Here is a 144,179-nt window from a genome sequence, read left to right as displayed (position 1 = left end):
ACTTAGGCTTAGTGTTAGTGTAAGAGTCAGGGTCAGGGTTAGTTTTAGGGTTTGTCTTAAAACTCATATTAGGGCTAAGGTAAAGTGTAGGTGTAGGGTTAGAGTTTGCTTTAGTTTAAGGGTTAGTGTTAGAGGTATGGCTAGGGGTTTTTTTAGGGCTAGGGCTAGGGTTAGGGCTAATTATAGGATAGTTTTAGGCTTAGGGCTAGTATTATGGTTAGGCAATGGATTCGGTTAGGGTTAGATTTAGAGTTAGATTTTGATTTAAGTTTAATGTCAGGGCTATGTATAGAGCATGGGTTAAGACTAGCTTTAGGGCTTGGTTTAGGGTTAGGGTAATGAATAGGTTTAGAACTAATGATAGGATAGTGTGGGAGTTAGAGTTAGTTTTAGGTCTATGGTTAGGGTAAAGATAGGGCAAAATTAGGGCTAAGATTAGGGCTGGGGTTTGTATTAGGGTTAGGGTTAAGGTTAGGGTTAACATTAAGTCTAGGTTTAGGAATAAGTCAAGAACTGGACGTTTTGTTATGGTTGGTGCTAGGATTAGGGATAGGGATAATGTTGGATCTAGGGTTACAGTTGAGAATTGTTTTAGGGTTATGTTTGTTGCTAGGTCTAATGTAAGGTTTAAGTTAGGGTAAGGTTTAGTGCTAGGAGAATTATTAGGATAACAGTCAGGGTTAGAGTTTGGTTGAGTTTAGGGTTTAGGGTTAGGGCTCGAATTAGCTTTAGGTTCAGGGTTAGGGTAATGATAGAATTTTGTTTAGGGTTCAGGTTAGGTTTAGGGTAATTGATAGGTTTAGGGTTAGCGATAGGGTTAGTGATAGGCCTAGGGTTAGCATTAGCATAGGGGTAATGGTTAGGAAAACGGATAGGGTTAGAGCTAAGATTAGGGCTAGGATTATTCTTAGAAATGGGTCTTCAGTTAGGGTTAGGGTTAGAACTAGTGATAGTTTTAGTGTTATGTTTATCATAAGGGTTAGGTTTTGAGCTACGGTTACACCTAGTGCTAGTGTTAGGTCTAGAATTAGGTCTAGGGATAAGATTATAGTAGAGTTAGGGTTAGAGTTAGAATTAGGGCTAGTGTAATTATTAGGGGTAGGCTTAGGGTCAGTGTAATGGATATGGCTACATGTAGGTATAGATTTATGGGTAGTGTTAGATTGAGGTTTAGGGTTAGGGTTAGGGCAATGGTTATTTTTAGGTTAATGGAAAGGGTTAGGGTTTGAGCTAGAGTTAGGTCTATTTTAGTGTCAATCTTGTGTCTCGGTTGTGTGTTGACCTAACTCTAGCTCAAACCCTAACCCTTTTCAAAAAGGTTTAGGTGTAGGGTTAGTTTTTTGGATAGGTTTAGAGTTATGGTTATGCTTTGGGTTATCAATAGGTTTAGGGTTATGTTTAGGGTAATGGGTAGGTTTAGAGCTAGGTTTAGGGCTAGGGTTAAGTTTAGGATTAGGGCTAGTGTTAGAGGTATATTTAGGGATAGGTATAGGTTTATGTTTAGGGTAGGGGTTAGGCTGTGAGCTAGGGTTAGGACTAATTGAGTTTTAGGTTTAGGTTATGGCTAGGGTTTTCATTAGAGTTAGTTTTAATTTTAGGGTAATAGATTGGATTAGATGTAAGGTTAGCTTTAGAGTTGACTTGAGTTTTAGGGCTAGGTTTACTATTATGTTTAGTGTAAGGGTTAGGACTTGAGTTAGGGTGAGTGTTATGGCAAGGTTTAGGTTTAGGTCTAGGGTTAGGTTGATGGTTTGAATTAGGGTTTCAGTTAGTGTTGGGGCTAGGGTTATCATTAGGGTTAGGGTTAGAGTTAGGGTAATTGTTAGGGTTAGTGCTAGGGTTAAGGTTAGGATTAGAACTAGGGTTAGGGTTATTGTTAGTGATAAGATTTTGTTTAGGCTAAGGTTTAGGCTTTGAGCAAGGTTTAGAACTAAGGTGAGGGTTAGGTTTAGGGTAGGTCTAGGGTTAGAGTTAAGGTTACGCTTAGAGCAGGTTTAGGCCTCTGATTAGGACTAGGTTTTTTGTTAGGTTTATGCCTAAGGTTAGTGCTATGGGTAATGTAAGAAATAGGATTCTAATTGTGGTAGTTTTAGGGTTAGGGTTATGGGTAGTTCTAGAGTTAGGTGTATATTTTTTTTTCAGGGTCAGGTTTATAGCTAGGTTTATTGTTATTGTCAGGGTTAGTGTTCTGGGTAGAGTTAGGGTTAGGGTGAAAGCAAGAATTAGGACTAGAGTTAGGTCTAGGGATAGTGTTAGTTTTTGGTTTAGGTTGAGTGTTATTGTCAGGGCTAGTACTAAGTTTTTGTTTAGGGTTAGGGCTAGAGTTATCACTAGATTTAGCATTAGTTTAGATCTAGGGCTAGTGTATAGTTTAGATTTAGGTAAAAGTTTACTAGTAGGGATGACTCATCGTTCATATTAGGGTAAGGGCTAGGTTTAGTCCTATAATTAGTGTAATGGTCAGAATAAGGGTGAAATATAGGATTAGGTTTTGGGCTAGGTTTAGAGCTAGAATGAGGGCTATAGTTAGAAATAGTAATAGGGTTAGTATTTGGTTTAGGCTAAGTATTCGGATTAGGACTAGGATAAGCATTGTGAATAGTATTTGGCTTAGATTAAGGGATAGGTTTAGAGCTAGTGTTAGGGCTGGTGTTATAGTTAAATTTAAGGCTAGGTTTAGAGTTAGGTTTAGAGTTAAATCTAGGGTTAAGGCTCAAAATTAGCCTGTTAGGACTTATATCATAACACTAAATCTACCTATAAATATAAGGGCTAATTTTGTGTTAGGGTTAGAACTAGGATTAGGGCTATGACTAATGTAAGAACTAGGGTTATGATTAGGGTTAGAGTTTTGTTAGTTTTAGGGTTAGGGTTTGGGCTAGGTCTAGTGTTAGAATTTGATTTAGGGTTAGGATGATATTTAGAGCTAGGGTTAGTGTTTGTGTATGAGTCTTGGTCAGGGTTAATTTTATTCCTAGGACTCAAATTTGAGCTAGTGTTATGGTTAGTTGTAGGGTAAGGGTTTGATTTACATTAGGTTTAGGGTTAGAGCAATGACTTGGTTTTGTCTTAGGGCTAAGGATAAGGTTAAAAAAAGTTGTAGAATTAGCAATAATGTTCAGCTAGTGATATGGTGAAGTTTAGGCAGTTTTAGATTTAGAGTTACGGTTAGATCATGGTTTGAGGCTATGCCTGGGGTTATGGCTAAATTTAGGGTTAAGGTTAGGGTTACAGTAATGGATAAGGCTAAAATAAATATAGGGCTATGTTGAGAGTTAGAGTTAGTCTTAGTGCTAGGATTAGGAGTTCACTTAGGGTTAGCACTAAGTTAGTGCTAAGATTAGTTCTAGGTTTAGTGTTATGGTTAGGCCTGTAGTTAGGGCTATGGTTAGGGTTTGTGTAAGTGTTAGGTTTAGTGTGAGTTTTAGGGGAAGAAATTGGATTATAGCTAGGTTCAGGGCTTGGGCGAGAGTTAAAATTAGGGCTAGGTCTAGGGTGAGGTTTTGGGTTATGATTAAGGCTAGGTTTAGAACTAGAATAAATGCAAGGGTTTGTGTTAGTGTCAGGCTATATTAGGGCTAGGGCTAAGATGATTTCTAAAATTATTATGGTTAGGGATAGTTTCAGGTTTAGATTTAGGGGTAGGTACAGTGTAAGGATTAGGTTGAGGAATATGGTCACTTTTAGATCTAGGGTATTCTTAGGGTCTCATCAGGGTTAGGTTTTCTTAGGTTAAGATTTAGTGTTAGGGCTCAAATTAGCTTTAGGGTTAGGTTTAGGGTTAGGGTAACACATATGGTTAGGTTTAGGGTTAGGATTAGTTTTAGGGTAATGGATAGGGTTAGGGTTATAGATAGGGTTAGGGTTATCCTAGGCTTAGCATTAGGATTAGGCTTTATGTTAAGGTAATGAATAGGATTTTAGGTAGGGTTAGGGCTGGGATTATGATTAGTATTAAGGCTAGGTCTAGAATTAGGTTTAGGGTTAGCATTAAAGCTAATGTTAGGGCTTGGATTAGGGCGAAGATTTAGATTAGGTTATGGCTAGGCTTAGGCATATGGCTAATGTAAGATCTAAAGTTATTATTTGGGTTAAATTTAGAGTTAGTGTTTGGCTTACGTCTAGTGTTAACATTATCTTTAGGGTTAGTGTGATATTTATAGGTAGGTTTAGTGTTAGGATATAAGTCAGGCTCTGGGTTAGTATTAGGCCTAGGACTCAAATTAAAAAGGAGTTTATGGCTAGGTGTAGGGTTACAGTTTAGGTTAAGGTGTAGGGTTGGGGCAATGGTTCTGTTTTGTCTTAGGGCTAAGTTTTAGGATTTGCAATAGTGTTAGGTCTAGTGGTAGGGTGAGGTTTAAGCTTAGATTTAGGGTTATATTTAGCGTTATATTTAGCTCTAGGGATTGGTCTGTGACCAGAATTAGGGCTAAGGTTAGGGTTCATGTTAGGGTTATAGTAACTGATAGAGTTAGAACATAGAAATAGGGCTAGGTCGAGTGTTAGAGTTAGTTTTAGGCCTATGGTTATGGGTAGGGTTAGGACTAAATTAGGGCTAGAATTAGCACTAGGGTTAGTGTTAGGTTCAGGCCTATGATAGGGCTGGAGTTAGGGTTAGTGTTAGAATAAGGATTAGGGTTAAAATAAGGAGAAAGGATGGGGTTATAGCTAGATTCAGGGATAATGCGATGGAGAAAATTAGGGGTAGGACTAGGGTTAGGGTTCAGGTTAGGATTAAGGATAGGATGAGAGCTAGTGCTTGTATTAGGATTAGGGCTAATATTTAAGATAGGGCTAATGTCAGGTCTAGGTATATGGTTAAGATTAGATTTGGGGTTAGGTTGTGGCTAGACTTAGTATAAGGGTTTGCTTTAGGATAAAGGTCAGGTTTAGAGCTAGGTATATAATCAGGGTCAGGGTCTGAGTAGAGTTTGCTTTAGGTTAAGTTTTAGGGTTAAGGCTTGGTTTAGGGTTAGGGTAAGGGTTAGGGTAAGGGTTAGGGTAAGGATATAGATAGGGTTAGGTTTAGGGTTCAAGTTAGGTTAGAGTAATGAAAAAAGATTAGTGTTAGGTATAGGGTTAGTGTTAGGTCTAGGGTTAGCATTTAATTTAGACTTATCTTTAGGGTAATGGATAGGGTTAGAGCTAAGGTTTGAGCCAGGATTAAGGTTGGGATTAGGGCTAGTATAGGGTTAGGCCTAGGGTTAATGTTAGGGTTAAGTTTATGTTAAGTGTTAGCATTAGAGCTAGGGTTAGGGCTAGGGCTAGGACAAGTGTGAGAGTTAGGGTTATGTCTAGGGTTACAGTTAGGGTTAAAATTAGGATAAAGCCCTTTACTAGGTTAAGGGCTAAGGTAATGCCTAGGTATTGTGGGAGATTTATGGCTAGCTCTAGGGCTATGGGTAATATAAGAGCTAGGATTATGTTTATGACTAGTTTTAGGGTTAGCGTTATTGGTTAGGTTTTGGGTTAGGATAAGGTTTAGAGCTAGGTTTTGGGTTATGAAAAGGATCACTCTCTGGGTTAGAGTTAGGTTAAGAGATAGGGCCAGAATTAGGACTAGCATTAATTCTAGGGATAGGGTTAGTCTTTGCATTAGGTTAAGAGTTATGGGTTATTGTTAGGGTTAGTGCTAGAAATTTTTTTGGTGATAGGGCTAGATTTATGATTCTATTTCAGATTAGGTTTGGTCCAGTGCTAGTGCAATGGTTAGATTTAGGTATAGTTTTGCCAGTAGGGGTACTGCTAGGGTTTCATTTAGGGTTAGGGTTAGGTTTAGACTTAGGATTAATGTTAGGGTCAAAATAATTGTCAGAGTAATGGTTTGGGTTTGGGTTAGGGTTGGAGCTATAATGAGGGTTAGGGTTAGGACTAGTAATAGAATTGGGGTTTGGGGAATGCTAATGATTAGTGTTAGGACTATGGTAGCATTAGGGTGAGGGTTTGGCTTAGGTTAAGGGATATTTTTAGAGATAGGTCAGGGTTTGTGTCAGGGTATGGTTTAGGGCTATGGTTAGGGTTAGGGTTTAAACAATGAATAAAGCCTAAACCTGTGGAACAGAGTAAATCAAGCTAAAAAATAAGTCCTGTCAAGTATCAATACTAACCCTAAACCTAACCTTAACCCTTACCCTAAACCTAATCCTAACTTTAAGCCTTGCACTATCTTTAAACCTAATCCTAAACTTAGCCCTCAATTTAACCATAATCCTAGCTCTAACCCTAGCTCTAACCACTGGCCTAACTCTAGCATTATCCTTAATCCTAATCTACCCATCACCATATCCATAACCTGAACCCTAAACCTACCATATACATTACCCTAACTATAACCTTAATCCAAATGCTAATTTGAGCACTAACCCTCAACCTTAACTTAAACCAAACTCTAACCATGACCCTGACAATAATAATACTTCTACCTCTAAAGCTGAACCTAACCCTCATCCTAAACCTTACACTATACCTATCCATAAACCTATCAATGAAACTATCCCTAACCATAACCAAAGACCTGATATGAAAGCTAGTACTAATGATATCCCTAAATTTAACACAAACTGTAGCCCTAATCCTATGCCTAACACTAGCTTTAATCCTAACCCTAAACTTAACCCTAGCTATAATCCTAATTTTAACCCTTACCTTAGCCCTAAACCTACCTGTAACATCATACCTTACCCTTCCCTAACCCTAAAACTAATTCTAGACCTTAACCTAGCCCTAACCCTAACACTAAACCTAGCCCCAATTCTAGCCCTAATTTAGCCCTAACCTTAACTGTAACCCTAACTCTAGCCCTAAGGCTAACTTTAACTCTCACCTTAGTTCTACTAATGTTCTAAATCTATCACTTACATTACCCAAAACCTAGACCTAACCCTAGCCTAAACCCAAGACCTAACCTTCGCCTAGCCCTAAACTTATATCTAAACCTAACACTAAATCTAACCCTAACCCTAAGCCTAAACCTCACTCTAACACTGGCCATAACCCTAATGCTAAACCTAAAACTAGCCCTAACCCTACACTTAACAAAAACCTTAGGTCAAACCATAACCCTATCACAACTCCTAAACCTATCCATTACCCTAACCCTATCCTTAACCTAACCATAGCTCAAACCCAAACCATTGCCTAAAAACGAACCCTAATCCTAACCCTAACTTAATCTGACATTTAACCCTATCCAATACCCTGAACAATAACAGTTATTCAGAGGCTAATTGTAACTCTAACAGACATAATTCTAAACCTAATTCTCACCCTAGTGCAAACTAACTCTAGCTCAAACCCTAAACCATACCCTAACTCTAAACCTTACCCTATCCCAAAGCCTAAGCCTAATCCTAACTCTAGGCCAAAAAGCAATCATAACTCTAGACCTAACCCTAGCTCTAACCTTATCCATTACCCTAATCATAACCCTTACCCTAATGCTAACTCTAGGTCTACCCTGACACTATTGCTTACTCTAAACCTATCAATTACCCTAAACCTAACCTAAACCCTCAACCTAACACTCTCATTACCTTAACCCTATCCTAATGCTAATTCAAGCACTAACCCTAAATCCTAAGCTAAACTAAACCCTAAACATGACCCTAAGCTAATATTACATCTAACTCTGAACCTGACCCTTACACTAGACCTAGCAATAAACCTCACCCTAAATCTCTCCTTAACCATAACCCTAGACTGGACACTATTCCTAGCCCCAATTCTTACTATAACACTAAAAAAAAAACCCTAGCCCTCAACCTAGCCCTTAACCTGGCCTTATAAATAACCAAAACTATAACCCTAGCCCTAACCATAATTCTAATTTTCTACCTAGCCCTAAACCTAAATAGAATCCCATCCCTTCTCCTAAACCTGATCCTATCCCTAAACCTAAACCTAAGCCAAACACTAGGTCTAACCCTATCACAGACCCTAGATCTAATTCTAGTCCTAATTTATCCCCAAAACAAGCACTAATCAGAGACTTAACACTACCTTTAACCCTAACTCTAGCCCTAACCCTTACCCTAAACTTATCCCTAACCACAAAACTTTCCTAATACAAAAACTTATCCTAGACCTAATCATAACAATAAAACTAGCCCTAACCCTAGCTGCAATCTTATTGATTACCCTACCCTAACCATACCCTAATGCTAACTCTAGGATAACCCTAAACCTATCTATTACCCTAAACCTAACCTGAACCCTAAATCTAACCATATCCATAATCCTAACACTAAACTTAAGCTAATTTTATCTCTAAACTTCATTTTTAACCTAACCAAATCATAACCCTGAATTTTACCCTAATATTATTCCTAGCCCTAAACCATACCATAAACCTTAACCTAACTATACCTAGCCATAATCATAACCCTAAATCCATCCCTAAATCTAACCCAAGACATGACATTAGCCCTAAACTTAGCCTTAATCCTAACTCTAACCCTAACCTAGCCCTGGTACTAGCCCTACCTCTAACCCTATATCTCTTACACTAAGTCAAACCTTCACCCTATTGCTACCCTAGTCATAACTTTAATTTTTAGTCTACCCCAATCCCTAACTCTATTACTAGTTCTAACCCTAGCCCTCATTCTACCTCTAAACTTAACCATACTCTAACCCTAACCCTGACCCTTATTCTGACCCTAACACTAACCCTTGTTTTAAACCTGACCCTATTTCTAAACCAAAACCTAATACTAGCCCTATGGGTAAACCGATACCTAAATCTACACTAACACTAGTTCCACACCTAAATCTAATCCTAAATATAGCCATAAACCTAGCCCTCAACCTAAAAATAACCCTTAACCTAACCCAAACACTAACTCACCCTAGACTTAACCCTAGTCCTAATTATAGCTGTAACCCTAAAACTGACCCTAACCTGAACACTGACACTTATTCTAACACTAACTCTAAATCTTATCCTAGCCCCAAAACTAACCCTAACACTAGACTAACCCTAAATATAGCCATAACCATAACCCTAGCTCTTTGATTACCCAAAAACCTAACACTAGCCCTAAACTTCAGACAAAACCTAGCCCTAATTTTAGCCCTAAACAAAACCCTAAGCATAACCCTAAATTAAGCTTAGCCCTAACACTAACCCTAACCTTCACCCTAGTCCTAACCCAAGCTCAAACCTTTTTCTAAACATAACCCTAGCCCAAAACCTAAATGTCACCCTAACCCTAGCACTAACTCTATCCATTACTCTAACCATAACCATAAACATAATGCTAACACTAGCCCTATCCCTAACCTTAAACCTACTCTAGCCTTGACTTTAACCTAACACTCACACTAGGTTTAACCCTAGCTTGATACCTAACCCTTAACCTTAACCTAACCATAAAACTAACCCAAGGCCTAACTTGAACCCTAATCCTGGTCCTAATCCTAATCTTAACCCTAGCCCTAACTCTAGATCAAACACTACCCATAACCATAACCCTAACCCTAATCTTAATGATAAACCTACACCTAAACCTAAACCTACCCTAACCCTAAACATAAACCTAACCATAGAAATAACTGAAACCTAACCCTAAATCTAACTCTAACCCTAGAACAAATCCTAAACCTAACCCTACCCTAACCCTAAAACTAACCCTAACTCTAACCCTATCAGTTGCCCTAACACTAATGTTAAACCTAGCCCTAACTCTAACACTAACCATAACCATAACCCTAAACTTAACACTAGCCCTAGAACTAACCCTAGCTCAAACCCTAAACCATACTCTTATCCTAATCCTAACCATAACCCTAGCCCTAATCTTGACCCTAACCCTAATTCTAGCCTGAATCCTAATAACAACCCTATCCCTAATTCTAGCTCTAACTCTATAAATTACCCTTAATGATAATCTTAACCCTAATGCTAACCCTCGGCCTAACACTAAACCTATCACAAAACCTAACAATATCCATTATCCTAAACCTAACCTGAACCCTAAACCTAATCCCTATTCATTACCCTAACACTAACTCTAACCTTAATGTTAATTTGAGCCTTAAACCTAAACCTTAACCTAACCCAAGCCCCAAAACTGACCCTAACTCTTATAATACCCCTAGCTCTAAACCTGACCCTTTCTCTAAACCTAATCCTAAAACTATACATAACTTTAACCCTAGACCAGCTATTAACCCTAGCCCTAATACTTGCCCTAAACCTAAAAAAAAAACCTAGACCTAATCCTAACCTTAAACCTAGCCTTAATCCTAATCCAAACCATAGCCTTAACCCTAACCCTAATGCTAATCATAAAACTAGTCCTAACCCTAACCCTAGCACTAAAACAAAACCAAGCAAGAGGCCAAAACCTAAACCTTAACTTAAACCAAATTCTAACACTATACCTAGATCAAACCCTAGCCCTAATTTGAGTTCTAATTCTAACCTTAAAAATAACCCTGACTCTGACTCATATCCTAAAACTCACCCAATCTCTACACAACCCTAAATTTAAATCAAATCCTAATAGTAACCCTAGCCCTAATTTGAGTCCTAACCCAAACCTAAAAACTAACCTTGACCATGACTCATACCCTAACACTGACAATAGCTATAAGTATCACCCTAACCCTAACACTAAAACTACCCCTTCCCCAATCCTAAAACATACTGTAATTGTAACCGTAGTTCTTACATTAGTCATTTCCCTGATCTTAGCCTTAACCCTAACACAAAAACTAACCCTAATCCAAGATTTTAACCTAGCTAAACCCTAACCCTAACCCGAAATCTAACCCTAACAATAGTTCAAAGCCTAACCCTTACCCTAAACATTGACCTAGACCTATCCCTAACTCTAACCATACCCTTAGCCCTAACCCTATACTTAACTCTATCCCTAAATCTAGCTCTAAACCTGCCAATTACCATAACCGTAACACTAAACCAATTGATAATCCCAGCCTGAATCCTAACGCTAACCCTACCCCTAAGCATAAACCTAAATGTAACTCTCACCATACCTCTAATTCTAGCTCAAACCGTAACCCTTACCATAAACCTAAACATAACCATAGCCCTAACCCTAACTCTAAACTAAAATCTAACCCTAACTCTAATCCTATATCTATCTGTATTTATTACTCGAAACCTAACCTTAAACTTACCCTGACCATGACTCATATCCTAACACTCATTCAGGCTCTAAACTACTCTAACCTTAAACTGTACCCTAAGAGTAAACCTAGCCCTTATTTGAGTCCTAATCCTAACCCTAAAACTAACTCTGACCTGACTTCTATTCTAATACTAATCCTATCTCTAAATAAAAACTTAATCTTAAAACTAACTCTAACATTAGAGGTCTAACCCCTAAAAATAACCCTAACTAGAACTCTAATTTTAACCCTCATTTTTACAAAACCATTTCCCTAACCTTAGCCCTAACCCTAACAAAAAATATAGCCCTAACTGAGCCCTAAACCTAGCTTCTAATTTTACCCCTAACACTAACTCTAACCCTATCCCTAACCATAAGCACAATACTAACTCTAATGGTAACACTTGACCAATCCATAATTCTAAGGCTAACAAAAACCTTAACTCAATTAATAGTCCTAAACCTAGGCCTCATTCTAGCTCTAACCCTATTCCAAACTCTAACCCTAACCCTTATTCTGACCATAATACTAACCCTAGGTCTAAACCTGAACCTAACTCTGGACCAAACCCTAACACTAGACCTACCAATACTAAAACCTAAGGTTTACCGTATCACAAGCCCTAGACCTAAACATAATCCTAAATTTAGCCTTAACTCTAGCCCTAGACCTAAGGAAAAAACCTATCCCTAGCCCTAACAATAACACTTAACCCAATGAAAAGACTAAACATAATCCTAGACATAAACCTAATCCTAATTTTGGCTTTATTTTAACTCTATCTTTGATTTGAACACTGGCACTCCCTTTAAAACTAAACCTATCTCTACACCTGAACCTAAATAAAAACCTAAACCTAACACTACACCTAGCTATAACCCTAACCCTACAACTAGCCCTAGTTATAACCCTGGCTCTTACATTACCCATAGCCTTAACCTTACACCTTAACCTAACACAAAATGTAGAGCAAATCCTAGGCCTAAACCTAGCCCTAACCATAAACCTGTTGAGAGCCACAGCCGAAGGGGCTCCAGCAAACTTTCAGACTGCCAGCTGATGATTGGCTCACAGCGGCCCCAGCACCATCTAGCTGATTGGCTCCTCTGCGGTGATGCTCATTGGGCTGTTTCCCTGCCCTTTCAGACCACGGAGCTGCTCATGGGGGGACTTTTTTGGCTCCGCCCATGCGACCCAGCCAATCGGCCTCAAGAGCAGGAGGATTGTGGGAGGAAAAGTTTGTTGGGGTGTGTGGCTTGTGGGAAGCCGGTGGTGGCAGTTGGGCTCTGAGGGTTTTTTCCTGAGGAGCTGTTTTGTTTATCTTGTGTGGTACTAAAAATAAAGTTAGTTTCTTTTGACAAGTGGCTCCTGAATTGTGCCCAGCCAGACTGCGGCATTTGGTGGCCCATACGGGGAGCGACTGAGGGTAAGTAAACCTCTCGCCCCTGAGGGCAGGCGAGAGGATGGGGAGCCATTTTAAGATTCCTCTTTTGTTTTGCTTCATTTTTGTTTTAAGTTGCCTGTCCCTGGAGATGAGTGAGATGGAAGAAAAACCGCTCACTTCTGAGGAAAAACTATATACGTCTGAGGAACAGATAGGGAGAAAGGACGGATGCACATGTAAGGAGGATAGAAAGGCTATAATGAATTTTTGTTGTTCCATTTTTATTTCATTCTGTCTCGGTTTTGTTTGGCGTCATCTTGTTGGGTTGTATTATAGTAGAAATACAGGATCAGAAACTAGTAAAAAACAAACTGAAAGAGTGTTAAGTAAATTGTTAGAGGAAGAAGTCATCCCAGTAAAATCAAGAGCAGTCAGGGCATACGTTGATACAATGCAAAAATGTAGCCCATGGCTTTTTAAGGAGGAGTTGTTAAATATATCACAATGGAACCATCATGGTGAAGATTTAAAAAGAATAGAAAAGAAAAGCCCAGGAACTCTGCCAGCTGGCATATTGGCATTGTGGGCGTTGGTGTCTGGTTTTCTTAGTCCAAAACCTTCAATTCAGACAAAGGTAGAGGAAGGAGAAGACATATTGATTCAAGTAAATGAGGAGGTCTCTCAAGTTAGTCAGAAAGAGGAAAAGATTCAAGGAAAAGAGAAGGTCTTTCGAGCTAATCAGACAGAGAAAGAAAGTTTAGAGCAGAAAAAGCCATCAGGGGGAAAGTTACAAAAGGAGACTGCTACTAAAACCTTTCTATCACCAGAGGGCTTAAGTGTCCAACCAACAGCACCACCTCTACAGGAGACTGCTACTAACACCTTTCTATCACCAGAGGACGTAAGTGTCCAACTGACAAGGCCACCTTCATATGCTGAGAGGCCCCCAACCCCCGCAGTGGATAGTTCAGATCCTGAGACAGGATCTCAAGTATTAACATGCCCTGTATTTGAGGTAGGAGGGCAGCGAATTTACCATACTTTAAATTTCAAAACAGTGAAGCAGCTAAAAGAGGCTGTAACAACCTATGGTCCTCAAGCACCCTTCACTGTAAGCTTGGTCGAATCCATTATCAACTTGAACATGACGCCAGCAGATTGGGCTAATATGTGTAAAGCTGTGCTAAATGGAGGACAATACCTGTTATGGAAGGTTGCCAATGAGGAATTTTGCAAGGAGACGGCTAGGCGAAATACAGCAGCTGGTTATCCTCAGAGAAATCTAGATATGTTGTTAGGAAAGGGACCTTATGAGAGTCAGCACCAACAAATTGCATATGATCCTGGCGTATACGCACAAATTGCTGCAGATGCTGTTAGGGCATGGAAGACTTTCCAAGGACATGGAGGTTTACAAGGTCAATTATCTAAGATAATACAAGGAACTAATGAATCTTATGCTGAATTTGTAGATAGGCTTATTCAAACAGCTACTAGAGTTTTTGGAAATACAGAACAAGCAATGCCATTAATAAAACAACTGGCTTATGACCAAGCGAATAGTTGGTGCAGAGATATCATTAGACCATGGAAACATGAAGATTTAAACACATATATTAAATTATGTAGAGACATTAATGAACAAGAGCAAGTCATGGCAGCTGCAGTAAAACAGGCTTTAGATGCCAGAGACATTAATGAACAAGGGAAAATTGTGGCAGCTGCAGTAAAACAGGCTTTAGATGCCAGAGACATTAATGAACAAGGGAAAATTGTGGCAGCTCCAGTAAAACAGGCTTTAGATTCCAGGCCAAGAACATGCTACAATTGTGAACAAACAGGACATTTTAAAAGGAATTGCCCCATAGGAGGAGGGTTTAACAAAACTAGGTATCAAAGGAGTAGAATACCGGGTATTTGCCCACGATGCCGTAGAGGGAGACATTGGGCTAATGAAAGCCGTTCTCAAACCACCATAGAGGGTACTCCATTATCAAAAAACGAACAAGGACCAAGTGTTTATTCACGATATCGTGGAGAAAGGCATTGGGCTCCATTGCCAAAAAATGGACAGGGGGGCCCAATGCTCCGTGGCCCAAAACCACAAATATACGGAGCACTGGAGGAACCCAGCAACCCCATCAGGGTAGTGCCCAGGACACATTGTCCATCAGATCCCTCATCAGACAAACCAGAGGGAGCGCAGGGTTGGACATCTGCGCCTCCACCAGATCAGTGCTAACTCCAGAGATGGGAGTTCAAATCATTCCCACAGGGGTGAAAGGACCTCTTCCCAAAGGTACAGTAGGTTTATTATTGGGATGCAGCTCTTCTACTCTAAAAGGACTTATGATAAGTCCTGGGGTAATTGATCCCGATTATGAAGGTGAAATAAAAATTATAGCCAGTTCTCCAAATGGTATATCAGTAATTTCACCAGGAGATAGAATAGCACAGTTACTAATAATACCAAGCCTACATGATAAATTTTCCAGTCGTGCTATAGAAAGAGGTTCCAAGGGATTAGGTTCCACAGGTGTAGATTGGGCTATGCTGTCTTTAAATTTAGATTCTCGCCCCATGCTAAAACTAAATATTCAAGGACATGAATTTAATGGGCTACTGGATACAGGTGCAGACCTTAGCATCATCTCTCGTCAAGAATGGCCAAAACATTGGCCATTACAACAAGTCACTCAAACGCTTCGAGGCCTAGGAGTGGCGACTAATCCCCATAGAAGTGCAATGGTATTAGATTGGAAGGATCTTGAAGGATGTGAAGGAACTATACAGCCATATGTATTGGATCATCTTCCTATAAATTAATGGGGACGAGATGTCCTAGATCAATTAGGTTTGACATTAACAAATAACATCAACCAAAATGCACCCACTATTATGACTAGACAAGGTTTTAGGAAAGGAAAAAGATTAGGAAAACAAGAACAAGGTATAGCAGCACCAATACAAATAGATCAAGGAACAGAAAGACATGGGTTGGATTTTCAGAAAGGGCCACTGAGACAAGAAAAATTACTTGGAAATCAGAAAGACCAGTATGGGTTCCTCAGTGGCCCCTGACAAAAGAAAAGATACTAGCAGCCCATGATCTGGTCAAACAACAATTAGCAGAAGGACATATAGAACCTTCTGTATCTCCCCATAATACTCCCATTTTTGTCATCAAAAAGAAATCTGGTAAATGGAGATTATTGCAAGATTTAAGAGCCATTAATATTGAGATGGTTATTATGGGACCTGCTCAATCGGGGGTTCCTCAATTGTCTGCTTTGCCAAAAACTTGGTATGTTTTAGTTATAGATATTAAAGATTGTTTTTTTTTCAATTCCAATTCATCCTGAGGATAGTCCACGTTTTGCATTTACTATCCCTGCACTGAATCATGAAGGTCCTGATCATAGATATGAATGGAAAGTACTCCCTCAAGAGATGGCTAACAGCCCAATGATGTGTCAAATTTATGTTAACAAAGCAATCCAGCCACTTAGAAATCAAAATCCTGAACTACAAATATTTCACTATATGGATGATGTATTATTAGCCCACAAAGCTAAAAACACATTGCTAGACTGTTATGCCACACTTACAAACTTACTAAAAAATTATAATCTAGAGATAGCAATAGATAAAGTACAATTAAATTTTCCAATTAATTATTTAGGAGTTCTATTATTCTCAACCATGGTCCATCCACCAAAAATTCAAATACGAGTAGATCAACTCAAATCACTTAATGACTTTCAAAAGTTATTAGGAGACATAAATTGGATAAGGCCTTATCTAGGTATACCAACAGGAGAGTTGGGACCTTTATTTGATATCCTAAAAGGTCTATCAGATCCAAATTCACCCCGAATGTTAACGCCTGAAGCAAGAAAGGCATTAAAAATCATTGAAACATATATGGAAAATATGCTTTTGGATAGAATTGATATAAGTTTGCCTTTATTATTTATTGTACTACCAACAAAAAATATTCCTACAGGAGTATTTTGGCAAGAAGGCCCATTATTATGGATACATTTATCTTATTCTCCTAACACTATTCTTACTAGGTATCCTGAGGCTGTAGGACAATTAATACTCAAAGGAATAAAAGCAGCAAAGGGAGTGCTTGGAATTTCTCCCAATAAAATTATTACTCCATATACTATGAATCAAATTGATGAGTTAGCTAATGAGTTAAATACTTGGGCAATAATCATGTGCAAATCTAATGTTTCACTTGATAGCCACTTACCATCTAATCCTTTATTGTCTTTTTGGTCATCGCATCCTGTAATTTTTCCAAAAATGACAAGAAAAACACCTATCGGGAATGCTCCAAATATATTCACTGATGGATCAAATAATGGTACAGCAGCAATAGTTACACCTGATCAAACTTTTACATTTTTAGTACCCAAACAATCAGCTCAAAAGGTAGAGCTTAAGGCAGTATTACAGGCTTTTGTGATGTTTAAAAATTCTGTATTTAATTTATTTTCCGATACTCAGTATGTAGTTAATGCTATAGTATCCCTTGAAGATGCTGGTAGGATTTCCCCTTCCTCTACTATTTTCTCTTTTCTTTCCACTATACAAAGTCTAATCTGGGACAGAAAAGATCCATTCTTTATAGGACATATCAGGGCACATACAGGATTGCCTGGAGCCCTTAGTTTGGGCAATGATTTAGCAGATAAAACTACACATGACATACATATTTTCTCTACACTAGAAGAAGCTATAAATTTTCATAAAAAGTTCCATGTCAAGCTAATACTTTAAAAAAGCATTTTAAAATAACTAAGGAACAAGCTAGACAAATAATAAAACAATGTCAAAATTGTGTGACCTTTTTACCACAAGTTAATCTTGGAGTCAATCCTAAAGGATTGATACCTAACCATATTTGGCAGATGGACGTCACACACTTGCCAGAATTTGGAAAATTAAAATATTTGCATGTTACAGTTGATACTTCTTCTGGATTTTTGATGGGCTCCCTTCAGGCCGGAGAAAAAACTAAAGATGTTACAGCTCATTGCTTACAAAATTTTGCCACTGTGGGCGTTCCAAAACAGTTAAAAACAGATAATGCCCCTGGTTATACTTCTACCTCTTTTAAACAATTTTGCTCATCATTTGGCATTACTCATATAACAGGAATCCCATACAATCCACAGGGACAAGGCATAGTTGAAAGAGCTCATCAAACTATTAAAATGTACTTATTAAAGCAAAAAGAAAGATTTGGGAAGGGGTATATATTCCCCAAAGATAAACTTAAAAAAACGCTTTTTACTCTAAACTTTTTAAATTTGGATTCATCAGGGCTTAGTGCTGCGGAAAGGCATATGTATCCAAAAAATGTATATAAGCCCAAGGTACTTTGGAAGGATATTCTAACAGGACAATGGAAAGGTCCTGACCCAGTAATTGTCTGGAGTCGGGGGTCTGTTTGTGTGTTTCCACAGGGAGAACAGCAGCCGATTTGGATTCCAGAGAGATTAACTAAGGTCCTGACCCAGTGATTGCCTGGATTCGGGGGTCTGTTTATGTGTTTCTACAGGGAGAACAGCAGCTGATTTGGATTCCAGACAGATTAACTAAAGCGATTTCTACAGACCAAAAAGAAGATGTGATATCCAGAACTCGAGTTTGGTTATTCTTACATCTGTGACAGAACCAGAATGCTTATTTCAATATCTATTTTATTATTGCCCTTTCCCATATTTTTTTTTTGAGCTCATACAGACCTAGGTTAATGTTTTGCTGATCAGTCCAATTTTTTGACTATAGAGTTTTTAAACATTGCAATGGAGATTTCACCTGTAAAAAATTATAAGGCCTTTACTATTATGTTATGTGTTGTATGTATTATGTGTGCACACTTGTGTTTTGTGTTTGAATGTACGTATGTCCATATGTCATATATGATGAGCGCTCATGAAAAAATGGATCCACATAATTTTTTTTTATTCACATGATTTAAATGGTTTAATTTAAATTGGGTAAACAGCTGTTGAAGATTGTTTTAAAATGTGAACAAAATAGGAGGTTAACAGATCTGTTTGTTTACTTTCACCTTTCCTTTTCATTATATTTAATAATTCTCTTAAAGATAATGTAAATTGTTAAGAAAATTGTTTTCTTTTAATGCCTTCTGGAATGTTACATAATTTTTTCTTTAGCCATTATTGCCAGAATTCCTATCTTCAGTGAAGACAATGTAAATTGTTAAGAAAATTGTTTTCTTTTAGTGCCTTCTGGAATGTTATATAATGTTATATAATTTTTCTTTAGCCATTATTGCCAGAATTCCTATCTTTATCCCAGTGCATGAAGACAAAGATAAAACCAATCTACAGCTTCTGCAATAGCCATCACTGAACTGCTTGCAGAACTTGCCTGGACTATGTATCACTTATATGCATTGTGAACTCACTTGTATGCACTGTGAACTATCTGTTGGTGCAGCAACTTCTGGTAGTGTTGGGGTATTTATGCTGATGGTGTCATCGGTGGTACAATTTTTCCAAAAGGAGCCGTCAGCTGGCTTGGTGTATCTTCCTCCCTTCTGTTTGTCATGATCGTTCAGCTAAAATTTGGGGGCCAACAGAGGTGAGGCAAAGAACCTCACCCCCCCGCTGGTACGAAGACCTCTACACAGGTGTGGCTGTATACTGGACTGGTAGTCAATGACGGGTAAGATCCAATTACTATGGTACCAACCTAAGAAAGGAGGCTGACGCCTTGAGGTCAGCTCATCCAATAACAGGTAAGGACCATATGTACTATTGGACAACCTAAGGCAGACACGGTCCCTAAGCCACATGCTTCTTGTTTAATCAGAGAGGGGGAGATGTTGAGAGCCACAGCCGAAGGGGCTCCAGCAAACTTTCAGACTGCCAGCTGATGATTGGCTCACAGCGGCCCCAGCAACATCTAGCTGATTGGCTCCTCTGCGGTGATGCTCATTGGGCTGTTTCCCTGCCCTTTCAGACCACGGAGCTGCTCATGGGGGGACTTTTTTGGCTCCGCCCATGCGACCCAGCCAATCGGCCTCAAGAGCAGGAGGATTGTGGGAGGAAAAGGTTGTTGGGGTGTGTGGCTTGTGGGAAGCCGGTGGTGGCAGTTGGGCTCTGAGGGTTTTTTCCTGAGGAGCTGTTTTGTTTATCTTGTGTGGTACTAAAAATAAAGTTAGTTTCTTTTGACAAGTGGCTCCTGAATTGTGCCCAGCCAGACTGCGGCATAAACCTAACCCTGACCGTAGCCCTAACCTTATTCCTAACCCTAGCCTTAGTCCTAACCCTAGCTCAAAGCCTAATCCTTACCCTAAATATAAACTTAGACCTACATCTAACTCTGAAGTAACACTAGCACTAATTCTAACCTTAAGCCTAGCCCTAAACCTACCTCTAAACCTACCTCTAAACCAAAAGTAACCATAAACTTAACCCCAGTAATAGTCCTAACTGTAGCCCTCACTCTAGCTCTAACTCTATCTCAAACCCTAATGCAAACCCTGATCTTTATTCTGACCCTAACACTTACGCTAGGTCTAAACCTGACCTTGAATCTAGACCAAAACCTAACATTAACTCTAGACCTAAACCTAATTCTAAATCTAGCCTTAACTCTAGCCCTAAACCTAAACAAAAACGTAGCCCTAACAATAACCCTTAACCTAACCCAAACAGTAAACCTACTCCTAGACTTAAACCAAGTCTTAATTCTGGTTCTAAACCTAATTCTAACTCTAACCCGAACACTGACCCTGACTTTAACAGGAAATCTAACTCTAAAAATTGACCCTAACCAGAAATATATACTGTTGAGAGCCACAGTCGAAGGGGCCCCAGCAAACTTCCAGCTGCCAGCTGATGATTGGCTCACAGCAGCCCCAGCAAACTTCTAGCTGCCAACTGATTGGCTCCTCTGTGGTGAAGCTCATTGGGATGTTTCCCGGCCCCTTTAGACCATTGGGGAACCTTTTTGGCTCCACTCATGCGACCCAGCCAATCAGCCTCAAGAGGAGATGGAGTGGGAGATTGAGAGGCTTGTGGGAAGCCAGTGGTAGCAGTTGGGCTCTGAAGGTTTTTCCTGAGGAGCTGTGTGGTGTGGTTCTAAAACTAAAGTTAGTTTCTTTTGACAAGTGGCTCCTGAATTATGCCCAGCCATACTGCAGCATTTGGTGGGCCGCAAGGGGAAAAACTGAGGGTAAGTGATAAGGTAAACTTCTTGCCCCTGAGGGCAGGGTGAGAGGATGGATAACAATTTTAAGATTCTTCTTTTGTTTTGTTTCAATTTTGTTTTAAGTTGCCTGTCCCTGGACATGAGTGAGACAGAAGAAAATCCGCTCATATCTGAGGAAAAACTATTTGCATCTGAGGAACAGATAGAGAGAAAGGACGGATGGACATTTCAGGAGGATAGAAAGGCTGATAGAATGACTTTGTGTAGTTCCATTTTTATTTCATTTTGTCCCAGTTTTGTTTGGCATCATTTTGTTGGGTTGTATTATAGTAGAAATATGGGATCAGAAATTAGTAAAAAACAAACTGAAAGAGTGTTAAGTAAGTTGTTAGAGGAAGGAAGCATCCTAGTAAAATCAAGAGCAGTCAGGGCATACATTGATACAATACAACAATGTAGCCAATGGCTTTTTAAGGAGGAGTTGTTGAATGTATCACAATGAATCATCATGATGAAGATTTCAAAAGAATAGAAAAAAAAGCCCAGAAAATATATCAGTTGGCACATTGACATTGTGGGTGTTGGTATCTTGTTTGCTTATTCCAAAGCCTTCAGTTCAGACAAAGGTAGAAGAGGAAGAAGACATTATTTCAAGTAAAAGTGAAGGTCTCTCAAGTTAGTCAGAAAATGAAAAAGATTCAAGTAAAAGAGAAGGTCTTTCGAGCTAGTCAGACAGAGGAAGGAAGTTTAGAGCAGAAAAAGCCATCAGGGGAAAAGTTACAATAGGAGACTGCTACTAACACCTTTCCATCACCAAAGGGCAAAAGTGTCCAACCAACAGTATCACCTCTACAGGAGACTGCTACTAACACCTTTCTATCACCAGAGGACGTAAGTGTCCAACCAACAGCACAACCTCCATATGCTGAAAGGCCCCCAACCCCCGCAGTTAATAGTTGGGATCCTGAGACAGGATCTCAAGTATTAACATGCCCTGTATTTGAGGCAGGAGGGCAGCAAATTCACCATGTTTAAATTTCAAAACAGTGAAGCAGCTAAAAGAGGCTGTAACTACCTGTGGTCCTCAAGCACCCTTCACTGTAAGCATGGTCGAATCCATTACCAACTTGAACATGACGCCAGCAGATTGGGCTAATATGTATAAAGCGGTGCTAAAAGGACGTCAATACCTGTTATGGAAGGTTGCCAATGAGGAATTTTCAAGGAGACGGCTAGGCAAAATGCAGCAGCTGGTTATCCTCAGAAAAATCTAGGTATGTTTTTAGGAAAGGGACCTTATGAGGATCAGCAGCAACAAATTGCATATGATCCTGGTGTATACACACAAATTGCTACAGATGTGGTTAAGGACTGGAAGACTTTACAAGGTCAATTATCTAAGGTAATACAAGGAACTAATGATGCTTATGCTGAATTTGTAGATAGGCTTATTCAAACAGCTACCAGAATATTTTTGGAATAGGGAATAAGCAATGCCATTAATAAAACAACTAGCTTATGAGCAAGCAAATCGTTGGTGCAGAGAAGTCATTAGTCCATAAAAACATGAAGATTTAAACACATATATTAAATTATGTAGAGACATTGATGAAAAAGAGCAAGTCGTGGCAGCTGCAGTAAAACAGGCTTTAGATGCCAGGTCAACAACATGTTACAATTGTGAACAAACAGGACATTTTAAAAGAAATTGCCCCATAGGAGGAGGGTTTAATGAAACTAGGTATCAAAGGAGTAGAATACCGGGTATTTGCCCACGATGCTGTAGAGGGAGACATTGGGCTAATGAATGTCGTTCTCAAAACACCATAGATTGTACTCCATTAACAAAAAATGAACAAGGACCAGGTGTTTATATACAATATCATAGAGAAAGGCATCAGGCTCCATTGCCAAAAAATGGACAGGAGGGCCCAATGCTCCAGGGCCCCAAACCACTAATAAATGGAGCACTGGAGGAACCCAGCAACCTCATAAGGGTAGTGCCCAGGACACATTGTCCATTAGATCCCTCATCAGACAAACCAGATGGAGTGCAGGGTTGGACATTTGTGCCTCTGCCAGATCAGTACTACCTCCAGAGATGAGAGTTCAAATCATTCCCACAGGGGTAAAAGTACCTCTTCCCAAAGGAACAGTAGGCTTATTATTGAGACGCAGCTCTTCTACTCAAAAAGGACTTATAATAAGTCCTGGGGTAATTGATTCTGATTATGAAGGTGAAATAAAAATTATAGCCAGTTCTCCAAAGGGTATATCAGTAATTTCACCAGGAGATAGAATAGCACAGTTACTAATAATACCCAGCCTACATGATAAATTGTCCAGTCATACTGTAGAAAGATGTTCCAAGGGATTAGGCTCCACAGGTATATATTGGACTATGCTTTCTTTAAATTTAGATTCTCACCCCATGCTAAAACTAAATATTCAAGAACATAAATTTAATAGGCTAATGGATACAGGTGCAGACCTTAGCATTATCTCTCGTCAAGAATGGCCAAAACATTGGCCATTACAACAAGCCACTCAAATGCTTTGAGGCATAGGAGTGGCGACTAATCCCCATAGAAGTGCAATGGTATTAGATTGGAAGGATTCTGAAGAATGTGAAGGAACTATATAACCATATGTATTGGATCATCTTCCCATAAATTTATGGGGACGAGATGTCCTAGATCAATTAGATTTGACATTAACAAGTAACTTCAACCAAAATGCACCAACTATTATGACTTGACAAGATTTCAGAAAAGAAAAAATATTAGAAAAACAAGAACAAGGTATAGCAGCACCAATACAAATAGATCAAGGAACGGACAGACATGGGTTGGATTTTCAGAAAGGACCACTGAGACAATAAAAATTACTTGGAAATCAGAAAGACCAGTATGGGTTCCTCAGTGGCCCCTGACTAAAGAAAAGATACAAGCAGCCCATGACCTGGTCAAACAACAATTAGTGGAAGAACATATACAACCTTCTGTATCTCCCCATAATACTTCCATTTTTATCATCAAAAAGAAATCTGATAAATGGAGATAATTGAAAGATTTAAGAGCCATTAATAATGAGATGGTTATTATGGAACCTGCTCATATGGGGAATTCCTTAATTGTCTGCTTTGCCAAAAACTTGGTATGTTTTAGTTATAGATATTAAAGTTTGCTTTTTTTTTTCAATTTCAATTTATCCTGAGGATAGTCCACATTTTGCATTTACTATCCCGCACTGAATGATGAAGGTCCTGATCAGAGATATGAATGGAAAGTACTCCCTCAAGGGATGGCTAACAGCCCAACTATGTGTCAAATTTATGTTAGCAAAGTAATCCAGCCACTTAGAAATCAAAATCCTGAACTACAATTATTTCACTATATGGATGATGTATTATTAGCACATAAATATAAAAACACATTGCAAGAACGTTATGTCACACTTACAAACTTATTAAAAAATTATAATCTAGAGATAGCAATAGATAAAGTGCAACTACATTTTTCAATTAATTATTTAGGAGTTCTATTATCCTCAACCATGGTCTGTCTACCAAAAGTTCAAAAACGAGTAGATCAACTCAAATCACTTAACGACTTTCAAAAGTTATTAGGATACATAAATTGGAGTAGGCCTTATCTAGGTATACCAACAGAAGAGTTTGGACCTTTATTTGATATCCTAAAAGGTCCATCAGATCAAAATTTACCCCAAATGTTAATGCCTTAAGCAAGAAAGACATTAAAAAATCAAAGACATTAAAAAATCATTGAAATATACATGGAAAATATTCATTTTAATAGAATTAATAAAAGTTTGCTTTATTATTTATTGTACTACCAACCAAAAATATTTCTACAGGAGTATTTTGGCAAGAAGGTCCATTATTATGGATACATTTATCTTATTCTCCTAACACTATTCTTACTAGGTATCCTGAGGCTGTAGGACAATTAATACTCAAAGGAATAAAAGCAGCAAAGGGAGTGTTTGGAATTTCTCCCCCAAAAATTATTACTTTATACACAATGAATCAAATTGATGAGTTAGCTAATGAGTTAAATACTTGGGCAATAATCATGTGCAAATCTAATGTTTCATTTGATAACCACTTACTATCTAATCATTTATTGTCTTTTTGGTCATTGCATCCTGTAATTTTCCCAAAAATGACAAGAAAAACACCTATCATGAATGCTCCAAATTTTTCACTGATGGGTCAAATAATGCTACAGCAGCAATAGTTACACCTGATCAAACTTTCACATTTTTAGTACCCAAACACTCAGCTCAAAAGGTAGAGATTAATGCAGTATTACAAACTTTTTTGATTTTTAAAGATTCTGTATTTAATTTATTTTCTTATAGTCAGTACATAGCTAATGCTATAGTATCCCTTGAAGATGCTGTTGGATTTTCCCTTCCACTACTGTTTTCTTTTTGCTTTCCACTATACAAAGTCTAATCTGGAACGGAAAAGATCCATTCTTTATAGGACATATCAGGGCACATACAGGATTGCCTGGAGCCCTTAGTTTGGGCAATGATTTAGCAGATAAAACTACACATGGCATTCATATTTTCTCTACACCAGAAGAAGCTACAAATTTTTATAAAAAGTTCTATGTCAATGCTAATACTTTACAAAAGTGTTGTAAAATAATTAAGGAACAAGCCAAATAATAAAACAATGTCAAAATTCTGTGACCTTTTTACCACAAATTAATCTTGGAGTCAATCCTAGAGGATTGATGCCTAACCATATTTGGCAGATGAACATCACGCACTTGGCAGAATTTGGAAAATTGAAATATTTGCATGTTACAGTTGATACTTCTTCCAGATTTTTGATGGGCTCCCTTCATGCCAGAGCAAAAACTAAAGATATTATACCTCATTGCTTGCAAAATTTTGCCACTGTGGATGTTCCAAAACAGTTCAAAACAGATAATGCCCCTGGTTACTTTTACCTCTTTTAAACAATTTTGTTCAACATTTGGCATTACTCATATAACAGAAATCCCATACAATCCACAGGGACAAGGCATAGTTGAAAGAGCTCATCAAACTATTAAAATGTGTTTATTAAAGCAAAAAAGGGAATTGGGAAGGGGTATATATTCCCCAAATATAAACTTAAAATAACCCTTTTAACTCTATATATTTTTTTAAATTTAGATTAATCAGGGCTTAGTGCTGTGGAAAGGCATATTTGTTCAAACAATGTACATAAGACCAAGGTACTTTGGAAGGATATTCTAACTGGACAATGGAAAGGTCCTGACCCAGTAATTTTCTGGAGTCGGGGGTCTGTTTGTGTGTTTCCACAGGGAGAACAGCATCTGATTTGGATTCCAGAGAGATTAACTAAGGTTCTGACCCAGTGATTGTCTGGAGTTGGGGTCTGTTTATGTGTTTCCACAGGGAGAACAGCAGCCAATTTGGATTCCAGAAAAATTAACTAAAGCGATTTCTACAGACCAAAAAGAAGATGATTTGGCTCAAATCCATAACAACTGATATCCAAAACTCCAGTTTAGCTATTTTTACATCTGCAACAGAACCAGGATGCTTTGTTTCAATATCTATTTTATTATTACCCTTTCCCACATAATGAAGTTCTATTTTATTTTTTGAGCTCATACAGATCTAGATTAATGTTTTGCTCATCAGTTCTATTTTTTTACTCTAGAGTTTTTAAACATTGCAATGTAGATTTCACCTGTAAAAAGTTATAAGGCCTTTAGTATTATGTTATGTGTTGTGTGCACACTTGTGTTTTATGTTGTATGTTTGTATATATGTATGTCCATATATCATATATGATGAGTGCCCATAAAAAAATAGATCCAAATATATATATATATATATATATATATATATATATATATATATATATATATATATATATAGATAGATATTTTATTCACGTGATTTAAATGGTTTAATTTATATTGCGTAAACAGCTTTTGAGGATCGTTTTAATATGTGAACAAAAAAAGGACGTTAACAGATCTCTGTGTTTACTTTCACCTTTCCTTTTCATTATATTTAATAATTCTGTTCAAGATAAATTGTTCAGAAAATTGTTTTCTTTTAGTGCTTTCTGGAATGTTACATAATTTCTTCTTTAGCCATTATTACCAGTATTCTTATCTTTATCCCAGTGCCAGTGAAGACAAAGATAAAACCAATCTACAGCTTCTGCAATAGCCATCACTGAACTGCTTGCAGAACTTGCCTGGACTATGTATCACTTGTATGCATTGTGAACTCACTTGTATGCATTGTGAACTATCTGTTGGTGCGGCAACTTGTGGTACTGTTTGGGTATTTTTGCTAATAGTGTCATCAGTGGTACAATTTTTCCAAAAGGAGCCATCACTGAACTGCTTTCAGAACTTGCCTGGACTACGTATCATTTGTGTACATTGTGAACTCACTTGTATTCATTGTGAACTATCTGTTAGTACAGCGACTTATGGTAGTGTTGGGGTATTTTTGATGATGGTGTCATCAGTGGTACAATTTTTCCAAAAAGAGCCATCAATTGACTTGGTGTATCTTCCTCCCTTCTGCTTGTCATGGTCGTTCAGCTAAAATTTGGGGAGGCAAAAGATGTGAGGCAAAGAACCTCACCCACCCCCGCTGGTACAAAGACCTATCCACAGGTGTGGCTGTATACTGGACCAGAAGTCAATGATGGGAAAGATCCAATTGCAATGGTACCAACCTAAGACAGGAGGCTGACTCCTCATCTGATAACGGGTAAGGACCATATGTACTATTGGACAACCTAAGGCAGTCACGATCCCTAAGCCACATGCTTGTTGTTTAAACAGAGAGGGGGAGATGTTGAGAGCCACAGCCGAAGGGGCCCCAGCAAACTTCCAGCTGCCAGCAAACTTCCAGCTGCCAGCAAACTTCCAGCTGCCAGCTGATGATTGGCTCACAGCGGCCCCAGCAACCTTCTAGCTGCTAACTGATTGGCTCCTCTGTGGTGATGCTCATTGGGCTGTTTCCCCGCCTTTTCAGACCATAGAGCTGCTCACTGGGGGACATTTTTTGTTCTGCCCACGTGACCCAGCCAATCGGCCTCAAGAAGAGGAGGAGTGTGGGAGGTTGAGAGGCTTGTGGGAAGCCGGTGGTGGCAGTTGGGCTCTGAAGGTTTTGTCTGAGGAGCTGTGTGGTGTGGTGTGTGTGTTCTAAAAATAAAGTTTATTTCCTTTCACAAGTGGCTCCTGAATTGTGCACAGCCAGAATGCGGCAATAAACATAACACTAGATCTAATAATAACTCTAACCCTACAACTAGTCCAAATCATAACACTAGCTCTCACATTATCTATAGCCCTATCCTTTTGCCTATCCTAACACAAAATCTAGAGCAATTCCTAGGCCTAAATCTAGCCTTAAGCCTACCCCTAACCCTAACTCTAGCTCTAACCCTAATACTACCCTAGTCTTAGTCCTAAACCTAACTTGAAACCTAACACTTACCCTAAATATAAACTTAGACCTATCCCTAACTAACCTAACTAACCCTAGCCCTAATCCTAACCTTAATCCTAGACTTAAATCTAACTATAAAGTACCCATAACCCTAAAACTAATTCTAACCCTATTTATAACATTAGCCATAACACTAACCCTAACACTAACAAAAAAAAAAAAAAAAAAAAAAACTAATCCTGGTTCTAACCCTAAACCTAACTCTGGCCATAGCCCTAATACTAGCTCAAACCCTAACCCATACCATAATTCTAAACATAATCATAGCCTTAACCCTAATCCTAAAACTCAATCTAACCCTAACCCTACACCTAAACCTATATATAACAATATCCATTACCCTAACCCTAATCCTAACCCTAATGATAACCCTATCCATAATCCTAACCCTAACCCAAAACCTACCATAATCCTATCCCTAGATCTAATGCTGTACATAACCCTCAACCTAGCCTCAGACCCAACTGTAGCTCATATCATCACCCTTACCCTAAACATAACCCTAGCCCAAACCCTAACCCAAATCCTAGCCCTAACCTTTACCATAACTCTATCCCTAGCCATGATTCTAACCCAAAACCTCAACCTATCCTAATCCTTGCTCAATCCCTTATCCTTAACCTAACCATGAGTCTTACCCTAAGCCTAAGCCTAACCTTAACACTATCCCTAATCCTAAACTTAACCCTAGCCTTAACTGTATCTCTAAACTCACTTTTTACCCTAACCCTAACCATAAACCTAACCCTAATCCTAACATTAAACATAATCCTTGCCATAGTCCTAACCTTAGTTCAAACCCTAAAAATATCCTAAATCTAACCTTAATCCTAGTCTAAACCTAACCATAACTCTAACTGAAATCTAATCCTGTCCATTACCCTAAATCAAATGATAACTCTAAAACTGACGATAATACTAACCCTAACCATAACCATAACCTTAACCCTATTCCTAACCATAAACCTAACCTTAACCTTAGCACCAACCCTAGCTCAAACTCTAAAGTGTAGTCAAAACCTAACCCTAACCCTAGACTTAACCCTAACCCTAACTCGAACCATAATCCCAACCATAACTCTATCCCTAACAGTAGCTCTAACCCTATCAATTACCCTACAGATAACCATAATCCTAATGCTAACCCTAGGTCTCACCCTAACCCTATCCATTACCCTAAACCTAATCTTAACCCTAAACCTAACCTAAAGCATAGACCTAACCCATCTATTATCTTAACACTAACTCTAACCTTAATTCTAATTTGAGTCCAAACAATAAACCTTAACCTAGCCAAACCCAAAACCTAAACCTGAACATTTTAATACTCTTAGATCTAAACCTGAACCTTACTCTAAACCTAACTCTGACACTAGACCTAGCCATAAACCTTATCCTAAAACTATCCCTAACCATAAACCTAGATATGATATTAGCCCTAGTCCTAATTCTTGTCATAACCCTAACACAAACGCTAGCCCTCATCCTAGCCCTAAACCTAGCCTTAATCTAACCAGTACCCTAACATAGCCCTATTCCTAATTTTATCCCTCTCCTCATATCTGAACCTAGATATAATCCCAAAACTTCCTCTAAATCTAACCCTAACTCTAACCTTAGATTTAACCCTTACACTAATCCTAGAACTGATCCTAGCACTAATTTAACCATAACCCTAATCCTAACACTTGCACTAATACTAACTCTAACTATTGCCCTTGTCCTATTCCTAGTTCTAACTCTATCCCTTACAATAACCCTAACACTTGCCCTACTAAGCCCTAACCCAATCCCTAGCTCTAACCTTACACTAAACATAACTCTAAATCTAACCCTAAATCTAACAATTAAACTCACACTAATATTAGCCATAACACTAACACTAATCCTTAAACTAGTCCTAACATAGTTCTAGCCCTAAAACAAAACTAAGCCACAACGCTAACACTAAAGTTTAACATAAACCAAAACTTAACCCAGGACTTAGCTCTAATGCTAGCCCTAATTTCAGACCTATCTTAACCCTAAAACTAACCTTGACCATGGCTCTGACACTGTAACTAACCCTACCTCTAACATTACCCTAAAAATAAATGTAACCCTAAAAATAGAAATAGCTCTAAACCTAACACTAAATGTAGCCCTAATCATAACCCTAGTTCTTACATTAGCTGTAGTCCTAACCCTAACCTTAACCTAATCCAAGCCCTACACTTCATTTTAATCCTAAACCTAACACTGGCCCTAGCCCTAAACATTATCCTGAAAACAAACCTATCCCTATAACTTGCCCTATCTCTAAACCTAACACTAGCATTAATCCTAAGCATGAACCTAGACCTAAGCCTAGCTCTAACCCTATCCATTACCATAATTATAACCATAACTGTAATGCAAACTCTAGGATAACCCTAACCCAATCTCTAATCCTAAATTTTTTCATTACCCTAAACCTAACCTGAACCCTAAACCTAGCCATATCCATTACCCTAAACTTAGCCCTAACCCTAATGCTAATTACAGCCCTAAACCTTAACCTTAACCTAACCCAAACCATAAATGTTATAATAACCCTATCTCTAAAACTAATCCTGACCCTTAACCTAACACTTACTTTACAACTAGCCATAAACCTCACCGTAAAACTAACTCTAAACATAAATCTAGACCTGACATTAGCCCTATCCCAAATTTTAGCCCTAAACCTAACACAAAACCTAGCCCTAATCCAAGCACTTAACCTAGTCTAATCCTAATCCTAACCATAACCCTAGATCTAAACCTAGATCTCATCCTAACTCTAAATCCAACCCTAAATTGAAGCCTAAATATCACCCTAAAACTAGCTCTGTGCCTAATGCTAATTGGAAAACTAGCCCAAAACCTAGCCCTAGCACTCAAATAAAACTGAATCATAGGCTTAACCCTTAATCTTAACCTAAATTGAAACCCAACCCTAAACCTAGCACTAAACCTAGCACTAATTTGAGTCCCAATCCTAACTCTAGAACTTATGCTTACCCTGACTCTGACCCTAACACTCACCCTAGCCCTAAACATCACCCTAACCCTAAAACTAACCATAAAAATAACCTAATTGGAACTCTAGTTCTGAAATTAGCCATGACCCTGCCCTAACAGAAAACCTAGCCCTAATCTAAGACATAATCCTAGCTTTAAACCTAACCCTAACCTTAACACTAGTCCTATCTCTAATCCTAATACTATCCCCAAAACTAGCTCTAACCCTATCCCTTACAGTAAGCCAAACCCTCACCCCTAATGCCCTAATCTTAAGCCTAATACTTAGCCTACCCAAAACCATAACTCTAATACAAATCTTAACCCTCCTCCTCATTTTAGCTCTCACCCTAATCCATACTCTAACCCTAACACTGACTCTTATTCTGACCCTAACTCTAACCCTATGTTTAAACCTGACCCTCACTGTAAACCAAACCCTAACCTTAGCACTATGGGTAACCCTATACCTAAACCTAACCCTAACATCAGACCTAGAAAAAAGCCTAATCGTAAGTCTAGCCATAACTCTAGCAGTAGCCCTAAACAAAAACCTAGCCCTATGCCTAACAATAACCCTTAAAATAACTCAAACACTAACCCTAACCCTAGACCTAAACCTAGTCCTAATTCTGGCCCTAACCTTAAACATAATCCTAAACTAAATAATGATGCTTACCCTAACACAAACCTAGCTCTAAACTTTATGCTAACCCCAAATCTAGCTATAACAATAACACTAGACCTACTTATAACCTTAACCATGGGCCATTCACTACCCATAGCCCTAATGCTAACCCTAAACATCACAAAAATGTAGCCCTAATTCTAGCTCTAACCCTAGCCCTAAGCCTAAACCTAATCCTAATTCTAGACCTAACATTATTTTTAACCCTCTCCCTAGTCCTAACATTAGGTCAAACACTAACCCTTAACATAAACATAACCCTAGCCCTAACACTAACCCTAAACCTAACCCTAATCCTAGCCCTAATCCTAACCATTACCAAGACCAAAACCTAGCTCTAAATCTATCCATTACCCTAAACATAAACCTAACCCTAATGCTAATCTTAGCACTAAACTTAACCCTAATCCTAAACCAAGACCTGACGCTAACCCTAACCCTCACCCTGGCCCTAACCATAGGTTCAACCGTAACACTTACCCTAAACTTAACCCTAAAACTAACCCTAGGCATAACCCTAACCCTACCTTAACCCTAGACCCAATCAAAACCATAACCCTAGTCCTAAACCTATCCATTACCCTAAACATAAGCCTAACCCAAATGCTAACCCTAGGCCTAAACTTAAACCTATCACTAACACTAACCCTATCCATTACCTAAACCTAAACTGAGCATCAAACCTAACCCCCTCAATTAGTCTAACCCTAATCCAAACACTAAAACTAACGCTAATTCAAGCAATAAACCAAAACTATAACCCAAACCAAATTCTGAACAACACACTGACTCTAATAATACACCTAGCTCTAATCCTGACCCTTACCCTAAATCTAACCCTTCCACTAGACCTAGATATAAAATTAACCATAGCACTATCTCTATCCAAACCATACACCTGACATTAGCATTGTACCTAAATCTTGCCCTAAACCCAACAAAACCCTAGCCCTCATTCTAGCCCTAAATATAGCCTTAATTGTAATCTGAACCCTAACCCCAGCTCAATCCCTGACTTAAACCCTTGCCCTAGTTATGAACCTAGGTATAACCACATCTGTTTCCCTAATCCTAACTCTAACCTGACACTATCACTAACCCTAACCCTAGCCCTAACACCAGGCCTAAACATAACAGTAATTCTGGTTCTAATCCTAGCCCTAGTTTATCGCTAAGTGTAACCTTTATTCTAACCCTAGCCCTAAGACTAACTCTAACTCTCGAGCTAGACCTACTTCTAGTACTAACTTTACCTGTTTCCGTAACCCTAATACTAGCCCTAACGTTAGCCCTAACCCTAGTCTTAACCCTAGATCTAAACATAATTCAAAATCTAACCCTTACCCTAAGCCTTAATCTCACCCTACCACTAACCCTAAAACTACTGCTAATCCAAAAACCAGCCATAACCCAAGTTCTATACCTAAAATAAAATTGAACCATAGCCCTAATACTAATCGTAACCTAACTGTAACCATATACCTGACATTATCTCTAGCCCTAATTCTTTTTCTACCCTTAAACCAAAACTTAAACCTACACATACCATTAACCCTAGCTCTAAATCAAATGTTATCCATAGCCCTGAATTGACACTGACCCTGACTCTGATCCTATCACTTGCCCTATCTCAAATTATTACCCTAAAAATAAACCTAATCATACACTGCTCCTAGACCTAACCCTACCCTAAATCTAGCCCTAATCATAATGCAAGTTCTTACACTAGTCATAGTCCTACCTTAACCCTAAACTAATCTATAACCCAGCCCTAATCTGAGCCCTTGCCCTAGCTTTAACCCTAACCCTAACCCTTACCATAAACCTAATCCTAACCTAGCCTTAATCCTAACCATAAATCTAGCCCCAACCTAGCTCTAATCCTATCCATTACCTTAACCCTAAACATAACCCTAATTTTAATCCTAGGATAAACCTAACCTTATCCATAACTCTAACACTATTACCTGAACATAACCTGATCCCTAAACCTAACAATATTTATTACCCTAACACTAAACCAATCCCTAATGCTAATTTGAGCCCTAAACCTAAATCTTAACCTAAACAAGCCCTGTTTTCCTGACCCTAATAATACCCCTCTCTAAAACTGAACCTAACCATTAATTTAACCCTTAAAGTATACCTAACCATATAATTAACTCTAAAACTCCCCCTAACCATAACACTAGACCTGATCTTAGTCCTAGTACTAATGCTAGACCTAACCCTAACAAAAACCATAGCCCTAATCAGGGCCATAAACTTAGACTTAATCCTAACCCTAACCCGAACACTAGCCCTAACCCTAAATTGAACCTTCACCCTAGGCCTAAACCAACCTATAACATCATACCATACCCTAACCCTAATCCTAACCCTAGCCCTAAACCAAGGCCTAGCCCCTAACACTAGCTCTAATTGTATCCCTGATTTAGCCCTAATCCTTAACTTAACCATATCCCTAGCCCTAAGACTAACTAGAATTCTCTCCCTATCCCTATCCCTATCTAAACTTATCCCTTTCTATAAGCCAAAGCTTGGCCCTAACCCTAGCTCAAACCTAGCCCTAAACTTATGCCTAGCCATAAACCTAGATGTATCCCTAACTCTAAATCTAACCATAACCCTAAACCTAAACCTCACCCTAACAGGAGCCCTAACCCTAATGCTAATTTGAAAACTTGCCCTAAGCCTAGCCATTGCTCTCATAAATAACTCAGCTATAGGCCTAATCCTAACCCTTAACCTAAACCAAATCCTAATGCTACACCTATCCTAACCCTACAACTAATTTTGACCCTGAATCTGAATCTAAAACTAACTCTAGCTCTAAATATCACCCTAACCTTAAACCTAACCAAAACACTAGACCTAGCCATAACCCTAAGCAGAATACTAGCTCCAATTGTATAACCAATTCTAAAATTAGCCATAGCCCTAACCCTAACACAAAACCTAGTCCCAATCTGAGCCCTAACACTAGCTTTAACCCTTTCCCTAACTCTAACCCTAACAGTAGCTCTAAACTTATCTCTTTCGTTAAGTCCAACCCTCACCCTATTGCTAATTTAGTTTTAACCGTAATTGTTAGCCTGCCCCCCAAATTTAACTGTATTATCAATTCTAAACCTTTACCTCATTCTACCTCTAACCCTAACCCAAAGCCTAACCATAACCCTGACCCGTATTCTGACCCTAACACTAGCCTAGGAATAAGCCTGACCTTAATCCTAAACCAAACCCTAACACTAGCCCTACCACTAAACCTATATCTAAACCTAACTGTAACACTAGGACTAGACCTAAACTTAATCCAAAATATAGCCATTACTTTAGCCCTAGCCTAAACAAAAACCTACCCCTATTTCTAACAATAACCATTAACCTAACACAAAGACTAACCCTACCACTAGATCTAAACCTACCTCTAATTCTGGCCCTAACACTAAATCCAATACTAACCTGAACACTGATTCTTACCCTAACATAAACCCTTGCTCTAAACATTATCTAAACCCCAAACCTAACCCTAATACAAAATTTATCCATAAGCCTAACCCTCAAACTAGCCATAACCTTAACCCTATCTCTTACATTACTCATAGCCCTAATGCTAGCAATAAACCTCACATAAAACTTAGCCCTAAACCTAGCCCTAAGTATAACCCTAACATTAACCTACCCAAACTCTACCTTAAGGCTTGATGTGGCCCTTACCCTAGCTCAAACTCTAACCCTTACCCTAAGCCTCATCCTAGCCCTCACCCTGAACCGAATCCTAGCCAAAATCCTAACTGTAACTATAACCCAAATCCTAGAACTAACTTTATCCATTACTTTAAACCCTAAAACCAATGCTAACTCTAGCCTAAATCTAACCCTAACCCTAACCATAGCCATGATTGTAACCCTAAACTTCAAGCTAGACATACCCTAGCTCAAACCCTAACACTTACCCTAAACCTCACCCTAACACCAATCCTAAGTCTAACCCTAATTCTAGCCCTAATCCTAAACTTAACCCAATCACTAACACTAGCACTAACACTATCCATTACTCTAAACAGAAGCCTAACCGAAATGTTGAAACAAGGCCTAACCTTAACCCTATTCCTAACATTAACCCTATACGTTTCTCTAAACCTAAACTGAACCTTAAACCTAACCCTATCCATTATTCTAACCCGAACCCTAACTCTAATGATAATTCAAGCACTAATTGCAAACCTTAATCCAAACTAACACTAACCCGGACTCTGAACCTAATGATACACGTAGCTCTAAACCTGACCCCTACCTAAACCTAACCCTTCATTAGACCTAGCCATAAACCAAACCCTAAAACTCTCCCTAATTTTAATCCTAGACCTGTTATTAGCCCTAGCCCTAATATTAGCCCTAACCCCAACACAATCCCTAGCCCTCATCCTAGCCTTAAACCTAGCCTTAATCCTAACCAGAACCCTCACCCTAGCCCTATCCCTAATTTTAACCCTTTTCCTAGTCCTGAACCAAGCTATATAACCCCATCTTTGCTCCTAAAACTAACCCTAACTCTAGCCCTAATTATAATCTTAACCCTAACACTTATCCTGCTGCTAATCCTAGCCGTAATTTAGCACTAATCCTAACCCTAGTTCTAAGACTACCTCAAACTCTCAACCCTAGCTCTATTTCAAATTCTAACCCTATTTGTTACTGTAACCCTCACACTAGCCCTAACCTTAGCCCTAACATTACTCATAGATCTGACCACAATTCTAAATCTAAAACTAACCTTAAGCCTAAACCTCATGCTAAATCTCGCCCAAACACTATTGCTAATCTTAAAACTAGCCATAACCTTAGACCTAGCCCTAATACAAAATCGAGACTTTGTTCTAACCTCAATATATATATATATATCAAACCCTACCACTATAAGTAGCAATAACCCTAGCTCTAATTCAAGTCCTAGGCCTAAAATTAACACTGGCCCAACTTTTATCCAAACACTAACCTTATTACTATATCACCCAAACCCTAAAACTAATACTAACACAAGACTGAGCCAAAACCCGAACCATAAGATTAACACTAATTGTAACCCTAGTTCTTATATTGGAAATAGCCCTAACCCTAACACAAAAATAGCCCTACTCTGAGCCCTAACTAAATTTAACTCTAACCCTAACCCTAAACCAAGCCATAAATTCAACCCTAAACATAGCCCTCACCCTAGCTCTAACCCTATCCCTCCCTCTAAGCCAAAATCCGTCCATAATGCTGAACCTAGTCCTAATCCTAATACGTAGCCTAAACCAAACACTAACCCTATTACTAGTCCTAACCCTAGCCCTCATTCTAGCTCTGACCCTAACCCAAAACCTAACTCTAAACTTCACGATTATTCTTACTCTAAAACTAATTATATGTCTAAATCTGACCCTAACCCTAAATCAAAACCTGAAACTAGCCCTACAAGTAGCCTTGTACCTAATCCTAACCCTAACTCTAATCCTAGACCTAAACCTAATCCTAAATCTAGTGATAACTCTAGCCCTAGAACTAAACAAAAAAATTATTCCTAGCCCCCAAAATAACAATTAACCTAAAACAAACACTAAACCTACCGCTATTCCTAACCCTAGTCTTAATTCTGGCTTTAACCCTAACCACAACACTTACTTTAACACTGACCCTTTACACTAACACTACACCTATCTCTAAACCCAACCCTGAACCAAAGTTTAAATTTAACACTAGACCTAGCCATAGTCCTAAACCTAAAACTAGCCCTAATTAAAACCCTAGATCTTACATTAACCATACCACTTACCCTAGGCCCTAAACCTAACACAAAACCTAGCCCTAATCCAAGGCCTAAAGCTACACTTAGAAGAATCCTCACCATTACCCTAGCACTAACTCTAACCATAAACCTCACCTTAGTCCTAAACATATCTCAAATCCTAACCCTTAGCCTAAACAACCCAAGGACTATCCCTAACCATAACCCTAACCCTAGCCCTAATCCAAACATTAACCCTGGACCTATCCCTAAGCAGAGCCATTACCTTAACTCTAGCCCTAACCCTCATGATAACCCTAGCCCTAACCCTAACCAAAACCCTATTAAAAACCATAAATCTAATCCAAGGCCTAACACTAAACCTAACCCTTGCTGTAGCCCTAAACTTAACTCAAAACCTAAACCTTATCCTAAACCCAACACTAAACCTAACCCTAAAACTAAACTTAAACCTAAATCTAAACTTAACACTAAAGCTAACCTTACATATAACCCAATATATTACCCTAAACCTAATGAAAACCCTAGCTCTAACCTTAAATCTAACCTTGACGATAACCATAATCCTAACGCTAGAACTAACACTAAACCTAACCATCAACCTAGGACTAACCTTAGCTCAAAAACTATGCTTTACCCTAAACCGAATCTTAACCATACCCTAAGCTAGGGTTGCTAGATCTAACCCAAACCCTAAGCCTAACTCTAGACTTAATCTTAACAATAACCTTAGCCCTGACCCTAGTTCTAACCCTATATATTATCCTTATGATAACCCTAATCCTAATGATAATCCTAGGCTTAACACTAACCGTTTTGCTGACCTGAAACTTCCTCATTCCCCTAAACCTACCCTGAACCCTAAACCTATCCCTATCCATTGCTCTAATCCAATCCCTAATGCTCATTTTAGCCGTATCCTTAAACATTAAGGTAAAACAAACCCTAAACCTGATTTTTTTGGTTGTTCAAAACATTACAAAGCTCTTGACATATCATATTTCATACATTAGATTTAAGTGGGTTATGAACTCCAATTTTTACCCCAAATAAAGATTGTACAATCACATCGGTTACACATCCACAATTTTACATAATGCCCTATTAGTAACTGTTGTATTCTGCTACCTTTCCTATCCTCTACTATCCCTGCTCCCCTCCCCTCCCATCTTCTATCTCTACTCCATGTACTGTAATTCATTTCTCTCCTTGTTTATTTTCCCATTTCCCTCACAACCTCTTATATGTAATTTTGTATAGCAATGAGGGTCTCCCTCCATTTCCATGCAATTTTCCTTTTCTCTCCCTTTCCCTCCCACCTCATGTCTCTGTTTAATGTTAATCTTTTCTTCCTACTCTTCCTCCCTGCTCTGTTCTTAGTTGCTCTCATTATATCAAAGAAGATATTTGGTATTTGTTTTTTAGGTATTGACTAGCTTCACTAAGCACAATCTACTCTAGTGCCATCAATTTCCCTGCAAATTCCATGATTTTGTCACTTTTTAGTGCTGTGTAATACTCCATGGTGTATAAATGCCATATTTTTTTATCCATTCATCTATTGAAGGGCATCTGGGTTGGTTCCATGGTCTAGCTATTGTGAATTGTGCTGCTATGAAAATCGATGTGGCAGTATCCCTGTAGTACGCTCTTTTAAGGTCTTCAGGGAATAGTCCTAGAAGGGCAATAGCTGGGTCAAAAGGTGGTTTTCTTCCCAGCTTTCCCAGGAATCTCCGTACTGCTTTCCAAATTGGCCACACCAATTTGCAGTTTCACCAGCAATGTACTAGAGTACCCTTTTCCCCACATCCTCACCAGCACTCAGAATGGCTGCCAATCTTACTGGAGTGAGATGGTATCTTAGAGTGGTTTTGATTTGCATTTCTCTGATTGCTAGAGATGGTGAGATTTTTTCATGTACTTGTTGATTGATTGTATGTCCTCCTCTGAGAAGTGTCTGTACAGGTCCTTGGCCCATTTGTTGATTAGGTTATTTGTTATATTATTGTCTAATTTTTTGAGTTCTTTGTGTACTCTGGATATTAGGGCTCTTTTTGAAGTGTGAGGAGTAAAAATTTGGTCCCATGATGTAAGCTCCCTATTTACCTCTCTTATTGTTTCTCTTGCTGAGAAAAAACTTTTTAGTTTAAGTAAGTCCCATTTGTTGATTCTTGTTATTAACTCTTGTGCTATGGGTGTCCTATTAAGGAATTTGGAACCCGACCCCACAATATGTAGATCGGAGCCAACTTTTTCTTCTATAAGATGCAGAGTCTATGATTTGATATCAAGCTCCTTGATCTATTTTGAGTTAACTTTTGTGCATGGTGAGAGGAGGGGATTCAGTTTCATTTTGTTGCATATGGATTTCCAGTTTTCCCAACACCATTTGTTGAAGATGCTATCTTTCCTCCATCACATGCTTTTAGCCCCTTTATCAAATATAAGATATTTGTAACTTTGTGGATTAGTCTCTGTGTCCTCTATTCTGGTCCACCTGCCTGTTTTGGCACCAGTACCATGCTGTTTTTGTTACAATTGCTCTGTAATATAGTTTGAAATCTGGTATCGCTATACTGCCTGATTCACACTTTCTGCTTAGAATTGCTTTTGCTATTTTGGGTCTTTTATTTTTCCATAAAAATTTCATGATTGCTTTCTCTATTTCTACAAGAAATGCCATTGGGATTTTAATTGGCATTGCATTAAACCTATAGAGAACTTTTGGTAATATTGCCATTTTGATGATGTTAGTTCTGCCTATCCATGAACAGGGTATATTTTTCCATCTTCTAAGATATTCTTCTACTTCTCTCTTTAGGGTTCTGTAATTTTCATTGTATAAATCTTTCACGTCTTTTGTTAGGTTGATTCCCAAGTATTTTTTTTTTTTGAGGATATTATGAATGTAGAGTTTTTCCTCATTTCCGTTTCAGAAGTTTTGTAGCTGATATACAGAAATGCCTTTAATTTATGCATGTTAATTTTATATCCTGCCACTTTGCTGAATTCATTTATTAGTTCTAGTAGTTTTTTGTAGACCATTTTGGGTCTTCTAGGTATAGAATCATGTCATCCAAAAATAGTGCTAATTTATCTTGACCCTAAAAATACACCTAGCTCTAAACCTGACCCTTACCCTAAGCTAACACTTACACTATACCTAGACAAAAACCTAATTCCAAATCTACCCTTAACTGTAATACTAGACCTGACATTAGCTCTAGCCCTAATTCTAGAACTAAACCAACAACAAACCCTAGCACTCATTCTAGTCCTAAACCTAGCATTAACCATATTTCAAAACCTATCCCTATTTCTAACCCTAATTCTAACCCTCATGCTACCTAAAGCTAGCTATAATGCCATCCCTTACCCAAAAGATAACCATAACTCTAGTCCTAATGTTAGGCCTAAGCTGAAGAGTAAACCTAGCCCTAATCCTTTTCCTAATTTAGCCCCATCCCTAAAATTAACCATAACCCTAGCTCTGTGACTGAGACTAACTCTAATTCTCATCCTAGCCCTAGCTCTATTTCTAAACCTATCCATGACTATAAACCTAACCCTAGCCTTAACACTTGCCCTATCCTTAGACCTAGCCAAAACCCTAGATCTAATGCTAACTTCAAATCTAACCCTAACCCTAAGTATAGCCTAACACTAACACTAGTCCTAACCCTAATGCTAATCATATAACTAGTGCTAACCCTAAACCAAGGACTAAAACCAAACTGAGCAATACACCTAACCCTAAACCTTAACTTAAACCAAACCCTAACACTACACCTAGACCTAATCCTAAGCCTAATTGGAGTCCTAACCCTAACCTTAAAACTTACCCTTACGCTGACTCATACCCTAGTCACCCTAGCTCTAAACACCATGCTGAACTTAAACAAAACCCTAACAGTAACCCGAACTTTAATTCATGTCTTAACCCTGACCTTAAAACTATTCCTGACCCTAACTAATTTCTTAACAGTCACCCTAGCTCTAAAGACAACACTCACCTTACACCAAACCCTAGCAGTAATCGTAGCCCTTATATGAGTCCTAACCCTAACCCTAAAACAAATTTTGATTCTTACTCAGATTCTAATAAAAACCCTAGCTCTAAATTTACCCTAATCTTAAACTTAACACTTACACTTACACCTAGCCCTAACTCTTACCCTAGAAGTAATCCTATTTGTAACCCTAGTTTTCGTATTAGCCATTTACTTAACCCTAACACAAAAACTAGCCCTAATCTGAGTCCAAAACCTTGATTTAACCCTAACCCTTGTCCTATCCATAGCCCTAACCCTAGCTCTAAAGCTATCACTTACCCTAAGCCAAATATTGACATCAATGGTAACCCTAGACCTTAATCTTGAAGCTAACCAAAATCATAACCCTATTAATAGTCCTAAACCAAGCCATCACTCTAGCTCTAACACTATCCAAAACGCTAATACTAACCTTGATCTTTAGTCTGATTATGACATTAACCCTAGTTCTAAACCTGACCGTAACCCTAGCCCTGACCCTAACACTAGCCCTAGACCTAAATTTAATTCTAAATCTAGAGTTAACTCTAGTCCTAGACCTAACCCAAACCTAGCTTCATCCCTAACAATAACCCTGAACCTAACCCACACACTAACCGTATCCCTAGACCTAAACCTAGTCCTAATTCTGGCTGTAACCCTAACATAACTCTAAATCTAACCCAAACACTGACCCTGCCTTTATAGTAAACCAACTCTAAATTTGACCCTACCCAAAAATCTAAACCTAACACTATACCTAGCCATAACTCTAACCCTAAAACTAGCTCTAAATATAACCCTAGCTCTTACATTACTCATAGCTTTAACCCTAGGCCTAAACCTAACACAAAACCTAGAGCTCATCCCAGGTCTAAACCTAGCCTTAAGCATAACTCTAACCCTACCAGTAACCTAACCCTCACCTTAGTCCTAATCCTGGCTCAAAGTCTAACCCTTACTCTAAACATAAACCTATACCTATCCTTAAAATAACCCTAACCCTAGTTCTAATCCTAACCTTAACCCTAGCCCTAAACCTACACTTTACCCTAAACCTAAAAATAACCCTGCTGATAATCCTAGGCCTAATGCAATAACTCACCAGAAACTAACCCTAGACCTAACCCTCAACCTAACACTCACCATAGACTTAGCCCTAGCTCAAGCTTTTACCCTTATCATAAACATAAACATAACAATATTTCTAACCCTAAACCTAAAACTATATCTTACCCTAACTATAACCCTAAACCTACATTTAAACCTATCCATTACACTAAACTTATCAAACCCCTAATGATGACCTAGCCCTAATCCTAACCCTAACCCTAACCATACTGTAATCTTATCCATAGACTTAATTTAAAACCTAACACTCACCCTGGGCATTACCTTAGCCCAAAACCTAATCATTATGCTAAAGATAACCCTGAACCTAACTCTAGTTCTAACCCTAACCCTAACCCTAACTCAAGGCCTATCCCTAACCATAAACCTAGCCCAAAATGTAGCTCTAAACTGTCCATTATACAAACCCTAACCCTTACCCTAATGTGAACCTCAGACCTAACCCTAATCCTACCAATTATCTAAACCTAACCTGAACCCTATACAAAACCCTATCATTACTCTAACCAACATCCAAATGCTGACTCGAGCCCAACCCTAAACACTAACTTTAACCAAACTCTAACTCTGATTCTGACCATAATAAATACCCTAGCTCTAAAGCTGATACTTACCTTAAACCTAACACTTACACTAGACCTAGCCATAACCATGATCCTAAAACTATCCCCAACCATAAACCTAGATCGGACATTAGCCCTAGCCATAATCCTAGCCCTAAACTTAACACAAATCACAGCCCTTATCGTAGCACTAAACATACCCTTACTCCTAACCCTATCTCTAACACTAGCCCTAATCTTAAAAATAATCTAGCCCTAATCTTAGGCCTAATTTAGCCATTTTCTTAACCTAAACCTAACCCTAGATGTAAGACTAACTCTAACTCTAACCCTAGCCCTATCCCTTGTACTAATCCAAACCCTTACCAGAACCCTAATCCAAGACCTAATCCTAGCCCTATTCTTGGCAATAGCACAAAGTAGAATTAACTTTAACTCTAAATCTAACAATAACCCTAAGCTTAACCCTAACCCCAACCCTAACTCTAAATCTAACTTTAATCCTAAGGCTAAACCTAAGCTAACACTAACACTAATCCTAATGCTAATCTAAAGCTAGCCCTAACCCTAGCCCTAGACCTAAAACAAAACTGAACCATAGCCCTAACCATAACCTTTAACCTAAACCAAACCCTAAGCCTAACCCTAGCCTAATTTGGGTTTTAATCAGAACCCTAAAACTAACCCTGACACTGACTCTGACCAAAAAACTAACCCTACCTCTAAACATAACCCTAACCCTAAAGCTAAACCTAACACTAGACATAGCCCTAACCCTAACCCTAAATTTAGCCCTAAACATAACCCTGTTGTTTAGATTAGCCATAAACCTAATGGTAGCAGTAACTTAACACAAAACCTAGCCCTAATCAGAGCCATAACCCAATTTTTAACCCTAATCCTAAACCTAACACTAGCCATAATCCTAAAACTAATCCTAGCCCTAACCCTAGCTCTAACACTATCCATTGCCATAAACATAACCCTTACTCTAATGCTAAACATGGTAGTAAACCTAACCCAATTCCTAATCCTAACTCTATCCATTACCCTAATCCAAACCTAGACTCTAAATCTAACCCTATCATAAAAATAACAATAATCATAATGCTAATTTGAGCCTTAACTTTAACACTTAACCTATCCCAAACCCTAGACCAGACCCTGACTGTAAAAATGCTCCTAGCTCTAAACCTGACCATAACACTAAAACTACATGTAGCCATAAACCTAACACCATAACTATCTTTAACCATAACCCAAGACCTGATATTAGCCATAGCCCTAATCCTAGCTCTAAACTTAAAAAAAAACCCTAGCCCTAAACCTAGCCCTTACCATAACCCTAACCTTAACCATAGACCTAACCTAATTCTAACCCTCACCCTTCCACTAAACCTAGCTATAACGTCATCCCTTACCCTAAACTTAACCCTAACCCTAACACTAATACTAGACCTAAGCTGAACACTAAACCTAGTCCTAATCCTAGCCCTAATTTAACCGTATCCCTAATTCTAATGCTAACCATAACTTTAAGACTAACTCTAAATCTCACACTGGCCCTATCCCTAGTTCTAACCCTATATCTTAACTTAACCTTAACCCTAGCCATAAACATAGGCATAAACCAAGCCACCTAACCTTGCTTGATCCTTATCCCTAGTCCTAACCCTAGATTGAACTCTAACTCTAACACTGACCCTAAGACTAAGCCTAACATTAACACTAACCCTAACACTAATAATGAAAATAACCCTAACTTTAACCCTAGCAGTAAAACAAAACCAAGTAATATCCCTAAAATTAACCTTAACTTAAACCAAATCCTAATACTACACCTAGCCCTAATTCGAATCCTAACCTTAAACTTAATACTAACCCTGACTCTGACTCATATCCTAACACTCACCCTAGCTCTAAACACCACCCTAAACTTAAACCAAACCCTTACAGTAAGCCTAGCCTTATTTCAAGCCATACCTCTAACTCTAAAATGAACTCTGACTCTGACTATTAACCTAACACTAACACTCACTCTAAATGTCACCCTAACCTTAAACCTAATCCTAACACGAGAAGCTTAACCCCAAACTATAACCCCAAAATTTACTCTAATTGTAACCATAGTTTTTATATTAGCCGTTGCCTAGCCCTAAACCTAACACAAATCTAGCCCTAATCTGAAACTTAAACCTAGCTTTAACCCTAAACCTTGCCCTAATCCAAACCCTAACCCTAATGCTAACCCTAGTCCTTAACCTAACACAAACACTCACCCTATTAATAGTCCTAACCCTAGCACTCATTCTAGCTCTAACCATAACCCAAACCCTAACCCTAATCCTGACCCTTAATCTGACCCTAACACTAATCGTAGGTCTAAACCTGAACGTAACCCTAAACTGAACCCTAACAGTAGCTCTTCCGGGAACCTTATACCTAAACCTAACCCTAACACTAGCCCTAGACCAAAACCTAATTCTAAATCTAGCCATAACACGAACCCTAGACCTAATAAAAATCCTAGAGAGCCCTAACTATAACCCTTAGCCTACGCCAAACACTAACTCTTCCTCTAGAACTAATTCTGGCTTTAATTCTAACCATACACTAACCTGAACACTGACTCTGACATTAACATAACCCTTGCTATACCCCAATAGTAAACCTATTGCTAAAACTATACCTAGCCCTAATATTAACCCTAAAACTAACCTGAATCATAACAAGTTCTTACATTAGCTGTAGTCAAAAACCTATCGCAAAACCTAGCCTTAATCCAAGGCCTATTCTAGCTTTAATCCTAAAGCTAATCGTAATTTTAAACATAGCCCTAACTCTAAGCCTAAGCCTAAGCCTAGACCTAATCCTTAGCTTAATACTAGCCCTAACCCTAGCTCTAACTTATTCATTACTCTAATGATAACCCTAACCCTTATGCTAACCCTAGGCCAAACCCTAATCCTATCCCTTACCCTAACCCTATCCATTATCCTACACTTTACCTGAACCCTAAACCTAAAACTATCATTACCCCATCCTTAACAATGATGCTAATTCTAGGCTTAAACCTATATCTTAACCTAACAAAAACCCTAAATCTTACCCTAACCCTAATAATACCCCTAGCTCTAAACTTGATCCTAAACATAAACCTATCCCTTTAAAATAGACCTAGTTATAATCCTAACCATAAACTAACCCTAACTGTAATGCTAGACCTGACTTTTGCCCTAGCTCTAATCCTAGTCCTAAACCTAACACAAACCTTAGCCCACATTCTAATCATAAAATTTACCTTAGTCATAAACCTAACCCCAACCCTAATTATAAACCTCACTCTAGCCATAAAACTAGCTGTAATCCCAATCCTTACCCTAAACCTAATTCTAACCCTAAACCTAGCATTAACACTAGCCCTAACCCTAGGCCTAACCCTAACACTAACCATTGCCCTAAGACTAACTCTAACTCTCACCCTGCCTATACCGAGTTCTAAACCAAACCCTTTCCATCACCTAAACCTAGCCCTAAACTTAGCCCTAACCCTAGCCCTATCCTTTGCCCTACCTCAAACCCTAGATCTAAACCTAACTCTAAATCTAACCCTAAACTTAAGCCTAAAACTCAAACTAACACTAACCCTAACCCTAACACTAATCCTAAAACTAGCCCTAACCTACCCCTAGCCCTAAAACAAAACGAGTCATAGTCCTATTCCTAACCCTAAACCTAAACCAAACCCTAACCTTACACCTAGCCCTACACCTATCTCTAATTCCAGTCCTAAATCTAACCTGAAAAATAATACAGACACTGACTCTGACCTTAACCCTAACTCTAGCTCTAAATATTGCCATAACCATAAACCTAACCCTAACACTAGACCTAGCCCTAACCTGAACCCTATAACTAGCAGTAATTATAACCCTACTTTGTACATTACCCATAGCCTTAACCCTAGCCCGAACCTAACCCAAAACCTAGCCTTAATCTGAGTCCTAAACCTAGTTTTAACCCTAAACTTAAACCTAACACTAACACAAAAAAGCCCCAATCCTATACGTATCCCTAGCCTTAAACTTAGGTCTAAACCTATCCATTACCCTAATGATAACCCTAATACTTCTGCTAAACATTAGGCCTAACCTTAATCCTATCCATTACACTAAACCATAAATCTAATGCTATCATTAACCCTAACCCTAAACCTAATGCTAATTCAAGCCCTAAACCTTACCTCTAACTAAACCAAACACTACCTTGAACCTGACCCTAATAATAACCCTAGCTCTAAACCTAACCATTACCCTAAACCTAACCCTTACACTAGACCAAGCCATAAACCTAACACTAAATCTATTTCTAACTGTAACCCTAGACCTGGCATTAGTCATAGAGCTAATACTAGGCCTAACCCTAACACAAACACTAGCCTTCATTCTAACCTTAATTCTAGCCTTAATCATAACCCTAATTCTAATCCAAGCCCTAACCCTAATACTAACCCTCACCCTAGCCCTCAACTTAGGTATAACCCACTTCCTTACCCTACATGTAACCCTAACTCTAAACCTAACCTGAGGTCTAAACCTAACACTAACCCTAGCCCTATTTTAGCCCTATTCCTAAACAGAACCCTAGCCCTAGCTCTACGACTAACTCTAACTCTCACAGTAGCCTCCCACTATTTCTAACCCTATCCCTTACCATAACCCTAATCCTAGCCCTACCGGAGTCCTAACCCTTGCCATATCCTTAGTCCTAGCCCTAACCATAGATCAAATCCTAACTCTAAATCAAACCCTAAACTGAAGACTAAACCTAACCAGTATAAATACATTTATATTTAGATTCTATGTCTACAGATACTGGCTTCAATTATTAATAAAAATATAGTCATTAGTTTTATAAAAGGCATACTATTTGTGGTGGTATAAAGAGAACTTATGGTCAAGGGTAGGATGCTATGTTAAGGGGGGAAGGAGTGAGGGTATGAGAATAATCTATCTTATCAAATTGAAGGAGAACTGTAATGAATATACAGGGGTAATTTATGGAAGAATGTATGAATCCAAGTTCCTTATCTGTATTTATAAAATTACCCTATGTATAAATAGTAAAAGTTTAGAGGTTGTAAGTGGGATAGAGGGAGGATGAAAAAAGAAGAAAAAACAAGGAAAGAAATAGAGTGGGAAAATTAAAATAAGATAAATTAAAAGGGGGGGTGAGGTGGTCCTATGTAATTCCTTTATATTAAACTATTCTGATGATTCAGTTCTTAAAGTCCAAGTTCATGCAAAGTTCTTGGTTTCATATATGTTGAGATTGTGAGGGCCAGAGGGGAAAGGGTAGAGGAAAATAGATGAGAGGAGCGAGAATAGAAAAGTCTCTCAGAACTCTGTTTTCTTCCAGTAGGTGGAGTTGTCTATTCCTAGCTTGAGTCTCTTTGCTAAGGGTGGTGGAGGTAGCCAGTTTGAGAGGGTTTGAGCTTCTCCCTGGAGCCTCCATACTCTTAATCTCTGAGTTGGAAACCAGGTACCTGTGCAGTTGCTGTTCTGCATTGATAGCCTTGTCCCCCCGCCAAAAAAGAAAAAAAAGAAAAAAGAAAAGAAAAGAAAAGCTTGTGAGAAAAAATCTTGAGTTGTTACAGCTGGAGGTAGGGGATTTGGAAATGAAACTGGAAATCAAACAGGATTGGTACTAGCTGCTTGATTCTTAATTAGTTCTCTATGAGCACTCTCTGCTTTCTTTCTATTGAATATAGGCCAAATGTGAAGCATGCAAAAACAACTTTATCTGAGAGCACTTTAAGAGACAAGAGGAAAATAAGCATGTAATGAACTACCTCCCACAATTATTTGGTCAGATTTCATTGATACTGAATATTTTTCATCTCTTAGCATTCCCCACTAGACTTCAAAACATTGGGACTTCTATGATCAAAGGTTATATAAACAGGTTAGGGTTTGGAGTTATGGTTAGGGCTAGGTTTAGACTTAGTGTTAGGTTTAGAGTTAGTTTTGTTCAAATTTTCTTTACACTGGGAAGGATTCATCTTTTACCTAGCCTTAGTATGTTACCCAGATTTGGGCCTTCTTAGTTCAATGGTTCATTGACAGTAACAGTTTGTGTTTTGAGGTTTCACTTCATTTTGAACTATATGGTAAAAGGAAATGGAGCTTGAAATCAAAGATGTTTGGTGCTACCTGATTGAAACATCTTACACTCAATCAATTCTCTATGTGCACTCTGGTTTGTTCCTTGTGAATGTAACCCTAAGCTGAAGCATGCCAAGCAACTTTATCTGAGAATACTTTAGGGGAAAACAAGAAAATAGGCATGTACTGAAATATCCCTCAATTATTTCATCAGATTTCTTAGATTCTACACAGGATTCGTCTGTTAGCTTGCCCCAGTAAGCTCCCCAAGTTTGGGACATCTAGGATCAATGATTTTCTAAACAGATTAGGGTTAGGTTTAGGATTAGGGTTAGGGCTACCTGTAGAGATAGTGTTAGTGTTAGAGATTGTTTTGTTCAAATTTCTTTGATACCGGGAAGGATTCATCTTTTATCTATCCTTATTATGTGCCCTAGTTTTGGGCCTTCTTTGTTCAATGGTTCGCTGTTTGGAATAGTTTGTTTTTAATGTCTCACTTCATTTTGACCTATACGGGTAAATGCAAGTGGATCTAGAAATCAGAGGGTTGGTGCTAGCTGGTTGAAACTTCACATACTCAATCAGTTTCTTTGGGCACTCTCTGGTTTCTTCCTTGTGAAAGTAGCTGTAAGATGAATCATGCAAAACTAATTTATCCAAGATCACTTTAGGAGAAATAAAGGCAATATGTATGTAGTGAAATACCACCCCACATTATTTAGTCAGAATTTTTAATAATGTGAAGAATTCATCTGTAAGTTTGCCCCACTAATCTCCAGAAGTTTGAAACTTATGATCAAAGGTTCTCTTAACAGGTTGGGGTTACTGTTATGGTTAGAGTTAGGGCAAGTTTTAGAGCTCGTGTTAGGGTTAGAGTTAGTTTTTTTTTTTTTCAACATTTTTGATAATGGGCAGGATTCATTGTTTTCCTATTCTTAGTATACTGACCATGTTTGGGCCTCCTAAGTTAAAGGAGTTGCTCTCAGGAGCAGTTTTAATTTTCATGTTTCATTTAATTTGGCCCTATTGGGGTGAGTGGAAATGGAGCTGGTATTCAAACAGGGTTTGTGCTAGCTGCTTGAAACTTCACACACTCAATCAGTTCTCAATGCACCATCTCTCGTTTGTTTCTTGTGGAAGTAGCCCAAAGCTGAAGTAGAAAGAAACAGCTTTACATGTGAGCACTTTAGGAGCAAGCTTCAACGTTTTTTTGCTTGAATGCTTTAATACTGTACAGGATACATCCTTTTCCTATCCTTGGTAGGATCCCCAAGTTTGGGCCTTCATGTTTTCCAGTTCACTGTCAGGAACAGTTTGAATTTTTAGTTTTCACTTTATTATTGTTTATAGATGTAAATGAAAATTGAGCTGTAAATTAAACAGGGTTAGTACAAGCTGTTTGAAACTTCACACACTCAATCATCTCTCTGTGGGTACTCTCTGGTTTGTTCCTTGTGATAGTACCATAAATTACAGCATGAAAAAATAATTTATCTGAGAGGACATTAAGAGAAAAAAGGGAAATATGAATATACAGAAATACGTCCCCCAATTACATGGTCAGATTTCTTTGATACTATGCAGGATTTATCTGTTGCTTGCCCCACAAGTCTTTTTTATTTGGGGACTACTATTATCAATTGTTCTCTAAATAGGTTAGGTTAGGTTTAGTATTAAGTTAGGGCTAGGTTTAAAACTAGTGTTTTGTTAGTTTTAGTTTTGTTTATTATTATATTTTGATACTTCTCAGGATTCAGCTTTTACATAGCCTTAATACATTTCCTAGGTTTGGGCCTCCTGGGTCAAAGGTTAGTTGTCTGAGTCAGTTTGTATTTTAAGTTTTCACTTTATTTTGACCTATGTGGGTAAATGGAAATAGAAATGGAAATCAAACAGGGTCGATGCTTTCTACTTCCATTCTCAGACACTCAATCAGTTCTCTATGAGCATTCTCTAGTTTAATATTTGTGAAAATAGTCCTAAGCAGAAGCATGCAAAGTAACATTATGTGAGAGCACTTTAGGAGAAAATGGAAATATGCATGTGCTTACCTACCTTCCCCATTTTTTTTTCTTGGTCAGATCTCCTTGATACAGTGAAATATTCATCTGATAGCCTGCCCCACTTGGCTCCACAAGAATGGAATTTCTATGATCAAAGGGACTCTAAACAGTTTAAGGTTAGTGTTAGGCTTAGTGTTAGGACTAGGATTAGACTAGTGTTAGGTTAGAATTAGTTTTTTTTTTTTTTCAAATTTCTATGATACTGTGCAGGATTTATCTTTTTTCCTAATTTGACTATACTCCAAATATTTTGGCCTCCTACATAAAGGGTTTGCTTTCAGTAACAGTTTCAATTTTCATGTGTGTTTTCTTTTTGCACTATAGGGGTGAATGGAAATGAAGCTGGAAATCAAACAATGTTTAGGCTTGCTGCTTGAATCATCACACACTCAATCAGATCTCAGTGAGGATTTTCTGGTTTATTTCCTGTTGAAATAGCCCTAATATGAAGTAGAAATAAAGAACTTTATCTCTGAGTACTTTTGGAGCAAGCAGAAAACACATGTACTGAAAGAGCTTCAAATTTTTTTTGGACGGATTACTTTGATACTGTACAGAATTCATTCTTTACCTATCCTTAGTAGGCTCCCCAAGTGTGGACCTTCAAGATTCAATGGTTCGCTTTTAGGAACAGTTTGTATTTTAAGGTTTCACTTCATTTTGACCTAAATGGAATTGGAGCTAGAAATCAAACAGGGATGGTGCTAGCTGTTTCAAACTTTAATCACTCAATCAGGTCTCTTTGGGCACTCTCTGGTTTGTTCCTTGTGAATATAGCTCTTAGCCGAAGCATGAAAAGCAAGTTTGTCCGAGAGCACTTTAGGAGAAAGAGGGGAATGTAAATATATTGAAATACCTTCCCCATATTTCTTTGATACTGTGCAGGATTCACCCACTAGTTTGACCCATTAGAATTCCCAACTTTGGAACTTCTATGATCATAGGTTCTCTAAACAGCTTAGCATTAGAGTTGGGGGTAGAGTCAAATCTAGTATTAGAGTTACAGTTAGATTTGTTCAAATTTATTTGATACGGGGCAATAAGTATCTTTTCCTTACCATTGTTAAGTTCCCCAGTTTTGGACCTTTTCAGTTCAAGTGTTCAATTTCAGGAATACTGTATATTTTAAGGGTTCACTTCATTTTGATCTCTATGGGTAAATGGAAATGGAGCTCAAAATCAAACAGTGTGGGTGCTAGCTGCTTGAAACTTCATATACCCGATCAATTCCCTGTCAGTAATCTCTGATTTCTTCCTTGTGAAAATATCTCAAAGCTGAAGCATGCAAAAAAAAAAGAACTTTATCTGAGAGCACTTTAGGAGACAACAGGAAAATATGCTTGTACTTAACTACGTTTCCCAGTCATTTGGCCATATTTCTTTGACACTGCTCAGGATTTATTTGTTATCTTGCCCCAGTAGTCTCCACCAGTTTGTAACTTCTATGATCAAAGGTTCTCTAAATAGGTTGTGATTAGTTTTAGGGATAGGGTTAGGGCTAGTGTTAGAGTGAGTGTTAGGGTTAGAGTTAGTTTTGTTAAAATTTCTTTCATGTTGGGCAGGATTCATCTTTTACCTAGCCTTACTATATTCACCATTTTGGGGCCTTCTGGTTCAAGGTTTACTGTCAGGAACAGTTTGAATTTTAAGGTTTCTACATTTGAACCTATACAGATAAATGGAAATGGAGCTAGAAATCAAACAGAATTTGTGCTAGCTGTTTGAAACTTCACACACTCAATCTGTTCTCCGTGGGCACTCTGTGGTTTCTTTTTTTTTTAAAGTACCTCTAAGCACAAACATTCAAAAACAACTTTATCCAAGAGTACTTTATGAGTAATCAGAGAAATATGCATGTTCTGAACTACCTCCTCCCAATTATTTGGTCAGATTTGTTGATACTGCACAGGATTTATCTGCTAGCTTGCTGCCCTGGGTTCCCCAAGGTTGAGACTCATAAGATCAAAACTCTAAGAAACAGGACAGGTTTAGGGTTAGTGTTAGATTTAAGACTAGAGTTAAAACTAGTGTTAGAGTTATTTTTGTTCAAATTTCTTTGATACTGGGCAAGTTTTCTCTTTTACCTAGTCTTATTATGTTCCCCAGTTTGGGGCCTTCTAATTTTAATTTTTCACTATCAGGAATAGTTTGTATTTTAAAGTTTCACTTAAAGTTGTCCTATATGGGTAAATGAAAATGGAGCTGGTTATCAAACAGGGTTAGCACTAGCTGCTTTAAATTTCACAAACTCAATCAGTTCTCTGTGGTCACTCTCTGGTTTCCTCCTAGTGAAAGTTTCCCAAAGCCATGGTAATGAGAAGAACATTATCCAAGAGCACTTTAGGAAAAAACAAAGAAAATAAGCATGTACTGAAACACCCCTTCCAATTATTTTGTCAGATTTTTTTTATATTGGGCAGGATTCATCTGTTACCTTACCCTTCTAGGCATCCCAAGTTTGGGTCTTCTATGATCAAAGGTTCTCTAAAGAGGTTAGGGTTAGGGTTAGAGTTAGGTTTAGGGGTAGGGTTAGAATTAGTGTTAGGGTTAGAGTTAGTTTTGTTCAAATTTCTGTGATACCAGGGAGGATTCATCTTCTATCTAGCCTTACTATATCCCCATGTTTGGGCCTCCTCAGTTAATTGTTCACAGTCAGGAACAGTTTGTGTTTTAAGGTTTCACTTCATCTTGATTTATATGTGTAATTGGAAATAGAGCTGGATAAGAAAGAGAGTTGGTTTTAGACGCTTGAAACTTCACACACTCAATCAGTTCTCTGGGCATTCTCTGATTTGTTCCTTGTGAATGTAGCACTATGCTGAAGCATGCAAAGCATAGGTTTAGGGTGAGGGCGATGTATAGGGATAGGTTTGGTGTTAGGGTCAGAGTCAGGATAAGGGTTAGTTTTAGTGTTAGTGTTAGGATTCTATTTAGGGCTAAATTAGGGCTAAGTGTAGGGTTAGGGTTTGGTTTTGTTAAGGTTTAGGTTTAGAGCTATGGCCTGGTTTAGTTTTAGGGCTAGATTTTGCATTAGTGTTACACTTAAGGCTAGTGTTTGGATGAGGTTTATGTTTAGGGATAGGGTTAGATTTAGATTTAAGTTTAGACCTAGAACAAGGGTTAGGGATAGTTTAGGATTCTGGAAGGGATAAGGTTAGAACTAGAGATACAGCTAGGAAGAGAGTTAGTTTTATACTTATTACAAGGCCTAGGTTGAGGTTAGGATTATAGCTAAAATAGGGCTAGGATTAGGGCTAGGATTAGTGTTAGGGTTAGACCTAGGTGTATAGCTAGGTTTAGGGTTAGAAATGAGGAGAATTTTAGGGGAATGGGTGGTGTTATAGCTAGCTTTAGGTCTAGGATGAGGGTTAGAATTAGGATTATGGTTAGAGTTATTGTTCAGGGTAGGATTAAGGTAGGTTTAGGACTAGAATGATGGCTAGTGTTTCTGTTTGGTTTAGGGCTAGGGCCAGGGCTAGTACTAATGTCACATCTAGGGTTATGGTTATCGATAATTTAAGGTTTAGGTTATGCCTAGTTCTAGTGAGTTACGTTTAGTGTAAGGGTCAGGTTTAGAGCTACGTGCTTTATTAGGTTTAGAGTCAGTGTGGGCATTTAATTTATGTTAAAGTTTATTGTTAAGGCTTGAGTCAGTAGTAGGTTTAGGTTTACAGTTAGGGTAATTGATATGGTTAGGTTTAGGTTTCAGTTAAGTTTCAGGGTAAAGAATGGGTTAGGCTTAGGGTTATGTTTAGTGTAATTGATATGTTTAGAGCTCAGGTTAGGCCAGGTTATGGTTTGGATTAAATCTAGAATTAGGGTTAGATTAGGGATAGGGCTATGGTTTTGTTTAGGGTATGTATTAGTTTTAGGGTTAGGGCTAGTGTTATGGTTAGGTTAGATTAAAGGTTAGAGTTTTTGCTAGGGTTAGAGCTAGAACAAGGGTTATTTTTAAGTTTAGGTCTAGGGTTATGTTTAAGGTATATTTCGATTTAGAATTAGGGTTATGGCTAGGGGATTTTTTAGGGTTAGATTTAAGTTTATGATAATGGATAATATTAGAAGTAGGGTTAGGGTTAGTGTATGGGTTAGGGCTAGTGTTAGGATTAGATTTAGTGTAAGGCTTAATGTTTTAACAAAGGTAAGGGCTATAGCAAGGGTTAGGTTTTGGGTTAGTTCTAGGGTTACATTTATGTTTAAAGTTAGGTTTGGTGTTAGGAATAGGGTTATCATTAGAGTTAGGGTAAGGGTAATGGACAGGGTTAGACCTAATGTTTGGGCTAGGAATAAAGTAAGGATTACAGTTAGTATTAGGGTTAGGGTTTAGAATGGAGCTAGTGCTCTGTTTAGTGAAAGGGTTTTCCTTAAGCTAGGGTTAGGTCTACGACATGGGTTAGGGTTAGGGTTAGTGTTAGGGCTATGATTAGGGTTAGGATTATGCTTTAGGTAAAGTTTTGGCATAGGATTATGGCTAGGTTTTATGTTTGATTTAGGGTTAAGGTTACAACTATGGGTAATGTAAGGGCTAGGGTTATGTTTAGGGCTACTTTTAGAGTTAGAGTTATGGCTAGGGTTTTAATTAGGGTTAGGTTTAAGATTAGGGTAGTGGTTAATATTAGAGGTAGGTTTAGCGTTAGGGTTAGTTTTTGGGTTAGGGCTAGTGTTTGGATTAGGTTTAGTGTTAGGCTTAATATTTCAGCTAAAGGTCGGGCTATTGTGAAGAGTAGGTTTTGGGTTAGGTCTAGGGTTATATTTATGTTTAAGGTTGGTTTGGTTTTAGAGACAGAGTTATAGTTAGGGTTAGTGTAAGGGTAATGTATAAGGTTAGAGCTAATGTTTGGGCTAGGATTCAAGTTAGGATTAGAGCTAGGATTAGTGTTAAGGTTTAAAATTGGGCTAGTGTTATGTTTAGTGAAAGGGTTTTCTTTGAGCTAGGGTTAGGTCTAAGGCATGAGTTAGGGTTAGGGTTAGTGTTAGGGTTAGTGTTAGGGCTAATATTAGTGTGGATTATGCTTAGCTCTAAGATTAGGCCTAGGATAAGGGTTAGGTTTTATGTTAGGTTTAGGGCTAGGTTTAGAATTATGGGTAACGTAAGAGCTAGGGTTATGTTTAGGGCTAGTTTTAGGGTTAGTGTTATGGCTAGGTCTAGTGTTACATCTAGTTTTTTTTTTTTTTGATTGGGTGAGTTTTCTAGCTAGGTTTAATGTTAATTTAAGGGTCAGTGTTCGAGATAGGGTTAGGGTTATGGTTATCGCCTGAATTGGGACTAGGTAGAGGTCTAAGTGTAGGGTTAGTGTTTGGTTTAGGTTAAGGGTTTTTTGTAAGGGCTATTCCTAGGTTTTCTTTTTGGTCTAGGACTAGAGTTATAGCTATTTTTAGGATTACCTTTCGGTCTAGGGCTAGTGTTAGGTTTAAATATAGATATAGGGTTACTGGTAGGGCTAGTGTTTGGGTTTGGTTTAGGGATAGCGTCATTTTTAGACCCAGAGTTAATGTTAGGATCAGAATAAGGGTCAGGGTTAGGGTAGAGCTAGAATGAGGGCTAGGGTTAGGACTAGTAATATGGTTAGTGTGTTAGTTGTGCAAAGAATTAGGGTTAGTACTATGGTTAGCCTTTGGGTTAGGGTTTGGCTTTGGGTAAGGGAAAGGGTTAGGGCTAAAGTTAAGGTTAGGCCTAGTTTGAGGGTTAAGATTTGGGTTAAATCTAGGGTTAAGACTTAAATTATGGGTAGGATTTATGGTTAGTGGTAGGGTTTAGGAAAACGACTAATGTTTGAACTGTCAGGGTCGGGCAAACGTCGGAGGAAGAGACCACCAAGAGATTTGTCTCATGCAAAAGCAAGGGGTTTATTGGGGGAAAACCAGCATGCTGGGGCTCAGAGTTCTCCTGAGAGAAAGTGGGCCCCGAATACAGCTTAAGCAGAGTTTTTATGCAGTGCTTAAACAGTGAAGTTCATATGGCAGTTAGGGTTCGAGGGTGGGATTGTTACAAAATAACCATTACAGAATAATCATGTGTTTTGTCAGGGGGCATTGGGTCAGGGTACAATTTGACATAAGTAACTGTTTTTAACATAAATTTTGGGTTCCAGGAAAACAGAACTTAAACTTACAGAAAAGCAAAACTTAAAACTTAACAGGAGAGCAAAACTTAAATTTAACCTTTACATTCCCCAATTCTTTTTCTGAGTAATTCTAATCCTAGAAGTGATAGATTATTGAGGGGTATCACATTCTGTTTCTGCTAACAAGACATACTGTTGTTTTATTACCATAAGTTTAACTTGTCCAATTTGAACTTGGAGAAAGTTGACCACACGGTTGAATAGACAGGGTCCCACAGTTAACAATAACATGAGGATTATTAAAGGACCAACTAGGGCTGATAAGAGTGTAGTTAGCCAGGGGGGATTTATGATCTGCCATCACGGCTGAACGGGCTGATGGGGGTTAGGATTGCTGATGGTCAAGGGGAGAGTCCATAGCCCTATCCATATGGCGAATACACAATTTAAAAATGTTACCAGTCTTTTCCAGTTTCCAATCGGAGTCTGGAGAGGGAGCAGGATTGAGATTGGAGGCATGGATCCAGGAAGCAATTCTATCCAGTTTTATTGCCCTAGGTGTTATAAGCAGCACTTGATATGGTCCCTTTCAGAGAGGCTCCAGGGATGACACCTGATGTCGTCTTACATAGACGAAGTTTCCCACTTGGTATTGGTGTGCGGTCCCTTCGTCTTCAGGTTGGTAGGAAGTGGCCAGCTGTTTTCACAGGTACCGCTGGGGTTTTTAAGAGCTTTAAGTCTTAAAAGCTTAAGCAAGGGAGTATGGAAGGAATCATTAAATCTCAAAGTTGGGGTTAAATCTCTTATTGGAGGAGGGGTACCATAGAGAACTTCATAGGGGGTAAGATTACATAAAGAAACAGAGGGAGTATTTCTTGCACGAAACAGTGCATAAGGTAGGAGCATAGTCCAATCTTTTATGCTGGTCTCTAAGCTTAATTTTGTTAAGGTCTCTTTGATGGTCCTATTCATCCTTTCTATGTGTCCTGAGCTCTGGAGTGTATAAGCACAATGTAACTTTCAATTAATCCCCAGGGTCCTGGCCAATCCCTGATTCACCTGGGCCATGAACACCGGTCTATTATCGGACCCTATTACCTTAGGCAGGCCGAATCTCGGGAAGATGTCATCCAGGATCTTTTTGATTACCACATGAGCTGTTTCTTTTTTCGTGGGGAAGGCTTCAACCCACCCTGAAAAAGTATCTACAAAAACTAGGAGATACTTAAGTCCATACCTTGCTGGCTTAATTTCAGTAAAGTCCACTTCCCAGAATTGTCCTGGTCTGGTCCCTCGCAGACACTTTCCCGTAGGAAGCTTGGAAGGCTAAGCATTAACCATTTGACAGACCCGGCAGGCTCTTATTACCTGTTCGGCTAATTTTTTTCGTTGTGTGCCGGTCAGCGGAAATTTCTGCTCTTGATCCTTCAGGAATGCCTGCAGTTTCTTTGAACCAAGGTGAGTGAGTGGATGTACATATTTAATATAGTGTAGGGCTTTTTGAAATTGCAGGCTAAGCCCAGTGAAGTCGAGGAGTCCAGTGTCAGCACCCTCAGGTGTTAAGTTGCCTGGGTACTCCAATGCAGTTAAATCTCCTGACTGTTGTTCCCTCGGTGAGGAAAATGTTAACATGATTACTCCTTTCAGAGCTGCCAATTTAGCTTCCTCATCTGCCCTTCTGTTTCCCACCGCCATGGGATCAGTTCCCTTTTTGTGCCCTGGGCAGTGCATTATAGCTAATTCTTTGGGGTTTTGCACTGCTGAGAGAAGGCGGAGAATCTCATCTTTGTTTTTTTATTTCTTTCCTGGCTGAAGTTAATAGTCCCCTTTGCTGGTAAATAGCCCCGTGTATATGGGCGGTAGCAAATGCATAACGGTTATCAGTATATATGGTGGCCTTTTTGCCCGCTGCCAGTTCTAATGCCTTCGTAAGGGCAATCAGCTCTGCCTTTTGAGCATATGTCCCTTCAGGGAGACAAGAAGACCAGATGACTTTAGTCCTGCTAACTATTGTTTCCCCAGCTCACCGCTTACTGTCCTGGAGGAAGCTGCTGCCATCTGCAAACCACACAACTTCAGGATGGGGCAGTGGCTGATCCTTTAGATTCTGTTGTATACTAGTCTCTTCTGCCAGTATATGTTGACAATCATGAATGACAGGCTCTGATGATTCTTCAGGTAAGAGTGTAGCTGGGTTAAGTGGGGCTGGGGGTCCCAGTGTTATTCTGTCTTTGTCAAGCAACAGGCTCTGATAGTGAGTTATTCTAGAGTTTGATAGCCATCTGTCTGGAGGCTGACGAATAATGTTTTCCAGGGCATGAGGGGTTATAATGGTTAGCTTCTGTCCCAGCGTTAATTTATCAGCATCTTTTATTAGAAGGGCTGCTGCTGCTATTGCTTTTAGGCAATGGGGCCATCTGCTAGCCACTGGATCTAGCCTTTTGGATAGGTAGGCTACAGGTTTCTTCCAGGGCCCTAGAGTCTGAGTGAGCACTCCTTGTGCTATTTCTTTCTTTTTTTTTTTTCAATGTAAAGAGTAAAGGGCTTTTCTACGTCAGAAGTGCTAGTGCTGGAGCAGATAGCAGCGCCTTTTTAATATTATCAAAAGCTTGTTGATGCTTGGGGGTCCATTGGAATTGGGTGTCTGCCTTTAATAGTGGGTACAAAGGAGTGGCTAAGGATGCAAACCCAGGAATCCATAATCTACAAAAGCCAGCAGTCCTGAGAAACTCTCTAAGTTGCCTCCTATTAGATGGGGGCGGAATCTGCACAACAGTCTGTTTTCTGGGCTCTGTGAGCCATCTTTTGCCCTCTCTAAGGGAATAGCCCAGGAAAATAACTTCCTGCTGACATATTTTTGCCTTTTGGGCAGAAGCTCTATATCCAAGCCAAGCAAGCTCGGATAATAGTGCTCGTGTCCCAGACTCACAGTTTTCCTTGATGTCAGCTGCCAGCAGCAGGTGATCCACATATTGAAGCAGGGTGACTTCTGGGTGTGTAGTCCTGAAGTTATTGAGGTCCCTGTGGAGGGCTTCATCAAAGAGAGTAGGGGAGTTTTTGAACTCCTGTGGGAGTCTAGTCCAGGTTAGTTGGCCAGATGTTTCTATTTCTGGATTCACCCACTCAAAAGCAAACAGCAGCTGGCTATCCTTATGTAAAGGCAAACAAAAGAAGGCATCTTTTAAGTCCAAGACAGTATAGCATTTTTGCTCAGGATTTAGAGTACTGAGCAGATTATATGGATTAGGTACCATGGGGTGAATGTTCTGTACTCTGTTGTTGACTTCCCTTAAGTCTTGCACAGGGTGATAGTCTCCTCCTGGTTTCTTTACTGGTAGTAGAGGAGTGTTCCAGGTCGATTGACAGGGCCTTAGGACCCCTAGAGCCAAGTATTTTTGAGTATGAGGCCTTATTCCATTTTTAGCTTTTTTTCTTAGAGGATATTGTTTAATATTGATTGGGGAGGCACAGGTTTTTAATTTCACTACTTATCGGAGGCTGTTTGACTGCTAAGCCTAGTCCTGCAGTTTCTGCCCAGGCATTGGGGTAATTTGTTATCCATTTTTGGGGTAGCTTGCCCATTTGATCAGTCTTAGAGGGCATAAAATGTTGGTGTTCATCATCTACTGACATAGTTAAAGCCGTGACTATGGGAGTCTTTACTGAAGGGTTTAGAAATTCCACTTGGGGACCATCAGAGTTAAAGGTTATTCTGGCCCGGAGTCTGATGAGTAGATCTCTGCCCATCAGTGGGCCGGACATTCTGGGATTACTAAGAAAGAGTGATGAACCTTTCCCTTCCTCAAGTTCATAGTCCTCTTAGTTGTCCAAGCCCGATATTTACTACCATTAGCCCCTTGAATTAGTGACCTCTTGTTTGACAAGGGGCCCAATGGAGTTTTAAGGGCTGAGTATACTTCTCCTTGTCTAGTTAGAAGTTTACTGGGGTCCCCTCCACTTCAAAAGTTACCCTGAGCTTGGGGAGGGGATCCAAGCCCCGATTCCCTTAATCATCTTTCAGGGTCAGGATGGCTGGCTGACGTGACTATTTCTTTTTAGGGCATTCTCTGGCCCAGTGTCCCTTTACCTTATAGTAAGCACATTGATCTGAGGCCAGGGGTGATTTTTGGTGTGGGCCCAGGTACCCTTTTCTGTCTCCTTGTTTTCTAACTTTTAATCTATCTGCTGCTGTGACCAGGACCTTTGTCAACATCTTAGTCTGTTTTTTATTTTTCTCATCTTCCTTTTTTTCTTTTCTTTTTCTCTTCTTTGTTCTTTTTCTTCCTCTGTCTCTCTTTTATAATACATTCTCTCAGCCTCTCTGACTAAATCTCTTAAAGTCATGTCTTGTAGTCCATCTAAACGTTGTAGCTTTTTTTCTAATATCTAGGGAAGCTTGCCTGATGAAGGCCATTGCAACAGATGCCTTTTGGTTCTCTGCCTGAGGATCAAAAGGAGTATATCTCCTATATGCTTCCATAATTTTCTCTAGAAACATTGAGGGAGAATCATTAGGCCCTTGGGTAATCTCTCTTACCTTGGCCAAATTAGTTGGCCATCTGGCGGCCGCTCGGAGATCCGCTATTAGAGCCCGGCGATAAGTGGACAGATGCTCCCTACCTTTGAGGGTGTTGGAATCCCAGTTGGGTCTGTTCAGGGGAAAGGCAGTTTCAATCAGATTGGGAAGCTGGGTTGGTCGTCCATCTGGTGCAAGAATATTTTTTTCTGACTTCCAGGAGAATCCTTTTGCATTCTTCAGCTGTGAAGAGGGTCCCTAGAAGCTGTTGGCAATTGTCCCAAGTAGGCTGGTGTGAAAACATTAGTGACTCTATTAAACCTGTGAGTCAGGTGGGATCTTCAGAAAAAAGGGGGGTTATTATTTTTCCAGTTATATAGATAAGAAGAGGAGAAGGAACGGAAGGTTTGAGGGACAGAATGGTGGGGGTAGAGGTGAAGGCAGGTACAAGAAAAGGTTTCACCCATGAAGGGGGAGATTCACAGAGGTCCTGAAAAGTGAGAATATATGGTTGTTGATCTGGATGACGATGTGGCCCTGGCTGGAAGAAAATGTCTCTGACTTTTTGGATTAGAGGGAGGTGGATGGATCCTTCTGAAGGCCATCCAACTCCGAGAGTGGGCCATTCTGATGTACAGAGAGTCTGCCAGGTCCGGCTTTTCACTGAAAAAAAAAAGATTCTGGGCCCTTGAGCAGACTTTAGCCCAATGATCAAGGGTCAAAGACAGGGGAGTTGAGGTACCTTGTCCCATAATGAGAGATATGCAAACAGTGAAAGTAATGACACAGACAACAAAGACAAACAATAGACGTCCACCACAATTTTGAGACAGAAACCAAAACTGAGTAGCTGGTAAAACTTGACGGGCTGGCAACAGAGTCACTGAGTCTGAATCAGTGACAAAATACACCTGAGCTGAGGGCTCTTCCATCCCTCCCATCGGGGGAACTTCCGTCGCACGATTTCCCGAGTCCACCAAGGCATCCTTGGGGATGTGGCCTGTGGCTTCTGGACACGTCTGTCCACCACTGCTGGGGAGAACTTATGCTCTCCGCTGACAGCCACCTTGCCAAGCCCTAAAACCGAAAGTCCTGAGCGATCACAATGAAGAAAACAAAATCAAAACAAAAAAGAGGCGCCTTACTTACTCTGAGAGGTGTCCGTTGGGGTCTTTCATCCGTCGCTGACGGATCCTGGACGAGCCCCCAAATGTTAGGGTTGGGCAAACGTCGGAGGAAGAGACCACCAAGAGATTTGTCTCATGCAAAAGCAAAGGGTTTATTGGGGGAAAAACCAGCATGCTGGGGCTCAGAGTTCTCCTGAGAGAAACTGGGCCCTGAATACAGCTTAAGCAGAGTTTTAATGCAGTGCTTAAACAGGGAAGTTTATATGGCAGTTAGGGTTCAAGGGTGGGATTGTTACAAAATAACCATTACAGAATAATCTTGCGTTTGTCAGGGGGTATTGGGTCAGGGTACAATTTGACATAAGTAACTGTTTTTAACATAAGTTTCGGGTTCCAAAAAAACAGAACTTAAACTTACAGAAAAGCAAAACTTAAAACTTAACAGGAGAGGAAAACTTAAATTTAACCTTTACAGAACTAAGGTTATTATTAGGGCTACTTTTATGGTTAGGATTAAAGCTAAGTCTAGTGATAGGCTTAATTTAAGGTTAGGATAATGTTTAGAGCTAGGATTAGTGTTAGGGTCAGCATCAGGTTCTGGGTTATTTTTAGAGTTAGGGTTAGGGCTAATTATAGGGTTAGTGTTTGGTTTAGAATAAGGGTTTGGTTTGGTTTTGTTTTATGACTAGGGCTAGGCATAGTACAAATTTTATGATTAGCATTATTGTTAGAACTATATTAGAAAATGATTTAGGCTCATGGTTACAGTTAAATTTAGAGTTATGTTTATATTAGGGGTAGGATTAGTCCTAGCACTAGGATAAAACTAACGATAGAGCTATGGCAAGAGTAGTCTTAGAGCTAAAGTTAGGTTTTGAACAAGACTAAATGAAGGCTAGGGTTAGTGCTAGGCTTAGTGTTATTATTAGACCCAGAGTTAGGGCAATGGGTTAGGGTTAGGTTTAGGGTTATGGTTAGGTTTAAAGTAAGGACTGGGGTTATAGTTAAGTTTAGGGCTAGGGGAAGGGTTCGAATTAGAGTTAAAACTTGGGTTATGATTTGGGTTTAGAGTCCAGCGTTCTGTTAAATATAGTTTTAGGGTTAGTTTCTTGGCTACATCTAGTGTAATGGAAGGTTTAAGGTTATGGTCAGAGATTTTGAGCTTAGGGTATTGTTAGGGTTAGGGATAGTTTAAGGTTTTAAGTTAGGGCTCGAATTAGCATTAGGGTTAAAATTATGGTAATAATAGGATTATGTTTAGGTTTCAGGTTAGATTTAGGGTGATGAATAAGTATATGAGTAGGGATAGGGTTAGGTTTAAGCCTAGAGTTAGCATTAGGGTTAGGGTTATGGTTAGGGTAATGGATAGGGTTAGAGCTAAGGTTATGTCTAGGGATAGGGTTACAATTAGTTCCAGTGTTATGGTTAAGTTTAGGGTTAGGGTTAAAGCTATGGTTAGGGCAGAGTTTCTGGCTAGGTTTTAGGTTAAGTTAAGGCTAGGGTTAGGATAATGTCTAATATAAGTACTAGGGTTATGATTAAGCCTAGTTTTAAGTTTAGTGTTAGATTTACGGTGAGGGTTAGAGTGATGTTTAGAGCTTGGTTTAGGGTTAGGTCGGGTTAAGGGTTAGTTTTAGTTGTTGGCTTAAAACTTAAATTAGAGCTAAGATTAGGGCTAGGTTTAGGGTTAAGGTTTGGTTTAGGTTAAGAGTCAGAATTAGGGCTATGGCTTGGTTTTGTAGTAGGTCTATAGCTGGAGTTAGGACTGGTTTTAGAATTAGCTTTGGGGTTAGGGTTAAGGCTAATGTTATGTTTAGGTTTAAGCTAATGGTTAGAGTTAGATTAGATATAAGGTTAGATCTAGGGTTAGTTCTAAGATAAGAAAAGGTCTAGGGTTAGGCCTAGGGTTAGACCTAGGATTAGGGTTACAATAAGGGATAGGTTTAAAACTAATTTTAGGGCAAAGGTGAGATTTAGACTTCGTCTTAGGGCTAGGTTAGGATTAGGGTTAGGGATATGGCTAAATTAGGGCTAAGATTAGGGGTAGGGTTAGTGTTAGGGTTAGGCCCAGGTTTAAGGTTAGGGTTATGATTAAGTCTATGATTAGGGCTAAGATAAGAGCTAGGGTTTGTTTATGGGTAGGGCTAGAGGGATTATGGCTAAGGCTAATGTCAGGTCTAGGGTTATCTTTAGGAATATTTTCAAGCTTTGGTTTTTGGCTAGGTCTAGTGTAAGGGTTAGGTTTAGGGAAAGGGTCAGGTTTAGAGCTAGGAAAATTATTAGGGTCATTCAGAGTTAGGGTTTGGTTAGGTTTGAGTTTAGGGATAGAGCTTGAATTGGCATTAGGGTTAGAGTTATTGTAATTATAGGGTTATGTTTAGGTTTCACTTTAGGTTTAGGATAATTGATAGGGTTGGTGTTAGTGATAGGGTTAGTATTACACCTAGGGTTAGCATTAGGGTAAGGTTTATGTTTAGGGTAATGGATACAGTTAAACTTTAGGTTAGGGCTAGGATTATGGTTAGAATTAGGTCATGAGTTTTGGTTTGGGTGAAGGTTAGAACTAGGGTTATGTTTAGCTTAAGGGTTAGGTTTTGAGCTATGTTTAGTGCAAGAGCAATGGTTAGGTTAAAGGTTAGGTCTATGTATAAAATTAGGGAAATTTTAGGGTTAGAGTCAAGGTTATGGCTAGGTTCATCATTAGGGTTAGGGTTAGGGTTAGGTTTAGTGTAATGTATATGGTTTGATTTAAGTTTAGGTTTAGGGTAAGGATTAGATTTAAGTTTAAGGTTAAGTTTAGGGCTACAGTTTATGGTGAGGGTTAGGTTTTGTTCTAGGTTTTGAGTTATAGCGAGTTTTACGTTCAGGGTGAGGTCTAGGTTTATTCTTGTTAGGGTTAGGGTTAGGGTTAAGGCTAGTGTTAGCAACAGTTTTAGTGTTAGGTTTAGTGTATTTTGTAGGTTTAGAGCTAGGGTTAGGGCTAGGGTTAAGGTTAGATTAGGGCTAGGGTCAGGGTTAGATTTAAGATAGGTTTATTTTTATGTTACATGTTAGGCTTTGAGCTAGGGATGAGACTAAGACTAGGGTTAAGTTAGGATTAGGGCTAGGGTTAGGGTTAGGATTTGAATAGGGCTAGGTTAAGGCCCAGGATTAGCTCCAAGTTTTGTGTTAGATTTAGGCCTAGGGTTAGGGCTATGGTTAATGTAAGAACTAGGGATATACATAGGGCTAGTTTTAGGGTTAGGTTTATGGCTAGGTTTAGTTTTAGGTTTATATTTTTGGTTAGGATGATTTTTAGAGGTAGGTTCACTGTTAAATGCTGGTCAGTGCTCAGGTTAGAGTTAGAGTTAGGGTTATAGCCAGAATTAAGACTAGGTTTAGGTCTAGGGGTAGGCATAGTGTTTGGGTTAGTGTAAGGATTATTGTTAGGGCTAGGACTAGGTTTATGTTTAGGTCTACGGCTACAGTTAAGGCTAGATTTAGCATTAGATTTAGGTCTAAGGCTAGTGATAGAGTTAAGTTTAGAAACAAGTTTATCTGTAGTGAAAGTGTTAGAGTTTGGTCTAAAGTTAGGGTCAGCTTTAGACCTAAGTTTAGTGTTATGGTCAGAATAAGGTTCTGGGTTAGCATTAGAGTTTGGGATAAGATTAGTGCTAAAATGAGGGTTAGAGTCAGAACTATTTATGTGGTTAGGATTTTAGTTAGCCTAAGGATTAGGGATAGGTTTAGGGTTACCATTAGGGTTAGGGTTTTTCTTAGGATAAGGGATAAAATTAGAGTTAGGGGTAGGGATAGAGTTAGGGTTAGGGTTAAAGCTAGGTTTAGAGCTTGGATTAGGGCTTGTGTTCATTGTAGGGTTAGGACACTGGCTAACGATAGAAATAGGGTTACAATTAGTTTTAGTTTAGGGGTTAGAATTAGGGGTAGGTCTAGTGTTAGGGTTAGGTTTGAGGTTAGGGTGATTTTTTTATTAATTTTTATTATTGGTTGTTCAAAACATTACATAGTTCTTGATATATCATATTTCACACTTTGATTCAAGTGGAATATGAACTCCCATTTTTACCCCATATACAGATTGCAGAATCACATCAGTTACACATCCACTGATTTACATATTGCCATACTACTGTCTGTTGTATTCTGCTGTCGTTTCTATCCTCTGCTATCCCCCCTCTCCCCTTCTCACTCTACCCCCTCTACTGTTATATTTTATTCCTTTTTCCCCTCTTCCTGTTTTCCTCTTGTATGTAATTTTGTATACCCCTGAGGGTTTCCTTCCATTTCCATGCAATTTCGATTCACTCTCCCTTTTCCTCCCACCTCTCATCCCTGTTTAATGTTAACCTTCTTCTCATGCTCTTCGTCCCTACTCTGTTCTTAGTTACTCTCCTTATATCAAAGAAGACATTTGGCATTTGTTTTTAAGGGATTGGCTAGCTTTACTTAGCATAATCTGCTCTAATGCCATCCATTTCCCTGAAAATTCTATGATTTTGTCATTTTTTAATGCAGAGTAATACTCCATTGTGTATAAATCCCACATTTTTTATCCATTCATCTATTGAAGGGCATCTAGGTTGGTTCCACAGTCTTGCTATTGTGAATTGTGCTGCTATGAACATGGTTGTACCAGTGTCCCTGTAGTATGCTCTTTTTAGGTCTTTAGGGAATAGACCGAGAAGGGGAATAGCTTGGTCAAATGGTGGTTCCATTCCCGGCTTTCCAAGAAATATCCATACTGCTTTCCAAATTGGCCGCACCAATTTGCAGTCCCACCAGCAATGTACAAGTGAACCCTTTTCCCCACATCCTCACCAGCACTTGTTGCTGTTTGACTTCCTAATGGCTGCCAATCTTACTGGAGTGAGATGGTATCTTAGGGTGGTTTTGATTTGCATTTCTCTGACTGCTAGAGATGGTGAGCATTTTTTCATGTACTTGTTGACTAATTGTAAGTCCTTCTCTGAGAAGTGTCTGTTCAGGTCCTTGGCCCATTTGTTGATTGGGTTATTTATTATCTTATTGTCTAATTTTTTGAGTTCTTTGTATACTCTGGATATTAGGGCTCCAACTGAAGTGTGAGGAGTAAAGATTTGTCCCCAGGATGTAGGCTCCCTATTTACCTCTCTTATTGATTTTTTTTTTTTTTGCTGAGAAAAAAAAACTTTTTAGTTTGAGTAAGTCCCATTTGTTGATTCTAGTTATTAACTCTTGTGCTAAGGGTGTCCTATTGAGGAATTTAGAGCCCGACCCCACAGTATGTAGATTGTAGCCAACTTTTTCTTCTATCAGATGCCATGTCTCTTTTTTGACATCAAGCTCTTTGATCAATTTTGAGTTAAATTTTGTGCATGGCGAGAGGAGGGGATTCTGTTTTATTATGTTGCATATGGATTTGCAGTTTTCCCAGCAGCATTTGTTGAAGATGCTATCCTTCCTCCATGGTATGCTATTAGCCCCTTTATAAAATATAAGATAGTTGTAGTTTTGTGGATTGGTTTCTGTGTCCTCTATTCTGTACCATTGGCCCACTCGCCTGTTTTGGTACCAGTACCATGATGTTTTTGCTACTATTGCTCTGTAGTATAGTTTGAAGTCTGGTATCGCTCTACCACCTGATTCACACTTCCTGCTTAGCATTGTTTTTGCTATTCTGGGTCTTTTATTTTTCCATATGAATTTCATGATTGCTTTCTCTATTTCTACAAGAAATGCCACTGGGATTTTAATTGGCATTGCATTAAACCTATAGAAAACTTGTGGTAATATCGCCATTTTGATAATGTTAGTTCTACCTTTCCATGAACAGGGTATATTTTTCCATCTTATAAGATCTTCTTCTATTTCTCTCTTTAGGGTTCTGTAGTTTTCATTATATAAGTCTTTCACCTCTTTTGTTAGGTTGATTCCCAAGTATTTTATTTTTTTTTTTTTGAGGATATTGTGAATGGAGTGGTTGTCCTCATTTCCATTTCAGAGGATTTGTCACTGATATACAGAAATGCCTTTAATTTATGCATGTTGATTTTATATCCTGCCACTTTGCTGAATTCATTTATTAGCTCTAATAGTTTCATTGTAGACCCTTTTGGGTCTGCTAGGTATAGAATCATGTCATCTGCAAATAGTGATAATTTGAGTTCTTCTTTTCCTATTTTTCTGCTTTTAATTTCTTTCATCTGTCTAATTGCTCTGGCCAGAGATTCGAGAACGATGTTGAATAAAGTGGTGAGAGAGGGCATCCCTGTCTTGTTCCAGATTTTAGAGGAAATGCCTTCAGTTTTTCTCCATTCAGAATGATGCTACCCTGAGGCTTAGCATAGATCGCTTTTACCATATTGAAGTATGTTCCTGTTATCCCTAGTTTTTCTAGAGTTTTGAACATAAAGGGATGCTGTACTTTGTCGAATGCTTTTTCTGCATCTATCGAGATGATCATATGGGTCTTGTTTTTAAGCCTATTGATGTGGTGAATAACATTTATTGATTTCCATATATTGAACCAGCCTTGCATCCCAGGGATAAATCCCACCTGATCATGGTACACAATTTTTTTGATATATTTTTGTATCCGATTTGCCAGAATTTTATTGAGGATTTTTGCATCTAGGTTCATTAGAGATATTGGTTTGTAGTTTTCTTTCTTTGAAGTGTCTTTGTCTGGTTAGGAATCAGAGTGATGTTGGCCTTGTAGAATGAATTTGGAAGTTCTCCCTCTTTTTCTATTTCCTGAAATAGCTTGAAAAGTATTCATATTAGTTCCCCTTTAAAGGTTTTGTAAAACTCTGCTGTATACACATTTGGTCCTGGGCTTTTCTTAGCTGGTAGTCTTTTGATGGTTTCTTCTATTTCCTCAATTGATGTTGGTCTGTTTATGTTGTCAATATCCTCCTGACTCAATCTGGGCAGATCATATGACTTAAGAAATTTATCAATGCCTTCACTATCTTCTATTTTATGGAGTATGAGGATTCAAATAATTTCTGAAAATCTTCTGTATTTCTGAAGTGTCTGTTGTGATATTGCCTTTTTCATCGCATATGCTATTAATTTGAGTTCTCTCTCTTCTTCTCTTCGTTAGCGTGGCTAGGGGTCTGTCGATTTTATTTATTTTTTCAAAGAACTAACTTTTAGTTTGTCAATTTTTTCAATTGTTTCTTCTGTTTTGATTTCATTAATTTCAGCTCTGATTTTAATTATTTCTTGCCTTCTACTTCTTTTTCTTTAGTTTTGCTCTTCTTTTTCTAGGATTTTGAGATGAAGATTGAGATCATTTATTTGTTGTTTTTTTTTTCTTTTTTTAACAAATGAACTCCAAGCAATGAATTTTCCTCTTAGAACTGCTTTCAATGTGTCCCATAGATTCTGATATGCTGTGTCTGTCTTTTTATTTATCTCTAAGAATATTTTAATTTTCTCCTTGGTGCCTTTTATTACCCATTGATCATTCAGTAACCTGTTGTTCATTCTCCGAGTGATGCATGATTTTTCCTTACTTCTTTTATCGTTGATTTTCAGTTTCATTCCATTATGATCAGATAAGATGCATGGTATTATCTCTACTCCTTTATATTGTCTAAGAGTTGCCCTGTGACATAATATATGATCTATTTTTGAGAAGGATCCATGTGCTGCTGAGAAAAAAGTGTAACTGCTTGATGTTGGGTGGTATATTCTATATATGTCAATTAAATCTAGGTTATTAATTATGTTAGTGAGTTCTATAGTTTCCTTATGCAACTTTTGTTTGGAATATCTGTCCAGGGGTGAGAGAGGTGTGTTGAAGTCTCCCTTGTTTATTGTATGGTGGTCTATTAGACTCTTGAACTTGAGAAGAGTATGTTTGATGAACATAGCTGCACTATTGTTTGGGGCATATATATTTATGATTGTTATGTCTTGTTGGTGTATGGTTCCCTTGAGCAGTATGTAGTGTCGCTCTTTATTCCTTTTGATTAATGATGGCTTGAAATCTATTTTATTTGATATGAGTATGGACACTCCTGCTTGTTTCTGAAGTCCATATGAGTGATATGATTTTTCCCAACCTTTCACCTTCAATCTATGTATGCCTTTTCCTATCAAATGCGTCTCCTGAAGGCAGCATATTGTTGGGTCTTGTTTTGTGATCCATTCTACTAGATTGTGTCTCTTAATTGGTGAGTTTAAGCCATTAACATTTAGGGTTATTATTGAGATATGGGTTGTTCTTCCAGCCATATTTGTTTATTTATGTTACTAAACATGGTTTGTTTTCCTCTTTGATTATTCCCCACCTCTTGACTGTACTACCTCCCGCTGTTGGTTTTCATTGATATTTTCCATTTTCTCTTCCTGTAACATTTTGCCAAGAATGTTTTGAAGAGATGGTTTTCTAGCTGCAAATTCTTTTATCTTTTGTTTAACATGGAAGGTTTTAATTTCATCTTTCATCCTGAAGCTTAATTTTGCTGGATACACAATTCTTGGTTGGAACCCATTTTCTTTCAGTGTTTGAAATATGTTATTCCAGGATCTTCTAGCTTTTAGAGTCTGTGTTGAAAGATCAGCTGTTATCCTGATTGGTTTACCCCTAAATGTAATCTGCTTCCTTTCTCTTGTAGCTTTTAAAATTTTCTCCTTATTCTGTATGTTGGGCATCTTCATTATAATGTGTCTAGGTGTAAATCTCTTATGATTTTGCACATTCGGCGTCCTGTAGGCTTCTAGGATTTGGAATTCTGTCTCATTCTTCAAGTCTGGGAAGTTTTCTCGTATTATTTCATTGAATAGATTGCTCATTCCTTTGGTTTGTACCTCTATACCTTCCTGTATTCCAATGACTCTTAAGTTTGGTCTCTTTATGTTATTCCATATTTCTTGGATCTTTTGCTCATGGTTTCTTAACTGGTCTATTTATGTTATTCCATATTTCTTGGATCTTTTGCTCATGGTTTCTTAACAGTCTTGATGAGCTGTCTATGTTCTTTTCAAGTTGAAATACTTTGTCTTCATTGTCTGATGTTCTATCTTCTAAGTTTTCTACTCTGCTGGTTGTATTCTCAATTGAGTTTTTAAGTTGGTTTATTGCTTCCTGCATTTCTAGGATTTCTGTTTGTTTGTTTTTTATAACCTCTATCTCCCTGTATAATTGATCTTTTGCTTCTTAGATTTGTTTATGTAATTCATTGTCAAAGTGGTCGAAGTGGTCTTTCATTGTCTGATTTTGCTTTCTAATATCTTTCTTGAGACTCCAGATCATCTGAAGTATGTATGTCCTGAATTCTTTATCTGACATTTCATCTGCTGGAGATATTACCTCTTCTAAAGTTGAGTTGACCCGCATTGCTTGTGGTCCTTTCTTTCCTTGTCTTTTCATACTGTTTGCGTTTCTTTCTGCTTGGTGAAACTGTTGCATTATTATTTTTTCCCCCGTATATTCATAATGCTCTTGTATAGTCTCCCTTGCAGGTGCTGGCAGTGGCTCTTCCCCTCCTCCAGTTGGGGCAATGTGCCTATCATGCTGGCAGGCCGCTGGGCCTGTTCTTTCGGTGGTTGCAGGTCCACCTACTTTGCAGGTGTGGGCGGCGGCTCTGCCCCTCCACTGACTGCTAGGCCTGTTCTGTCTGTCAGTTGCAGGTCTGTCCACCTAGCAGGCGCTGGTAGCAGCTCTACCCCTCCCCCAAATTAGTGATGGCGGGTCACTGGGCCTGTTCTGCCGGTGGGTCGCAGGTCTGCCTACCTTGCAGGCGCGGGGGGGTGGCTCTGCCGCACCGCGGTTTGCTAGGCCTGTTCTGCTGGTGGGTCGCAGGTCCGCCTACCTTACAGGAATGGGGGGCGGTGGGGCGGCGGCTCAACGCCTCCGCAGGCCACTGGGCCTGTTCTGTCTGTCGGTTGCAGGTCTGTCTACCTAGCAGGTGCTGGTGGCGGCTCTGCCCTTCCCCCAACCGGGGCAATGGTGGGCCACTAGGCCTGTTCTGCCGGTGGGTCGCACATCCGTCTACCTTGCAGGTGCGTGAGGCAGCTCTGCCCCTTCGCGGGTTGCTTGGCCTGACCTGCCGGTGGGTCTCAGGTCCGCCTACCTTGCAGGCATGTGGGGCGGCTCTCTAGGGTGATATTTGGAGCTAGGTTTAGTGTTAGGATATGAGTCAGGGTCAGGGTTCAGACTCAAATTAGTAATTGACTTCCTGTTAAGTATTTGTTTAAAGTTAGGATGGGGTCTAGAACTAGGGTGAGCATTAGGATATGAGTCTGTTTCAGGTTAGATTTAAGGTTACTGTTAAGAGTCAAATTTAAGAATTTTGGTCTACATTTAGTTTTAGAGTGGTTTAAGTTAAGGTTATGGTTAGGGGCATTGCTCAGTTTTGTTTATTCTTAGGGTTAGGGTTAGTGCTAGTTTTACAATTAACATTAGTGTTATGGCTAGTGTTAGTGTTAGGCTTAGGCTTAGGTTTAGGGTTAGATTTAGAGTTAGGGTTAGAAATAGCATTGGAACAAAAACTAAGAATAAGGCAAGCATTAATACTAGGTTTAGGGCTAGGTTTGGGGTTAGGGTAAGGAATAGGGTTAGAACTAGGCATAGGGCTAGTGTGAGAGTTAAGTTAGTCTTAGTGCTAGGGTTAGGGTTAGGTTTAATTATAAGGTTACCGGTAATGCCAGTGTTAGGGTTTTGCTCTATCTTAGTTTCAGGTTTAGACCTAGGGTTATTGTTTGTGTGAGAATAAGAGTCAGGGTTAGCATTAGGGTTTGAGATAATATTAGAGCTAGAATTAGGGCTAGAGTCAGGACTATTTAAAAGGTTCAGATTTTGGTTAGCCTAATATTGAGAAATAGTTCTAAGTTTACCATTAGGTTTAGAGTTTTGCTTAGGGTAAGGGATAGGGATAGTGCTAGGTTTAGACTTAGGGTTAGGGTTAAAGCTAGGTTTAGACCTCTAATTAGGACAAGTTTTTGTTGTAGGGTTATGGCTAGGGTTAGGACAATAGCTAATTTAAGAACTAGAGTTACCATTAGGATTAGTTTTAGGATTAGGGTAATGTTTATGTCTAGTGTTATTGATTGGTTTCAGGTTAGAGTGATAATTAGAGCTAGGGTTAGTGTTAGGATATGAATGAGAAACAGAGTTCGGGTTAGGATTCGAATTAGAGATAGAGTTACTGGTAGTTACTGCTAGGGTGAGCGTCAGGTTAGGAGTCTTTGTCAGGGTTACTTTTAAAGTTGGGGTTAGGAGTAGAATTTAGGGCTAGGGTTAGGTCTAGATGTAGTGTTAGAGTGGTTCAAGTTAAGGGTTAGGGTTAGGGCTATTGCTTAGTTTTGTTTTACTACTAGGGTTAGTGTTAATGCTAATTTTATGATTAGCATTAGGGTTAGGGCTGGTGTTAGTGTTAGGCTTAAGTTTAGGTTTAGGGATAGATTTAGATTTAGGGTTAGATCTAGGTTTAGGGTTAGGACTGAGGATAAGGCAGGAGTTAGGTCTAGGGTTAGATAATGGTATGTAATAGGGTTAGAACAAGGGATAGGGCTAGTGTGAGTTACAGTTGGTCTTACAGCTTGGGTTAGGCACATGGATAAATTAGAGCTAGGATTAGGGCTATGGTTAGTGTTCAGCTTAAATATAGAGTAGGGTATAAGTTAGTATTACAATTATGGTAAGGGATAATATTATACCTAGGTTTAGAGGTGGGGGACATTTAGAATTAGAGATAGAGCTTTGATTATGGTTAGAGTTATTATTAAGTCTAGGTTTAGTGCTAGGATGAGGGCTAGTGTTTGTTTTAGGGTTAGGCCTAGGATTTGGGATATGGCTAATTTCAGGTCTAGAATTGTGTTTAAAGATTTTTTATGTTTAGGATTATAGCTACATCTAGTGTAAGGGTTATGATTATGGGTATGATCAGGTTTAGGGCTAGGGTTATTATTATGGACAAGGTCTGTGTTAAGGTTAAGGTCTATAGTTAAGGATTAAATTGGCATTAAGATTAGGGTTAGAATAATGATAGGTTTAATATTAGGGTCCATGTTAAGTTTAGGTTTATCGATAAAAATAGGATTAGAGATAGAATTAGGTTTAGACCTAAGGTTAGCATTACGGTTAGGGTTATGTTTATGGTAATAGATAGGGTTTATCTAGGGTTAGGGCTAGGGTTATGGTTATTATTAGAACTAGGGTTATTGTTAGGTCTTGTGTTAGGTTTAAATCTCAGGATAGGGCTCAAATTATGGCTAGGTTTTAGATTAAGTTAGTTCTACGTTAGGGTTATGGCTCAAGTAAGTACTAGATTTACATATAGGGCTAATTTTAGGGTTAAGGTTAGGGCTCGGTTGAGTGTTAGGGTTAGGTTTAAGGTCAGGTTGTTGTTTAGAGGTAGGGTAAATGTTAGTGTCAGAGTCAGGGTCAGAGTTAGTTTAGGGTTTGGCTTTAAACTAGAATTAGTTCTAGGGTTGAGGTAGGTGTATGATTAGCATTTTGTTTACTTTAAGGATTAGTGTTAGAGGTATGGCTCAGTTTGTTTTAGGCTAGGGATAAGGTTATTACTACTTTTACGATTAATGTTAGGCTTAGGGCTAGTGTTTGGGTTAGGCTTAGGCTTCATGTTAGGGTTAGACTTAGAGATAGGTATTGATCTAAGATTAGTGCTAGGGCTACAGATAGGGCAAGGGTTAAGACAAAGGTTAGGGCTAGGGTTATAATTATGATAAGAAATAGGTTTAGAACTAGTGATAGGGCTAGTGACAGAGTTAGAGTTTGTCTTATGGCTAGGTTTAGGGTTATGGTTAGGGATAGTGCTAAATTAGGGCTAGGGTTAGTGTTAGGTTTAGGATTAGGTTTGGTTTAGGTTTAGGGTTAAAGTTAGGGTTACATTTAGTTTAAAGAAATGGGTTATAGCAAGATTGAGGGCTTGGCAAGGGTTAGTATTAGGGCTAGGAGCAGGGTTAGGGTTAATGTTATGATTAAGGCTAGGGTTAGGGCTAGGATGAGGGCTAGTGTTTGTATTAGGTTTAGGGCTAGTATTAGGTCTAGGGCTAATGTCAGGTCTAGGGTTACAATTAGAGATATATTTAGTGTTAGGTTTATGGCTTGGTCCAGTGTAAGTGTTACATTTAATGTAAGGGTAAATTTTAGAGCTGGGTTTATTATTAGGGTCAGAATCAAGTTTAGGGCTTTGGTTAGGTAGGGTTTAAGTTTAGGGCTTAAATTAGCATTAGATTTAGTTAGGATTAGGGTAATGACAGGGTTAGGTTTAGGGTTTAGTTGTGGTTTAGTGTAATGGTTAGGGTTAGGGTTATGCCGAGGGATAGCATAAAGGTTAGGGTTATCATTAGGTTAATGGATAGAGTTAGACTTACGTTTAGGGTTAGGGTTATGGAATTAGAGCTTTTGTTTTGATTAATGTTAGATTTAAGTAAAGGGTTAAATTTAGGATAAGGACTCTGATTAAGCCTAGGTTTTGGGGGGTTAGGGCTAGGGTTAAGACTATGGCTAATCTAAAAAGTAAGGTTATGATTAGTGCTAGTTATAAGGTTAGGGTTAAGACTAGGTCTAGTGTTAGGGTTAGATTTATGGTTACACTGATTTTAGAGCTAGGTTTAGTGTTAGAGTCAGAGTCAGTGTTAGTTTTAAGATTATGGTTAGAACTAGAATTAGGGATTGGTTTATGGATAGAGTTATGGCTAGGTGTAAGGTTAGAGTTTGGTTTAGGTTAAGAATTAGGATTATGGCTATAACTCGGCTTTGTTTCAAGGCTAGGGCTAAGGTTAGGGCTAATATTGGGTCTAGGTTTAGGGTGATGGTAAGTGAAAAGTTTAGATCTTCCCTATAGGCCTAAGACACTTATATAGTTAGTCTTAGGGCTAGGGTTATGTTTAGTGTTAGGGATAGTTCTAAGTTAGGTCTGGGATCAGGGAAAGTGTTAATGTTAGAGTTAGGCCTAGGGCTAGGGCTAGGTTAAAGTAAGGGTTTGAATTAGGGTTAGGTTTAGGAAAAGGGATGAGTTTATACCTAGTTTTACGGATAGGATGAAGGTTAGAAATAGGGTTAGGGTTAGGGTTAATTTTATGATGAAGGCGACAATTAGGTCTAGGATGTGGGTTAAAGTTTGTGTTAGGGTTAGGACTAGGATTAGAGCTAGGGCTAATGTCAGGGTTAGAGTTAGGGATAGTTTTAGGGTTAGGTTTATATCTAGGTCTATTTTAAAGGTTAGTTTTATGGTTAGGGTCAGGTTAGGTCTAAGGATAGAGCTAGGGTTATGGCTGGGATTATTGTTCCAGTAAGGGATAGGGTTAGAACAAGGGATGGGGCAATGATGAAAGTTAGAGTTAGTCATAGGGATAGGGTTAGGGCTAAGGTTAGGGATAGGAATAAATTAGGGTAAGATTAGGTCTAGGATTAGGGCTAAGATTAGGGCTAGTGTAGTGTAGGGTCTAGGCCTAAACTTAGGGTTAGGGTTAAGATTAAAGCTAGCTTTAGGTCTAAGATAAGGGCTGGGGTTTGTGTTAGGGTTAGAGTTAGGATTAGGGCTAGGGCTAATGTCAGGCCTAGTGTTATGTTTGGGGATAGATTTAAATATTTTATGGCTAGATGTAGTGTAATAGTTAGGTTTAGGGTAAGGGTCAGGTTTAGAGCAGGAAAATTATTAGGGTAAGATTCAGGGTTAGTGTTTGTTTGAGGTTCCTGTTTACTTTAGGGCTCTAATTAGCTGTAGGGTCAAGGTTAGAGTAATGATAGGTTTTTGTTTAGAGTTCAGGTCAGGTTTAGGGTAATTGAAAAGGTTAGGGTTAGCAATAAATCTAGAGTTAGCATTAGGGTAAGGGTTATGGTTATGAAAATGAATAGGGTTAGAGCTAAGCTTAGGGCTATATTTATGGTTAGAAATAGGTCTTGAATTAGGGTTAGGGTTAGGGTTAGATCTAGGCATAGGGTCAGGGATATGTTTAGTATAAGGGTTGGGTTTTGAGCTAGGTTTAGGGCTAGGGTGAGGATTAGGTTTAGGGTTAGATCCAGGGATAAGATTACAGTATGGATATGGTTAGGGTTAAGATTAGGGCTAAGGTCATCATTAGGGGTAGTGTTCGGGTTAGGGTAACAGATACGATTAGATGTAGGATTAGGTTTATTGTTAGACTTAGATTGAGGTTTATGCTTAGAGCTGGGGGTATGGTTATGGTTGGGTTTATGATAAGGGTCAGGGTTAAACTAGGGTTAGGTGTATGGTGAGGGTGAGGTTTAAGGCTAGGTCTAGGATTAGTTTTCTGGTTATGAATAAGTTTAGGTTTAGGCATAGGTTTATCAATGGAGTTCAGGTTATGTTTAGGTAATGGGTATCTTTAGAGCTAGGTTTAGTTCTAGAGTTAAGGTTAGGATTAGAGCTAGATTTAGGGTTTGATTTATGGATAGGTATAGGGTAATGGATATGGTTAGGACTAGAGTTAGGGTTAGGTTTAGGACTAGGGTTAGGGTTAGGGTTAAATCTAGTGTTAGGGCTCAGACTAGGGCTATTTTTTGTTAGGGTTAAGGCTAGAGATAGCGATAAGGCCAATGTATGAACTAGGTTAATAATTAGGGTTAGTTTTAGGGATGTGATTTGGGCTCATCTAGTGTTAGCATTAGATTTAAGGTTAGGGTGATATTTAGAGCTATGGTTAGTTTTAGGCCAAAGACTTGAATTAGAGCTAGGTTTATGGCTAGTTGTACTATAAGGGTTTGGCTTAAGTTAAGGTTTAGTGTTAGAGCAACAGCTCAGTTTTGATTTGGGCTAGAACTAGGTTTAGCCCAAATTTAGGATTAGCAATGGTATTAGGGCTAGTACTAGGGTGAGGTTAAGGCTTAAGTTTAAGGTTAGATTTAGAGTTATGGTTAGATCTAGGGTCAGGGCTATGGCTATGGTGAGAGCTAAACTTAGGGTAAAGATAAAGAAAATGGTTAGAAATAGAAATAGGCCTAGGGTGTGAGTGAGTTAGTTTTAGGACTAGGGTTAGGGGTATGGTTAGGGTTAGGGCTAAATTAGGGCTAGGATTAGTGCTAGGGTTAATGTTAGTGTTAGGCCTATGATTAATGCTACAGTTAGGGTTTATGTAATTGTTAGGATTAGGGTTAGTTTTAGGGCATGTGATGGGCTTATAGTTAGTTTCAGGGCTCAGTTGAGGGATAAAATTAGGGATAGAGCCAGTGTGAGGGTTTGGATTAGGATTAAGGCTAGATTTAGGGCTAGGATTTGGGCTAGGTTTTGTGATAGGGTAAGGGCTAGAATTAGGGCTAGGACTAATATCAGGTTTAGGTTAGTGTAAGGGTTAGGTTTAGGTAATTGTTGGGTTTAGAGCTGGGTGTATTATTAGGGTCAAAGCCCAGGTGGGGGTTTACTTTAGGTTAAGGTTTAGGTTTGGGGCTCAAATTAGCATTAGGGTTAGGGTTAGAGTAATGAACAAGATTAGGTTTAGGGTTCAGGTTAGGTATGAAGTAATGTATAGGTTTAGTTTTAGAGATAGTGTAGGTTTAGGCCTAGGGATAGCATTTGGGATAGGCTTAAATTCAGGGTAATGGATAGAGTTACTGCTATTTAGAGATTGGGTTAAAGTTAAGATTAGAACTATGGTTAGGGTTAGGCCTAGGGTTAGTGTTAGGGTTAGGTTTAGGTTGAGTGTTTATGGTTAGGCCTAGGTCAAGGGTTAGGGTTAGTGTCAAGGTTATGGTTAGAATTAGGGTAAGAGTTAGGGCTAGAATCAGCATTAGTTTTAAGGTTATATTTAAGGTAATGCATAGAATTTGATGTAGGATTGTGCTATGGTTACATCTAGGTTTAGGGCAAGTGTTAGGGTTGGGGTTATGATTACATTGAGGGTAAGAGTTAGATTTTGAGCTAAGGTTAGGTCTAGGCAAGTGTGAGGGTTAAGGCTAAGGCTAAGATTAGGATTAGGCTTACAGCTAGTTTTAGTCCTATATTTAGGGCTAGGTTTTGGGGGGAGGTTTATGGCTAGGCTTAGGACTATGGGTAATGTAAGAACTAGAATTATGATTATGGCTTGTTTTAAGTTTAGGGTAATGGATCTGTCTAGTATTGGGGTATGTTTTGGGTTAGGATAAGGTTTAAAGCTAGGATTTGTGTTAGGGTAAGGGTCAATGTTCAGGTTAGCATTGGATTTAAAGTAAGGAGCACAATTTTACTAGGGTTTATTCTAGGGGTATTGTTAGTCATTGTGTTAGACTAATGGTTACTGTTAGTGCTAGAGCTAGAATTTGTTTAGGGTTAGGACTAGAGTTATGGCTATATTTAGGATTAAGTTTAGGTCTAGTGTTAATGTTATGGTTAGGTTTAGATATAGGTTTACCCATAGGGTTACTGTTAGTGTTCAATTTAATGTTAGGGTCAGTCTTAGACCTAGGATTAGTGTTAGAGTCAGAATAAGGTTAAGGGATAGGCTAAGGATTTGGGTTAGGGTTAGATATAGAATGAGGCCTTGGGTTAGAAATAGTAATAGACTTAGGGTTTGGGGTAGGCTAAGGATTAGGTTTACAACTAGGGTAGCATTAGGATGAAGGTTGGCATAGGGTAATGATAGGGTTAGATCTAGGGTTAGTGGGGATAGTTTTAGGGTAAGAGGTTAGAGTTATGGTTAGATCTAGGGTTAGTGTAAGGGTTAGTGTTAGGGTTAGGTTTAGGGTTAATGTTAGATTTTGTGCCATGTTTAGGGCTAGGATAATGATTAAGTTTAGTGTGACATCTAGCATTAGGGTTAAAGCTAGGATTAGAGTTCAGATCAAGTCTAGGTTTTGTGTTAGGGTTGGGGCTATTGATAATATAAGACCTGGCATTATGATTACAGTTAGTTTTAGGATTAGGGTTAGGGCTAGGTTTAGTGTTTGTTTTAGTTTAGGATTAGGGTGATGTTTAGAGCTAAGGTTAGTTTTAGCATCAGAGTCAGTGTCATTATTAGTTGAATGGTTAGGTTTAGGACTCAAATTAGGGCTAGGGTAAGGGCTAGGCATAGTGTTAGGGTTTGGTTTAGGTTAAGGTTTAGGATTAGAGCTGTAGCTCAGTTTTGCTTGAATAATATGGCTATGTTGAGGGATAGTTTTAAAATTAGCATCAGGATTAGGGCTAGTGTTAGGGTGAAGTTTAGGTTTAAGGTTAGGTTTAGATTTAGAGTTAGAGTTTGATTAAGTTTAGGGCTATGGCTAAGTTTGGGGCTAGGGTTAGGACTAGGCTTTGGATCATGGTAAGGAAAAATGTTAGAACTAGCACTAGGGTTAGGGCAAGATTTAGAGTTAGTCTTAGGGCTAGGGATATGATTAGCTTTAAGGTTAGAGCTAAATTAGGTCTAGGATTAGAGTTAAGTTTAGTATTAGGGTTAGGCCTTTGTTTAGGGCTATGGCTGGAATTAGGGTTAGGATACTGTATTAGATTATATCTAGGTTAAGGGCGATGAGTGTATACTTTTGGGTTAGGCCTAGTGTTAGCATTAGGATTTGGATTAAGGCTAGTTTTAGGGCCAGTATCAGGGCCTTTTTTAGCATAAGGGCTAACATTAGGGTTGGGACTAATGTCATGTCTAGGGTGATGGTTAGGAATAGTTTCAGGGTTATATTTATGGCTAGGTATAGTGTAAGGGTTAGTTTGAGGGTTAGGGTCACTTTTAGAGACAGGGTTATTATTAGGGTCAGAGTAACCGTTGGCGTTTCTTTAGGTTAAGGTTTAGGGTTAGGGCTCAAATTAGTTTAGGATTATGTTTAGGGTTAGGATAATGGATATGGTTAGGTTTAGGGTTCAGTTTAGATTTAGGGTAATGAATAAGGTAAGAGTTATGGATAGAGTAAGGATTATTCTAGGATTAGTATTATGGTTAGGGTTACAGTTAAGGTAATAGATAGGATTAGAGCTAGATTTAGGGCTAGGGTTATGGTTATGATTAAGGCTAGGGTTAGGATTACGTTTAGAGTTAGGTTAGGAATAAAGCTAGTGTTAGGGTTAGGGTTAAGGCTAGGCTTTAGATTAGGTTAGGGTTAGGGTAGGTCTATGGCTAATAATATAAGAACTAAAGTTACAATTAGGGCTAGTTTTAGGTTTGGGGTTAGGGCTAACTCTAGTGTTAGGGTAAGGTTATGTTTAGAGTGATAATTTGAAATAGGATTCGTGTTAGGGTTAGAGTCAAGGTCAGTGTTAGTTTTAGGGTTAGGATAACACTCAAAATAAGGCTAGAGTTATGGGTAGGTGTAGGATTAGGTTTTGTGTTAGGGTTAGGGCAAGATTTAGGGCTACTTCTAATGTCAGGTCTGAGATTAGGGTTGGGGCAGGGCTCAGTTTTGTTGTAGAGATACAGCAAGGTTTAGAACGAGTTTTAGGATTAGCGATAGTGTTAGAACTAGTGGTAGGGTGAAGGTCAGGCTTAGGTTTACAGTTACATTTAGAGTTATGGTTAGATCTAGGGTTAGAACTTGAGCTAGGTTTAAGGATTAGGTTAGGGCTAGTGTTAGTGTTATAGTAACAGATAGAGTTAGTACTAGAAATAGGTCTAGGGCAAGAGTTAGAGTTAGTCTTAGGGGTAGGGTTTAAGTTAGGTTTATGATTAGCACTAAATTAGGGCTAGGATTAGAGCTATGCCTAGGTCTAATGTCAGGTCTGAGGTTACATTTAGTTTAGTGTTAGGGTTAGGGCTAGGGCTCAGTTTTGTTTTAGAGATACAGCTAGGTTTATATCTAGATTTAGGATTAGCGATAATTTTAGGGCTAGTGGTAGGGTGAGGTTCAGCCTTAGGTTTAGGGTTATATTTAGAGTTATGATTAGATCTAGGGTTAGGACTTGGAGTAGATTTAGGGGTTAGGTAACATAGGGTTATGGTAACATACAGTAGTAGTAGAAATAGGTCTAGGGCAGGAGTTAGAGTTAACCTTAGGGGTAGGGTTAGAGTTAGGGTTATAATTAGCACTAAATTAGGGCTAGGATTAGAGTTACAGTTAGAGGCAGTGTTAGGGTTAGGGTTAGCATTACTGCTAGTGTTTGATTAGAATTAGGGTTAGGATTAGGGAAAGGGATGTGATCATACCTAAATTCAGAACAAGGGTGAAGGTTGAAATTAGGGAATGGATTAGGGTTAGGGTTCAGGTTAGGATTAAGGCTAGGTTTAGAACTAGGTTGAGGGCTTGGATTTGTGTTAGGTTTAGGGTTAGAACTAGGTCTATGGCTAATGTCAGTTAGGGTTAAGCTTAGGGATAGTGTTAAGGTTATGTTTATGGCTAGGTTTATTGTAAGGGTTAGGTTTCGGGAAAGAGTCTGGTTTAAAGCTAGGTGTATTGTTAGGGTAAGTGACTTGCTTAGGGTTTTGTTTAGGTTATGGTTTAGGTTTAGGACTTGATTTGGCATTAGGGTTAGCGATTGGTTAGAGTAATTAATAAGGTTAGGTTTAGTGTTCAGGTTAGTTTGATGGAAATAGATAAGGTTAGTGTTAGAGATAGGTTTAGAGTTAGAACTAGGGTTAGCATTTGGATTATGCTTATGTTTAGGGTAATGGATAGGTTTAAGGCTAAGGTTATGGTTAGGATTAAAGCTAAGGTTAGTTTTAGGTTTAGGATTAAGCCTAGGCTTAGTGTTAGGGTTAGGTTTAGTGTTAATGTTAGATTTTGTGCCATGTTAGGGCTAGGATAATGATTAAGTTTAGTGTGACATCTAGGTTTAGGGTTAGGGTTAAGTATAGAGATAGGTTTAGCATTAGGTTTAGGGTTATGTTTATGTTTAGCATTAGGTTTAGGGTTAAGTTTAAGTTAGGATCAGGGCTTTCATTAGTGTTAGGCTTTCATTATGTTTAGGGTAGTGTATAGAGTTAGAACTAGTGTTTGGCCTTGGTTATGTTAGGATTAGAACTAGAGTTAGTGTTAGGGTTAGGTCTAGAGTTATATTTGGGTAAGGGTTATTGTTTGAGCTAGGATTATGATTAAGGCACGGCTTACACATAAGGGTTAGGTCTATGATTAGCATTAGGGATATGCTTAGAGCTAGGATTCTTCTGAGGTTTAGGGCTAATGTTAGGGCTATATGTAATGTAAGACCTAGTGTTAGGGATATAGATATGTCTAGTGTTAGGGTTATAACTAGACTTTGGGTTAGCATAAAGTTTACAGCTAGGATTTGTGTTGCAGGAAGAGACAGTGTTTGGGTTAGGATTATGGCCAGAATTAGGACTAGGTTTAGGTCTAGAGGTAGAGGTAGTGTTTGGGTTAGGTTAAGGGTTATTGCGAGAGCTAAAGGTATGTTTTTGTTTATGTATAGAGCTAGAGTTATGGCTAGATTTAGTATTAGGTTTTTGTCTAGTTTGAGTTTTAGGGTTAGGTTTACATATAGGGTTAACCATAGGGCTAGTGTTATGGTTCAGTTTAGGGTTAGAGTCAGGATTTATTCTAGGGTTAGAGTTACAGTCAGAATAAGGGTCAGAGTTATGGTTAGGATTTAGGTTAGGTTTAGAGCTAGAATGAGGTCTAGGGTTAGGACTAGAAATATTGTTATGGTTTCAGGTAGGCTAAGGATTAGGGTTAAGACTAGGGTAGAATTAGGGTGAGGGTTTAGCTTTGGGTAAGGCATAGGGTTAGAGCTAGGGTAATGGCTAGTGTTAGGATTAGGTATAGGTCTAGGTTTTGTTTAGGGTTAGGTTTAAAGCTAGGTTATAAACTGGCTTTTAGATCTAGCTTTTCTGTTAGCCCAGGGCAATCTATGGTTATTGTAAGAACTGGTGTTATGATTAGGGTCAGTTTTAGTGTTAGGGTTAGGACTAGGTCTACTGTTTGGGTTAAGTTTAGTGTTAGTGTGATGTTTAGAGCTCAGGTTATCGTTAGGGTCTGATTCAGGGCCAGATTAAGTTCTAGAGTTAGGGTTAGGACTCAAATTAGGGCTAGGATGAGGGCTAGGTATAAGCTTAGGTTTTAGTTTAAGTCAAGAATTAGCTTTAAGCCTATGACTCGGTTTTCTTTGAGTGTTAGGACAAGGGTTAGGGCTAGTTTTCCAATTAGCATTAGGGTTAGGTTCTAGTGTTATGGTGAGGTTTAGAATTAGGATTAGAGTTTGATTGAGGGTTTGGGTTAAGTCTAGGTTTAAGGGTAGGACAAAAGTAGAAATGGATTTGGGGATAGGTTTAGTTCTAGGATTTGTGTTATGGTAAGGGATAGATTTAGAACTAGGGTTAGTGCTAGGGTGAGATTTAGGGTTAGGGTTACAGTTAGGGTTAGGTTTAGAACAAAATTTGTGCTAGGATTAGTGCAAGGGTTAGTCTTAGGCTACACCTATGATTAGGGCTAGGGTTATGGTTAGGATTAGTGTAGGTATGATATTATATGTAGGTTTAGGGTGAAGGACAAAATAGAATTAGGGCTAGGGTTAGGATTAGTATGAAGCCTAGGTTTAGGGCTAGGATTAGGGCTAGGATTAGAGCTAGGATTAGGGTTAGGTTTTGTGTTTGGTTTAGGGTTAGAATTAGTGTTAGGGATAATGTCAGGTCTATGTTAATGGTTAGGGTTAGTTTTAGTATTCGGTTTATGGCTAGTTCTAGTGTTATTAGGTTTATGGCTAGTTCTAGTGTCTAGTGAGGGTTAGAGTAAGGTTTAGAGATAGGGAAATTTTTAGGGTCACTGTCATGATTAAGGTTTGAGTTAGGTTTAAGTTTAGAATCAGGGCTTTCATTAGCGTTAGGGTTAGTATTAATATTAGGGTAATATTTATGTTATGTTTAGGTTTCAGGTTAGGTTTAGAATAATGGATAAAATTAAGGTTAGAGATAGGTTTAGAGTTATCCTAAAATTAGCATTAGGGGTAGGGTTATGGTTAGGGTAATGAATAGGGTTAGAACTAGGGTTATGGCTAGGATTATGCTAAGGTTTAAGGGCAGAATTAGGTTTAGGCTTAGGGAAAGTTTTAGTATTAAGGTTAGGTTTAGGGTAATGGTTAGGGCTCTAGTTAGGGTTAGCATTAAAACACGTGTAGTGCTCAGATTAGCGCTAGGTTTTGGGTTAGGTTAGGGCTAGTATTAAGTCTACAACTAATATAAGAACTAGGGTTATGTTTAGGGCTACTTTTAGGGTTAGGGTTTGGGTAGGTGTAGTTTTAGGGTTAGGTATAATTTTAGAGTGATCTGAGAGCTAGATTTAGTGTTAGAGTCAGAGTCAGGGTAAGGTTAGTTTTCAGGTTAGGGTAAGACTTTAATTAGGGCTAAGGTTAGAACTAGGTGTGGGTTAGGTTTTGGTTTAGGTTAAGGGTTAGAGTTTGGGCTATAGCTCAATTTATTTTAAGGCTAGGACTAGGGTAAAGCTAGTTTCAGGATTAGCGTTAGTGTTAGGGCTCGATTTAGTGTGAGGTTCAGGCTTTGGGTTGGGGTTAGATAGAGTTATGGTTAAATCTAGTGTATTAGTGGTAGAGCTAGGTTTAGGGCTAAGGGTAGAGCAAGTGTTAGGATTATGGTAAGGGATAGGGTTAGAACTAGGAATAGGGCTAGGAGCATAATTAGAGTTAGTATTAGTGCTAGTGTAAGGATTAGTGTTAGGGCTAAATTAGGCCTAGGATCAGGTCTAGGATTAATGTAAGTGTTAAATCTATAGTTAGAGTTAGGGTTAGATTTAGGGGAAGGGTTGGGACTATATCTAGGTTCAGATATATGGCGGGAGATAAAATTAGGAATACGGCTAGTGTTAGGGTCCCAGTTAGGATCAAGACTAGGTTTAGGGCTGGAATGAAGGATAGCATTTATGTTAGAGTTATAGCAAGAATTAGAGCTATAGCTAATATCAGGTCTAAGGTTACAGTTGGGGATAGTTTTAGGGTAAGGTTTATGGCTAGATCTATATTCAGAGTTAGGTTTAGGGCAAGGTTCAGGTTTAGACCTAGAGATAATATAATGGTCAGGTCAGGTTTTGGGTTTGGATAAGGTTGAGGTTTAGGGTTAGCATTCAAATTAGCATTAGGGTTAAAATTAGTGTTAGTGTAAGGAATAGGGTTAGGTTTAGGCATTGGTTAGGTTTAAGGTTCATGTTAGGTTTAGATTAATGGATAGAGTAAGGGTTATGCAGGGGTTTATGGTTATTCGGGGGGTATTTAGTCCATTTAAACTATGGTTTGGGCTAGAATTATCATTAGGATTAGGGCTAGAGTTAGGGTTAGGGTTATGGTTAAGGCTAGGGTTATGGTTAGGATTAACTTTAGGATATGGATTAGGGTTTAAGCTAGGGTTAATGCTAATGCTAGTGTTAGATTTAGGGTTAGGCTAAGGGTTAGGGATAGTATCATTGGGGGACTTTTTTGGCTCCGCCCATGTGACCCAGCGAATTGGCCTCAAGAGCAGGAGGATTGTGGGAGGAAGAGGTTGTTGGGGTGTGTGGCTTGTGGGAAGCCGGTGGTGGCAGTTGGGCTCTGAGGGTTTTTTCCTGAGGAGCTGTTTTGTTTATCTTGTGTGGTTCTAAAAATAAAGTTAGTTTCTTTTGACAAGTGGCTCCTGAATTGTGCCCAGCCAGACTGCGGCATTTGGTGGCTCGCACGGGGAGCGACTGAGGGTAAGTAATCCGCTCGCCCCTGAGGGCAGAGTGAGAGGATGGGGAGCCATTTTAAGATTCCTCTTTTGTTTTGCTTCATTTTTGTTTTAAGTTGCCTGTCCCTGGAGATGAGTGAGACGGAAGAAAAACCGCTCACTTCTGAGGAAAAACTATTTACGTCTGAGGAACAGATAGGGAGAAAGGACGGATGCACATATAAGGAGGATAGAAAGGCTATAATGAATTTTTGTTGTTCCATTTTTATTTCATTCTGTCTCGGTTTTGTTTGGCGTCATCTTGTTGGGTTGTATTATAGTAGAAATATGGGATCAGAAACAAGTAAAAAAACAAAATGAAAGAGTGTTAAGTAAATTGTTAGAGGAAGAAGGCATCTCAGTAAAATCAAGAACAGTCAGGGCATACGTTGATACAATGCAAAAATGTAGCCCATGGCTTTTTAAGGAGGAGTTGTTAAATATATCACAATGGAACCATCATGGTGAAGGTTTAAAAAGAATAGAAAAGAACAGCCCAGGAACTCTGCCAGCTGGCACATTGGCATTGTGGGCATTGGTATCTGGTTTTCTTAGTCCAAAACCTTCAATTCAGACAAAGGTAGAGGAAGGAGAAGACATATTGATTCAAGTAAATGAGGAGGTCTCTCAAGTTAGTCAGAAAGAGGAAAAGATTCAAGTAGAAGAGAAGGTCTTTAGAGCTAATCAGACAGAGAAAGAAAGTTTAGAGCAGAAAAAGCCATCAGGGGGAAAGTTACAAAAGGAGACTGCTACTAAAACCCTTCTATCACCAGAGGGCTTAAGTGTCCAACCAACAGCACCACCTCTACAGGAGACTGCTACTAACACCTTTCTATCACCAGAGGACGTAAGTGTCCAACTGACAAGGCCACCATCATATGCTGAGAGGCCCCCAACCCCCGCAGTGGATAGTTCAGATCCTGAGACAGGATCTCAAGTATTAACATGCCCTGTATTTGAGGTAGGAGGGCAGCGAATTTACCATACTTTAAATTTCAAAACAGTGAAGCAGCTAAAAGAGGCTGTAACAACCTATTGTCCTCAAGCACCCTTCACTGTAAGCTTGGTCGAATCCATTACCAACTTGAACATGACACGAGCAGATTGGGCTAATATGTGTAAAGCTGTGCTAAATGGAGAACAATACCTGTTATGGAAGGTTGCCAATGAGGAATTTTGCAAGGAGACAGCTAGGCGAAATGCAGCAGCTGGTTATCCTCAGAGAAATCTAGATATGTTGTTAGGAAAGGGACCTTATGAGGGTCAGCACCAACAAATTGCATATGATCCTGGCGTATACGCACAAATTGCTGAAGATGCTGTTAGGGCATGGAAGACTTTCCAAGGACATGGAGGTTTACAAGGTCAATTATCTAAGATAATACAAGGAACTAATGAATCTTATGCTGAATTTGTAGATAGGCTTATTCAAACAGCTACCAGAGTTTTTGGGAATACAGAACAAGCAATGCCATTAATAAAACAACTGGCTTATGACCAAGCGAATCGTTGGTGCAGAGATATCATTAGACCATGGAAACATGAAGATTTAAACACATATATTAAATTATGTAGAGACATTAATGAACAAGAGCAAGTCATGGCAGCTGCAGTAAAGCAGGCTTTAGAAGCCAGAGACATTAATGAACAAGGGAAAATTGTGGAAGCTGCAGTAAAACAGGCTTTAGATGCCAGAGACATTAATGAACAAGGGAAAATTGTGGAAGCTGCAGTAAAACAGGCTTTAGATTCCAGGCCAAGAACATGCTACAATTGTGAACAAACAGGACATTTTAAAAGGAATTGCCCCATAGGAGAAGGGTTTAACAAAACTTGGTATCAAAGGAATAGAATACCGGGTATTTGCCCACGATGCCGTAGACGAAGACATTGGGCTAATGAATGCCGTTCTCAAACCACCATAGAGGGTACTCCATTATCGAAAAACGAAGAAGGACCAAGTGTTTATCCACGATATCGTGGAGAAAGGCATTGGGCTCCATTGCCAAAAAATGGACAGGGGGGCCCAATGTTCCGGGGCCCAAAACCACAAATATACGGAGCACTAGAGGAACCCAGCAACCCTATCAGGGTAGTGCCCAGGACACATTGTCCATCAGATCCCTCATCAGACAAACCAGAGGGAGCGCAGGGTTGGACATCTGCGCCTCCGCCAGATCAGTACTAACTCCAGAGATGGGAGTTCAAATCATTCCCACAGGGGTGAAAGGACCTCTTCCCAAAGGAACAGTATTCTTATTATTGGGATGCAGCTCTTCTACTCTAAAAGGACTTATGATAAGTCCTGGGGTAATTGATCCCGATTATGAAGGTGAAATAAAAATTATAGCCAGTTCTCCAAATGGTATATCAGTAATTTCACCAGGAGATAGAATAGCACAGTTACTAATAATACCAAGCCTACATGATAAATTTTCCAGTCGTGCTATAGAAAGAGGTTCCAAGGGATTAGGCTCCACAGGTGTAGATTGGGCTACGCTGTCTTTAAATTTAGATTCTCGCCCCATGCTAAAACTAAATATTCAAGGACATGAATTTAATGGGCTACTGGATACAGGTGCAGACCTTAGCATCATCTCTCGTCAGGAATGGCCAAAACATTGGCCATTACAACAAGCCACTCAAACACTTCGAGGCCTAGGAGTGGCGACTAATCCCCATAGAAGTGCAATGGTATTAGATTGGAAGGATCCTGAAGGATGTGAAGGAACTATACCGCCATATGTATTGGATCATCTTCCTATAAATTAATGGAGAGGAGATGTCGTAGATCAATTAGGTTTGACATTAACAAATAACATCAACCAAAATGCACCCACTATTATGACTAGACAAGGTTTTAGGAAAGGAAAAAGATTAGGAAAAGAAGAACAAGGTATAGCAGCACCAACACCAATAGATCAAGGAACAGACAGACATGGGTTGGATTTTCAGAAAGGGCCACTGAGACAATAAAAATTACTTGGAAATCAGAAAGACAAGTATGGGTTCCTCAGTGGCCCCTGACTAAAGAAAAAATACTAGCAGCCCATGATCTGGTCAAACAACAATTAGCTGAAGGACATATAGAACCTTCTGTATCTCCCCAAAATACTCCCATTTTTGTCATCAAAAAGAAATCTGGTAAATGGAGATTATTGCAAGATTTAAGAGCCATTAATAATGAGATGGTTATTATGGGACCTGCTCAATCGGGGATTCCTCAATTGTCTGCTTTGCCAAAAACTTGGTATGTTTTAGTTATAGATATTAAAGATTGTTTTTTTTTTCAATTCCAATTCATCCTGAGGATAGTCCACGGTTTGCATTTACTATCCCTGCACTGAATCATGAAGGTCCTGATCAGAGATATGAATGGAAAGTACTCCCTCAAGGGATGGCTAACAGCCCAACTATGTGTCAAATTAATGTTAACAAAGCAATCCAGCCACTTAGAAATCAAAATCCTGAACTACAAATATTTCACTGTATGGATGATGTATTATTAGCACACAAAGCTAAAAACACATTGCTAGACTGTTATGCCACACTTACAAACTTATTAAAAAATTATAATCTACAGATAGCAATAGATAAAGTACAATTAAATTTTCCAATTAATTATTTAGGAGTTCTATTATCCTCAACCATGGTCCGTCCACCAAAAATTCAAATACGAGTACATCAACTCAAATCACTTAATGACTTTCAAAAGTTATTAGGAGACATAAACTGGATAAGGCCTTATCTAGGTATACCAACAGGAGAGTTGGGACCTTTATTTGATATCCTAAAAGGTCCATCAGATCCAAATTCACCCCGAATGTTAACACCTGAAGCAAGAAAGACATTAAAAATCATTGAAACATATATGGAAAATATGCTTTTGGATAGAATTGATATAAGTTTGCCTTTATTATTTATTGTACTACCAACAAAAAATATTCCTACAGGAGTATTTTGGCAAGAAGGCCCATTATTATGGATACATTTATCTTATTTTGCTAACACTATTCTTACTAGGTATCCTAAGGCTGTAGGACAATTAATACTCAAAGGAATAAAAGCAGCAAAGGGAGTGTTTGGAATTTCTCCCAATAAAATTATTACTCCATATACTATGAATCAAATTGATGAGTTAGCTAATGAGTTAAATACTTGGGCAATAATCATGTGCAAATCTAATGTTTCACTTAATAACCACTTACCATCTAATCCTTTATTGTCTTTTTGGTCATCGCATCCTGTAATTTTTCCAAAAATGACAAGAAAAACACCTATCGGGAATGCTCCAAATATATTCACTGATGGATCAAATAATGGTACAGCAGCAATAGTTACACCTGATCAAACTTTTACATTTTTAGTACCCAAACAATCAGCTCAAAAGGTAGAGCTTAAGGCAGTATTACAGGCTTTTGTGATGTTTAAAAATTCTGTATTTAATTTATTTTCCGATAGTCAGTATATAGTTAATGCTATAGTATCCCTTGAAGATGCTGGTAGGATTTCCCCTTCCTCTAGTATTTTCTCTTTGCTTTCCACTATACAAAGTCTAATCTGGGACAGAAAAGATCCATTCTTTATAGGACATATCAGGGCACATACAGGATTGCCTGGAGCCCTTAGTTTGGGCAATGATTTAGCAGATAAAACTACACATGACATACATATTTTCTCTACACTAGAAGAAGCTATAAATTTTCATAAAAAGTTCCATGTCAATGCTAATACTTTACAAAAGCGTTTTAAAATAACTAAGGAACAAGCTAGACAAATAATAAAACAATGTCAAAATTGTGTGACCTTTTTACCACAAGTTAATCTTGGAGTCAATCCTAAAGGATTGATACCTAACCATATTTGGCAGATGGACGTCACACATTTGCCAGAATTTGAAAAATTAAAATATTTGCATGTTACAGTTGATACTTCTTCCGGATTTTTGATGGGCTCCCATCATGCGGAAGAAAAAACTAGAGATGTTATAGCTCATTGCTTACAAAATTTTGCCACTGTGGGCGTTCCAAAACAGTTAAAAACAGATAATGCCCCTGGTTATACTTCTACCTCTTTTAAACAATTTTGCTCATCATTTGGCATTACTCATATAACAGGAAACCCATACAATCCACAGGGACAAGGCATTGTTGAAAGAGCTCATCAAACTATTAAAATGTACTTATTAAAGCAAAAAGAAAGATTTGGGAAGGGGTATATATTCCCCAAAGATAAACTTAAAATAACACTTTTTACTCTAAACTTTTTAAATTTGGATTCATCAGGGCTTAGTGCTGCGGAAAGGCATATGTGTCCAAAAAATGTATATAAGCCCAAGGTACTTTGGAAGGATATTCTAACAGGACAATGGACAGGTCCTGACCCAGTAATTGTCTGGAGTCGGGGTCTGTTTTTGTGTTTCCACAGGGAGAACAGCAGCTGATTTGGATTCCAGACAGATTAACTAAAGCAATTTCTACAGACCAAAAAGAAGATGTGATATCCAGAACTCGAGTTTGGTTATTCTTACATCTGCGACAGAACCAGAATGCTTTTTTCAATATCTATTTTATTATTGCCCTTTCCCATATTTTTTTTTTTTTTTGAGCTCATACAGACCTAGATTAATGTTTTGCTGATCAGTTCTATTTTTTTACTATAGAGTTTTTAATCATTGCAATGGAGATTTCACCTGTAAAAAGTTATAAGGCCTTTACTATTATATTATGTGTCGTATTTATTATGTGTGCACACTTGTGTTTTGTGTTTGAATATACATATGTCCATATGTCATATATGATGAGCGCTCATGAAAAAATGGATGCAAATAATTTTTTTTTATTCACGTGATTTAAATGGTTTAATTTAAATTGGGTAAACAGCTGTTGAAGATTGTTTTATAATGTGAACAAAAAGGAGGTTAACAGATCTGTTTGTTTACTTTCACCTTTCCTTTTCTTTATATTTAATAATTCTCTTAAAGATAATGTAAATTGTTAAGAAAATTGTTTTCTTTTAATGCCTTCTAGAACGTTACATAATTTTTTCTTTAGCCATTATTGCCAAAATTCCTATCTTCATCCCAGTACTGGTGAAGACAATGTAAATTGTTAAGAAAATTGTTTTCTTTTAGTGCCTTCTGGAATGTTACATAATTTTTTCTTTAGCCATTATTGCCAGAATTCCTATCTTCAGTGAAGACAATGTAAATTGTTAAGAAAATTGTTTTCTTTTAGTGCCTTCTGGAATGTTATATAATGTTATATAATTTTTCTTTAGCCATTATTGTCCAAATTCCTATCTTCATCCCAGTGCATGAAGACAAAGATAAAACCAATCTACAGCTTCTGCAATAGCCATCACTGAACTGCTTGAAGAACTTGCCTGGACTATATATCACTTATATGCATTGTGAACTCACTTGTATGCACTGTGAACTATCTGTTGGTGCAGCAACTTCTGGTAGTGTTGGGGTATTTATGCTGATGGTGTCATCGGTGGTACAATTTTTCCAAAAGGAGCCGTCAGCTGGCTTGGTGTATCTTCCTCCCTTCTGTTTATCATGATCGTTCAGCTAAAATTTGGGGGCCAACAGAGGTGAGGCAAAGAACCTCACCCCCACCCCGCTGGTACGAAGACCTCTACACAGGTGTGGCTGTATACTGGACTGGTAGTCAATGACGGGTAAGATCCAATTACTATGGTACCAACCTAAGACAGGAGGCTGACGCCTTGAGGTCAGCTCATCCAATAACGGGTAAGAACCATATGTACTATTGGACAACCTAAGGCAGACACGGTCCCTAAGCCACATGCTTCTTGTTTAAACAGAGAGGGGGAGATGTTGAGAGCCACAGCCGAAGGGGCTCCAGCAAACTTTCAGACTACCAGCTGATGATTGGCTCACAGCAGCCCCAGCAACATCTAGGAACATCTAGCTGATTGGCTCCTCTGCAGTGATGCTCATTGGGCTGTTTCCCTGCCCTTTCAGACCACGGAGCTGCTCATTGGGGGACTTTTTTGGCTCCGCCCATTGCGACCCAGCGAATCGGCCTCAAGAGCAGGAGGATTGTGGGAGGAAGAGGTTGTTGGGGTGTGTGGCTTGTGGGAAGCCGGTGGTGGCAGTTGGGCTCTGAGGGTTTTTTCCTGAGGAGCTGTTTTGTTTATCTTGTGTGGTTCTAAAAATAAAGTTAGTTTCTTTTGACAAGTGGCTCCTGAATAGGTTTAGGGTTAGTGTTAGGCTTAGTTTTTTCTTACCATTAAGTTAAGTGTAAGGCTTATGGATTTAGTAAGTGTTAGGGCTAGGTTGACAGTTTAGGTTAGAATCAGAACTAGGGATAAAGGTAGATTTAGGGTATTAGAGTTAGTTTTAGCATTAGGTTTAGGGTTATGATTAGGGTAATTGATAGAGCTAGGGTTTGGGCTATAGTTATGGTAAAAATTAGGGCTAGGTTTAGGGTTAGGGATTGGGATAGGGTATGTTTATGTTACGGATTAGGATTTGAACTATAGTTAGGGCAAGGGCTATGTTTTGGGTTAGGTTCAGCATTAGGTCTAGGGATAGGATTACAGTAGGTTTGGGGTTAGGGTTAGCAGTAGGGATACCTTTATCATTAGGGTTAGGATAAGGTTTAGGGTAATGGATATGGTTATATGTAAGTTTAGGTTTAGGTCTAGGGTTAGATTTTGTTTTAGGGTTAAGGTCAGGGCATGCTTAGGTTTAGGTTTCTGGTACAGGTTAGGGTTTGAGCTAGATTTAGGGCTACGGCAAATATTAGGTTTAGTGTTAGGTCTAGGGTTAGTTTTCCAGTTATGGTAAGGTTTAGGGTTAGGGTTATGGCTAGGGTTAGCAATAGGTTTAGGGTTAGGGTTAGGGTAATGTGTATGTTCAGAGATATGTTGAGGAAGAGGGTTATATTTAGGGTTAGGGAAAGGGTTAGGGTTAGTGTTAGGGATAAGTCTAAGTTTATATTTAGGGCAAGAGTTAGGCATTGAGTAAATTTAGGTCTAAGGCTACAGTTAGGGTTAGGACTAGGGCTAAGTTTAGGCCTAGGATTTACTCTACGTTTTGCATTATGTTAAGGTGTAGGGTTAGGGCTATGGGTAATGTAAGAGCTAGGATTATAATTAGGGCTAGTTGTCAGGTTAGGGTTATGGCTAGGTCTAGTGTTAGGTTTAGATTTTCAGTTAGGGTCAGGTTTAGAGATAGCTTAGTGTTAAATGCAGGGTCCATGTTCAGGTTAGTGTTAGAGTTAAAGTTAAAGCCAGAATTAGGACTAGGTTTATGTCTAGCAGTAGGGTTAGACTTTGAATTAGATTAAGGGTTATTGTTAGGGTTAGATCTAGGTTTTGGTTTAGGTCTAGGACTAGAGTTAATTCTAGATTTAGTATTAGGTTTACGTCTAGGGCTAGTGGTAGAGTCTGGTTAAGTATAAGATTACTGGTAGGGCTAGTGTTAGGGCTTGATCTAGTGTTAGGGTCAGGTTTAGACCTAGGGTAAGTGTTATGGTCAGAATAAGGGTCAGTGTTAGTGTTAGGGTTTGGGATAGGTTAGAGCTAGAATGAGAACTAGATTTAGAACTATTAATAGGGTTAGGATATTGATTATCTTAAACATTAGGGATAGGTCTAGAGTTACCCTTAGGGTTAGGGTTTTGCTTAGGTGTAGAAGTAGAGTTAGAGCTAGTGTTAGATGTAGGGTTATGGGTAGGGTTAGGGGCAGGGTTAGTATTAAATCTAGGTTTAGGGCTCTGATTAGGGCTAGATTTTGTGTTAGTGTTAGGGCTAAAAATAGGGCAACAAGTAATGTAAGAATCAGGTTTACATCTAAGTTTAGCTTAGGGTTATTGTTAGGGGTAGTTCTAGTGTTAGGGTTAGGTTTAAGGTCAGGATTAATTTAGAGCTAGGGTTATTGTTAGGATAGGATTGAGGGACAGGGTCAGTTTTAGGGTTAGAGTTAGGACTCTAATTAGGGCTACGTTTACTGTTAGGGTTTGGTTTAAGTTTAGAGTGGTGTTTTAGAGCTAGGGTGAGTGTTAGGGTATAAGTCAGAATCAGGGTTAGCTTTAAGGTTAGGATTAGGACTCGAGTTAGGGCTAGGATTAGTTCTAGGAGTAATTGTGAGTTTAGTATAAGTTAAGGTTTAGGGTTAGTCTATTGTTCAGTTTTGTTTTATCCAAGGGATAGGGTTAACACTAGTTTTATGATTAGCATTATGGTTATGTCTTGTGTCAGTGTTAGGCTTAGGGTTATGATTAGGGTTACATTTAGAGTTAGGCTTAGATCTAGGCTTGGGCTAGGACTAAGAATATAATAGGGCAAGGGTTAAAACTAGGGTAAGGTTATGGTCAGAGACTGGGTTATAACTAGGAATAGGGCTAGTGTAAGAGTTAGAGTTTGTCTAAGGGCTAGGGTTATTGTTAGGATTTCAGCTAGGGTTTGTTTAGTGTAAGTGGTAGGGTTTCAGCTAGAGTTAGGGCTAGGTATAAGTTGAGATTAGGTTCAGCATTAGGTCTTTGAATAGGATTATGTTATGTTTAGAATTTGGATTAGGGTTTGGGCTAGGTTTACTTTTAGGGTTAGGATATGACCCTAGGCTTCACCCTAACCCTAGATTATATCTTAACCATAAACTCAGCCCTAAACCTATCCATTACCCCAAACATAAGCTTAATCCAAATGGTAACCTAGGCCTAACTCTAAATTATTCTCTAACACTAACCAAATACATTTCCTAAAACTTTCCTGAACACTAAACCTAACCTTATTAATTACTCTAACCAAATCTCTAACCCTAATGCTAAATCAAGCCCTAAACCTAAACCATAACCTAAACAAAATCCTAAGCAAGACACTTACCCTAACAATACACCTATCTTTAAACCAAACTTTTTCCCAAAACCTAAACCTTAAAATAAACCTAGCCATAAATCTAACCTTAATACTATCCCTAAGTTTAATCCTAACTGACATTAGCCATAGACTTAATTCTTGCCCTAAATCTAATACAAACTCAAGCCCTCATCCTAGCCTTAGTCCTATCCTGAACCCTAACCCTAGCCCAATCCCTAATCTCAACCCTCGTCTTTATTCTGAAGCTAGGTATAACCACATCCCTTCCCCTAACCCTAACCCAATCCAACACTAACACTTACACTAACCCTAGCCCTAACACTAACACTAAACCTAGCAAAAATCCTATCCCTAATTTAGTGCTAATTGTAACCCTAACCCTAACCCTACCTCTAAGACTAACTCTAACTCTTGCCCTAGACCTATTTCTAGTACTAACTATATCTCTTACCAGAATACTAACACCAGCCCTAAACTAATCCCTAAAACTAGCCCAAGTCCTAACCCTAGATCTAACCATAACTCTAAATATAACCCTAACACTAAGCCTTAACCTCACCCTACCGATAACCCTAACACTATCACTAATCCTAAATCTAGATATAAACCTAGATGTAGCTCTAAAACAAAACTGAGCCCTAGCCCTAACTCTAACACTAACCTAAATGTAACCTCAGACCTGATATTAGACTTAGACCTAGCTCTAATCCTTGCCCAAATTTAGTGCTATTCGTAAACCTAACTCTAACTCTACCCTTAAGTCTAACCCTAACTCTTGATGTAGTCCTGTTTCTAGTACTAACTCTATCTGTTACTATTAACCTAAAACAAGCCCTAACCTAAACCTAGCCCAAGTCCTAACCCTAGATCTAATCATAACTCTAAATATAACACTAACCCTAAGCCTGAACCTCACCCTACTATGAGCCTTAACACTATCGCTAATAGTAAAACTTTTTCTAAACCTAGTTGTAGCTCTAAAAATAAACTGAGACACAGGCCTAACCCTAACACTAAGCTGACTGTAACCTCAGACCTAACATTAGACCTATCCCTAATTCTTGCCCTAACCCTAACACAAAACCTAACCCTACACCTACCCATAACTCTAGACTTATTTTGAGTTTTATCCTAACCCTAAAACTAACACTGACCTTTCTCTGACCCTAACACTAACCCTATGTTAAATCATCACTCTAATCATAACCTAACCATAACACTAGACCTAGCCCTAATCCTAACCATAAAACTGCCCATAATTGTAACCCTAGTTCTTATATTATTAGCCACAGCCATAGCCCTACCCTAACCCTAACCTAATCTAAAGCCTAGCTTTAACCCTAACACTAGCTTTAACCTAAACTAACTCTAAACCTAATCCTAACCCTAGCCTTAATACTAACCATAACCCTGACCCTAACTCTAGCTCTAATCCTAGCTATTACTTTAAATGTAACCTTAACCCTAATACTAATCCTAGGTAAGCCTAACTCTATCCATAACCCTAACCTATAATAACTGTAAACCTAACCTGAACCCTAAACCTAACCAGATCCCTTATCTTAACCCTAAACCTAATCCTAACCTAATTTGAGCCCTAAACCTAAACCTAACCTAAAGTTTACCCTGACCCTAACAATACTCCTGTCTCTCAAAGTGACCCTAACCCTCAACCTAACCTTTACACTATATATAGCCATAAACACAACCCTGACACTATCCCTAACCATAACCCTAGAACTGACATTAGCTCTAGCCCTAATATTAGCCCATGTGCTAAAAAAAAAGCCCTAATACTGTCCCTAAAAACTTGCCTTAATCCAAACCCTAACCCTAACACTAGGCATAACCATAAAATGAACCTTCACCCTAGCCCTTAACCTAGCTATTACATCATACTGTACCCTAAACCTAATTCTAACCCTAGCCCTAAGCAAAGGCCTAGCCCTAATACTAAATCTAGCTCTAATCCTAGACTTAATTTAGCCTTAACTCTACACCTAATCATATCCCTACCCTTAAGACTAACTCTAATTCTAGCCCTAGTTTTAACATTATCCCTTACCATAACCCAAAGCCTATCCCTAATCCTAGCCACAAACTTAGCTGTAGCCCTAAATCTAGATCTAACCCTAACTCTAAATCTAAACCTAACTTTAAACTTAAACCTCACCCTAACACTAGCCCTAATCCTAATGCTAATTTTAAAACTATCCCTCATTATAGTCATATCATTCAAGCAAAAGAGAGCTACAGTTGTAATCCTAAACCTTAACCTAGACCAAACCCTAACATTAGGCCTAGCCTTTACTCTAGCCCTAATTTGAGTCCAAAACCTAACTGTACAACTAATAATGACCCTTACTCTGATGCTAAAACTAACCTTAGCTCTACACATCACCCTAACCCTAAACCTAACCCGAACTTAAACCTAGCCCTAAACCTAATCCTAAAACTAGCCCCAATCATAATGCAATGTCTTACATTAGCAATAAATGTAAATCTAACACAAAACCTAGCCTTAATCTGAACTCTAACCCTAGCTTTACACTAATGCTAACGCTAACCCTAACCCTAATCCTAGATCTAACTCAATTTCTTACCCTATTCCAACCCTCACCCTAATGCTACCCTAGTTCTAAACCTAATTCTTAGTCTACTCCAAACCCTAACTGTATTACTTGTCCTAACCCTAGGCCTCATTCAATCTCTAACCCTTACCAAAACCCTAAGCCTATTCCTAACCATTATTCTGACCCTAAAACTAACCCTAGATCTAAGCCTGACCCTAACACTAAACCAAACACTAACACTAGCCCTATGGGTAAACATATACCTAAACCTAACCATAACATTAACACTAGACTTAAACTTAATCCTAAATATAGCCTTAACTCTAGTTCTAGCCCTAAACAAAAACATAGCTCTAGCACTAAAAATAACCATTAGTCTAACACAATAATTAATAATACCCCTAGAACTAACCCTATTAAAATTGTGATCTTAACAATAAATCCAAAGCTAACCTGAACACTGACAGTTACCCTAACACAAACCCTAGCACTAAACCTTATCCTATCCCAAAACATACACCTAACACTAGACCTATCTATAAGCCCAAACTTAAAACTAGCCATAACCATAATCCTGTTCTTACATTACCCATAGTCCTAACACTAGCCATAAACCTCCCACCAAAACCTAGCCCTAAATGTAGCACTAAAACTAGCTGTAAGCCCAATCCTAACCTTAGCCTTAGCTCTAACCCTCACACTTGCCTAGCCCTAAACTTAGCTAATACTCTCTTATCTTAAATATAGCCCTAAGTCCTAACCATAACCATAAACTTTGCCCTAATCCTAACTGTAACCATAGCACAAAACCTACCTCAAATTTTATCTATTACATTAAATATAACCCTAACACTAATGCTAGCCCTAACTCTAAACCTAATTCTAACTGTAGCCCTGACTCTAACACTAAACCTTGCCCTAGTCCTAACCATAAACACTTAACCTAAGCATAACCCTAAAACCAACCCTAGGCCTAACCCTAACCCTAGTCCTAGCCCTCCATTCCCTAACACTAGCACTAAATCTATCCATTACTCTACACATAAGCCTATTCCTAATGCTAACCCTAGGTCTAAACTTAACACTATCCCTAAAACTAACCCTATACATTACTCTATACCTAATCTGAACCGTAAACCTAACCCTATTCATTATTCTAACCCTAACCCTAATGCTAATTTGAGCCCTAACACTAAAACTTAACCTAATGTAAACCGTAACCTGGACTTTGATCTAATAATACACCCAGCTCTAAACCTGAACCTTACTGTACACCTAAACATTACACTAGACCCTAGCCATAAACCTAACCCTACCCATAACCCTAGACCTGACATTATCCTAGCCCTAATTCTAGCTCTTACCCTAACACAAAACTAGCCCAAATCCTAGACATAAATCTAGCCTTAATCCTAATCCAAACCCTCACACTGGCTTTATTCCTAATTTTAACTTTTGACCCAACCCTGACCGTAACTATAAGCTTACCACATCCCCCAAAACTAACCCTAACCTTAAGAATTACAAAAATCCTAACCCTAGCCTTAACTATAAACCTAACACTAACACTAACACTAACCCTAGCACTAATCCTAGCCCTAATTTAGCCCTAACCCTAACCATACCCCTAACCCTAGTTCTAAGACTAATTGACTCTCATCCTAGCTTTTTTTCTGCTTCTAACCCTATCCATTACCTTTGCCCTAACCTTAGCCATCATCATAGCCATAGCCCTAACCTAGATCTAACCATGACTCTAAATCTAACCTTCAAATTAATTCTAAACCTCACCCTAGTACTAGCTCTAATATCATTGCTAATCCTAAAACTAGCCCTAACCCTAGTCCTAGCCCTAAAAAAAAAAAATAAATAAATAAAAAAATAAATTAAAAAAAACCGAGCCATTGCTCTAACACTAAACCTTAAATAAACCAAACCCTAATCCTACAACTAGCCATAACCTACCTCTAATTCAAGTCCTAGGCCTAAAAATAACCATAGCTCTAAATATCACCCTAAGCTTAAATACAATGCTAACACTAGACCTGCCCAAATCCCATCCCTAAAACTAACCCTAATTATTAATCTAGTTCTTTCATTGGCCTTACCCCTAACTCTAGCCTTAACCCTAACACAAAAATAGACCTAATCTGAGCCTTAATACTAGATTTAACCCTAACCCTAACCCTACTTCTAAACCTAACGCTAACTCTAGCCCTAACCATATCCATTACCCTAACCCAAACACTATCCACAATGCTAACCTTAGTCCTAATCCTAATCCTTAGCCTAACCCTATTTCTATTCCTAACCCAAGCACTCATTCTAAATCTAATTCTAAGCCAAAACCTAATTCTAACCTTCACACTTATTCTGACACTAACATCAATTATAGGTCTAAACATCAACCTAACCCTAAACCAAACCCTGAAACAAGCCGTATAGTAACCTTATACCAAAATTGAACACTAACACCAGCCCTAAACCTAAACCAAATTGTAAATCTACCAATAACTCTAGTCCTAGACCTAAACAAATCTTAGTCCTAGCCCTAACAATAACCCTTAACCTAAAACAAACACTAACCCTACTCCTAAACCTAACCTTGTCCTAATTCTGGCTTTCACTAACCTGAACACTGACCTTGCATTTAACAGTAAACCTATCTCTAAACCTGAGCCTAATCAACATCTAAACCTAACACAAGACCTAGCCATAACTCTAGCCCTAAAACTAGTGCAAATCAAAACACTAGCTCTTATATTACCCATAGCCCTAACCCTAGGCCTAAATCTAACACAAACCTAGATCTTAACCTAGGCCTAAACCTAGTCTTAGGTGTAACCATAAACAAACCGTAGCCCTAACCCTACCCTCGCACTCGCCTTAGTCCTAGCCCTGTCTCAAAATCTAAACCTTATTCTAAATATAAACGTACACCTATCCCTAAATCAAACCTTAATCCTAGCCCTAATCTTAACCTTAACTCTAGCACTAAGCCTAGCTCTAAAGATACTAATTACCTAAACATAACCCTAACTCTATTGATTAACCTATGCCTAAACCTAAGACTAAACCTAATCAGAAAACTAATACCAGACCTAACCCTAAACCTCACCCTCACCATAGACCTAACCCTAGCTCAAACCCACACTCTTATCATAAACCTAACCATAACCAAAGCCCTAACCCTAAGCATAAACCTCAATCTAAGTTTAACCATAAACCTAAACCTACATCTAATCATATCCATTACCCTATCCCGAACACTACCCCTAATAATGACCATAGCCCTAATCCTAACCCTAACCCCAACCATACTGTAATCTTATTCCTAGACCTAACCCTAAACCTAACCCTCGCCCTAGCCCTAAATGTAGCTCAAAACCCCACTCTTACACTAAAAATAACCCTAACACTAGATCTAACCCTAGCACTAACCCTAACACAAGACCTATTTCTAACCATAAACCTAGCACTAAGCTTAGCTCTAACCCTGTTCATTATCATAACCATAACCCTTACCCTAATGCTAACTCTAGATCTATTGCTAACCCTAACCTTATCAATTATCCTAAACCTAAACTGAAATCTAAACAAAAACCTATCATTACCCTAACCTTGACCCTACAGCTAATTAGAGCCCTAACACTAAACCCTACCCTCAAACAAACTCTAACTCTGAACCTTACCCTAATAATTCCCCTAGCTCTAAACCTGACCCTTACACTAAACTAACCATTACACTAGACATCGCCATAAAACATTCTAAATCTATCCCCAACTGTAACCCTAATCTGAACACTAATCCTAGCTTTAACCCTAACCTATCTCCAACTCTATTCCTTACACTAAGCCAAACCCTAACACTAATTCTAATACTAATTCTAACCCTAATTCTTAACCTAACCCAAACCCTCATTCTATTATGAGTCCTAACTCTAGCCCTCATTCTAGCTCTAAACATACTCCTAATTTTAACCCTAACCCTTACCCTTATTCTGACCCTAACACTAATCCTAGGTCTAAACCTGAACCTAACCCTATGCCAAAATATAACACTGGACCTAGACCTAAATCTACTCCTAAAATAATCCATAACTCTAGGCCTAGACCTAAAGAAAAACCTAGAACTAGCCCTAATAATTGCCCTTAGCTTAAGCCAGACAATATCTCTTCTTCTAGACCTAACCCTAGTCCTAATTCTGGCTTTAATTCTAACCATATTCTTAATCTGAACACTGACCCTGACACTAACACTAACCCTAGCTCTAAACATCTCCCTAACCTGAAACTATACCTAGCCCTAACATTAACTCTAAAACTACCCCTAATTATAACAAGTTCTTAATTTAGCCATACCCTAAACTATTGCAAAACCTAGCCCTAATCCAAGTCCTACCCTATCTTTTACCCTAAAGCTAACCCTAATACTAACCATAGCCCTAACCCTAAACCTAAGCCCAACATTAGATCCAATCCTAAGCATAAACCTAGCCCTAATCCTAGCTCTAACCATATCCTTTACCCTAATAAAAACCCTAAGCCTTAGGCGAACCCTAGGCCAAACCCTAATCCTATGCCTATCCCTAACCCTATCCATTACCCTACACCTAACTTGAATACTAAACCTAAAACTATCGTTAACCTATCACTAAACCTAACGCTGATTCAAGTCCTAACTATATGCCATAACCTAATCTAAACCCTAAATATGACCCTAATAATACCCCTTGCTCTAAACCTGACCCTAACCATAAACCTGTTACAATAGACCTAGATATAAACCTAACCCTAAAACTATCCCTAATTCTAACCCTAGACCTGACATTAGCCCTAGCTCTAGTCTTAGTGCTAACCCTAACACAAACCTTAACGCACATCCTAGACATAATCCCTGCCTTCATGGTAACCCTAACCCTAACCTTAATTTTAACCCTCACCCTATCCCTGAAACTAAGTATAAAATCATCCCTTAACCTAAAACTAACCCTAATCCAAACCCTAACACTAAACTATCCCTAACCCTAGGCCTAACTCTAACATTAACAATTGCCTTAATCCCAGACCTAATTTAGCCCCATCCCTAACACTAAACATAACCCTAGCCACAAGACTAACTATAACCCTTGCCTTAAAACTATAGGATAGATCTAACTTTTTCCTTACCATCACCCTAAACCTAGACCTAAACTTAGTCCTAACCCTAGTCCTAGACCTAGAACAAAACCGAGCTAGTCCCATCCTAACCCTTAATCTAAACCAAACACTAACCTTACATCAAGCCCTAACGCTATCCCTAAATTTATCTCTAATTCTAGTATTAATCCTAACCTGACAACCCTGACCCTGATCTGACCCTAACACTAAACCTAGTTCTAAAATCATTGTAACTGTAAATCTAACCATAACACTAGACTTAGCCTTAACCCTAACCTTATGAATAGCACTAATCATATCCTTACTTTGTACATTAGCCATAGGCTTAACAGTAGCCCTAACATAACCAAAAACCTAGCCTTAATCAGAGTCCTTATCCTAGCTTTAATCTTTAACTTAAACCTAACACTAACCCAAACAAAAGCCTTAATTCTATACATAAACCTAGCCCTAAATGTTAGTCTAACTCTATCCATTACCCTAATGATAACCCTAACCCTTATGCTAATACTACGCATAACCCTAACCCTACATATTATCCTAAACCACAACTAAACCCTAAACCTAAACCTGTTATTACCCAAACCCTAAATCTAATGCTATTTTGAGCCCTAAACTAAACCCTAACCTAACCCCCCCACAAAATTAAAACATTGATTCTGACCCTAATAATAACCCTAGCTCTAAAACTGTGCCTTATGCTAAACCTATCCTTTACAATGGACCAAGCCATAAACCTAACACTAAATGTATCCCTGAATGTAACCCTAGACCTGACATTAGCTTTAGGCCTAATACTAGCCCTAAACCTAATAAGAGCACTATCCCTCATCCTAGCCCTGAAATGTAGCCTTAATCATAACATTATCCCTAACTCTGGCCCTAGCTCTAATACTAACCCTCACCAAGTTCTCAATTTTGCTATAACCCATTCCTTTAAAATAAACGTAACCCTAGCACTAACCCTAAACCTAGGCCTAAACCTAACACTAACCCTAGCCCTAATTTAGCCCTATCCCTAACCATAACCCTAAACCTAGCCATAAGACGAACTCTAACTCTGACACTAGTCCTATCACTAGTTCTAACCCTATTCCTTATCATAACCATAACCTTAGCCCTAACCTTTGTCCTATCCCTTGCCCTATCCTTAGCCCTAGCACTAACTTTATATCAACACCTATCTCTAAATCTAACAATAAACTGAAGCCTAAGCTTAACCCAAACACTAGCTCTAAGCCTAACACTAATCCTAAAACTTGCCCCAACCCTTGTCCTAGCCTAAAACAAAACTGAGGCATAACTCTAACACTAATCCTTAAACTAAACGAAACCCTAAAAATACACATACTGCTAAACCTAGAACTAATTGAAGTTTTAAGCCGAACCCTAAAACTAACTCTGACCCTGACTCTGACACTAACATTAATTCTATCTCTAAACATCACACTGACCTTAAACCTAACCCTAACACTCAACCGAGCCCTATCCTTAACCATAAAATTAGCCCTAAATTTAGCTCTAGTACTTACCTAAGCAATTACCCTAGCATTAACTTAACCTGAAACCCAGCCATAATCTGAGCCCTATCCTGAGACTTAAACCTAATTCAAGCCCTAACCATAACTCTAGTCCTAATCATAACCATAACCCTAGCCCTAACCTTATCCATTACCATTAACATAGACCTAACCTTAATGATAACCCTAGGTCTAAACCTAATTCTATCTCTAATCCTATTTCTATCCATAAACCTAAACCTAACCTTGAGCCTAATAATAATCCTATCATTACTCTAACCCTAACCTTAATGCTAATTTAATCCCTAACTTTAAACCTTAACCTATCCCAAACCTTAACACAGACCTTGTACATAATAATACCCTAGACCTAAACCTGACCCTAACCATAAACCTAACCCTTATACTAGACATAGCAATAATACTAAACATAAAATTATCTTCACACATAATTCTTGAACTGAAATTAGCCATATCCCAAATCCTAGCCCTAACCATGAAACAAACACTAGCCCTCATCCTAGCACTAAACCTAGCCTTAATCATAACCCTAACGGTAACCAAAGCTCTAACCCTAATTTTAAATAACACCCTACCTCTAAACCTAGGTATAGCATTATCCCTTCCCTAAACTTAATACTAATTCAAATCCTATTCTATATTTAAGCTGAACACTAATCAAAGCCCTAATCCTAATTTATCCATGTCCCTAACCCAAACCCCAAGACTAACTGTAATGCACACTAGCCCTATCCCTAGTTCTAACCCTATTACATACCATAATCTAACCCTAGCCCTAACTCTTGCCCTATCCTCATTTCTAAACCTAAACCTAGATCTAATCTTAAATCTAAATCTAACCCTAAACCTAAGCTTAAGCCTAACACTAACACTAGCCCTAACCCTAAGGCTAATTATAAAATTAGCACTAACACTAATCCTAGCAGTAAAACAAAACCAAGCAATAGCCCTAACCCTGAACCTTAACGTGAAAAACACTGACACTTCATCTAGAACTAACCCTAGCCCTAAATTCGACTCCTAATTCTAACTTTAAAAGTAACCCTGACAAAGACTCCTACCCAAAAGCTCACCCTAGCTCTAGAGCCCATCCTAAACTTAAACCAAAACCTACCAGTAATCCTATCCCTAATTCGAGTCCTAACCCTAACTCTGAGCCTCACTCATATCCTTACACTAACCCTAGCTCTAAATATCACTCTAACCTTAAACCTAACCCTAACACTAGACCTACTCTTAAAGCCACCCTAAAACTAACCCAAAAGATAACCCTATTTCTTACATTAGTCATTGTCATGACCCTAGCCCTAATCCTACAACAAAAACTTGTTAAATTAAAGATCTAAACCTAGCTTTAACCTTAACCCTAACCCTAATCCTAGCACTATCCCTATCCCTTACCCTAATCAAAACTCTAATATTTACAGTAGACCTAGACAAAAAACTAATCTTGAAAACATTCCTAACAGTAACCGTAGACCTGACATTATCCCTAGCCATTATCCTAACCCTGACCCTAAAACAAACTTCCTTTTATCTTAGCCCTAAACATAGCTATAGTCATAATCCTAAACCTAAACCTGGGCCTAAGCATAACACTAACCCTAGCCCAAATTTTAGCCCTAATATATCCATATTCCTAACCCTAATCTTAACCCAGCCCTAAGACTTAGTCTAACTCTCAAACTTACCATAAAACTAGTTCTAACTTTATCCCTTACTGGAACCCTAAACCCTGAACCTAGTTCTATGCCTATGCCTAACTCTAGACCTTTTCTTAACCCTAGCCTTAATCCTAGATCTAACCTTAAATCTAATCTAACCCTGACCATTAGCCTAAACCTAAACCTAACACTAGCCTTTACCCTAACTCCAATTCTAATCCTAAAACCAGTCCTATCTCTAGCTATAGATCTACTACAAAACTAAGCCATAGCCCTAACTCTGACCCTTAACCTAAACCAAACCTTAACCCTAACCTAGTCCTAACCTTAGCCCTAATTTGAATTTTAAGCCAAAAACTAAAACTAACCCTGAACCTGACCTAACCCTAAACCTAGCTCTAAACATCACTCTAACAGTAACCCTAAATCTAATACTAGACTTAGCCCTAACCCCAAGCATAAAACTATTCTATAATATTACTTATATTAGATGTAACACTAACCCTAGGCTCTACTTAACCCAAAAAGTAGCCAGAAACTCTACCCTAACCATACCTTTAACCATAACCTTAAACTTAACATTAACACTATGAATAACTGTAACCATAACATTATGAACAACTGTAACCATAACCCTAGACATAAAGTTAGCTCTAATCCTATCCATTAACATAACCATAACCCTAATCCTAATGCTAACCCTAGGCTTAAACCTAATTCTATTCCTACTCATAAACTAATTAATCACCCTAAACCTAACCTGAAACCTAGACCTAACCCTATCATTACCCTAATTTTAACCCTAATGCTAATTTGAGCTCTAATTGAAAACCTTAACCTATCCCAAACACTAATAATGACCCTAATAATACCCTTAGCTCTAAACATGACTCTACCCTTCAACCTAACATTACACTAGATGGAGCCATAAACCTAACCCTGAAACTATCTTTAACCATAATGCTGAACTTGAAATTATCCCTAGACCTAATCCAAACCACAACCCAAGTTTTAACCCTAATTCTAACCCTTAGCCATGAATTTATGTATAACCCAATCTCTTACCCAAAACCTAACCATAATGGTAAACCTTACCTAACACATCACCCCAACCCTAGGCTTAATAATAACACTAAGCTTAGCACTAATCCTAGCCCTAATTCAGTCCTATCCAAACCCTAAACTTAGCCCTAAGACTAACTCTTGCCCTAGTCGTATCGCACTTCTATCCTTAGTTCTAGCGCTAATCCTAACTCTAAATATAAACCTAAAACTAAATTTAATTGTAACCATAAGCCTAAACCGACCTCTAATGTAGTCCTAACAATAATGCTAATCCTAAAATAATTTAAACTATGCCTAGTCCTAGTCATAAAACAAAACAAAGCCACAGCCCTAACAATAACCCTTATTCTAAACCAAACTCTAACCCTACAATTAGCCTTAACCCTAACTCAAAAATTAATCCTGAACCTGATGCTAATCCTAACACTAATCCTAGCTCTATACATTATCCTAATCTTAAATTAAGCCTAGCAGTAGATGTAGCTTTAACCCTAACTATTAAACTAGTCCTAATCATAACCCTAGTTTATACATTATATGTTATAAACTAGGGTTTTGATTAACCTAAACATACCTCTAACCCTAACACAAATCCTACTCATAATTTAAGCCCTAACCCAAGATTTAACCCAAATCTTAACCCTCACACTAGCACTAACTCTAACCCTAACCTAACACTTTCCCTTACCCAAAGCCAAACACTAACACAAAGGCTAACCCTAGTACTAACCCTAATCCTTAGCCTAATTTATTCTCTAACTGTATTACTAGTCCTAACCCTAGCCCTCATTCTAGCTCTAACCCTAACCCTGACCTGTATTCTGACCCTAACACTAACCCTGGGTCTAAAGCTGTCTCTATCCCTAAACCAAAAACTAACACTGGCCCTACTGGTAAACCTATATCTATATTTAACCCTAACACTAGCCCTATACTTAAAGCTAATCCTAAAAACAGCTATAACTCTACTCCTACACCAAAACAAAAATCTAGCTATAGGCCTCACAATAACCCTTAACCTAAACTACACACTAACCCTATGCCTAGACCTAAACCTAGTCCTAATTCAGATTAAAACACTAACTCTAACCCTATCCTGAACAATGACCCTTACCCTAACAATAAACCTACCTCAAAACCTGACAGAAACCCAAAATCTAGACATAACACTATACCTAACCATAACCCGAACTCTAAAACTAGCCCTAAACATTATTCTAATACTTACATTACCCATAGATCTAACCATAGCCCTAAACCTAACATAAAACCTATGCCTAATACTAGGCCTAAAGTTAGTCCTAAGCATAACCCTAAACCTAATCATAGCCTTAACCCTAACCCTAACCCTAACCCATGCCTTAGACCTAACCCTATCTCAAGGAAAACCCTTTCACTAAACATAGGATAAGCCCAATCCTAAACCCTAACCCTAATCCTAGCTCTAATTTTAACTTTAATCCTAGCCCAAACTTTAGTTCTAATCCTATACATTACCCTTACAACTAACCCTAATTATAACCCTATCTCTAACACTAAACCTAACCTTAAACATAAATGTAATCCTAAACCTAACCCCAAACTTAACCCTTGAAAAAGCCCTAATCTTAGCTGAAATATTAAGTCTTACACTAAACCTAATTCTAACACTAGCACTAACCCAAACATAAACCCTAATTCTACCTCTAATATTATCCATTACCCTAAACTTAACCTTCACCCTAATTAAAACCCTAGCCATAACTCTAATCCTAAAACTAGCCCTAAACATAACCCTAGCTCTTACATTACCCATAGTTCTAACCCTAGTCCAAAATCTAACATAAAACCTAGCACAGATTCTAGATCTAAACTCTGTCCTAAGCATAACACAAATCCTAATCATAGCCCTAATATTAACCCTACTCCTAACCTATGTATTAGACCTAACCCTAGCTCAAGGAAAATCCTTCCACTAAACATAGCACTAACCCCATCCTAAACCCTAAACAAAAACTAGCTCTGATCCTAACCTTAATCCTAGCCCAAACTTGAGCTCTAACCCTATCTATTACCCTCACACTAACCCTAATTATAATCCTATCAATAACACTGAACCTAATTTTAAACATAAATGTAACCCTAGACCTAAATCAAATCCTAACCCAAAATCTAACCCTTGCAATAGCCCTAACCTTAGCTGAAACATTAAGCCTTACACTAAACCTAATTCAAATACTAGCCCTGACCCATACCCTAAACCTAACCCTAATCCTACCTCTAATATTATCCATTATTCTAAACTTAACCCTAACCCTAATTAAAACCCTAGACAAAACCCTAACCCTAAACCAAACCATAACCTTGAACATAACCCTAGACCTAAACTTCAAACTAAACCTCACCCTAGCTCTAACCCTAGCTCAAACACTAAACTTTACTCTAACCTAATCGTAACCCTAGCCTTAACCCTAAAACTTACCCTAACCCTAATACTTACCCTAGCTCTCTCCCTAAACCAAACCCTAATCCTAGATTTAATCCAAATCATAACCTAGCCCTAACCTGAGCTCTAAACCAATTCATTACACGAAACGTAACACTAACCCTAATACTAATCCTAACTGTATCAATAAAACTAACCCATTATTTACCCTAAACCTTAACGGAAACCTAAATCTAACCATATTTATTACCCTAACCCTAAACCTAAACCTACCACTAACTCAAGCCTTAACCATAATCTTTATCCTAAATTAAATGCCAACCTTGTCTCTAACCCTAATAAAATCTCTAGCTGTAAACCTGACCCTTACACTAAACATAACTCACTAGAACTAGGCATAACCTAATCCTAAAAGTATTTCTAACTATAACCCTAGACCTGATACTAGTCATAGCCCTAATCCTAGCCCCAAACCTAACAGAAACCCTAGCCATCATTCTAGCCCTAAACCTACCTTAATCCTACCCTGAACACTAACCATAACCCTAATCCTAATTCTAACCCTCATCCTAGACCTAAAGCTAGCTATAAAACCACCAATACCCCTAAACTTTACCTTGATTCCAATGCTAACCCTAAAACTAGCCATAATTTTAGTTCTAACACTAACACTAACCCTAGCCCTAATCCTAGTCCTGATTTAACTCTAACCCTAACCCTAACCTAGGCCTGGTACTAAGTCTTAAACTAACTTTCTTTCTAGCTGTATCCTTAGTTCTTACCATATCCTTTCCAGAACCCTATCCTAACCCTAACCCTGGTCCTAATTCTTATCAGGTCCTAGATCTAACCCTAAATCTAAATCTAACCCTAACCCTAATCCTAAACCTTATCATAACACTATCCCGAATTCTAACACTAATCCAAAATGTAGCCCTAACACTAGCTCTAGTCCTAAAACAAAAACAAGCCATAGCCCTAACCTGAAACCTTAAATTAACCCAAACCCTATACCTACACCTAGCCCTAATTTTAGCCCTAAATAGAGTCCTAATATTAACCCTAAAACTAACCCTTACCCTGACTCTGACACAAACACTAAACCTAGCCCTATACATTGTCCTCACACTAAACCTATTCTTTGAATGCTTCAGCATAAATCTACATTTATAAGGAACAAATCAGAGTGCCCACAGAGAACTGATTGAGTGTTTAAAGTTTCAAGCAGATAACACCAACCCTGTTTGTTATCCAGCTGCTTTTCTATTTACACATATAAGTTAAGATAAAATGAAGCCTTAAAACACAAACTGTTCCTGACAGTGAACCATGAACCAGAAGGCCCAAACATGGGAAATATAGTAGGGGTAGGTAAAAGATGGATCCTCACTGGTATCAAAGAAATTTGAACAAAACTAACTCTAACTCCAACACTAATTCTAATCTTAGCCCTAAACCTAACCCTAACACTAAAGCTAACCTGTTTAGAGAACCTTTGATCAAATAAGACCCAAACTTGGGGTGCCTAGTAGGGCAAGGTAATAGATGAATCCTGCCTAGTATATAAAAAAAATCGGACAAAATAATTGGGGCAGGTGTTTCAGTACCTGCTTATTTCCCCAGTTTTTTTTTTCTATAGTGCTCTTGGATAATGTTCTCTTCACTGACATGGCATTGAAAAACTTTCACTAGGAAGAAACTAGACAGTGTGCACAGAGAACTGATTGAGTGTGTAAAATTTCAAGCAGCTAGCTCCAACCCTGTATGATTACCAGCTCCATTTACACTTACCCATATAGAAAAGCTTGAAGTAAAACTTTAAAATACAAACTGTTCCTGACAGTGAACAATTGAAATTAGAAGGCCCAAAACTGGGAAACATAATAAGGCTAGGTAAAAGAGAAATCCTGCCCAGTATCAAAGAAATTTGAACAAAAATAACTCTAACCCTAACACTAGTTCTTACTCTTTTCCTAAATCTAACACTAACCCTAAACCTATCCTGTTTATTGAGTTTTGATCATACAAGTCTCAATCTTGGGGAACCCAGGGCAGCAAGCTAGCAGATGAATCTTGTGCAGTATCAAACAAATCTGACAAAATAATCAGGGGAGGTAGTTCAGGACATGCATATTTCCCTGATTTCCCATAAAATGCTCTGGGATAAAGTTATTTTTGCATGCTTGTGCTTCGAGCTACTTTTACAAGAAAGAAACCACAGAATTCCCACAGAGAACAGATTGAGTAAATTTTCAAGAGCTAGCACAAGTCCTGTTTGTTTTCTAGCTCCATTTTAATTTATCTGTATAGGTGCAAATGAATTGAAACCTTAAAACTCAAACTGCTACTGACAGTGAAACTTGAACCAGGAAGGCCCAAACCTGGTAAACATAGTAAGGCTAGGTAAAAGATGACTCCTGCCCAATATCAAAGAAATTGGCACAACATTAACTCTAACACTAACCCTCGTTCTAGCCCTAACCCTAGCTCAAATGCTAAACCTTACACTAAACATAACCCTAGTCCAAACCCTAAACCTCACCCTAACTCTAGCCTTAATTCTAACTGTAACCATAGCCCAAAACCTAGCTCTAACTCTATCCATTACACTAATCATAACCCAAAAACTAATGCTAATCCTAACCCTAAACCTAACCCTAAACCTACCCTAGCCCAGACTGTAACCCTAACCCGCACCCTAGCCCTAAACCTAGCTCAATCCTTAACCCTTTCAATTAACCTAATCCTAACAAGGTCTAACCCTAACCCTAATCCCAGGCTTAATCTTAACCTTAAACCTAACCCTAACCCTAGTTCAATCCCTACCCAATAACCTAACCCTAAACTTAACCCTAATGATAACACTAGACCTAAAGCTAAACCTACCCTACACCTAAACATGAACCTAACCTTAAAAGTAACAGTGAACCTAACCCTAATCATAAATCTAAGATAGCCTAAACCCTAACCCAAATTTTAAACCTAAACCTATTGCTAACCTCAATCTAATCCTATCTTAAACCTGATATCTATACTTATTACCCTAACCCTAATGAAACCCATAGCACTAATTGTAACACTAACCATGACCATAACCCTAAACCAAACCCTAAATTAACCATAGCAATAACAAAAATCCTAACTCAAACCATAAACTGAATCATAAAACTAATCCTCAGTGTAACCCTCGCCCCAACCCTGACCCTAACCATAAATCTAACCCTAATCCAAACCATTATCCTAGCCCTAACCCTAGGTCTAACCCTATAAATTACCCTAACTATAACCATAACCCCAATTCTAACCCTAGGCCTAACACTAAACATATAAAAAAAACCCTAACCCTATCCATTACCCTAACCCTAATTCTAACCTTAGTGCTAATTTGAGCCTTAGCCATGAACCTTAACCTAACCCAAAGCTGAAGCCGTACTCTGACCCTAATAATACCTCAGTTCTTAATCTGAACCTTTCCCTAATTGTAACATTTCAATTTGACCTAACCAAAAACCTATACCTAAAAATATCACTAACTATAAACCTAAATATGACATTAATCCTAGTCCTGATTTTTGCACTATACCTAAAACAAAACCAAGCCCTAATCCTAGCCTTAAATCTAGCCTTAAATTTAAACCTAACCATAACCCTAGCCCTAACCCTAAATCTAATCATAAAACTAGCCCTAATTCTATCAATAACACTACAACAAAACCAAGAAACAGGCCTAACACTAACCTTAATTTATACCGAAAAATAGCATTACACCTAGATCTAACCCTAGCCCTAATTCAAGTCTTAATCATAACCTTAAAAATAACCCTGAACCTGACTTATGTCCTAACACTCATCCTAGATCTAAACACCACCCTAAACTTAAACTGAACCCTAACAGTAAACCTAGCCCTAATTCAAATTCTAAACCTAACCCTAAATCTAACCCTGACCTGACTGATATCCTAACACTAACCCTTGTTATAAATATCACCTTAATCTTAAACCTAACCCTGACACTTGACCTACCCTACTCATAACCTTAATTTTAACCCTAGTTCTTATATTAGCTATTGCCCAAAACCTAACCTTAAACCTCACACAAAAGCCCTAATCTGAGCCCTAAATCTAGCCTTAACCCTAAACATAAACCTAAACCTAGCCCAAAGCCTATGGCTTAACATGGGAAAAACCTTAACCCTAATGGTAAACCTAGAACTATCCCTAATCCTTAGGCTAACCAAATACTAACCCTATTAATAGTCCTAACACTAGATATATTCTACCTCTAATGCTATCCCAAACCCTTACCCCAAAGGTGATCCTTATTCTGACCTTAACAAAAATCCTTGTTCTAAACCTGACCCTAACCCTTAACCAAACCCTAACAATAGACCTACTTGTAACCTTATACCTAAACCTAACCCAAACACTAGCTCTAAACCTAAACGTAATTTTAAATCTAGCCTCAACTTCAGCTCTAGACCTAAATAACCCTAGCCTTAGCCCTATAAAAATTTTTACCAAATCCAAACAATAACTCTATCCCTAGACCTAAACCAAATCCTAATTCTGGCTTTGACCCTAAATTTAACTCTAACAGAAACACTGATTCTGGCCTAAACAGTAAACCTAAATCTAAACCTGAAACTATCTGAACCCTAAACCTAATTCTAAGCCAAGCCATAACCCTAATTCTAAAACTAGCCCTAATCATAACCCAAGATCTTAAATTACCCCTAGGCCTAACCAGAGGCCTAAACCTAACTCTAAACATAGAGCTAATTTTAGGCCTAAACCTAGCCCTAAGCATAACCCTAACCCTAACACTAGCCCTATACTTAACCCTAGCACTCACCTTCATCCTAAAATAGCTCAAAGACTAACCCTTACCCTAAACATAAACCTGGACCTATCCCTAACTCTCACCCTAAACCTAGCCCAAATCCTAAACTTAACCTAGACCTAAACCTAGCTGTAAACCTATTCAAAACCCTAACCCTGAACCTAAACTTATTGAGAATCCTAGCCCTAAACCTAGCATTTACTATAATGCTAACCAGAAAACTAAGCATAGACATAACCCTAAAATTAAATTCAGCATAGCCCTAACTCTAGATCAAACCATTATCTAACCATAAATCTAAACATAACCAAAGCTCTAATCCTAACCCTATCACTAACCATAACTCTAAACCAAATCTAAACCTAACCTAACACTATACATTACCTTAACCCTAACCCTAACGTTAATGATAACCCTAGCCCTAATTCTAACCCTAACCCTAAAACTACTGTAATCCTATCTCTAGACCTAACCCTAAACCTAGCCTTAACCCTAGCTAAAACCTAACCTTTATTCTAAATATAACCCTAAACCTAAACTTAACCCTAGTTCTAACAGTAACTCTAACACTAACTCAAAGCACATTCCTAATCATAACTCTAGTTCTAACCAAAGCTCTAACCCTAGCAATTACCTTAACCATATCCTTACCCTAATATTAACCCTAAGCCTAACCCTAGCCCTATTACTAATGGTAACTCTATCAATTTACCTAAACCAAACCTGAATCTTAAAACAATCACTAACTATACAACTAAGCCTAACCCTAATGCTAAATTGAGCCATAAACCTAAATCCTTACCTAAGCCAAATTCTAAACTTAATCATTCCCCGAGCTCTAAACCTGACCCTTACCCTGAACCTAACACTTACATTGTACGTAGCCATAAGCCTATCCCTAAAACTAACTTTAACCATAACCCTAGACCTGATATTAGCCCTAGCACTAATCCTATCCCTGAATCTAATACAAACATTAGCCCTCATCCTAGACCTAAACGTAGCTTTAATCATAACCCTAATACCAACATTTGAACAAACTCTAACTCTAAACCTCACCCTACATCTAAACCAAGTGATAATGCCATTCTTTATCCTAAACTTAAACTTAACCGTATCCCTATTGCTAGGCCTAAACTGAAAACTAATCCTAGCCCTAATCCTAGACCTAATTTAACCCTATCCAAAACCCTAACTCTAATTTTAGCCCTATCACTAACTCTAACTCTCACACTAGCCCTATCCCTAGTTCTAAACCTATTCCTTACCATAACTCAAACCCTTGCCCTAACCCTTGCTCATTCTTAATCCTATCCTAATTCTATATCTAACCTAACTATAAATGTAATCCTAACCCTACTCCTAACACTATCACTATCACTATTCCTAACTCTAAGCAAAAACCTAACCCTGATGGTAAGCATAGACCTATTACTAAAACTCAAACTAATCAAAACTCTCACTATATTAATACTTCTAATCTAAGGCTTCATTCTAGTTCTAACCCTATCCCAAACCTTAAACCTAATCCTGATCATTATTTCGACCATAACACTAACCTAGGTCTAAACCTGACTCTAATGCTAGACTAAACCATAACATTAGCAATACAAGTAACCTTATACCTAAACCAGACCCTATCACTAGCCCTAGACCTAAACCTAATACTAAATTTATACTTAACTCAAGCTCAATACCAAAACAAAAACCTAGACTTAGCCCTAACAATAACCCTTAATTAACGCAAAGACTAACCCTACCCCTAGAAATAAACATAGTCCCAAACCTGGCTTTAAACTTAACTCTAACTCTAACTTGAACATGTACCCTGCCTTTAACATTAAACCTACCTCTAAACTTGACCCTAACCAAAAATCTAAACTTAACTCTAGACATAGCCATAACTCTAACTGTACAACTAGCCCTAATTATAATCCTAGCTCTTACTTTACCCATAGCCCTAATTCTATGCTTTAACCTAAAACAAAATCTAGAGCAAATTCTCGGCCTAAATCTAGCCCTAACCATAACCCCAACCCTAACCCTAGCCTTAACCCTAACCCTAAACCTAACCCTATTGTTAGCCTTAAACCTTACTCAAAGCCTAACCCTTACCATAAATATAAACTTGGAACTATACCTTACTCTAAACCCTAACCCCAGCCCTAACCGTGAACTTAACCCTCTCCCTAAACCTAGCTCTAAAAAAACACTTTACCTAATGCTACACCTAACTCTATTGATAACCCTAGCCTTAACCCTAACCGTAAACCTAACCCTCATCAGAAAATGAGCAATAGACCTAACCCTAAAACTAACACTAGCCATAGCCCTAACCCTAGCTCAAAACCTAACCTGTACCATAAACCTAAACATAACCGTAGACTTAATATTAACCATAAAACTAAATCTAACCCTAAACCTAAACCTAAATGTACATCTAACCATATCCATTACCCAAACCCTTAACTTAACCCTAAAGATAACCCTAGTCCTAACTTTAATCCTAACCCTAAACCTAACATAATTCTGTCCCTTGACCTAAGGCTGAACCTAATCCTCCACCTATCCCTATCACTAACACTAGCTCAAACCCTAGCCCTTACCCTAAACATAACCCCAGCCCCAAACATAACCCAATCCTAGCCCTAATCCTACCAATAACCATAGCCCAAACCTTAATTTTTACTCTATCCATTACCCTAATTATAACCCTAAACCTAATGCTAAACCTAGCCCTAACCCTAACCTTAACCTAACTATCCCTAGCCATGATTCTAACCTGAAGTCTCAAACTATCCCTAACACTTACTCAATCCCTGACCCTTACCCTTAACCTAACCATAAGAAAATGATAAGCCTAACCCTAACCCTAACCCTAGCCTTAATACTACACTTAAAACAAGACTTAACCTTAGCTCTAACTGCACCCAATTACCCTAACTCTAACCATAAAAATTATGATAACCCTAGGTCTAACCCTAAACCTACTCTATCACTAACTGTAAACTTAAACCTAGACCTAACCATAAACCTAAACCTTGCCATAGTTCTAACCCTAGGTCAAACTCTAAAAATTATTCTAAACTTAACACTAACCCTAGTCCTAGACCTAAACCTAACCCGACACCTAAACCTGTCCATTACCTTAACCCTAATTGTAACCCTAATCCTAACGCTAGACCTAATCATAAACCTAACCTTAAACTTAGCACTAACCCTAATTCAAACCTTAAACCATACCCTAAACATTACTCTAGCCTTAATCCTAACCCTAACCCTAACTCTAGCCCTAATCCTAAACTTAACCATAGCTCTAATCCTAGTTCTAACTCTATCCATAACCCTAATGATAACCATAAACACAAACCTAACAGTAGGCCTAACCCTAACCCTATTTATTACCCTAAATCTAACCTGAGACCTAAACCTAACCTGAAGCCTAAACTTAACTTTATCCATTACCCTAACCCTAACTAAAACCTAATGCTAATTTGAGCCATAACCCTAACCTCAACCCAAACCAAACCAAAAACCTGACTCTATTACAATACCCATAGCTCTCAACTTGAACCTCATCCTAAACCTAACACTAGATCTTGACACTAAATCCGACACTAGATCTTGCCATAAATGTTACCCAAAACTATCCCTAACCACAACCCTAGACCTGATATTAGCCCTAGCCCTAATTCTTGTCATAACTTAACACAAACGATAGCCCTCATCTTAGCACTACACCTAGCCTTGATCCTAACCTGAACCCTAACTCTAGCCCTATCCCTAATGTTATCCCTTGCCCTAGTTATGAAACTTGCTATAACCCCATCCCTTCCCCCAAATCAAACCCTAACTCTAACTCTATACTTAACACTTTTACTACTCCTAGACATGATCCTAGCCCTAATTTAGCCCTAACCCTAACTCTAACACTAAGACTAACTCTAACCCTCACCCTAACCCTATTCCTGGATCTAACCCTATCCATTAACATAACCCTAACTCTTGCCCTAACCTTAATCCTAACACTAGCCCTAGTCCTAAACCTAGAACTAAACATAACTCTAAGTCGAACCCTAACCCTAAACCTAAACCCCACACTAACACTGGCCCTAACACTAACACTAATCCTGAAACTAGCCTTAATCTATTTCAAGCACTAAAATAAAACTGAGCCATAGCCCTAACCCTAACACTGAAACCAAACAAAAACCTAACCCTGCACCTAGCCCTAACCTTAGCCCTAATTCCAGTCTTAATCTAACCTAAAACTAACCTTGAGCCTGACTCTGCCCTTACAGTAACCCTAGCTCTAACACCTTAAAATTATACCTAAACGTAAAACTAGTACTAACCCTAATCATAACTCTAAAAGTAGCCCTAATCATAATTCAAGTTCTTACATTAGCCATAGCCCAATTCCTAGCCCTAATGTAACCCAAAACCTAGCCCTAAACTAATCCCTACACCTCAGTTTAACCCTAAACTTAACCCTAGCCCTAACCATTACTCTAAACATAAACTTAATCCTAAAACTGGCCATAAACCTAAACCTAACCCTAGACTTAATCCTAACCATAATTCTAGTCCCAAATATAGCTCTAACTCTATCCATTACCCTGAACATAACCCTAACCGTAATTCTAATCTACCCCTAAACTTAACCCTAATTCTAAACCTAGACCTGACTCTAACTCTAACCATTGCCCTAGCCTAACCATAGCTCAAACCCTAATACTTACCTTAAAACTAACCCTAACACTAACCCTAGGTCTAAACTTAAACCTAGCCCTAATCCTAAAAGTAAACCTAGCCCTAAACCTATCAATTACCCTAAACATAAGCCTTACCAAACATAGCTCTAACCCACCTATTACCCTAACCCTAAATATAAACGTCATGATTACATTAGAACTAACCATAAACTTACTCTAATCCTATCTGTAAACTTAACCCTAGTCCTCACCTTAAACTTACACTAACCCTAACTGTAAACCTAACCCTAGACCTAACCGTAACCGTAAACCTTAATATAGTCCTAATCCTAGCTCAAACCCTAAGTTACACTAAACCTAAAACTAACCCTAGTCCTAAACCTAAATCTAACCTATCCATTTAGGCCTAATCCTAAACCTATTGCTAACACTAACCTTATTCTTACCTAAACCTAAACTGAACACTTAACCTAACCCTATCAATTACAGTAACCCCAACCCTAACACTAACCTTAATGCTAATTCAAACTCTAAAACCAAACCAAAACCTAACCCAAACTCTGAGCAAGACACTGACTCTAATAACACACTTGGCTCTAATCCTGATACTTACCCTAAACATAACCCTTAAACTAGAACTAGCAATAAAACTAACCCTAGCACTATCCCTAAATGTAACCCTAAACCTGACATTAGCACTCTACCTAATTCTAGCCTTAAACCTAACACAAATCCAAGCCCTAATTCTACCCCTAAACCGAGCCTTAATCTTAACCTGAACACTAACCCCAGCCAAAACCCTAAATTCAACCCTTGCCCTAATTCTGAACCTAGGTATAACCACTTTCTTTTCCCTAACCCTAACCCTAACACTATCACTAATACTAATTCCTGCCATAACCCAAAGACTAATCCTAACACTAAACATATCTCTAAAATACCTGTAATTTAATGCTAACTGTAACCCTAACTCTAACCCTAGCCCTAAGACTAATCCTAAATCTAGCCCTAGACCTATTTCTAGTACCAACCTTATCTATTGCCTAAACTTACACTAGACCTAACATTAATCCTAAACCTAGACATAGTCCTAAACCTAGAACTAATCCTAACTCTAAACCTAAACCTCACCCTAACACTAGCCCTAACCCTAATTCTAATTTGAAAACTAGCCCTAACCCTAGCCATAGCCCACAAACAAAACTGAGCTATAGCTGTAATCCTAAACCTTAACCAAAACCAAATCTTAATGCTACACCTAGTCCTAACACTATCCCTAAAACTAATACTGACCCTGACTCTGGCCCTAAAACTAAACTTACCTCTAAACATCATCCGAACCCTAAACCTAACCCAAACAAGAGACTTAGCCCTAATACTAACCCTAAAATTATCCCTAACCATAAAACTAGTTCTTACATTAGCCACAGCCCTAAAGCTAACACTAAAACTAGTGCTAATCTGAGCCTCCACCCTAGCTTTAACCCTAACCCTAACCCTAACCCTTAAACCAACACAAATCCTAGATCTAAACCTATTCCTTACCCTAAGTCAAACTTTCACCCTAATGCTACCATAGATCTAATCCTAAACCTTAGCATACTCCAAATTCTAACTTTATTACTAGTCCTAACCCTAGCCCTCATTCTATCTCTAATACTAATCCGAATCCTAAGCCTAAACCTTACCTTTATTCTGACCCTAACACTAACCCTAAGTAAAAGCCTGAACTTATCAGTAAACCGAACCCTAATACTAGCCCTACCAGTAAACCTATACCTACACCTAACCATAACACTAGCACTAGACCTAAACTTATTCCTAAATATAGCCATAACTCTAGACCTAATCCTTAACAAAAAAACTTGCCCTAGCTATAAAATAAGCATTAACCTAATGCAAAGACTAACCCTAGCCCTAGACCTAAACCTAGTTTTAATTCTGGCCCTAACCATAAACCCAATGCTAACGAGAATACTGACGCTTACCCTAATACAAACCCTAGCTTTAAATCTTATCCTAACCCAAAACTTAAACCTAACACTATACATAAAAAATAGATGTAACCATAAGCCTAGCTCTTACATTATCAAAAGGACTAACAGCCATAAGCCTCATACAAATCCTAGCTCAAATACAAGCCCGAAACCTAGACCTAAGCATAACCTTAACCCTAACCCTAGAACAAAAACTAAAATTAATGTTTGCCTTAGCCCTAAACCTAGCTCAAACTCTAGCATATACTCTAAACATAAACATAGCTCTAACCCTAACCCTAAACCTATCCCTAATTCTAAGTGTAACCATAGCTAGTATCCTAACTCTAATTTTATCCATTACCTTAAACATAAACCTAACAATACTGCTAACCTTACCCCTAAATATAACACTAAAATTAACCCTAACCCTAACCATAGCAATAATTCTAACCCTAACCCTCTCCCTAGTCCTAATCCTAGCTTAAACCCTAACACTTACCCTAAAACCAAAACTTAACACTAACACTAAAAGTAACACAAACCCTAACCATAATACTAACCTTAATCTGAGTCCTAACACTAACACAAAACCTTTTCAATACTCCAAACATAAGCCTAAACCAAATGCTAACCCTAAGTCTAACCCTAATATTATCTCTAACACTAACCCTATACATTACTCACACTTACCCTAAAACTAACCCTAACAAGAAGCATAACCCTAAACCTAACCCTAACACTAACCCTAAACCTAAACCTAAACCTAAACCTAATACTAACCATAAACCTAAAAATAACCCAAACCCAATCCTAACCCTCACCCTAACCCTAACCCTGAAACTAACATTAACTCTAAACCTAACTATAACCCTAATCTCAAAACCAAATGTAACCCTAATCCTAAGCCTAATGCTAACTCTAATCCTAACCCTAACACTTAACCTAAACCTAATACTAACCATAAACCTATCCCTTAACCTTACATGAACCTGAACACTAAAATAACTATAACCCAACCCTAAACCTACTACTGTCTCTTATATAATTATATTCCTAACCCTCACCCGAACCCTAACACTAACCCGTTTCCTAACCCTAACACTCAACTTAATCATAACCTTAATTTAAACCCTAATACTAACCCTAAACCTAACTATATCCCCAAAACAAACACTAACATTAAACCTAACCATAACCCTAACACTAACCATAAACCTAACCATAACACTAAACCTAACCCTTACCCTAAACCTAACACTAACTCTAACTTTAACAATAACACTAAACCCAACCTTAACCCTAACATTAATTGTAACTCTCACTCTAACCCTAAACACTATGATGCACCTTAACCCTAAACCTGAAACTAACCCTAACCCTAACCCTAACAATAACCCTAAACCTACAACTATCCTTAGCACTAACACTAACCCTAATTATAACCCTAAAACGAACCATAACTTTAACGATAACACTAACTCTTACATTAACCCTAACCCAAATCCTAACACTAACACAAATCCTAACACTAAACCTAATCCTAATGGTAACCCTAAGAGTAACACTAACCCTAAACATAATGCTATCACAAACCCAACCCTAACCCTAACAATAAAACTTACCCTAATCAATTCCTATCACTAAACCTAAACCTAATGCTAACCCTAACACGAACCCTAAACCTAACACTAACCCTAAACCTAACACTTACCTAACGCAAAACCTAACACTAACCCTCACCTTAGCCCTAATCCTACTGTAAGCCTAACCTAACACTCTAAACCTAACCCAAAACAAACCCTAAGCCTAACAAAAACCCTAACCCTAACACTAACAATAACCCTAACCCTAACCCTTACACTAACCCTAGCCATAACACTAACACTTAAGGGAACACTAATACTTAAACTAACCTGAAATCTTACCCTAACCCAAACACTAACCCTAACTCTAACTTTAATTATAACTCTAACCTTTAGAAAAAACCTAAACCTAACCATAACCATAAACGTAACCCTAATCCAAACCATATCACTAACACTAAAACTAACCCTAATCATAACATTAATGGTAACCCTAACTCTAACCCTAAACCTAACACAAACCCTAAGTCTTACCCTAACCTTAAACATAACACAAACAATAGCCCTAAACCTAACACAAAACCTAACTCTTACCATATCCCTAACTCTATACCTAAACCTAACCCTATATCTAACCGTAATACTAACCCTAACACTAACCCTATCCCTAACCCTAACCCTAACCCTAACCCTAACTCTAGCCCTCTTCTTAACCCTAACCCTGTCATAAATCTAACCTAACACTTACCTTAATCCTAAACCTAATACAAACCTTAACCCTAACCCTAACACTAACCCTAAGACTTAAACCTAAACTTAAGCTGAAACTAACCCTAACCATAACACTAACCCTAACACTAACCTAAAACGTATACTAACCCTAAAACAAACCCTAAACCTAACACTAACTCTAAAACTTACTCCAACTCTAAACCTTACTGAAACCCTAACGCCAACCTTAACACTAATTCTAAACCTAACTCTAATGCTAGACATAACACTAACCCTAATCGTAAACATACACATAACAGTAAGCATAACCATCACCCTAACTGCAATATTGGCCTTAACACAAAAACTAACCCTAAACCTAACCCTAACTCTAATCCTAAACTTAACTAATAATAACCTTAACACTAACTTAATACTAACCCTAACACTAACCCTAAACTTGACCCTAAATCTAACACTAACCCTAAACCTAAACCTAACTCTAACACTAACCATAAACCTAATCCTAAACTTAACCATAATCCTAACCCTAATCCTAACCCTAAACCTAACTAATTTTAATCTTAACACTAAATACTAACCCTAACACCATCCATAAATTTAACCCTTACCCTAACAGTAACCCTAACCATAACCCTAACACTAATCCCAACAGTAACTCTAATCCTATCTCTAACACTAACAGTAAAATTAACCCTAATCCTGACCTTAACACAAACCTAAACCTAACACTAACCTAACACTAACACTCACACTAACCCGAAATCTAACAAAAACTCTAATTCTAACACTAAACCTAATCCTAACTCTTACCTTAACCCTAACTCTAACCCTAAACTTAACCCTAAATCTAAATCAAAAACTAACCCTAAAACGAACTCAAACCCTAATATTAACCCTATTACTAAACCTAACACAAAATTTATTACTTACACCAACCCTAAACCTAATGTAATCAAAAACATAACCCTAACTCGAACACTACACCTAACCCTCATCCTAAATCAAATTCTAAACCTAACCCAAAAACTAACCTAACCCTAAGCCTAACCGTAATCCTTACCCTAAGACTAAGCTTAACTGTAACCCTAACCATAACACTAAACTTAACCGAAACCATAACCATAATCCTAATACTAACCCATACCTATACCTAAACCTAACACAATTTCTAACCCTAATTCTTACCCTAACACTAACTCTAATTCTAAAGTTAAACATAAACATAGCCATTAAAATAACCCTAACCCTAACCCTAAGACGAACCATAACTTAAAGCCTAACACTAACCCTAACCCTATCCCTACCATAACACTAACCCTAAACCTAACACTAAATTTAACCCTAATCTTAACACTAAACCTAAACCTTATCTTAACACTAACCCTAACGCAAACCCTAACACAAAATTAAACCTAACCCTAACATTAAACCAAAGCCTAACCGTTACACTAACACTAAATCTAACTCTAACCCTAAACCTAACACTAAACTTAACTGTAACTCTTACCCTAAATCTAAAAGTTACCCTAAACTGAACACTAAACCTAACCCCAAACATAATCATGACACTAACCCTAACACTAACCCTAACCATTCCAATAAGCCCGACCCTAAACAAAACCCTAACCCTAGCATTAACATTAACTGTAAACCTAATCCTAACCTTAACACTAACACTAATCCTAACCCTAACCCTAACACTAATACTAACATTAACTCTAGCTCTAACCCTAATCCAAACCCTAACCCAAACATAATCTTGTACTTAATCTAAACCTAAACTTCACCCTTACCTAACCCTAGCCTAACACAAACACTAACCCTAAACTGAACCATAAACTTAACCCTAACACTAACCCTAAACCTAACCTTAACCTTAACACTAGCACTAATCCTAGCCCTAACCCTAACAATAATACCAACATTAACTCCAATTCTAACCCTAACACAAACTCTAACCCAAACATAATTCTGTCCCTATTCTAACCCTAACCCTCACCCTTATTTAAACTTAACCTTAACACAAACAGTAAACCTAACCCAAACCCTAAACTTAACACTAAGCTTAACTCTAAGTATAACAATAACCTTAACCCTCACACTTACCCTTACCCTAAACCTAAACCTAAAACGAAGCTTAACCCTAAACCTAACACTAACCCTAACCTCTACCCTAATGCTAAAACTAACCCTAACCATAAACCTAAAAATTATTCTACCCCAACACCTAACCCTCACCCTAAACCTAACATTAACCATAACCTTATTCCTAATACTAACTTAAACATAACTATAAACCTAAGCCCAAAACTAAAAATAAACCTAATCCTAACCCTAACCCTAACATTAACAATAACACTAACCCTAACCCTAAACTAAAACTTAAAACTAATTCTATCCTTAACCATAATCCTAACACAAACTTTAACCTAACACTAACCCTAAACTAACCCCAATCCAAAAACTAATGCTAACATAATCTTATCTGTAAACTTAACCTAAACTCTAACAATAACAGTAAACATAACTCTAGCCATAAAACTAACTTTAACCCTAACACAAAAACTAACCCTAACCCTAACCCTAACACAAACCCTAACTCTAATCCTAAACCTAACAACAACCTTAATTCAAACCATAACCCTAACTTTTACCTAACTCTAACACTAACACTTACATAACCAAACCAAATCCCTAACACTAACACTAGCCGTAACACTAACCATAATCACAACCCTAACTCGAACCCTAAACCTAAAAATATTATGAAGTTCAACTTTCACCCAAACCTAACACTAATTGTAAACCTAAACCTATCCCTAACCCTAAAATAAACCCTAATTCTAAGTCTAATGCTAAACCTAACACTAACCCTAACCCCTAAATTTTACCAAATCCCTAAACTAACCCTAATCATAAAACTAAAAATAACTCTAACCCTAACCCTAAAACTTACCCTCACCATAATCCTATCACTAACATTAAACCTAAAATTTAATCTAACCCTAACATTAACACTAACCCAAAACCTCATTATAACCCTAAACCAAACACAAATGCTAACCATCAACCTAACCCTAACCATAACCCTAACACAAAACCTAAACCTAAACCTAACGCCAACATTAAGCCTAAACCTAACACGAACCCTAAACCTAACTAACACTAAACATAAACGTTATTTTAACACTAACCCTAATGCAAACCCTAACACTAAATTAAACCTAACCCAAACATTAACCCAAACCCTAACTGTAACACTAACACTAAACCTAACCTTAACATTAAACGTAAACGTAACAAAATCTCTAAAACTAATCCTAACCATAACCTACCCTAAAACGATCCCTAACCCTAAACCAAATCATAACCATAACCATAAAGCTGTACATAACCCTATCAGTCACTCAAACACAAACTCTAAACCTAACCCTAACACTAACCATAACACAAATCCTAATACTAACCCTAACCCTAAATTTACAGTAACACAAATTCTAACCATAACCCTAAACCTAAATCTAAACCTTAAAATAACCCTAATCCTAACACTTACTTTAAACCTAACCATAAAACTAACCCTAACCCTTATCCTAAACCTAACAAAAACCCCAACCCTAACCATAACCTGAACCTTAATCTAACCCTAACCCTAATCCTAACCTAACACCAACACTAACTCTAAACCTAAACTTATCACTAAGCCTAACACTAAACCTAAGACTACGACTAACTCCACCCTAACCTTAACACTTACCGTAACCCTAACCCTAACCCTAACACTATAATGAACTTGAACACTTATCTTAACCCTGACACTAACTCTAAACTTAACCATAACACAAGCCTTAACCCTAACCCTAAATCTAACCCAAACACTAAAAGTAAACCTATCCCCAACACTAAACATATAATTAACCATAACCTTGACACTAAACATAAAACTATCACTAAACTTAATTCTAAGTCTAACATGAATTTTAATACTAAACCTAAACCTAACTATAACACTCACCTAAACACTAACCCTTAAATAAACCTAAACCTAAGTTTAACCCTAAACCTAACAATAACTGTAACCCTAAACCTAACCCTCACCCTAAATCTAACCCTCAACCTAAATCTAACCCTAAACAAAACACTAACCCTCACACTAATTCTAACACTAACCCTAAAGCTATCTAATATCCTAACCCAAATACTTGTGCTAAACCTAACCCTAACCCTAAAACTAACCCTAACCAAACCCAACCATAAACCTAAACGTAACACTAACCCTAACTTGAAACCTAAAATGAATCCTAACCCTAATTCTAATTCTAACCTAACCCTAACACTTACCCTAACCTAAACCTAACCCTAAACATAACCCGAAACATAAAACTAACCCTAAACACAACCCTAACCATAACCCTAACTGTAACACTAGCACAAAGCTAACCCAACAGTAACCCTAACACTAATCCTAACACTAACCCTAACCCTAACACAAACTCTAACACTAACACACACTGGAACACAAATATAAGCCTAACTCTAACCTAACACTAACACTAATGCTTACGTAACCCTAACTGTAATTCTAACCCTAAGACTAACGCTAACACTAACTCTACCCTAACATTAACACGAACCGTAAACCTAACCATACCACTAAGCTTAACTCTCAGAAAAACCCTACCTTAACCCTAACCCTAACTCTAATCCTAACCCTAAAAATAAACCTAAACTGAACCCTAAGCTTAACCCTCTCGCTAACACTAAACCTAAACCTAACCCTAAGCCTAAAACTAACAGTCAACCTAAACCTAAAAATAACCCTAACCCAAACACTAATGCTAACAAAAACACTAAGCCTAACCAAAACACGAATCCTAAGCCTAACACAAAACCTAAACATACACCAAACACTAACCCTTACTTTAAACATAACACTGATCCTAAGCCGAAAAGCACCATAACACTAACCCTAACCCTATCCCAAACCGTAAACCTAAGCCTAACCCTAATCCTAACACTAACCTTAACCCTAACATTAACACAAACCTACTCTAACACTAACCCTAATTGTAAACCTAATCCATAACGTAATCATAACTCCAAACATTATCCTAACAGTAACCCTAACAAAAACCCTAAACCTAGCACTACAACTAATCCTAACCCTAATCCTAACATAAACCCTAACCTTAATTATACCCTACCGTAAAGTTGAACCATAACCCTTAACCTAAACATAAAGCTTAACCAAAACTTAACCCTAAAACTAATATTAACACTAACTTTAACCCTAACCCTAACATTAACATCAACACTAACCCTAAACATAACAGAAATGCAAACTTTAATGATAAACCTAATCTTAACCTTACACTAACCATAAACCTAAACCTAACTCTAACACTAATTTTAACCCTAACCCTAACATGAACTCAAACTAAACCCTTATGCTAATTGTAACACTGACACTCTCCCTAACCCTAAACCCAAAACCTAAACCCTTCACTAACCCTAACCCTACACTTAAAACTAACCCGAACCCTAACACAAACACAAAAACTAACACTAACCCTCACCCTAACCACAACCCTAACGCTAACATAAACCTAAAATTATCTCTAAACCTAACACTAAATCTAATCCTCATTGTATCCCTAACCCTAACAGTAACCCTAACCATAACAATAAAACTAACCTAAAACTAACAAAAACCCTAACTCTAACTCTTGTCCTCACCCTAAACCTAAATTAGCACTAACACTAATCCTAACGCTAACACGAACAAAAACCCTACCCCTAACCTGAACCTACCCTAAAACTAACCTTCACCCTAACCCTAATCCTAACCCTAAAACAAACACAAAAACTAAACCAACACTAACCTTAACCTAACCCTAACCCTAACCCTAACCCCAACCCTAACCTTAAATCTAAAGCTAACCCTATCACTAATATTAACCCATAACCTGAACCTAAACCTAAACCTTTACCTAACACTAACCCTAAACCTAACGTAACACTAACCCTAACCCTAATTCTAATCTTAACCCAACCTTAACACTAAACCAAACACTAAACTGAACTTTAAACTTAACCCTAATCCTAACACTAACATTTACCCTAATTCTAAACCTAACATTACTTTAACACAAATCCTAACCATAACCTAACACTAATTCTAACACCAATTCTAACCCTAAGCCTAAATCTAACACTAAACCTAACGATAACCCTAACCCTAATCAAAACCCTACACCTAACCCTAACTGTAACCCTAAACCTAACCTATGCTTCACTGTAACTCTAACCATACACCTATCCTAATTCTAACAATGACAGCAACACTAAAGCTAACTGTAACCCTAACCCAAACACTAAAGCTAATCTTAAACCTAACCCTAATCCTAAAACTAACCCTAACTTTAACCCTAACCCTAAACCTAAACATAAAACAAATGCTAACCCTATCACGAACCCTAACTCTAACCTTATTTCTAATTAACCCTAACACTAAACCCTAGCACAAACACTAATCCTAACCTTAAAACAAAGCCTAAAGTAACCCTAACCCTAATCCTAACCCTAAAACAAAACCTAACCCAAAACATAACCCTAACCCTAAAAAAACACTAACGCTAACCGTTTCCTAACTTTAACTCTGACCCTAACCTTAACACTAAAGCCAACACTAAACCTAAACCTAATACAATCACCAACCCTAACCCAACACTATCCCTATCACTCACCCTAACTCTAGCCATAACAATAAACCTGACATTCACCCTATCCCTAACCCTAACGTTATCCCTAACACAAACCCTAACCCTAATCCTAACCCTATCACAAACCCTAACCTACCCGTAAACCTACAAGTAACCCTAACTATAACCCTATGCCTCACTTTAACACTCTTACTAACCATAAACCAAAACCTAAATTTAATAATAATCCTAGCACAACACCTAGCCATAATACTTACCCTAACATAAATCATAATTCTCACCCTAATACTAACCCTAACACTAATCCTAACCCTAATCCTAATGCTAAATCTAAAATTAAACTTTAACATAACCCAAACCCTAAATCTAACTCTAATTCTAACCCCAAAACTAACCCTAACCATTACCAGGAATGTAATCCTAAAACTAACACTAACCTTAACCCAAACCCTAACCGTAACATTAACCCTAACCCTAATCCTAACTCCAAAGTAACCCTAATCGATTCCAAACCATAACCCTAAGCCTAACACTAATCCTAACCCTATGCTAAGCCTAACACTAACCCTAACCCTAACACTAAGCCTAACACTAACCCTAAACCTAACCCTAACCCTTAAACTAACACTTTTCCTAATCATATGAATAAATCTAATGCTAACCATAACATAACAATAAATGTAACCCTAACCCTAACCTTAACCCTAATCCTAACCCTAACCCTAACTCTAACACTAACCCTTAGCCTAATTGTATCCCTAACCCTAAATTTAACCTTAAACCTAACATAAACTGTAAGTCTCACCCCAACTCTAAACATAACACAAAAATTAAACCTAACCCTAACACTAACCCTAACTCTAAACCTAACCCTAACTCTAACCATAACCCTAACATAAACCATAACTCTATCACTAACCATAACATTAACCCTATCTCTAACACTAACCCAATCTCTAACACTAACTCTAATGCTAACCCTAACACTAACACTAACACTAACCAAACTCTAACACTAACCATAAACCTAACCATATCCTAACACTAACCCTAACACTAAACCTAACCCTCACCCTAGCTAATCCTAAACGTAATTCCAACCCTAAACCTAATTCTAAACTTAACCCCAAACCTAATGCTAACCATAACTTAATCCTAAAACTAACATTAATCCTAACCCTAACCATTACATTGACACTAACCCAAACCCTAACACAGCAACTAACCCTAACCCTAACCCTAAAAATTACTGTAATCCTAACCATAACCACAATTATAAAAGTAAACCTAACCCTAACCCTAACCCTAACCCTAACAATAACCCTAAACCTAAGTATAACTCTAACACTAACTCGAACACACACCTTAACTTTAAACTCACCCTAAACCACCCTAACCCCTAACCATAACACTAACTCTATCCAAACTGTCTCCTATCCTAAAAATACCTCTAGGTCTAAATATCACCCTAACATTAAATCTAACACTAATACTAGAACTACCCCTAACCCTATCCCTAAAGTGAACCCTAATTGTAACCCTGGTTCTTACATTACCTGTTGCCCAACTGTAGCCCTAATACTAACAACAACCACAACAACAACAAAACTAGCCCAAATTCGAGCCCTACACCTAACTTTAACCCTAACCCTAACCCTAACCATGGTCCTAACACTAGTTTTAACTCTATCTTTTACACTAAGCATAACCGTAAACCTAATGGTAACCCTAGACCTATCCCTAATCCTCAGCCTAAGCAAAACTCTCACCATATTAATAGTGCTAACCCTAGTCCTCATTCAACCTCTAACCATATCCCAAACCTTAACTCTAACCCTGACCCTTATTTTGACCATAATTCTAACCTAGGTCTAAACCTGACTCTAAAGCTAGAACAAACCTTAACGCTAGCCCTACCAGTAAACTTATACCTAAATTAGACCCTATAACTAGCCTGAGACGTAAACCTAATATTAAATCTAGATTTATCTCTAGCTCAAAACCTAAACAAAAACCTAGCCTTAGGTCTAACAATAACCCTTAACTTAATGCAAAGAGTAACCCTACCCCTAGACATAAACTTAGTCCCAATTCTGACTTTAACCTTAACTCTAACTCTAACCTGAATACTGACACTGCCTTTAACACTAAACCTATCTCCAAACCTGACCCTAACCAAAAACCTAAACTTAAAACTATATATAGCCATAATAATAACCATACAAAAAGCCCTAATTATAATCCTAGCTCTTACACTACTCATAGCCCTAACATTATGCCTTAACCTAACATAAAACCTAGAGCAAATTTTAGGCTTAAATCTAGCCCGAAGTGTAACCCCAACCCTAACACTAGCCCTAACCCTAACCCTAAACCTAACCCTAGCCTTAGTCTTAAACCTTACTCAAAGCCTAACCTTTACCATAAATATAAACTTAGACCTATACCTTACTCTAAACTCTAACCCTAGCCCTAACCCTGAACTTAAACTTATGCCTAAACCTAGCTCTAAACTTTCACCTTAACTAACCCTACACATAACTATTGCTAACCCTAGCCTTAACCCTAGCTGTAACCATAATCATAACCAGAAAACTATCAATAGACCTAACCCTAAAACTAACACTCGCCATAGCCCTAACCCTAGCTAAAAACCTAACTCATGCCATAAACCTAAACATAACTGTAGCCTTAGTATTAACCCTAAAACTAAACCTAACCCTACAACTAAACCTAAACCTACATCTAACCACATCCATTATCCTAACCTTTATCCTAACCCTAATGATAACCCTAGCCCTACCCTTAACCCTAACTCTAAACCTACCATAATTCTGTTCCTAGACCTAAGGCTGAACTTAATCCTCGACCTAGCCCTAACAATAACAGTAGCTCAAATCCTAGCATTTACCCTAAACATCACCCTAGCCCAATATTTAACCCCAACCCAAGCCCTAATCCTAACCATAACTTAACTCTAACCCCACCCATTACCCTAATTCTAAGCATAAATGTCATGATAAGCTTAGCCTTAACCCTAAACCTACTCTAACACTAATTGTAAATTTAACCCTAGACCTAAAAATAAACCTAACCCTTAAAATAGTCCTAACTCTAGGTCAAACTCTCACAATTATGCCAAACATAACACTAACCCTTGTCCTAAACCTAAACCTAAACGTAAACCTAAACCTAAGCCTACCCCAAAACCTAAACCTGTCCATTACCTTAAACCTAATGGTAACCCTAATCCTAACTCTAGACCTAATCCTAAACCTAACCCTATTCTTAGCATTAATGCTATCTCAAACCCTAACCCATAATCTAAACCTAACCCTAGCCTTAACCGCAACCCTAGCACTAATCCTAAACATAACCCTAGGTGTAACCCTAGCTCTAACCCTATCCATTACCCTAATGATAACAATAAACCTAATGCTAACCCTAGGCCAAACCTAACCCTATCCATTACCATAAATTTAACCTGAGCCATAAATCAAACCTGATTCCTTAACCTAACCTTATCCCTTACCCAAACCCTAATTCAAACCTAATGCTATTTGAGCCATAATTCTACACCTCTACCTAAACCAAACCCAAAACCTGACTCTATTACAATACCAGTACCTTTCAAATTGAAACTTATCATTAACCTAACTCTGACACAAGACCTAGCCATAAATTATACCCAAAAATTATACCTAACCATAACCCTAGATATGGTATTAGCCTTAGCCCTAATTCTTGCCATAACTCTAATACAAACACTAGCCCTCATGCTAGCCCTATACCTAGACTTGATCCTAACCAGAACCCAAACTCTAGCCCTCTTCCTAATTTTATCCTTTGCCCTGGTTCTGAACCTTTCTATAACCCCATACCTTCACCCAAATCTAACCCTAACTCTAACTATAGACTTAACCCTTACACTACTCCTAGACCTTATCCTAGCCCTAATTTAACCCTAACCCTAACACTAGCATTAAGACTAATGCTAACTCTCACCCTAGCCTTTTTCTTAGATCTAACCCTATCTCTTACAATAACCCTATCACTTGCCCTAACCTTAGCCCTAAAACTAGCCATAGTCCTAACCCTAGAACTAAACATAACTGTAAGTCCAACCCTAAACTTTAGCCTAAGCCTCATACTAACACTAGCTCTAATACTAATACTAAACAATAAACTAACAATAATAAAATAAAACTAGCCCTAATCTAATTCAAGCCCTAAACCAAAACTGAGCCATAACCCTAACCCTAACCCTTAACCTAAATCAAAACATAACCCTGCACCCAGCCCTAACCTTAGCCCTAATTCCAGTACTAACCTAAACCTAAAATTAAACTTGAGCCTGAATCTGTCCTTACATTAACACTAGCTCTAACATCACCCAAAAAGTATAACAAAACCTAAAATTATACTACCCCTAAACATAACCCTAAAAGTAGCCCTAATTGTAACTCTAGTTCTTACATTAGTGGTAGCCTAATCCTAGCCCAAACTTAACAAAAACCCTAGCCCTAAACTGAGCCCTACACCTCTTTTTAACATTAATTATAATCCTAGTGCTAACCATTACCCTAAAACTAACACTAACCATAAAACTGGTCCTAACCCTAAACCTAACACTAGACTTAATTTTAACCATAATCCTAGGCCTAACTCTAGCTCTAACCCTATTTATTACCCTAACATAACCCTAACCCTAATGCTAACAATAGCCCTAAACTTAAACCTAATCCTAAACTTACACCTGAAACTAACCCTAACCATTGCCCTATACCTAACCATAGCTCAAACCCTAACACTTAACCTAAGCCTAACCCTAATACTAACCCTAGGACTAATACTAACCCTAACCCTAATCCTAACCATAATCCTAGCCCTAAACCTATCCATTACCCTCACATAAGCCTAACCCAAACATAGCGCTAAAAATAGCTCTAACCCTAACCATTACCCTAATCCTAACTATAAATGTTATGATAACAGTAGAACTAACCATAAACCTACTCTAACCCTAACTAAAAACTTAACCCTAGTTCTAACCATAAACCTACACTAACCCAAAATGTAAACCTAACCCTAACTGTAAACATAACCCTAGACCTAACAGTAAAGTAACACTTGCCGTAATTCTAATCCTATCTCAAACCCTAACAGGTACGATAAACCTAACACTAACCCTAGTCCTAAGCCTAAATCTAACCCTATCCATTTAGGTCTAACCATAAACCTATTACTAACACTAACTTATTCTTACCTAAACCTAAGCTGAAAACTAAACCTAACCCTATCAATTACACTAAGCGTAAAACTAACACTAACCCTAAAGCTAATTCAAATGTAACACTAAATCAAAACCTGCTGCAGTCTGGCTGGGCACAATTCAGGAGCCACTTGTCAAAGGAAATGAACTTTATTTTTAGAACACACACACCGCATCACACAGCTCTTCAGGAAAACCTTCAGAGTCCAACTGCCACCAATGGCTTCCCACAAGCCTCTCAACCTCCCCCCACTCCTCCTGCTCTTGAGGCCGATTGGCTGGGTTATATGGGTGGAGCCAAAAAAAGCCCCTCAATGATCAGCTCTATGGTCTGAAAGGGTGGGGGAAAAGTCCAATGAGCGTCACCACAGAGGAGCCAATCAGTTGGCAGCTAGAAATTTGCTGGGGCTGCTGTGAGCCAATAATCTGCTGGCAGAAGGAAGTTTGCTGGCAGATAAAAGTTTGCTGGTGCCCCTTTGACTGTGGCTCTCAACATCTCCCCCTCTCTGTTTAAACAACAAACATGTGCTTAGGGACCGTGCCTGCCTTAGGTTGTCCAATACTACATATGATCCTTACCCATCTTCTGATGAGCTGACCTCAAGGCAACAGCCTCCTGTCTTAAGTTGGTAACATTGCAATTGGACTGCCATCGTTATTGACTGCATGTCTGGCATACAGCCACACCTGTGGATAGGTCTTTGTACCGGGGGGAGGGGGGAGGTTCTTTTCCTCAACTCTTTTAGCCCCCAAATTTTAGCTGAACAACCGTCACAAGCAGAAGGGAGGAAGATACACCAAGTCAATTGACAACACCTTTTGGAAAAAATTGTACCATCAACGACACCATCAGCAAAAATATGCCAACACTACCACAAGTCTCTGCACCAACAGATAGTTCACAATGCATACAAGTGAGTTCACAATGCATACAAGTGATACATAGTCCAGGCAAGTTCTGCAAGCAGTTTACTAATAGCTATTGCAGAAGCTGTAGATTGTTTTTATCTTTGACTTCACTGGCACTGGGATGAAGATAGAAATCCTGGCAACAATGGCTAAAGAAAAAATTATGTAACATTCCTGAAGGCACTAAAAGAAAACAATTTTCTGAACAATTTACATTATCTTGAACAGAATTATTAAATATAATGAAAAGGAAAGGTGAAAGTAAACAAACAGATCTGTTAACCTCCTTTTTGTTCACATATTAAAAAAATCCTAAACAGCTGTTAACCCAATTTATATTAAACCATTTAAGTCACGTGAATTAAAAAAAATATATATTTGGATCATTTTTTTCATGAGCTCTCATCATATATGATATATGGACATACGTACATATAAACATACAACACAAAACACAAGTGTGCACACATAATAAAATAAAACACATAACATAATAGTAAAGGCCTTATAAATTTTATAGGTAAAATCTCCATTGTAAAGTTTAAAAACTCTATAGTTAAAAATAGAACTGATCAGCAAAACATTAACCTAGGTCTGTATGAGCTCAAAAAACAAAATAGAACTCCATGATGTGAGAAAGGGCAATAATAAAAGAGATATTGATAAAAGCATCCTGGTTCTATCGCAGATGTAAGGGTGGTCAAACTGAAGTTCTAAATATCAGTTGGTATGCATTTGAGCCAAATCATCTTTTTGGTCTGTAGAAATTGCTTTAGTTAATCTCTCTGGAATCCAAATCAGCTGCTTGTTCTTCCTGTGGAAACACACAAACTGATCCCTGACTCCAGACAATTACTGGGTCAGGACCTATCCATTGTTCTATTATATTATCCATCCAAAGTACCTTGGGTTTATGTACATTTTTTGGACACATATGCCTTTCTGCAGCACTAAGTCCTGATGAACCCAAATTTAAAAAGTTTAGAGTAAAAAGCGTTATTTTAAGTTTATCTTTGGGGGATATACCCCTTCCCAATTTCCTCTTTTTTCTTTAATAAGTACATTTTTATAGTTTGATGAGCTCGTTCAACTATGCCTTGTCCCTGTTGATTGTATGGGATTCCTGTTGTATGACTAATGCCAAATGATGAACAAAATTGTTTAAAAGAGGTAGAAGTATAACCAGGGGCATTATCTGTTTTTAACTGTTTTGGAACGCCCACAATGGCAAAATTTTGTAAGCAATGAGCTATAATATCTTTTGTTTTTTCTCCAGCATGAAAGGAAACCATCATAAATCTGGAAGAGTACCAACTGTAACATGCAAATATTTTAATTTTTCAAATTCTGGCAAGTGTGTGATGTCCATCTGCCAAATATGGTTAGGTATAAGTCCTCTAGGATTGATTCCAAGATTAACTTGTGGTAAAAAGATCACACAATTTTGACAATGTTTTATTATTTGTCTAGCTTGTTCCTTAGTTATTTAAAAATGCTTTTGTAAAGTATTAGCATTGACATGGAACTTTTTATGAAAATTTGTAGCTTCTTCTAGTGTCGAGAAAAAATGTATGTCATGTGTAGTTTTATCTGCTAAATCATTACCCAAACTAAGGGCTCCAGGCAATCCTGTATGTGCCCTGATGTGTCCTAAAATGATGGATCTTTTTTGTCCCAGATTTGACTTTGTATAGTGAAAAGCAAAGGCTAAACATTAGAGGAAGAGGAAATCCTACCAGCATCTTCAAGGGATACTATAGCATTAACTATATATTGACTATAGGAAAATAAATTAAATACAGAATCTTTAAACATCACAAAAGCCTGTAAAACTGCATTAAGCTCTACATTTTGAGCTGATTATTTGGGTACAAAAAATGTAAAAGTTTGATCAGGTGTAACTACTGCTGCTGTACCATTATTTGACCCATCAGTGAATACATTTGGAGCATTCATGATAGGTGTTTTTCTTGTCATTTTTGGAAAAATGACAGGATGCGAAGACCAAAAAGACAACAAATAATTAGATGGCAAGTGGTTATCAAATGAAATATTAGATTTGCACATGATTATTGCCTAAGTTTTTAACTCATAAGCTAACTTATCAATTTTATCCATAGTATATGGAGTAATAATTTTATTGGGAGAAATTTCAAGCACTCCCTTTGCTGCTTTTATTCCATTGAGTATTAATCGTCCTACAGCCTCAGGATAACTACTAAGAGTAGTGTGAGGAGAATAAGATAAATGTACCCATAGTAATGGACCTTCTTGCCAAAATACTCCTGTAGGAATATATTTTGTTGGTAGTAAAATAAATAATAAAGGCAAATTTATATTAATTCTATCCAAATGCATATTTTCCATATATTTTCAATAATTTTTAATGCCTCATGCTTCAGGCGTTAACATTTGGGCTGAATTTGGATCTGATGGACCTTTTAGGATATCAAATGAAGATTCAAACTCGCCTGTTGCTATGTCTAGATAAGGCCTTATCCAATTTATGTCTCCTAATAACTTTTGAAAGTCATTAAGTGATTTGAGTTAAATTACTCGTATTTGAATTTTTGGTGGACAGACCATGGCTGAGGATAATAGAACTCCTAAATAATTAATTGGAAAATTTTATTTTACTTTATCTATTGGTATCTTTAGATTATAATTTTTTAATAAGATTGTAAGTGTGGCATAATATTCTGGCAATTTGTTTTTATCTTTGTGTGCTAATAATACATCATCCATATAGTGAAATATTTGTAGTTCAGGATTTTGATTTCTAAGTGGCTGGATTACTTTGTTAACATAAATTTGACACACAGTTGTGCTGTTAGCCATCTGTTGAGAGAGGACTTTCCATTCATATCTCTGATGAGGACCTTCATAATTCAATGCAGGGATAGCAAATGCAAAACATGGACTATCCTCAATAAATTGGAATTGAAAAAAAAATCTTTAATGTCTATAACTAAAGAACTAAAGCATACCAGGTTTTTGGCAAAGCAGACAATTAAGGAATCCCCATTTGAGCAGGTCCCATAATAACCATCTCATTATTAATGACTCTTAAATCTTGCAATAATCTCCATTTACCAAATTTCTTTTTTATGACAAAAATGGGAGAATTTGGTGGAGATACAGATGGTTGTATATGTCCTTCCACTAATTGTTGTTTGACCAGGTCATGGGCTGCTTGTATCTTTTCTTTAGTCAGGGGCCACTGAGGAACCCATTCGGGTCTTTCTGATTTCCAAATAATTTTTATTGTCTCGGTGACCCCTACTGAAAATCCAAACCATGTCTGTCCATTCCTTGATCTATTTGTATTGGTGCTACTATACCTTGTTCTTATTCTCCTAATCTTATTTTCTTTCCTAAAATCTTGTCTAGCCCTAATAGTGGGTGCATTTTGATTGATGTTATTTGTTAATGTCAAACCTAATTGATCTAGGATATCTCGTCCCCATAAATTTACAGGAAGATGATCCAATACATATGGCTATGTAGTTTCTTCACATCCTTCAGGATCTTTCCAATCTAATATCATTGCACTTCTATGGGGATTAGTAGCCACTCCTATGTCTCAAAGCATTTGAGTGGCTTGTTGTAATGGCCAATGTTTTGGCCATGATTGATGAGAGATGATGCTAAGGTCTGCACCTATATCCAGTAGCCCATTAAATTCATGTCCTTGAATATTTAGTTTTAGCATGGGGCGAGAATCTAATTTTAAAGAAAGAATAGCTCAATCTACACCTGTTGAGCCTAATCCCTTGGATCCTCTTTCTATAGTACAACTGGAAAATTTATCATGTAGGCTGGGTATTATTAGTAACTGTTCTATTCTATGTCCTGGTGAAATTACTGATATACCCTTTGGAGAACTGGCTATAATTTTTATTTCACCTTCATAATTGGGATCAATTACCCCAGGACTTATCATAACTCCTTTTAGAGTAGAAGAACTGTGTCCCAATAATAAGCCTACCGTTCCTTTGGAAACAGGTTTTTTTACCCCGTGGGAATGATTTGAACTCCTATCTCTGGAGTTATTACTGTTCTGGCAGAGGTGCAGATGTCCATTCCTGTGCTTCCTCTGGATTGTCTAGTGATGGATTTAATGGACAATATATCCTGGGCACTACCCTGATGGGATTGCTGGGTTCTTCCAGTGCTTTGTATATTTGTGGTCTTGAGCCCTGGAGCATTGGGCCCCGTGTTTTTTTATTTTTTCTTTTGGCAATGGAGCCCGATGCCTTTCTCCATGATATTGTGGATAGACACCTGGTCCTTGTTCATTTTTTGATAATGGAGTAACCTCTATGGTGGTTTGAGAATGGCATTCATTAGCCCAATGTCTTCCTCTATGGCATCGTGGACAAACACCTAGTATTCTACTCCTTTGATACCTATTTTTGTTAAACCCTCCTCTTATGGGGCAATTCCTTTTAAAATGCCCTGTTTATTCACAATTGTAGCATGTTTTTGGCCTGGCATCTAAAACCTGTTGTACTGCAACTGCCATGACTTGTTTTTGTTCATTAATGTCTCTATATAATTTAATATATGTGTTTAAATCTTTGTTTCCATGGTCTAATGACTTCTCTGCACTGAAGATTCACTTGCTCATAAGCCATTTGTTTTATTAATGGCATTGCTTGTTCTGTATTCCCAAAAACTCTAGTAGCTGTTTGAATAAGCCTATCTACAAAGTCAGTGTAAGTTTCATTAGCTCCTTGTATTACCTTAGATAAGTGACCTTGTAAACTTCCATGTCCTTGTAAAGTCTTCCATGGCCTAACCGCATCTGCAGCAATTTGAGAGTACACGGCAGGATCATATGCAATTTCTTGTTGCTGATCCTCATATGTCCCTTTCCTAACAACATATCTAGATTTCCCTGAGGATAACCAGCTGCTGCATTTCACCTAGCCAGCCGTCTCCTTGCAAAATTCCTCATTGGCAAACTTCCATAACAGGTATTGTCCTCCATTTAGCACAGATTTACACATATTTGCCCAATCTGCTGGCGTCATATCCAGTTGGTAATGGATTCGACCATGCTTACAATGAAGGGTGCTTGAGGACCATAGGTAGTTACAGCCTCTTTTAGCTGCTTCACTGTTTTGAAATTTAAAGCATGGTGAATCTGCTGCCCTCTTGCCTGCTCAAATACAGGGCATGTTAATATTTGAGATCCTGTCTCAGGATCCCATCTA

Source organism: Callospermophilus lateralis, chromosome Y (assembly GCF_048772815.1).
Source record: "Callospermophilus lateralis isolate mCalLat2 chromosome Y, mCalLat2.hap1, whole genome shotgun sequence".
Taxonomy (NCBI): domain Eukaryota; kingdom Metazoa; phylum Chordata; class Mammalia; order Rodentia; family Sciuridae; genus Callospermophilus; species Callospermophilus lateralis.
The sequence above is the reverse complement of the archived record's forward strand: the minus strand, read 5'-3'. Positions refer to the sequence as shown.